We start from the raw sequence: 144,179 nt of genomic DNA on the forward strand, positions 1-144,179 counted from the left end.
TCGCCACGAAATTTGTTACTTGTGATTTATTTTTAACAATTTAACCTAACCTAGAGAACCTATATAATCTCTAGAGTGATCAATTAATCACAAAATCATGGGAAGTCATAATATAAGCCCAGTCGAATGAATAATATCTGAAGGGGTCAGGGATAAGCTTTATACGTTTTTGGGCTTATATTAAATTGTTTTTTATTCCGTATTGTTACCAATCGTAGTCAAGTACGATTTCTGATCCGTAAACTTACTTCGTGAAGAAATCGGTTAAGCGCTAATAGGAATTATCGTGGGTCCAGATAAAAAAATAGAAAAGTAAAAACACAGCGTTGTAAGAACAATACCTTCTCAACTCCGACGGCCGGTTAAATGCGTTAAACACCATTAAAGTTATGCCGTGTATATTCGCATAAACATTTTAGTAAAAGCAGCTTGGCTTTAGATCGAATAGCTAATTTTTCATTTGGAACGACGCACATCGCTTTTTATTAGCGTTGACATTATTTTTAAATGCACATTACAGCGTTAATAGCACTTATTAAGGGCTTTGCCGAAAGTTTTTTAAACGTGTCTTAATGAATCATAATATTTTTATTTATTTAGCCTTCACTGGTTATGGCTTAAAATATTGAACATCACTTCTTCTCAGCAGAATTAATAAATTTTTTTTTTAATAAAAATACTATTTCAACTTTGTATTCTCTTCTGTCCTCCATATGAATTACATTTTTCCGGATATCCAACTTCTTCTTAATTCTCGCTCCCCTATCGTTATTTCTTCCATTATTTCCTTTATTTTAAACGCTGGCTGCTTTATTAAAATATATGTATTAATATTAAGTGTAATGCTTTTGTATCATATAGTGTGCTATAATGTGTAATCACAAAAGAAATTAAATTAAAAAACCGTATTAATGTCACATTTTGAATGTACATTAATAGGTACGTTTAAAAATATGGGTATAAAAATATGACATTAATTTAAAAGCAACATTTTATTTTACCCTTGCAAGACATGGATTATGACTTAACTGTAGGTTTATGTTTATGCACTTTTAACAACATCATAATATTTTAACAAAGTATTACTCTTATATAAAAACATCATCTAAATTTATTATTCAAATTAAAGGTCCATGTGCCGTGGCTTATAGAAATTAGTTTTTTATGGTATTAACTACTGAAAGAATTTCTTAAGTAAGAATTTACATAAAATTACTTTGTATATAATTATTTTCAAAAACATATATTTATAATTTTATGCATATAATAGTGAACATAGTCTTATGGAAATACGCAGAGGCCAAAAAAAAAACACAATTGTAGAACAATTTTTAAAAACAATACCTTCTCAGCTCGACATCGAAGCTTAAGCAAATCTAAAATAAACTATGAATATAATATTGGAAAATGTGACAATTTTAAATTTATAACGGTTTTTATTTTATGTGCTTTTAAGATTTAAACATTTTTCTGTTTAATTCTTGTGTTGATTATGTTGATATTACAAATTTCCAGGACTTAAAAATAATAGGATTTTAAATTATTTTTTCAATTCCAAATTTGTAAAATCCCTCTCCTATTTCTTATACATTCCTATCAATCTAACTTATCTATTCTTGAACATCATACGAAATCCAACATTAATTCTGAATGATTTCAAAGTAGAAGTAATACTTAGAACTGCAAATAGACAAAAACGATAAGTCCTGGGTACATGTTCACAACCAGAACAAACGGATATCGCAAAATCGAATCTCTCTTAACAATAACCTGTTTTGTTATAAACTTACAAATTCGGAGAGAATGGTTATCATCAAATCACAAGTAAACCAAAATAGTGACTAGCCATTGTAATACGTGCTAGTAGATTGTTTCGCATGATAATATAAGAAGATCTAAAATAAAAATGATAAAATTACATGTTGTATTTGTATTTGTGTTATAATTAAACAATATCTAACTAATTAATTAAACATTGATAATTGTTCAGAACGGTTCGTTTTTAAGAATTTATGTTAAAGCAATATTTTAACCACATTCAAGTGAGCTGTGTGGGTGTGTCAAGTAAATAATCATTATTCATTACTAGATGTTTAGCTTCCGTTGTACCGCACAGAGCTTATTTTGCACGTGCACTTGCGTGTCAACAGCATTATGATTTTACATTATACTATAGCTAGAAACGACGAAAATCACGTAACATCTTCCAATTTCTAAAAAAATCAAATCCACTCTCCCTTATCTAAACAATTGTATATTTAATGTATTTTTAATTCTTCCCGTTATACTATAATATATGTATACCAAAACTGTACGCCAATGACCCTGCAGTCGAGGCTTTTGAATAATAAAAATATATATATATATATATATATACTTATTACCTATAATAATCTACTGTTGCGATAAATCCTTATCGCAACACTAGATCAAAACTGAATACATTTTTATGATAGTTATTGCGGTATACACGAATTTTATGTTTTGTATGTACCTATTCATTTAGATTGTCATTTTTATATTTTTGCGGGTGGATGATAAATGAAAAATAATACGGTCAACTTTAAGAAACTTATCCTGTGCGATGAGAAGTTCATTTGCTTTTTAACTCGTTATCGCTTCGCCTAGGCGATCGGAACCGGAAGTAAGATTAGTAGGTATAGTTTCGACATGTAACCACCATATTGTGACGAACCTCTGCGAAAGAGATTGTCGGGCGGTTTTTGAGTCGCATGCAGACAACCGAGTGCGAGATAATAACATGACGAAAAAAAGCGAGATCCGACCGACAGGGGTGAACATCCAAAGGTTACGGTGTTGACTTCAACGGAGGGTAGGTACCATCAAGCGGGGCGCTACTACCACCGGCGAAACCTGGCGGTGAGCGAGAGAGGGTCGTCCAATAGCGCCGGCTTTTCCTTCCGTTTAGTGCGTTTATCCCGCGGGTCCGTGTCAGTCACTGCAAATCGGTTTGTCGCCACCTTAGCCTTCGCCGCCGCCGCCGTTGAATTACGTCTAACGTCCGTCGACTGGTAAACGTTTAAACGGTAAACGACCGTTGTTCGAGATTGGCCGATTTCACGGTATCAGTGTGCACAAACGGTTCGGTTTTTTAATCGCCCAGACGGTCAAGTACTTTATTATTTTTTTTTTTCAATTATTTCAAGTGATATTATTGCAATATCCTATCGTCGGCCGCAGCGCGAAGTAAATGGATTAAATAACAAACGACTCGGATTTCACCTGAACGTGAGTACCTGTTATAGCTGTTATTTTTCTTAAAGGCTTTTTTGTTCAAACTCAACGAAAACCCGATAACTATTGGGTACGCCAAATATTATGGTTTTTTCTTTTTTTATTATACCGTCCAGTAACTCGCAGGTATTATATTTTATACTACTCGAAGACGTTAATTACAATACGAAATTCATTCGGCTGTAGTTATATTTGCAGCTGCTGTCACATCTTTCACTTGGGGTGTATCTCGAATACATTTTAAAGGAATTTTTTTATAATTGCTTTTAACACTTAGTAACGTGTTATTAAAACGTTTTCAATGCACAGACGTCTAATTGCACAGCTCTAATAGGAGTAAAACATACAAATATTTTTGGAATATATCACATAAATAGAAAAATAGTGTTATATAATGTTATTGATTCCATAAGTATCGATTTCTATTCGATCATTTGTTGAGAGCGAACAACTTGACCATAATAAATAGATATCTTACTCGAGTAAGTGAATTATTTTATTTGTCTAGTGGCTTAAGATAAGTTTATAAAAATTATCTATATTTATAATATTTATCTACATATTACAACGTGCATAATATAAACGTTTGTAGATAAATCAAATCAATGTCTTTTTTTATAAGGATTAGGTATACGATTTACGCTAACGTCAGATCAATACAGAAAACTAAAACAAAATAATAATTGTACTTTTTTTTTTGGTTTAAAACCAAAATAAGACTTATTTCATTTATTAAGATTACAATTTTTTTTTTTTCTTTATTAATATATACACAATCTGTTCCCAATGGGTACAATAAGAGTATTAGCTAAAATAAAAATATAACATGAAATACTTGATAAATAGATTACAATTAAAGTTTTTTTTTTATATATTATGGAATATCTACTTTTAGGCTCGAGCTGGCTTTAAACTAGACGATGGATGTGTATGGCAATATGAACGAATTTCTGAAAAGAGCGTTTTTATTTTACAACGAGTACAATATTCATTGAAATTTGTATCAAATGTATTTACAAATGTATATAGAACCACTCCGACGTCTCAACACAAGTTACATTAAGTAATTTATAAGAAGTACAACTGGAAAAGTTTTTTTTACAGGCCATTCCGCGATGATCCTAGATTTTGAGCGCCTGAACTTTCAAAGTAAAATGCACTCTAATACAAAGCTATTATGTATACAGATTATGTATTTTACAAACCGTGGATTTACTTTGTGTACGGCACTTTGTTAAATGTTTTGTGACTTGTACCGTGATATAATTTTTAATTTCTAAATAAATATTAAACAAAGATAGACTATGTGTGCGCGGAAAACAATATTTTTTCACTTTAATTGTACACTGATAGTTATAATTAAATTTTCAAAATCAAAGTTTCTTTTTTATTTAATAGATTCTTTTTTTTCTTTCTTTAACCAAACGAGTTTTGACTGTCGAGTAAAAAAGGGGTAAATTCAAGTTTGCCGTGCAGGAATTTTAATTAATACACAAGCGGGTACTACAAGCGTAATATAAGCACATCAAAAACCTCTTCAGACTGAATGAATAAATTATTCAACGTGTTTTGCTTTTGTGTTATTATTATTATTATTTTTTTGAAATTCATTCATATTAATTACACAAAGTTCGCGTTGAACGAATCATTATTAAATAAAATTATTTATCGTTAAACCATTCGTTAGGGCGTTTTGTTTGTATGGGTCGCCGTGACGCAGTGTTGTCAAAAATCAATTAAGTCTCATGATATTTTAGTTGAATGTTTATTTAACGGAAATATCATTATAGCACAATGCGCTAGTCTTATATAGAGTTTATGACCGCTGAAAAATATGCATAACATTTGTTTTGGATATTTTTTTTTAGATATCCATACTTTTATATATTTACAGAACGGCGTTGGATTAAAAATAAATTATTTTCCCATTAAATCTGTCATCATTTCTCTTTTTAAAAATAATATACGCCACGTTTTTTTTTTCAGCGAACACTATATTATTATAAATAGGCTTTGAAATTATTTTCCATAAATGTGATTTTTTATTTACAACGATCATATTCACATATTATGTACATCCGATCAGATATATTAATTGGCTAGCACTTAGGTAAATAAGCTTGGGAAAGAAAAAAAGTTCAACAGACGATATCCCGCTGACAAGAGTTTTTCCCGTCTATCAGCGCGAATTTCCGACTATGAATAATATATTAAGAAGAACGCAAGTCATACACGGTCGGAAAAACTTCTCATTGTTAAATTATTGAATCGACTTTTGAAACCAAAGCGTGTTGTGTTATTGATGTCTTCGTGTCGGCCATTTGTTCCCGTAGTTTATTTCCTAGACATATTATTATCATAATATGAGAGAGTTACTTTAAAAATAAATTACAGCTCTTAAGTAGAGCCAGCTAAGCGTTTGTTCTTATGTTAGCGTCGACAAGACGATGCGCGATCCGATTCTGCGATGCGAAAACGTTTACTTTAAAAAATAACGCGTTCATTTCACCGGAAACCCCGTTTGATTGTTTTGTAGAGCTTTGTGTAAAACAAAACAAAAAAACCGTTTCTATTTTCATTTTACATTACTAGACGTGGCTGGACAAACAAACGAGTACAAGTATTTGTCCATTAACCCACAGTAATCTTGGGCGCGTTAAAAAAAACAATGATAACAAAACGTCGAAAATATATTAAGTTACATTTATTATGACTTGTATATACTATATAGGATTTTTACTTGAGAAAAATAAGCCTCAGTGTTATGGAAATTCTGTGTTTAGTATCATAGACTTACTAATGGACCGCCCATATATATATATATATATTATGAAAGCAGAAAGAGATTTGGAAAAATTGATAGTGTTATAACATGCCAAAACTGGCTTCGGCCTCTGCGTCTTTCTCACACATATCTCGGGACCATGATTTGGCGCAGTCCATTTAATGAAAGATCCATGGTTGCGATTGTCCGTTTCATGTACCTACATCAATATAAAAGGTCTTTGAAAAGACCCTCTCCTAATCAGCGGCCTTTAATTAGATTTAAACCTTTATTGGACATTTCTAGGTGATTGCGTTGAAAAAGTCTAACGCAATAATGTCCATTCCACTACAATGGGCTGTAATATAGCAGTAAGGTTTACTTAGATGATTTGTTCACTGGAAAAATAATTTTAAAATAGCACAATATGCTTAAGGCGTGGAACATTTGCTTAAAAAGTAGCAATTCTCTCGAAAGCAAAATTAATAACCTACGAACACTTCTATATTGCGTTATTTCGACATCATTAAACAGGCCCACAAGCTGCAGATTTCCAAAGTAAATGTCAGCTAAGGATTTATGCGGTCCCTTGCATTGTTGTCCGGATAAAAGAAATAATTTAATCAGTTCTCTCGTTTTTCAATCCGATACATTTGAGGTTGGCCAAGACGGAGTATAATCAAAGACGATTATATTTTTACACTCAATTTTATTTATGTTATTAGATAGTTCGATCTTCTTCGATCCGTCTTAGTTTTTTTTGTCAATAAATGCACATTTTGACCTTCATTATCTGTAACAACTGTGAATAAGTGTGTAAGTCGATTTCAGTGATTTTAAAAGGAGCGCTTTTAAACTGACCAGCTGCCATAAATCAGAATGTAATTATCAGGAACTCACATCTCTCTCTAGGTTTTCTTGTTGGTCCAACGAGTTAGACATTTATTCAAGGTGTGCTAGGCGCTTCGGACTACATCCTAGCGTACTTCATCAATTTTGACCAAAATTCGACTTGCACACTTATTCATAGTTGTTACAGATGTATTATATCCATATTCTATCTGTACAGTTAATCTTGTGTACATCCATCTTAAAATATTATTTTTTTATTTTCCTCTCATCTCTCTTGTTCAATGGCCAACACTTATCATCATACATCATCGTTCATAATGTTTTTATAAAAATGTCTTTTTATCCTAAATGAAACTTTTTGTCAAACCCCACGTCACATAATATTGTACCTTATCCAGCCTCGGTTTTTTTTTTTTAGAAGTCCTTCGTTCCGTTGTATAAATGAGCCTTAAGGAACTAAATAAATAATTACATACAGTACATGGGTAATCACTTGTTAGTAAAGTATGTGTGACAACTTTCGGCTCGGATCTTTGACACCGCATTCTTCGGTAATGCAATTGTTGGCAACATTGGCTTGTCGTCAGATTGATGCATTTTGCACAGGTGCCGTTTACTCTGTGTTTTTAGTCGCTATTACGGTTAAGAGTTGTTAGCGCGGTCCGGTCGCTGAACACAGGTGGGAATAATATGTTATTATGTACAAAAGAAAGTACCTATACCTTTACAAAATGCGGTGTTTTTTTTTTTTTTTTTTATTTCCGGTAGTATCCCCTTCGCCCGTGGTCTAAAACGGCCGGTTCATCCACGGTCGTCGGCACAAAGGCGGAAAACATTAGTCTGTTCTCGGCTCATTAACAAATTTCGAGCCGATCCACCACCGCCGTCGTCATAAAGAAAACAATACACCTGTCCCTTGAGCCTTAAAGGGTCGTGGTGCCGCATTCGTCCGGGAAAGGCCCCGGCGACGTTTGTGTCTTATGGCGTTTAATATTTTACACCGACACGATAACGCCACAGGACACGGCCGCAAATCTCGCGAATCGGCAATAAGCATTTGTCACTTCCGGTACTATACATGTGTGTGCTGTTGTCGTTTCGCCGAAAACTGCAATAATAACGTAAAGTAGTATCCGTGTCTTAACGACAATAACTATGGTATTAGTCGATTCGGTTTCGAAAACAAAACAATGTGGAAAATAACAATTTCGTTTGAAGCGCGCACCAAGCATACACTAACGATAAACTAAGGTAATATAAAGCTGAGGATAATGTCGACCGCAGTGCTCAAACCCGATTTGTGAGCAATCCGTTTATCTATAGATACAATTTATATACCCAATTACAGTATGCAAAATATTGTATTATAGTGTGCACCATATTCAAAATATTATTTTTATACACTATTGTATAGCATACGCAACGGATCTGTCTATGTAATCTGAGATAATTGAAAATTCGTTAACAGTTTCCCCATGCTCGTAAAAGTATGGTTTACTTCACGAATTGGAGTTCTAACGGTGACGCTGGTATTGTCTATGCCCGTATCCTTTGATACCATTTTACATTTTGCATTGCAATAACAATGTACTTTTTGTATAGAACGTGCAAAACGCGAGTGGTTCATTCACACGATCGTTATAAAAAAATAGGTACTCTTAAAAAGGCAACGGTTTATACTATTCTTTTTGTAAAACAAATAAAGTACAATAGGCTTTGTGCGCTTAATAACTAAGTACTTGTATGCGATTTATGAACTGACCTTCGTTTTTAACCACACATATTATATTTTTATCCGTTCTATAATATTATTTATCGTTTTAATTTAAAAAAAAAAACTGTTTATCTCAGAAGCAAAGCTGAAAATTCTTAAAAATTCACGATTTAAACATATGTAGAATTATATAAACCACTTGAAACTACATTATGAGTGATATATACAAACATAAAATACCCTGTATATCTGTGTATATATTTTTATATCATATACTATATTGAACTGAGTTAAGTCATTACCTACATTTTGTTGTATTATTATATATTAGGAAAGTGCTTCTTGCAGCGGTTATTGTGGGCAAAATTATTTTTTATGAGGACTTCATGTTTAATAATGTTTAAATACGAGTGATGGACGATCAGTTTTATTGAGTAAAATATTTATATTATTTCTTCCTCCAAATGATGTGTTAATTTTGATATTCTTTTAAGTATTACTAATAATAAGTATTAAACAATTAATACATCATTACATTATATAATATAGAGGATTAAAATTTCTTAACGGTGTTAAACCGTTGTTGATCGAACTGTAGTAAAAAATAAAATCTACAATTGGCTTTGTAATATTCAAGCATTTTCGAGGGATACAAATTGATTTGTGAAAAATTGATTGTACCAAAAGCGTGACAGGCCATGCCGTAAACCCGTCTTTAGTAGTTTCTTTTACCGTGTACAGGTGTATCAGCTACGGGCATTAATCGATGTCGGATTTACAAACACGGGTGCGCTTTACAATTATTGTTGTATAGCAACAGTACAATACTGAACGGCAAGCTCACAAACATTACCGGCGTCGACGTGGATTATGCAGATGAGGCAGTGGCTCAGCGTATTCTAACGAGTTATATGCGGAAGTGTCTGGGTCAGTCGAATCCGCGGAAACGACCACCACAGCTGATGTGGGTAAAGCGATACTCTGTGGAGACAGTATGGTAATTACGTTGTCGGTATATGGTTTACTATAATCCGGGGTTATGATATGCCGATACGTGATAATTATTGCTAGATTAACAACGTGAAAAATCTTTGAAAGGTTATTTCAATTAAAAAATAAAAATAACTTAAAAATTTGATAGAAAAATAAATTATTATTTTAACACTAAACCGCGATTCTGGTGACTTTAATGTACATGTAATTTTTTAATATTTAATGTGATTCTATTAATTTTTTCTATTTTTTTCTTGTTACACGATCCGATACATTTCTTCGTTGTCGTACATCGTTTGTATGAGAACAATTTTGGCGCGTTTGCTTCGGGATGTGTTTAAAAAAAAAAAAGTAGTTGATGGCGTAAAAATCTGTCCGTTCCACCAAAGAGTTAATAAATCATGTTCATTTCTGGCCGAAAAGGTCTCACCTCTTCTGTACAGGGGGTTCCCGTGGCTTCAGGTAATTGGATTTTGCGACGTCGAAAGATGGATTGGACAAAAACGAACTATATGCCTCGAGCCATTGTTTTTGCTCTCTATATTAAGTTGGCGGTATAAAAAAAAATGTATTTATACAATATAAATAAACATTTACGGTACAGTTATTATTATTTTTAAGAAACCGTATTATAATGTTGTATTCTCGGGTTAACTATATATTAAGTTTAACACTTGTTACAGAATATAACCATTAGTTATTTTGCTTGTACTATTCGTGTTGTATAATAATTCACTTTTTGTTTATTTCCCCCTACGTACGAGTAATGTATTTTTTTTTTTAAGCGTCAGTCAAAATGAATAATACAAACAACATTTGCCACTTTTCGATTGCGACCGGCAAACGCATAAATCTTTATCCAAAGTGCCGCGACCGGGAGAAGCTAAACTATTGTAAAAATATCTCAAGTTTTCTAGTAGAATAAGCGAGAAAAATGTATCGTAGCGAATAAAAATCAGTAATAAAAAAAAAAAAAGGAGGTTTCCTATTCCTTGAAGCATACACATAAATGTTAGGCTTAACATCGTTCTCGGAAAAACGGGTCCAGATTGCATCAAATAAAGATGAACAAGTTGATGTTTAAAAATTAAAAACGGGATGTTCGACAAGTGAAATGCTCGCTTCAATAAATATGCCTTATAGCTGAGACATATTTTTCTTCTTCTACGAATTTCCCACACGGCGTTCACTGAACGTGGCGAGAAAGTTAAAGGACTAGCGCCTTTCAGAGTCTATAATATTGTTACGTAATGCAATCACACACAAATAGAAATTATTTGGAAAAGATGTATACTTTTTTCTTACGTTACTTTTTTGCCATATTGTGCATTCTTATTATTGTTTGCAACGGAAATATTGAAAAGGGAAGCAAAAGGAAGTAACAAACAACAACGGGGGCGTACAAACTCCACGGAATAAAAACAAAAATCCGTATGTTAATATGTTGTCTAATGGTCACCTCGAGGTGTGACCTCCCACGCACGGTGGGAGTTAAATTTTATTTTGTGACAGTCCCCGCGTGTGGGATAATCGGTAGACGAGTAGCGAAAACATGCAATAACAATATGTCGATGTAGTGTACTACGATATAATTTCAACAGAGTTTCGCGTTCGTGTGCAAAGGTTGTGCAGTGTTTGTTTCGGGTAAACAGAAATTACCGTCTGTTGTTGTCTCTGAATACTATTTATTAGAGCTTGGGCGTTGGCGGAGTCCGGATTTCTACACGTGACGAACAACGGCGAGATTCGGTGTTTCGCGCGACGAATTCAAAGATTACAACCCCCCCTCCCTCCGGTTAGGCGTAACCCGAGTCCCGTCTGCGTTTGCCTCTTAGTCATTTTTAAAATTTCAGTTTTTTTATTTTTATTTTCCGCTTTTTTCATTTTTGCCCGTCATCGTATAATATAATAGGAAACCGGAGCGTGCCACAAGATAATGCGCTGCACACAAAGTGCCCGGCACGTAAAAGCCTATACGTGCGTACCTGAGTACATACTCTGTTTATGCCCAGAAAATATATACATAATATACACACTCAGACCGACCGGGGGGGGGGGGGGCAGCGAAGGCGGTGATCCGGACGAGGGGCGAGGGTTCGTTTAAAACTTTCTAATTGAGGATGTTTAGTAGAAGGTGCTGGCGAAACGGCTCTGCGACGAAGACCAAGACAACGGCGGTGGGCATTGCGTTTAAGCCGTTAATAATAACTGCCGTGCTGCCACACCCGTCCATCCCTGTGCCTCGGTCCTGTCTCTCGTCAAAGGTTATAATATTATTATTATTATTATACGGCCATGCCGGCCGGGCACCTTCTAGGTTCGTCGGAACGTTCATCTCGCGCGGCCGAATGATAAATCGGCAAGGTCCGGCCCGATTACCCTATACTTACGCGGCGGCGGCGGCTTTGGATTTGCTCGGAAAATCCATAACCTATTATAGCGGTACAATAACATAATTATTATACCGCGACAATTCATTTATATGGGCGGCTTGAATCGAATTCGCGAAAACAGCTCAACACAACGCGTGACAGGTATTTGCGTTGTCGATCCGATGTCGATGATGCCTTTGATACGTCTTATAAGATTCATAAAATAAAATTTAGTCAGTTTTTAAACACACGTAATATCAAGTATCAGTGTATATGTGCATTTTAAATCATATAAATTACGCATATCTGGGTGTTACCATCGGCCAGTGGGTTCCTTACAAGCTAAAGCATGTATGTAAACACTTGTATTAAAAAACGGCTATCCCGATAATAGTAACTAAGTACATTCTTCTTCTTCTTAACAGCTTAGCGGACCATGTAGATCCATCGCTGCCACCACTATTTCATTCCATCGGTCCCTATCATTCGCATACTCTATTTTTACGTTTTCATGGATCATTTTTAAATCTTTTTCGTCTACATCCTTCCATCCTGTTCGGGGTTTTCCTAAAAGTCTTTTTCCCACAATTCTTCCATCTGTAACTCGTTTTATAGTTTTTGCCTCTGCCCTCCAAACATGTCCAGCCCATTCTATCCTTTTGCTTCTGCTATACGATAGTATATTTAGTCAACTAAATACATTAATATTATAATATTTATCCGGAGTTTTTTTCAATTAATTTTATAGACTTTATTCAATTAAAACATTTTTGAAACATTTGTGTTAACAATATTTGATTACCTGCCAAATCTCGTTGTAAACAATGAATAAATATTATTGTGTAAAAATTAATTGTGTTTTGTACATGCGAAATTAAAACTTTTGATAATTTGATTTTTTATCAACTACTACGTACTTTTAAATAACATTTACACAAACCCATCTAATTATATATTTTTATCTTTAATAAAAAATTAGATAATACAGCGGGTAAACATTTTTCATTTTAATCAGATGTGCCTAAAACGTTTTTTGTTAGGCTTAGGTCACTAGAAACTTGGTTTTCAACGATTTAGACATTCTATATAACGATGGTCAATTATGTTGTGCAGTTTAGTAAGTGTAATGAAATAATTCCGTTTTCCAACTGTTGTGCTCGTCAGTGAGTTTATAATTGTTTTGTCTGCTTTGGACGGCGATAGTGTTAAATCAAGGGATGGCACGTATTATACATACAAATGTATAATTGGTGTATTATACATCATTGATGTATTAAATTATAAAATACGATTTTAATTAAAAATTACCATTTTGTTGTGACATACCTGGTCACCATAGGCGTGTGCAGACATTTGGTTTGAGACGCGTTGAACTTTTTTTATCTGAATGGTTTTAATTTTTAAATTTTTATTATAACATTTATAATGAACAAAAATTAAAAGCAAGATGCGAGTAGGTATCACAAACTGAACTCTTTGTTTATGACATATATTTATATATTCTTTTATATTAAATCTATTCTTTTTTTATTAAATTAATGTCTAGTACATCTAGCCACAATAAAAACAATTTTCCACAACCCCAAGTATAAACCAGATAATTTCTCGGGAACGCCAACTTGGATTATTTGACCATAACGTCTTATATACTTGTTACTTATTTTTTAAAAAGTGAACATGGTGTCTGCGAACATTTTTTTTTAAATTTATATTTCCTTAATTTTTTTAAATTTTTTTTACGTTAAAAAAAGTGTAGATTCTTAGATGCTAATTAAATCTTCAGAGCAATTATGGTTACAAAGCTGTTGTAGGTGGATTAACATGGGTAATATATATATTATTGTGGCCCGATGAATCTGAACTAAAGGTCCGTGTATTTTTGCATAACAGTCGGCAGGAATTTTCCACAACTTTACGGCTACGCGGTTTTTGTGAAATCCCAGCCGGATGAAATATCGCCATGGTCTAAAACCTGACACGGACACATTTAGAAAATTTACGATACTCCTAAAGCATAGATTATTATTATTTTCGAAGAGTTTGTTGCTATTGAAAAGTTTTTTTTTTTATTTGTTTTCCAATGGCACCGATAAAACTGTCGTTCCCGTGATGCAGTAAAACGATGGCCAAAAATTGTTAATTTATTATTATTGTTATTATTATTTTTATTTTTTTTATTGAATATAAATTATTATAGATCATTAGAATAAAGTTACATATATTTATTTATCTGAAAAGCTCTTTTGTCCTACGACCAACTCGCATCCATATTACTACCGTCCTGGAAGCTTAAAACATTTCCGTTTATGATATAATAATTTGAATTATTTTACCGCCGTGGTTAATATTCATTACAACCACATTCAATGTTTGTCTCCGTAATGAAAAGGCGTCAGGCCCGAGTGGTGAACAGACTAAATGTTTGAATAACAGTGGGGCTGATTGAACAACCTTTGTGCAGAAGTATGTATTTATATTGTGAATACGGATAACAAGACCTTTTGTGAAATATGTGCAAATGTACCATTAACTCGTATGATTTGACGCGAGAACATCTGTTTATTATATTTTAAAAAATGAGGTAAAATAAATTATTATACATATTATACTTAAAGTTTCGACGTGAATAATGTGGTAATTATTCATTATCGTACATATTTAAATATTTATAATGTTATCTTAATTCTTGGGATAGACAACATTATTCGATTTAATTGAGGAGTTCCATGTGCAAAGTTACATGTTTGTGGCATTTTAGAACAGCTAGTACCTAAAAGGAGTGTACTATTTAAAAACTGTCGATGAAACTATTACAGACACTCAATATAATGCGTTTTAGTTTTCAATAATTATTTGCTTTTATATTATCAGACTATAATTTGCACCGGTAATATTCAAAACAAAACTAGTCACAGCTCTCTAGTATTGAGTTAGTATTAGTTGGTTTGGTTTGCTTGAAATTAAGTTTTGCAATATATATTTAAATATATTATATAGTACGGAATTTAAGGGAGAATATAAATGTGAAATATTTTTTGGGCTTTACAGTCAATAAGAGTTTTTATCGACATAACATTAATGTTAAGTTTATGAATATTCGCAATAAAATAATGTACAGTTTATCGAGTATGGGTGGCACATACTAAACATAAAAAAATATTAAGAATGTTATATTCGTATGCGATTTGCAATACCATTGGTAGGAAAGGACCCTTTGTTTATTTCAAGTGCAATGAAGTGAAAATTTAGGAGGTTGCAATGGAAAAGAATTCATTCGCTCGTAAAATGTAACCCTTTTTGTTTATAATATTCGATGTTTAAAAAATGCCTTGTACCAAATACCAAAAAAATATCAAATCTCACTGCATCAATAAACAGCGCTCCGATAAAAAAAAACATACTAGCGGCGTAATACGAGTATTAAGAGGCAAGTTAAATGTGCTTTCAAATATTATTCAGTGATGTGTTGGTGAATTACTTTAACAGAGCGATCATACCTTAAACTTTAAGCATTACCATTAAACATTCATGATAATGTTCATTTATAATTAAGATTAACGAGAACGTCCACCTATTGAATTAATCATCAAATTCAAACACTAAAGTTACAACTTGAAATACTCTACTGGAAGGTAGGTATGTCTGTTATGTAACTTTAATAATGGCTAATTAACAGCGCGTTAGTAATATACATTTACACATTTAACGGAACATCAGAATATTATATATTTTATAATAGCGTATAACATTAGTTTAAAAGAAAACAACTATTTCCGAAATCGTTCTTGTACCTAGTTGTGATTTATATAATATGATCATAAATTCGTTCCATAAATATGCTTTAACAATAATCTAGATTAATATAGGCTCTTCGGACGTGTCGGATCTAAAACGGTTACAATATTGTTTGAAATGATAATATGAAAAATATTGTTTGAAATGATAATTGAAACAAATAGAATGCACTTAAACACGTAACAATCAAAGTTAACCACTGGAAAACAAATAATAGCCGCGGCCTACGACAAAGCGTATTCGTTCTTCGCAACTATATTTTTATTGATGTTTTTTTTATTGAACATAAAAATGGCATCCATTCATAATGTTGGACACGAGCCATTTCCGGCCGACATAAATTTGTTTTGGTTTCAAATGTTTGCTATCATCGCACTTGATATATATTCTCGCAGAAGAGCACTGTTGTTCGGTGCCATTCCGTCACAGATGCAGAACACGTAGGTCCATTTTACAAAAGCCCCTCACCTCGAAAACTGTTTTTAAAGTCATCCTGGGGGCGCTACGCGCAAAATAAAAAAAAATATCGCGCATGTAAATTGAAAAATTATCGTCTCGCTTCAAAATTATTTTCCAAACGATCTGTGGGTCGGCTCGAAAACGGATCTCGTGACGCTTCTCGTGTTGTGTCCAAGATATTATGTCAGGGTATCGTAAAAAGCGGTGTCGTCAAATTAGTAAACGAAATGTATCGTTAGACGACGGGGCTAGGTTTTAAATTTGAAAAACGATTGTACTTCAAACGATACCTACAACGATATTATTGGGGTTGTCTGTGTAAAATTACAATTAACTAAGGTGAAAACACCATTTGTTTCAGTTGGAGCTGTACGGCGCCAATTGAAATATTGTAATACAATCGGCCGTTAGAAAGTACATTTTGTGATCTGTTCTGGAAATTTCAGCTTTTCGCACCTTTCGCCGGTGGTTTATATTGCATTGGCAAAAAGGAATAATATGTTGTTTGAGAACGCTGGAAGTATAGTGAATTGTGAATTCATTTTCCTTTCTGGTGTACCAGACCGAACGCAAAACTTATCCGCTTTTTAACATCGACAAAGACCAAAATGAAAAACGGATTCTTGTACTCCTTACCGTCGCACGGCATTCCGGTGGAACTGATAAGCCAAAGACCCGCAAAAGGCCACGAAACTAGGACGACCGTTAGCGCAGTGGAAACTATACTATACAGCGAAGTCAGCGAGCACGAAAACCGGGATTGGTCCCCGGAAGTTCCGGGGAGTTGAAGACGGTTGACGCTCTAAGCTAATTTATGTAACCTTCCACTTCGTACAATATAAAGGGAGGAAAAAATCTACCCTTATAATATTATGCATAGTAACATGCGATGGATTTCGCTAACACCGTTTGTATCGAGATCCGTCGTTCTAAGAAAACTTATATCGCTTTTGTCGACCAATATAATACCGATATCCTATCAAGTGTATTTTCTTTTTCCATTTTTTATACAGGCCAGCCGACCAACTTTTCTACGACCTGTGGTCATTCAAAGTTTTAAACATGCTCGTTTGAATGATGTTAAATTTACGGGACGTGAAATATTTAGAAAATATACCGAATTACAACAAATTTTACAACGACTTATGGGTTATGGATTACAGCTTGAATGGCCCATTCATCTGCCTCCTCCTCAGAAAATGTTTCCTAGCGAATAATGCGCCACCATACCTTCGAAAATTATAATTACAGTGCAAATATGTATGAATAACGTTTTAAATATTCGTTTGAAATGACGTATGATTGGTCTACTTACATTGAAAATCAGTCGTTTGTTTAACGTAGTACTATACTATTTCTCGACATCTTGTATTTTATTCAAAACGACTATAATGAAAAAAAATATTAGGATCAACACGTAAGTCACGTTTTTTATGTAACAGTTGAAATATGATTTTTCCAATAAACTAGGTTCCGTCTCTAATCGGATGTTGTATCTGCTATATTCGTCACTTTTGATTTGGTAACACAAAGGAAATCACATCCTTGTTTGACACTTGATATCTGCAAGTAAATAAAAATAAAGTAATATTCAGATTGTAAACTTCTATTTTTTCTCTCAAGAATCAAATCGTAAACATCCGGAGTTCATTTGGCCACTACGTTATACGTCTGCGGATATTTCATTCGATTGGATTTATAAAAAAATGATTTTCGATTATTGTGATTTGAATACACCTTAAAAGAAATCATAAATCCAAATATAAAGAATTATTTTATAACAATTCTGAAATATGGACGAATAAACTTTAATCGTGATTAAAAAATATTATAATGTACATATTATTTATAAAAAGTGTCAAAATATTAAAACACTTATACTATTTTTATATTTATCTTGGATGCCATGCTCCTAATTATTATTTCTATACACTATTTCCAAAATCGATAAAATATAAATATTTAAAATGATAATGATCAGAACAATACTAAATTTACATTAAATATTCAAAAAGATTATACACAACTGACCTTTTATAGTATCAATATTAATAATAACACATACCTAAACAAAGAAAAGGTTCTTATGGATAAAAAATAAATTATATAGTAGCATAATATATTATATATATATATATATATATATATATATATATATATATATATTGTAATGTAATTTTACTGCAATTATAATAAACTTTATGTTAAAATAACATTAAACTTTACAAAAATATGTTGTACAAAATTATCACCTACTCTGAAATAGTATTTTAAAGATGGACAGAGTAAATACAATTTGTTGTTTGCAAATAAGAATTAATATTAAACTATACTTTTATTTTCTTGATACATAGCCGCTTTGTATTTTTTTTTTTTCAATTTTCAATAGGCCTTATTATTTGTGTTTCAGTTGAAGCATGTGTTTTCCATTATCTTACATCTTAAGAGCTCATTTTTTAATTTTCTCTTTTTACAATAGTTATTTGAAAGTTAACCAAATCATATTTGTAGTTGTTTTTTTATTATGAGTTAAAATGTAACCAGAAAGGGTCTAGCCTTATTGCAGACACTGCTTATTTTTTTTTTAAGGGTTTGATGACAAGCAATTTTGTACAAAGAAATTACTGTAGCGTTTTGTGATGTTGCATGGTTCATTTTAATATTGTTTTTTTTTGTGAGCGACAGACTTACTGATTTGTAACAGTCTATTAAAATTTCCTTGTCGATTCATAAGAATAAATGTTGATATTTTTTAAAGATCTGACGGACAAGCGAATTTTGATAATAAAGCTGTCTAGTATTTTATGTTTAAAATATGATTTCATTGACATTCTGCTTAAATTATGTGTGTAAACAACTGGAAACGTCCGGTCTTATATTTTTAAAAAATATTGTGTGCCATTGCAAATTGTTATTGGAGATTTTAAATTTTGTATCGTCTCTCGCGAGTAGTATTTTTAATTTTGTATTTTAACAATGTTTGCAAAACGTAAAAAAATTACTGGAACGTCACAAATTTAACGTCATAACTGTATTACAAGACCTTTAATTAGTTCTTACTACGTTTTTTTTTCAGTATGACTTTATAACAATATATTTTTTTTTTATTATTGCGATAAAAATCATTTGTTTTTTTATCATTATAACTAATAATATTGTGTTATATATTGTTACATTGACTTTTTTCCTCGTTTACTGACTATTTCTGTTTTAATTAAAACATTGTTTTACAAAAAAAAAAATAGAGGGTAAAATATTGGTGTAGCATGTAGGTATAATATAATTGTGTTCCCGAGCTATACCTTTCAGTGTTCAATGAAAATGTAATACCGTTTTTTGCGGCTACCACTAACCGCTGTCGCTTACAACAGTCTTTAATAAAAAAATCAACTGGATATTTCTATAGGTATTATATATTACACACATTTTGAAAAGTACGGTCAACAGAAAATAAATGGGTTTTCCGCAACACGTCATGTGTATAAAAATAATATGTCATTGTGCACAATTTTTACATAAATATTACCTAACCGAATGCACATTATGTCCATACTTAAGATTTCCACCAAAATCATTGTTGTCCTTCATACAGGTAGGTAATTCGAATCGATTTATTCGCCAAATTCACGACTTCTCCATTTCAATGGTACCTCTTTGAATATAGCTTTAAAAACATTTTTAACGCTATAAATTATACAATTTTAAATACCTAATACAATGTATTAGACAATTAACGTATACAATTAAATTTCCAATCAAATATAATATAACTATTTATAACTAAATAATGACCGCTTTTTTTTTTTTTTTTTGGTTACTGTACAAGATTTCCCGTCTGAGTTGTAATAAAATAATTCCTACTCTCATTCAATATTCAGTTTTGGGTAAAGTGGTTGTAGCGGGTTGTATATAATGGTCTTAGTAGCTGTAATTATTCTCATTTCTCGGTCATAGAGCGTTAAGCGTTTCTTTTTGTTTAGGCGATAAAAAGAAAAACATCATTTTGTTTCCACGCGAATAATAAAAACTTTGAGTACATCCGCAAAGGCTAGAACAGTATAAAATAAAATTGAAACCACTCTAATTGTATACATTTAAGGCACTTTGAACAGATCCGGGGAACGTTCGACCGTGAGCAACATTGAAACTTTTCACCGGGTTAATGTTTAGAGTAGCAATGGTAACACATCGAAAACGGGAAACGGGGTAGGAGATATTATGAGGTAGGAAAATATTAATGGGTTGCCTATGGCTGTAAAAAAAAATATATATTTATATATAAAAAGACGGGAAACACGAGGACAAAGACAGTGGGTGAGATATGGCCGCTATTGTTTGAAGTTTTTAAAGAACAAGAGTGTTCCGGTGTTAAAATAATAGGGTGCGCTCATCTGAATGAGCGAAACGGTAGGTGGTACATAGTGTGTATTATTATTTTGTATTGTGAAGGAAAAATGACTTTTTATTATAACAAATATATATATATATATATATATATAATGCAATTTCTCTGCGTGCTTCGAGTTAGGCGCGAGACTTTGGCGTAATTCATGGTGAACTAAAACCCTTTCCTTTTTCCTTGACGTAATCGTGAGTTAATGTTTGGCGGGAAGTGATATTTTTTCGTAAAAATGTCTTTATGGTGTGCAATGGTCACATGATTGACGACCCACTAACTCGACTCTCGCCCCCAAAACGGTTTACCTATTATTCGAGCATGATGGATTGGTCGATCGTTTTTTTTTTCCAAACCACATTTAAAAATACTATAAATCTATATAAATTATACAAAGGTATGAACATATTTTTTTTTTTATGCTTGAGCATTTTGTTTTTTACTATATCGGTAAAATTAAACGTTGATCGCGGGATGCACCGAATTTGTATACACATTTAAATGAGATTTATGTGATTTTGTGGTAAATTTATTTATTTATATAGACGCCCAATAGATTTGGAGAGTGTACTGTATGATTTATGAAATTAAGAGTTATTTATTAAATAGAAAAAATCAATAAACACATTACGCTAACAACAGTTATTTTCACAAGTCAATAGTATATATTATTTTTCAATTACAATTTCAGTTTTAATGTGAACAAACAGGCAGCTTTTACCAGTGAGGTTTCCTGATTGATAAATATTCTTATGGATACAATTGATTTAAAAAAAAAACTAATGTTACTTTTTGGAAATAGCCTTATTTAATGGTTATGATGGTTTTTAAATGAATCAACAAACATAAATGGTCAAAAGAAATCAGAACAATAAGCCTCTTGGAACGTAAAAATGACATAATACAAAAAAATCAGTAATGTTACATTTTCCAGGAATTTCAAACCAATTAGGAAACATTTTCCAAAAGTAAGGAATTTATTTAGTTTTATAAAAGAAATACAATCAACAAGAACTGTTGGCAAATACGAAGGACACAGTAAGAGAAAAAGAAAAATCGGGAATGTATCAAATCAGGAGTGTGGTAAATGTTATGTAGGACAAACGAAAAGAAAATAAATTGGTGTATTGTTCAGGGAACATTTAAGAAGTATTAAAATTCAAGAAGGAAATCAAGTCACCAGTTGCTAAACATGCACTCCATTCTAAACACAGCATAAACTCTGTTAAATTATTGAAAACTGTTAAAAATGATAAAGAATTAAACATTAAGGAAGCTATAGAAATGTCAAATACTAAAGAAAAATTGTTAAATTGGGACTTCAGTCGGCCGTTACAAAATTGCAAATTAAAATTTGTAAAACACTTGTTCCATGAGTCATACCTCTTATATAAGAAAGATGTATTGCCAACGTGTCCTCAGTCTGCTGTTAGCTTTATTCGACATCATTAATTAATTATTAAGATTAAAGCAAACTGTATGTTTAGATAGAATGAACAAATTACAATATTTAGAAAGAGCCAAGTGTGCCTTCATTTTTGTAAAGTACTTTGAAGTTAGATACACTTAACGTTTACACCAGCCTAAACTATATGGGTAATACCAAAAGGAATACGACGTATAGGATTAATACGTCTTATATTTTCTTGTGTACATAATTTTCCGTGGTTAGGTTAACAGTATTACGAATAAACAAATTAAGCCTGATAAACGAAGAACGATGATGTATATTCAATTTTGCCGTATTAACCGTATTTTGTAAGGTTTTAAATTAACAAAAAGTTTACAAGTGCGGTAGCATAAATAATATTTACATAACCTATATTTCCAAACTGCTTTGTCACAATAATAGCCTCACCGCTATTGTCAATACGCAGTTACACGCCGTTATTAATTTGTATGCTTACGAAAAAAATGACCCTTTAAAAAAAAAAAAAAACGCTGCTCAAAATAAACATTATAAACGTAAATTCGCATTTACCAACTACCACAGCTATAACTACAGTGATTATAAAGAATTGATCGAAACACAAAAACACTTTCCGTTAGTAGGTTATGCTAACATTTCAATTTCTATAGTATAACAATCATTCATACTACCACCAGTGTATATTCTGTGAATGTACTCGACATTTTAATAGGTAATGTACAATAATTATTATTATATTTAATATGAGTACTAATTTAATTTGAACTGCTACTTATTCGTGTAAAGTCAGGAAAATAATTTTTGACAACAATTCACAAAACTATATTCAATGGTAATAAACAATTTTTAATATATACATTTTTTTTCAACCCAAAGATTGAAAAATAATTATTAATTAAATGATTAATGTTTGTCTCCATTTTTCTCTGTCGCTTATAGCTTCTTTTAAGATCCCTATACGTTTCTTTTCCGGTGTCTTTCATCACTTGCTTCATGAATGGTATTCTAGGTCCTCCTCTTCCTGGGTTACAATCTATTATTGTGGTTATTTCCTGGTTAATACCGGGTTACCTTTTTCTGTCTCTGTGCCTGCAATTTCGTTGATGTACAGATTATATAATACGATTCTTCTATCATTGTAGTCTTTGCCAATATTTTCCATATTTAGTTTTGAGTTTTGTTCAATTCACGTTGTCGAATGCTTTTTCAAAATCTGCAAAATAAATACATTTTATAATAAAGGTTTATTTATTTTAAAAATGTTTTCTATCAATATTCTTAATCATAATAATACCAAATTGATCATCTGTCAGATTTTCGCTTATTTTCGATTTTAATATTTTATGTGTTATCTTCCTGAGTATTTTAGAGGCATGTGTTTATAAGGCTGATTGTTCTATACTCTTCGGATTCTCTGGCTTCTTCTTTTTGGTTTTAATATTTTTCTAAACAGAACATATTTTCTATAGCTATCTATGAAGCACTTAGTAGAGTAGTTTTCTACATGATTTATCTAGTCCAGGTAATTTATATCTTTAGGGCTATTTCAACGTCCATTATTATATGGTATGCCATTTCATATGTTTATTTAGAAGAAAAATATTATTATTATTTTTAATAATACAAGTAAGTTGAGATCAAGAGTAACGTCCAATTTGGATTAAGCAATTTCATAAGAAAACCGCATGTACACGTGATATGGTATACATTACATGCGGAGAAATCGTTAAAATACTAACTAATAGGTTTTCGGCTTTGGGTTTTATTTTCACTTTACTTGAGCTCAATTGGTTTTCTCCTTTTCAGTCAGAACATTATACTGAGTAGTATTAAATTTAAAAAGTATTCTGGTTCACCAGACTTACACAAATTCTAAAAAGTCTGTTTAAATTTCGTGAGAAAAGTACCACGAAGAAATGACAGTATTCGTTTAATACACTATAATATATTATGTAGTGGTTGGGAATTCTAATAGGTTCTAATATTTACTTAGGTGTGTATTTTACAAAATCAGTAAATAAGAAATACTCACATTTTCAATGTCACATTTGATATTTGTATTAACAGTATATAAGTTCATGCAGGCTGTACTTTAATTGCTAACGATGACATAAAAATTGAATAAAGGCAAGTGTTGCGAATTGAGTTGTAAATGTATCAGCGTGGAAAGCGGGTGACGGGGGTGGTGAACTTAAATCCATGCATAGTCAGTAGTACTGTCTGAGTGGTATTACAGTGGTGGAGGTGACGACTATTTCTGCAAGAGCGGGAGGCAAAGTACCGCATTAACGTCGCATTATCCTTATGTATAGTTATATTCGCAGTAGACCTTCTTATATTCACGCAGCACATAGTGCAATATGAACTGCTCTCTCTAGCCGGACTCGTCCGACCCGTCTGCATACCACCCTTGTTCACTACTAAATTTTTCATACCCTTACGTTTTTTTTAGTTTTGCCAATATTTTTTCCTTTCTTTCACGATTCTCCCTTTTTTTATTGGCTTATTTCAAATAACAAACGAAATTGTACATAGTTGCTCCTGAAATAAACTATGTGGATAAAAATGGAAGGAACTAGATAGATATCACTTACAATCAATATTGAAAACTTCTGTTTTTTTTTTACCGGAAAAAGATAATTGAAGTAATAAAGTAATAGAGAATTAGTACCGATATCGTGTTTTAACTAAAAAGGAATAACTATTTGCTAAGTTTTTGTTTGCTGAAGTTCTAGACCTATTTTTATGTTTGTGCAAACATAATAATATTATATAAACATAAAGATGTTCTGTAAGTCTAATAATAATTTAAACTGTTCATTCATTTTAACAAAAGCGCTATTTCAAAATAATTCATTTTTGTTTTAGGCACATTCTCTTCTACTCGCACAGTAAAAATACTTTTTCCTTTCGCTATTTGAAATTGAAGATTTTTCCATTAAGTTGTTATTAATGAAATGTCATTTCAACAATAGATTATCAAACTAGGTTTCCTATACAAACATTCCCGGATATGTTGACATAAGATATGTGATATCGAGGATTTAAAAACATAATTAATAAAGTGGTGGCTTAAATGGAAATCGAGTGAGCGCTGCGCTCACCACTCGACGAATGTCTGGTTAAAAGCAAAACATATCTTTTTAGGATAAAAAATTGGTGTTATTTAAATTAAATGGCCGTTATTGAATCAAGAAATACCGTTGTCAGTGAAATAATAACAAATCTAGAAACAAGTACTTAATAATTGCGTTTAAGTATATTTGTTCGTTTTTACTAAATAAATTAAGTATACGTCATATGGTTGGTGTCAAAAACAACATAGTTTATATGTGTACTTATTTTGATAACACACTTCGCAACTAATAACTATACCTATGTCTCATTTTGCCTCTGCCACAATGAAACCGTTTAACATACTAAATGGTTTATAATTAACGGCGATGTGTGTGTGTATTCATTATACACGCTGTGTATTTCTCTTCCGGCTCTGTTATCTAATTTGCACACTTACTAATAATTTAACAAGATATATTTCTGCCGTGGTTTTCATTGAACAATATAATTAATATGTTGTTTAGAAATTCATACGATTAGTTCAAAGATAATTAATGTTGTGAGTTATTAGGTACTTTATGCTTATAATTAGTTAAAAGTTTAAGGTGTTAACATTTATTTTAGAATGTTATATTGCATAATAATAATACTTTATATATCATGCTACAAGAAAAAAATCACTACAACCTATTAGTTGCTTCTTGGTGTAATATTTTCCTTGTCCCTCGTTTGACATTTTAAATAGTTTTTTTTTATTTTTAACATTGGGGTTAAATTTATACCTAGGGTTTTTTTGGCTGAATTTCCAAACTTTTCGTTTGGTTCAATTCCATGTAACGTGAATTAAAGGTACACCTATATATTTTTTACGGGTGTAATTTAACTCCATTGCGGGCGTAGCTATCGGAATAGTTATGTTTTATTGTTTTATTATGTTCACATACACGAAAAGTTTTTTATCCAATACAAGTTGGATTCATGTCTCCAATAATGACGCAGAGAAATTACTTGACAATGAAAAAAAAGTTTGAATCGAAAAGTTTCCTACACAAAAATATAGTAATCGGCACTTTGTACAAATCCACAACGCTGTAGAAACTGTCACGTGTTTTTTTCTTTCGTTGATTGGTTTTTAATAATAAATGTTCGCTAACATCGCATTGTTAAAAAGAAGATTTACCTTGATCTCCGATAATTGTTGTAGGAGCTTAACAAAATATAGCCCAATAATAGTGAGCAGCTTATATTGTAAACTTGCCATGTACACTAACATATCGGTTAAGGGTTTTCAAAGTTTCAACCATTTATAATAGGTAAATTTGAAATTAATAACTCATTCAATACAATTTAATACTTTGTACTGCGGTCTTCAAACAAGATAAAGTATGTAAATTATTTGTATTAATAAGTTTAATTAAATTAATATATATTTTTTTAAATCAATATTTTTAATACTATATTATTGTTTAAATAAACAATAATTCTGTATTTTATTGATTTAGTAAAGATATTAAAATATACATTTAGAGTTCAAACGATGTACTTCATTAAAAAAGCATCAAAGGAAATTAATTGCTTGTTTCTTAATAGTCCTTGGAAGTTTTAAAAAAAATTAGCACAAAATTATTCACTTTATTTTTTCTTAAGAGGAATGTGCCAATGACATGAAATAATTACACTGATTTTTTAACAAGAAAAATTAAACCTTCTAAGCACACATTGAGAGCTAATCAAATTGTGTCTGATAAAAAAATAGTTAGGAAGGAGCTCACGCAGCTGAAAATGTAATTAATTATCAGAAACATACATATTTTAAGTACATTTTGTGAAAATAATCTAAAAATCCAGATTGTTTAATTTTAACTACTGATACTAACCAGTGGACAGCAGATTTAAAGTTAAAAAATGTTTTGATTATTAATAGCAATTTTTTTGTTTTTTTATTTTTTGGGATATTTGTTCATGTAATTCGATTATTCTAATAACGTTGCACCAGTACTTCAATAAGAAATGTGAAAAGTGATCGCACTTGTGAAATTTTCTCGAGTAAAAAAGCCATCACTAATCAGTGCGGTTACGACTGAGCACATACCATAAACAAATCAATTTAAGTTAAACGTTTAAAAGGGCGATTTAGCTACCAGGGAGACAAGTGTAAATCACACAGGATCACCATTATGCATATGATGACCAATGTAAATCAGGATTTACTCTATCATACGCCATTTAATTTGTCCGTAAAAATGAACAAATGATAAATAAAGTTACTTGCCATTCCTCTGCCATGCGCATTGATACAATCAAACTCATCTGCCCTTATTTTGTTGTTAAGACTAATCCGAAAAAGTGATAGTGATAGTGATGCTATAGTTAATTTTATACAATTCTTGGTGAAAACACCAATACATGTATGATTACTTGTATAATAATATTAAATAATATTTGACTAAGACTCAGAATATAAGACTTGGAGTATACATTTTATTTTACCGTTATGATAAATATAACGATATAATGATAATATATTAACGTCGTTTACACAGAACAACTAAAACTGAAAAAATACAAATCTATATCTCGTGCCAAACATGTGTATAATTTTGTTCAATATTCTAAATAATTGATCATAAATTTGTATGGTCTTAAAACAGGTCAAGTTTGATTTACTCTTCACGGTCTCTACATGGCTCTAAGCTCTTTTTTTTTTGCACGCGACATGCATACGAAATTGAGTGTGACTCTGGTCGCGTTCAGTTTGGTAGGCTAATAACTTCTGAGAAGTAAAGATATATTTTTCGAGGGTAATAGGGTTCGCATTAAACTTGAAAGCTGTTCTGGATTCTTAAGATATTTACAGATTACACTATGATATATATATATATATATATACGTATTACACTTTTTAAAATATATTTAACCCGATTATCCGATAAGTATTGCAACCGCTAGTGAGTTGCAGTTTTGAAAGGCAATAGTGCTAGTTAAATAAATTTAAAAAAACATGAACACTATAGCATTGAATATTCTCTTGTTGTTCTAATACCTATTATTAATTTACCTATATGTGGTTTTTGATGGTTGAAAGTGGACCCGTAGTAGACAGTATCGATCTTCCCTTTTAAATTAGTATACTGTATAATATTATATATGCGCTTAATAACACTTTAAAGTCAAATATTCATTACAGATACCGAGAAGAGTTGAACATTTCTAACTATAAAAAAACTAGAAAACTACCGTATTTTCCTAGAAAAAAATGGAAATTATTTAATTGAAGGCGTGGTGAGAGTCAACGTATTTTTGTAACTTTAATAACATTTTACAGCTGAGCAATATGAAAGTTAAATTTTCAACGTATTCTTACGATTCAATCACACGTCAATTGCGGTTGAAAATTTCTGAAAAGTTATTAAAAAAAATTATATTAATTGCCGTGTTACTCTAACAAGTCACTAATTATATCTTAGTTTCCATAAAAAATATTGCTGTTTTTTTTCCCGTAATAAATACTTTAAGAAATTTAATTTTTATAAGTTCTCTGATTTCCTGACTTTTTTCGAGTAAAGAAAAAAGTTTTCCCCGATAATTTCGGACATTTTCAATGAAATATCCGGTATTTAGTTTTCTAATTTAGAAATGTCGTTCGAAAAGAAAATCTATAAGAGCGGAAATTTAATTTTACCGTTAGCTTCTAAACGGCATCTATGCGACGCAAGAAAGCATTTCCATTTCGGACGTTCAAGAGACTTGCTGTATTTTCCTTTCCGTGCTTATTTTGGAATGGCGTCAAGCAAAAAACGTTCATACGACGCTAAACATAATATAATAATACTATGAATACCGCGCGGTATGAAACGTTCGAGAAAAGCTCTCAGGTTGGGAATCGCTGAACTAACTGATAGTATTAAAACTATTAAATTAAATATTGATATCATTTTATATGAATAGGATATAAAATGTGTAGTTGTTATAACAAAAATAATTCCAAGAAATTCGAGATAAACATTATTTGAAGGTAATAAAACGTTATTAGGACATAATATAAGGTAACACACGTGTATACCCAGATATACATGACTGATGCAGAGTTAATATTACTAGATATATAGTACATAATATAAAATAAAAAAGTTTAGTCCTTAACCCTCAAAAAATCGTGTTTTACCCCTCCAGGGAGTAATTACCCCCAGGTTGGGAACCGCTGATCTAGAACTTACTCGTTGATTATGGTCTTTTAACCGAGCTCGGTGTTGTGTGATTCTCGATGTTGAAAGGCGACACGGGAGAGGCCGTATATTGTATAATATTATTATACTAGTTGTTTTCAGGCCGTTTATTCGGTTGTTGTTGTTGTGTGCTTTGTCCGACAGTTTAATTACGTTGTTGTTGACGAAGCCAATAAAAAAAACATTTCCGACACGTGTTTCACAGTATATCCGAGCCAGCCACGTATAGTATGGTACCACACAGCATACGATTACATAGTATGGTCTGTGGATCGGTCAATAAAAAGAAGCTTATACCGTTGACGGGAAACGCAAACAAGCGAAAAGCGTAAGACCGTTCCTTCCGGAAATTCGGTAAATAAACTCGCATAAAACAAAACAACACAGCGCATCGTACCCAGAGTCAATACACATGTCCAAAAGAGGCCTCGAGTACCTACGTGAAATCCGTATACTATACATCCGGCAATCTATTTGTGTGCACTCTTTGTATGTCGGCAACACAATGCCACTTTAATATATAATCTCGGTACGGGGCGGGTGCGGTAAGCCTCTTTATCGTCACTACGACTACTACTGCGGTATGCGGTATTTGTAGATTGATGTAGGGTTACAATTTTACTCTTTTCTAGTACACGAAAATTTAAATTCTATAAATCCACATCTCAAGTGGAGTCAGTCGTTGGACATCCTTTTCTATCATGTTTTCACGTTAAGCAAACACGTGTAGTATCCAATCTTGCTTATCGTTGTTTTTTGTATACAGGTTGTAAATAAAGTTTAGAAGAAAAAAAATCAACTTATTCTGAACCGAATTCGCATATTTCCGAAATATATTCGCTGTAAAGTGAGTAAATAATAAAAATTCGCAGTTAGTTGTAGATTCTTTTGAAAAAATAAAATAAAATGTGTAATAATATATTATTATATTTGCCTTAAGGTTATTGGCAATGCTTAGGTACAATAAAACGTCAGACGGTGGAATGGCGATTTCGTCGAAAATCTTACTAAAGCTTTGACATTGACTGCACTAGGAATTATTAGGAAACTACCCGGAAGTGGCGAAACTTTAATTTAGGAGTTGGATTTGTTTCCTTGGTTGTGTGTCTGCAGTAAACACGTTTCGATAATCAAAACGTCAAAAATCGGTTACAACACCAAACACCGTGTACTGCGATAATAATTATTATTGCAGCTTGAAATATACTTAAGCCGTGTGTACACCGCATTGTTTCAATAGAATTTGATTTATCGAAAATGCCAACACTGACAGGGTTTTCAAGGAGCGAAAAATAAACAACAGACTAAATATTGTTTGTGTGCTCGAAAACATATACACAACAAAAATAGACAATATACTTTTTTAGGTCTTTTATCACATTACAAAAATGTATGTTTTTTTATTATATGTATAGCGTAGATCTTTCCAAATAAACTTTGATTTTATACGTTTTTGCTAAAAATCAACTTTTAGGTATTTATTGAAAAATGCGTCTTATCTTCTCCAATCCCAATCAGTTATAACTCGGATAATTCAATTTTACCGAATTACGTTCTTCGAAAAATAAATTGCGTTCTTTACACGATTTCGGCTACTTTGATAGTAGCTTATATAACGTAATAAGTTTGTATGGTCAATTCGTAGTTGATTGAATTTGACTGGTTAGTATGTTCGTCTTAATTAATGAACCGTTGAATTTCATTAGCTAGCAATACAATTATTGCATTTCGTTTAAAACGTTTTATTCATTTAACCAATTAATGAACAGATTACTCGTATAATATATAGTGAGAAGGTTTTCTCGTACCACGTAGAAAGGCATTTGAGTTATAGCAAACTAATAACCCGAACATTTTTATTTAATGTGATTTTAAATTACATTTAACGACCCAATGACCGAAAACATTATTAAAATAAAATACAAAAAGTAACTTGTTGGTATTTTCATCGTTGTTTGAAAGTAATAATCTTAATGAACGAGATGATAACTGATCGGTCGGTCGGTCGGTTTGGTCTGGTCGGTTTATCACAGAATGAAAAAAAATATGATAAAAAAACTTTATAAATACAAAAAACTTGGCACGTTAAAATAATATTACCAAGGCTGCTTTATCATCGCAGCTTTATCTCCGTTAAATATGGAACTTTTAGCAGTATAATGCTGTTTTACGAGTCTTTCGGAATTTATAAATTATTACTGCTAACAGAATAAGACGTTATTTTTCTTTGGACTTTTCATCGACACAGATGCTACTGTTGCCCAATGGTTACGACGCGACGCCAAGCCGACAAAATACTTTGGACTTATGCGTTACATCTAGAGTTTTAAAGTGATTAAAATAACAAATAATATTAAATCTAAATCTTAATAACTGACACTTTGGGAATGTATACCCAAGTGGTGAAGTAGATTTGGACAAAAATATGGGTTTATTTATCTTCAGTCTCTATTTCTTAACTTGAAGCGTTAAGAAGTTTTACAATAGTTTTTTATTTCCTTTGGCGTATAGAAGAAGATTTGTTCCTATATGTAGATGTATAACAAATGTGTACATCTATACTTAAATCAAAGCTAAAATATTGGACATTCTAAATGATTTTTGTTTAATAAATATTTTATTTTATTGAAATATACATATACTCGTATATATGTATATTAGTATAGTGTAATATATTCAAAAAATCTATAATGTGCGTCCTAGTTGTTTGCTATATTAAAGTTGTACATTTTGTTCCATATGGTATGTATCTATGATCCACGGAGTCTTGTTCATGAGCTACTAGTTTACTATAATGTTACGCTGCTACAATATCTCTCGAACTTACTTAAACTATTATGTGCGATTGAAAATTTTTTTTTATTCCCCGTGCATAAGTCTATTCAACGCGTTGCCGAAAAGTGATGCGATTTTATGTTACAGCTTTGGTGCTCAAAGTTTTGATAGTACAATAACAAAAAAGTAATCGCGCAGCAAAATATTTACTTGGAATATATCTGAATTTAAAAACGGCGAGTAGCGTTATTGATTTTCGGAGACATAATATATTGGAAACCGATTGTCTATAACGGGAACCGGAAACAAGTCGAATTTGTATTCAAAAATAAAAAAATGTGTTACGAACACATGTCATATATTAATATAACATAACAAATGCTGTACTCTAATAAAGTACACGTTTTTCAGTGCCTCACCTTTAGGGGTTTTCAATACATATTGTATATCAATCATAAGAGAAACAAACAAAAATGGTATTTTTACTTTCAGTATTATAAAATCCATATAAATTCGGTGATTTTTTATTTTATTTTACAATTTTGAGTTTTAATCAAATTGACAAGGCTTATTCTTGACTCACGAGTAACAAATTATTAAACTCATATCAGTTAAAGGCATTGTTAGGATATCCACATAATAATTAATCAATAAAGTTAACTTTAATATTCGTATGAAGAGTAGTTGTCTGGTCCGTCGGTAAACCTACTTATTGTTGTGGCCTGTGTGTATGTTTTATTGTCAAAGCACATATATATTAAGGATTATTAAACTTATCATACATAGTATTTTGTCATTCAAAATTAATTGTAATAAAATGCTGTTTCTTGTTATCCAAAAGTAGTATATTTCATTTAATAAAAAATAAGTAATGTAATAATATGTTTTACAAGTGGACCCATGCAGCGCAAAAAGTTCGGCAATTATCTATTTTATTAATAAATTATAAAGAGAACTCCCCAATTTTTCAAATTTAATTAACATAAGGGTCAAAAGGGTTGAAGAATCCTCCTTATTCCAAACGGGAACACAACCAGAAAAAAATTACTGATATTCAAGTTTCATCTTTAACGCTACAATTTAACTAAACACGGCCAGATCGAGTCAATATTGGTGTAAAGTTTACATAAACAATTATGGCTGTATCTAATATTAGCTTAATATAATGTGTAAGCAATTTCCTAATTCAATGTGTATAAAAAGGTGAGGACCAAAATATTACAGTTAAAGATTTTGAAACAACTGATTATTCGTATCTTTTAACTGTGATCTCAGTTACACATTTTTCGCGAATTTTATTTTATTTAGAAACTAGTTAACTTGCATAGCCTTGAATACATTTAGGCTGATAGAACTAAAGCTTTAGATTCATCATATTGATCAATGCACAGTATTTGTCTTTTTTTTTTTTGGTACTCTATCTCGAGTTGATTACACTGTACAAAAATTGTATAACTAAAAAACTAAATCCCAAAACCTAACCTAACTATGATAAACTGAAAATCAGTGGATAACCTCAATCCTAAATTTAATAACGGCCAACGTAATATGTTACTGTTTGAACAATTTTGTTGGGCATAAAATGTACAACAACGGCATAACTTCGTACGTGACCCAAGTATTAACCGAATTCACTAACAAGTGGCTGCTATTGAAAAAAAAAAAAGTAGACCCGTATGCCGTTTACCGAACACGATACATATAGTGGTGGTAGCGTTAAGCCCATATTTGTTATTTTTTTTTGTTTATTGACTGTATGAAACCTTTAAGAGCAGTAGAAAACGGAGAGAAAAAAAAATGAAAATATGTTAAATTTGATTACCCTCGGGATGAGTTTGGCCGCACTGCCATAAATATGTTGTATGCGCTAGTAGAGTTTCGCCCTCTCCGGGGAATGGATATTATTTTTTTCTCTCTTTTCCATTCCCTCCTCTATTGCTGAATAATGATTGTAGAACTATGGCACGGATTTCTTCGGGTTCTAGAAAACGACCCATAAGAAACCCTTTACGTCGCAATATTGCTCTCGTGTGTTGTGCAACACTTCTCGATACAGGAATACATGGTACGGTTATTATAACTATCGAACTAAGGATTTCCCTGTAAGAATTCCTACAACACGCGACATTCCGCACTAATAACATCAACCAGTGTCAACGGTGTAATATTCGAGAAATATCATAAAAATTAAAAAATTGAAATTCTATCTCCCTTTGTCTGACTAGATTGAAAAATTATATTTTTTTTTATATTCGTAGAAAAAGCCAAATATATATATATATATATATATATATCACGGGAGTTAATAACCACACAGACGACTTTAAATAAAATAAAGTATATTATTATACTGAAAAGTTGCTGAAAACTAAAACAAAAAACGGCCATCTATTATTTCGGTGGAGTTTCTACGTAAGATTAACGACCCCAATAGACCGTTTTATCAATGCACCAAAAAAACAACAACTTTGAAATAATAATGAAAACTCTACAGCCTTTTCCAATAAAATATAAAATTAAATTGCAAACACATAAGAAGGTACATTTATCTTTCTACGAAAAAAACTATACTACATACCTACACAAATAATTATTATAACGATTGTTTTTCATGTTAAATGAATTTATGTATCTAGAATTTTAGAAAAATGTTTATCGTTTACTATATTTACAAAATAATTTCGTTTTCTAGTAGCTTTGCATTTACATTTACTATGCTCTTCGTTTCTCGCTAATCTATGTTTTCTATCTTCTGTTTTTTTTTACCCGAGTGTATTAAGTGAACCCTATTATTTTTAACTTCTTTTGTATGTTTCCTAAACTGGGACCCTCGAGAATATTGCCCATTTCAATATATACATTTATTGTGGACTCTCTCTTATAAGAAATAATAATAGTAAGTTTTGTACCCAGGGGTTTTCTGTTAGGCGAAACTTTCAATGCTACGATTTTTAAAATTAAATTTACTGCTCAATTTACATAATTTGTTATTTGTTTTTGTATTGTAGGTAATGTATTTATAAAAAATCTGAATTATAATACAGTATAAGTACTGTAGTATTATATAAGTTCATGATTTTGTGAACTAACCCATTTTGCTTTACTCATTTCATTAATTGATTCATTTTTAAAAATATTAGTAAAATATTTTACTATAATATATTACCGGCTGTTTTTTTTATTATCTACTATAAATTCATATTAGATTCGACGATCCGGCATATTTTCATTTCCAAATCCAAATGTTTATCTAACCTTATTTCCATTTGACAAATAAAAAGAAACATATTTGTAATATAATTATTTATTATATTTTATATATACTAACATTTTTTTACCGTTAACATAGCGACAAAGTGGCCATAGTAAATTAAAAAAGACAACTCTTTTAAGATAATTGTATAGGTAATAATTATTGCAACTATCATTTCAAAGGTTATTGAATGAAAAAATGCGAGTAAAAATAAATAAAAACCCTAAAAATATGACTCCACCATCGACTGTCTTAAAATCACGCGTCAAAAAAATCCTCTTTAGTAAGTCGAATGTAATTAATTTTTCAATTTGAAAAAAAATGCTAGCTTGTAATATTAAAAGGTACCATTCTAGTTTTGCATCAATGTTAAAATGAAAAGTGTTAATTGGCTTCATCGCCGTTGTAGTCCTAATAATAATTAACTTTGTACTTTCACTCGTTAACGTTTGTTCTCGTTAATTGTACATCTTTACCACTTGTACATCATCTTACTTTCATGAGTTTTAAAAAGAAATCAAAAAAATCTTGCTATTATTAATATTATCATTTTATATTGTTGTATTATTTTTCGCGACACTAAAGCCGGCAGGTTAGGTTTTCGCTTTACTCCGAGATCCGTTTTCTCGTTTGTTTTAAAACGTTATTATTGTAACTTCACCTCCTGTCTATCCCAAAGGACCGTTAACGACACAACATCTATCTCGCGAAAAGTTTAACGGTGCTTTAATAAAATATCATATCGTCACCGCCGTAAAAACGTACCGCAATAATAATATCAGTCATGACTATAAATCCGATTTAGAACGGGAAAGTGCGGATAGGATATTCGTATAATAATATGACAAAAAAAAAAAATTTAATTTATATCTGTAAAGTATTTAATGTGAGTATGTGCGGGATTCAAAAAAAAAAAAAATTATACGGCCCGTGTACGGGCACTGTTTGGGCAACGTTTGAAACGCGAGTCTTATGATAAAAATATATATAAAATGTTTATGGCAATGGACAAACGAAGTGAATTGGATTAACCATAGGGCGTGGGTAGGGTGGAGGGCAATGTGAAGGTCCAGGGATGGCGTTACGGTATCAGAGGGATAAAGTTATTTTTCATTTAGCCCCTTTTTACGGCTGGTAGAGACTTAACCGATATTTCGGCACATTAAAACACCCCCACTCTCTTTTAAGCCATATATATATATATATTATACCCAGCTCCGGTAGGTATACGCGGCTTCAAAAGAACCACATTACGATTGGACCGACCAAAATGATTAAATTTCCCATATAGATCAATATGTTAAAGTCTTCAACGTCGCTCGCTCACCTCGTTTAACTTTACCTATAGCCTTTAAGAGGGTTATTTATCACCGATTTCTATCAAGGTAAAGACATGCAGTTCTTCTTACTTTAAAGTGGCATTTGGCTTTAGTTATATTTTTGAATAGCTTCAAACCATCTTAATAATAACGTGTTAATAATTCTTAGAAAACATAATTATTTATCACCTCGCAATCGCTTCACGTTTTAACTATTTACAACTAGTTGAAAGTTTTCATCATAGCCCTAATTGTGTTAAACTCTTATAAGATTAGGGATTTGACCTTAATAATTCTTAAGACTTTCGAATTAAATAGTTTTGAAAACTTGAACTTAAATTGCTGTTAGTTTTACGTCGAAATCATGATCGCTATATAAAAGTATCGCTTTGGATTTGTAATTAAAAAGTTGAATTTCATAAGTCATCACATTGTAGAATTATTTTTTAATCACTTGGTTTAATTGTTAAAGTATATCATGTGTTCATCTCAAGTTTATGGGCTAAATTAATTCTAATTGTAAAATGCAGAAAGTTTCAACGTTTTATGGATTAGTATTTTTTTCTATACATATTAACTATTACTTTTGATAAAAACATCAGTTTAAATGTATATTTAAGTATCAGTATATTGTAAACTGTGTATTTTTAAATTTAAGTGTCAATAAAACTTAATCATTGCTAACAATAATAAATAATGGTCAATAACCTTTCATAAAAACAATTTTACATTATTTACTGTTGTATTATAAATCACTTGGTAACCCTTTTCGAAATAATATTTTTTAAACAATTTGCTTAACGATAATAGCATACATTTCTTTGTTGGAGATAGCAACAGTTAAACAGTATACTATATGTTTCGACATCTAAAACTTTCCAAGCTAAATAAATTAAATACAATTAAATATGTTTAGTGTTTGTAAAGTACTAATGTTGCATTAGGTTGTATAGTTATTTAACATAATAATTTTAGGTTTAAAATAGAAAACATAATTGTATCGGTTCGTTGATTGGTAATCTAAATTAAGCACAAACGATACCTGAAATATTTCCATCAATCAATTAAAAGGCAAATGTCTGGAATGATGATTGATTGCCGTGTTTGTACACCATAATCATACAGGATTTTACTTTTCTATAACACTAACAATCCGTTAATCATTCCATTCAATTTAAATAGACAAGTAGCATATATTTAATTTGTAATACTGTTTGAATAATTGCCGACAAATGTCATTCCATTGTCTTTACAATAAACGGTGATTATGGCAAGTGTTTAATTATGTTAAATGTGAAAATGGAAAATGGAAAATGCGAGGTGTTATACCATATCGAATGAAAAATCTATAGTCCAAACAAATCAGTAGAATACAAAATATTGTAAATTTATATCAAATAAAATATACAATGGACGTTTTAACAAAACCTATCGTTTTATTATTATACGTTTTAGCATAATTATAATGTCATTACACATTTAATAAAATAAAAAATACAACGAAACTGATACCAACACCAATAAATAATGATAAAATAAATGTATTTTTGTTTGTTCTTAACCACTCAATTCAAATTTTATACTTTAATGATTAGTCGGTAAGTCTTTTAGTGATCAAAAATTGAAAACATTTAGTAACTTTAATAATATGTATGATGGCAGAGTTTGGTTTTTAATTTCTATAACAATATTGGCAACATATATCATATCTATTAAATCAAAAGTTTTTATTTTTCTTTGCTAGTTTTTTTACTGTGTTTGTCTGTAATTTGTAGACTTATACTTATTGCTTGTTTATATTGCGTTGATTTTTGTGCTAGATTTTTTTTTGTATTTGTAACACCATAGCATTGTCTAAATTGAAACAAATTTTTGTTTGGCCATCTTTTGAAATGTTTCAATCAAATAATTACCTGAAATCTATTGATATATTTACTAATGTTCTAAAGGCGGTTCTTCGGGTATTAAATGTTAGGATTTTTGACTACCTATATATGTTCAATTTTCTGTTATAAAACATGGGAAAATTCTCTATAAAAATAAATTAAAACTGATACTGGTATCCTGTAAAAAATAAACAACATATATCTCGTCGAGTTACAGGTGAAATAAAGTAACGGGGCTTTGAATGAAAACATTAATTAACACTTATGTTAAAAGAAAGTATACATTGTAGCTAACATAGAGGCAATAGCACAAAAGGCTCATTTAGACAAAGCAAGTTGGGTAGTTTAAATAAAACTGTGTTCTTTCCAATTGCGCGCGACGGTTTGTAGATCCTATATAAATCTAAACAAAATAATAATATTTATAACATATATACAACATCAAATGTACAAAAAAAAACATAATAATCATAAAACAACATACAATGTATTAGATTAAATTAACTACTATTAAATCAAATATATTTTCATCTTCGGTCAGTTATTACAACATAATATAACATTGAAATTTCATAGCAATATAGAATATTAATACATGCGGTAAATTTAACGACTGAATATCTTAGAATTCGATACTTAATAAAAATGCTGTAGTGTTACTCTTTCTGTAGGTACCTACAGAAATTTGTATTGTAATATGATTAATCTAGAATAAAACATATTTTACAAAAATAAACCAATCAACCAAGAATAAATCAATAAGTCAATCAACCACTGGCAGTAATTTTATCAATTAAACTTGGATCAAAATGATCAAAAGTAATTACATTTTTTATTCAATATAACTTTACAGTTTTTAACCAAATGACAACATAAATAATTCATTATTTTAAAAGCGGTTTGTATTTTATTTTAATAATTTTATAAAAAAAAACTTTAAAGAAAATGTATACTAGTTAACTATGATCCAGCCAATATCATAAACGATATTAGACTTATTAAAATTATTTGTTTTTATACTTTTATAGTTAATAGTTGGCGTCCAATATTGTTATACTTTTTAAAAATATAATCCCGTCACATCTGTGTTAAAATCCATTTAAATACTATTTAAAAACCTCAAGTTCATATCAAATTTAGGCTAACTAACAAATAAATAAGTTTGAAGAAGAATAATTTTAAATAGTCTAATATCTTTTAAGAAATTAATTAATATTGATTATAGAAAAATCATATAATGTTCGACCTACCTAAGACAGTTTCTCTAAAAAATGCGTCCATCTCTCAGAAAAATAAATATTGCCACTGTACTTCATAATTTCCACTCCTATAAATAATTAGTAATCTAGTTAATTGATACCTTTTAGAATACTGTTATACTTATTTCTTACATATTAGTATCTATATAAACATGATTGTATACATACGGGTATTAACGTTCAAATTTTAAATATTGTCACTTCATAACAACAATAAACAACTGACAAACTATCATTGTATGTAAGAATATTACATTTGTTATGTAGTGTTCTTTAGTAACTTTAGTATTTTACTTATTTCACGACATTTTGTTGACAGGTGGAACAACTAGAAACTGTCATTGGAAGTGCTTTAAGCCCAAGCTGAAGAGTCCTTAACTCTGGTGTACCGGTTAGTACATAATTTTTGAAAATAATTTGACTTAAGTTTTATTTTATTTTAATTTATTTACGGTTGTACGTTAATAACTAAAAAAAAATATACGCAATAAATGAATTATATTTTTTTATGGATTTTCTAAGGTCTCTTAGTACGAATTTATAAAAATTGTAGAATATTTTTATGTTGATGACACAGTAGAATTATTTTTATAACACCTACCATTCTTTTAACGTCTGGGAAATAACAAGTGTTTTTTTAAGAGAAAATGGAAATAATAATAATATATTAATATTACATATTTTTAAAGAAAAACACAATTCACTACCGAATTTTTATTAAACAATCTTGTAGTTTTGTGTTAAGAAAATTTTGTATTTTAGTAATAACTGCTTTGAATTTACATAAAAATCACTCAGTTGCTCGCACAACGTAGGAATAATATTGCCTGTATAATGATAAGCTTAAAAAAACTTCCTTCTTACAGTTTTTATTTCTTTTCAAATGTATTCATTGAATCCTAACTGATATTATTTTGAGCAGATGGTGTTTTTTATTTTGGTAAGAAATCTCTTGATTCGATGAATATTTAAGGACTTTTTTTTGCGTTTCAACATTGTTTTATTTAAGAATTTAAAATCATGTGAAGTATACCTTTTTCAGGGAACAATCTGCGTAAAAAAGTGGCACAAATACTTTATAATGAAAAAAATATGTTCACCAATCCCTTGTAAAGGATAATTTGAACTTCTTGAAAATAATAATATGTTCTAAATTCCAGGGAAAATGTCTAGCTTGCAATTGTTTAAATTAAAATAGCTTTTAGATTATGGTTATTTTTTTCGAACTCCTAATAAGTTTTTCTTCATTTTGTTAAAATACGAGTATTATAATAATACATAGTCCGTTTAGCCTTATGTCAACAACCGCGATTCAACTGCATAATGTGCATGGTAAATTACACAGTACCTATATTATAATGTACTTTGCTAAAACTTGTAATCAGAGTAAATATACGAGCGTCTAAAAATGCGTTCAAACTTTAGTTGTATAGTGCCGGCGAGCGAGTGCAAACTCTGTGGATTACAAAACTCAGCGAGTGATTATACTTAGGTACTCAAAAAAGTTTCAGCCACATTATTTTGCGGCAAAAGGACATTATTTATTGTCGAGATGCTATATGTTTTTTACCGTCTGGGTCATTTGCGTGCGATACACGTATGCAATTAACTTTCTATGTTTCAACATGACAAATTACACGTTTAGTTTTCTACCGCCGTACCTAACTCTGCCCAGTAATAGTAAAATATTAAAAAAATAAAGACAATATTATTAGATTCAGCGCCATAATTTTGTTTTTGACTTTAGAAATTTGGAAAATATTTACAGTAAACAATAATAAATAAAATATTTAATCCTCTGGCCGTTGCTTAAGAGCAGTAAAAAATATTATTCGTATTTCATAATTTGCAATTCAAAACAAAAACTATGGATATCAAGTCGTGTTTGTGTTTTCAGTAAACGCAGATAATGAAAGTGTTAAATGCAATAAATATTCGTTATAAAATGGCACACTGGGCAATTTCACTTCTCGTAGTTTTAACACACATGTGACCAAAACTCTCCATTTTTTTAAACAAATATAATAGTATAAAAACCTAAAAATGTGTTTGTGAAAAACGGCCGTGATTTTCTCTAGAGTATTACAATATCATTTTCGTAGTTGATTTATCATGACTATTTATTTTTTTTATACAATTAAAGTATTTTGATAAAACAGTACCATATTGGATTTTTGCAATAATAAAAAAACCCTCGGATATTTTAATATAACATTAGGATATTGAATAACAAAAAAATGTTGGTTTATGTATATAAATAAGTTTAATCGTTGATACTGAAAGTAAAATATAATATTCTGTGTGTATTATTTGTTATTAAATAAATACAAACAAAAAAAGGTTATGTGACAGCTAAAGCAGAGATAACTTTTCAAAAATAATATTTGTTTATAATTATTATTAATCTAATAAAACTACAATACCAGTTCAAGAGTATTTGCACGCATATTACAATTATTCGATGTATTCACAAAATGATCCAGTAGAGTAGAGAGTTATGTTGGAAACAAAATAACCAATTAAATTAAATAATGGAGATTATGAATTTGCAAAACACGACCGGGTGCGGGTGTTCAGGGCTAGGTATATAATAAATTAGCGTACATTTTATTGTTCTAAAGTAACCGTTTTCTAATTTCTAACGTAGGTAGGTAACCCGCATCTGATAAAACGAGTAATCGAGCTAATGAAAATATCAATATTGATACACCACGCGTTAACTAAAACACATACATTGATAATATGGTTTCAATATTGTTTTGTTTACTAGCGGTCGACAATTTCGTCATAATTATCTTCCAAACGACTGGGAAAGTTTTACGAAGGACACCAAACGAATTATCGCGTTAATTTCAACGCGACTCTGAACTCGAGCACACGCAATTTGCATCGTATTGTATATTATAATATAATATTATCGGTGGCTCGCGTTGATGATGCCGTTAAATAAGCAAAACTGCCTACGTACGCGGTCGCAGATAGATGTGTACTCGAACTTAGCCACTCGATTGGTTTCGACCCCGCGATTATCATTCCACCAGGCCCATCCAGTCGGTTTCAATGCACCACATCAGGTCTCCTGTTATTCCCCGTTGTCATTAGATGTGCGCCCACGACCGTTTTCCATACACACCCCGTACACGTCCAGAGAAACCCCAACGATAAACGGTTTAATTTTAACTGAATTATCCCCCCGGCAAAGGTATTTGTCCCCGGAGTCGCACCGTCATCACTGATAACGCAATACTGACGGTGGTGCGGTGGCGGTTTTCCTATGACAAAACACGAGTGAATTTAATCCTCGGTAATGTGTGTAATGTCAATTATCCTTTTTCGGGGTTCCCTGTTTTTGTCCCACTCCTCCCTGCACATCCCGTGATGTATTCACTCAAGACACGACACGACCTTTCTTGTGACGTGACATGGCAACATGGCAATGCCATAGTAATTGAAACATTTGGGGAGAGCAGTGATGGAAACAATACAATAATTGTGTACCGTCATCATACCAATTACAACGAGGACAGTAAAAAAAGAAAAAAATGTTCATAATCATTATTCTGTGTAGCCGGTAACCTGTAGGTATTGACGATGGCTATTAATAATAATATTAAAAAAAAGAAGCGCACGTTGGTCATTCAATTAACAATACAATTTTACAAACGTCTTTGGGGTGTGTGAGTTTATTTTCAGAAGACAAATAACGAAAATCAATTATTAATGACCAAAAAAAACATCATGTTTGTAATATTTCCAGCGAATAATAAGTGGAAAATATTGAGTTATCACACATAATAAGTCTAACGCTATTTCAATCGAATTCAGTCGTTTACATAATTGACAAGTGTTAATGTAAAGCACTCATTATCAAAACTTATGTCAAACTTGGCTAATGAACGCTGTAGACAATGCATTGGTTCCTACCTAAAAAGTATACATTTTAAACAAAAAAAATAATGATAATACATTTTAAAAAAACATTTTAATAGTAAACTGAAATATTTCAAAACTAATATCACATCTTTTAAGATATCGGTAGAAATAAAAAAAAAATGTAAGACTTTTGATGGTTTATATGATGATACTTATTATAACATGTATTGGCAAATAACATAATAATTAATGTTAAGTTTTAGTGAATAATTGCCTATAAAATGTGTCTTAATAAATGCTAGTGAAGGGGCCCCTTAACGGATACTGTTTATTATCTTAAATTTAAATCTTAAGGTTAGCAATTTAATTTCCTCTTATACTTTTCCTGACTTATCAGGTTGTAGTTCTTATCGAGTGTATTAGTAACTACTTTGTAATGTTCATTATACAGTATTTTGTTTCTATAAGATAAAAAGGTTTTTTTCAATAACCTAGTTTACATTGTATTAATATATTTAAATTAGAACAATGAAATTATTACAGAACATTATATGACGTTATATGACTGTACTGCGTGACAAATAACAATGATAAAAAAACAAAATTAAATTACGTAATTATATATTATACATAACTCATATTATCCCTTGTTTATTATACCAAAATACACATTTTAGTTAATATAATCCATAGCAATAATTGTAAGTAGTATATTTTTCATCTCGGCTTTTATTGTATTAAACGTCACTGGTTTGGATAATTGAAATATAACCAACTTCTCTTCGTAGACGGCACTGGTTATTTGACGACGATCCATCGAATTAATTTATTTATTCCCATACGTGCATCCCTTGTGTTTACAGAGGAATTGCATATTAAACTAGCTAGTATGTTGGAATATTATATTTGCAAACGTAGTAGCAGAATAATATTATTTAGTTGTCATAAAGGCATACATAATGTTAATTAATTTATACAACTTCCAATAAACTAATTGTAATGTATACATAGCTATTTTTTTTTTTTATTAAATCCGTGTTTTAGCTTTTTGGTTACGTGTAATAACAACGAAATGACGAATTGAAGAGACAATAACAATAATAATTTAGAGTGAAAAGAATAAAATGGAAAAAAAATAAAAGATAAAATAATATTAACAATAATGATACAATGTCAATAGACTTATTAAGGAAGAATACGTCATAATTATTGGTAAAAATCGTTTTTTTTTTTGCTTACAAAAACCTTTCTAGGAAATCCCCAGAGAAAATCTATATGATAGGATTACAGTAGAAACAGAACAGTAAAACAAGACAGACAGCTAATAATACTAATCTGCGTTCTAATAACTGAAATAGATAATAATTAATTACATTGACAATATTAATATAGTGCGTCATGTGCATTTAATACTAAAAATTACTTTATAATAACTATTATATTACTACAGTTTAATGTCGTCACGTAACTAAATATACATATTATTCTAAACAAATATTAACCACGATTAATTATTAAAAAAATATATTTGCCTTTAAAAGAGTAATTGTACATTTAAAAAAATCTGATTATATTGGATGATTTTTTATTTATTTTGTTCTGCAAAAATGACAATAGCGGTTCGTAGCATTCTAGTGTCTGTTTTCACAATAATAAAATATCTTATTGAAAGCATAATATTATTTTTCAATAAGATTTTTTTTCATAAGAGCTCAGTTAAATTAATTTTGAATGGATAAAAGAAAACTGTGTATACTGTAAAATTATATTATTCACGCCCACTAGTTTCTCACAATGATCATTATGGGACTGAGATAAATAGTTTAAATTAAATTATACTAATAATATAACCCATACGACTTAAAGTGCCATAAAATCTCTCTTTTATTGATAAGTAGTAAAAAAATATGTGTATGGTAGAAATATACCAAATGGCATTCTTAGTAATATATTAAATAAATGAATTCAAAGAGAGCTTACATTGAATTCCGTTTCTAAATTATATTCTCGAGGTCAAACTCATCATATTATAACAAAATGTCTACATGTGCCGTAGGAAAATAATAATTAAAATGTATGTAGTTCGTACAAAAACCGTGAAAAGGAATGAAAAGCTTTCCAGAAGTGGTTTAGTATTGATGAACAAAATGAATAATTAATAAGAATATACTCCAAGAAGAGTGAGACTTTTTAAACGTGGGTGGTCCACACAATGTACGCAAGAAGCACTTATTAATTAACAGTTCCGTTAGCCAGGATGCGCATTTTAAAAAGATACTTGATTTAATATTTAGTATCTTTTTAATATTACGTTATATTTATACCATCAAAAAGTTCACGTTCTACAAAATAACTGAAAAACATTGTTGTTCTGACAATATTGTGTTTTTTACGGTCCTGAAAAATTGTTTATTACTCAAAATAGCCATTTTGTAATTTTTGCACATTTATCAAAGTAATGCAGTAACTGTATTTTATCATTTATGTATGAGATTAGTCCTAAGCACTCGCCGCTTTATGAAAGACCGGTCTGGAAGTATGAAAATTGTGCCAAATGTTGCACGTTATTTATGGTGCACGCAAAATGTCGCAGTAAAAAAATTATTCAACCCAAGATAATATTTTTATTAACTTTATTTTCTGTAGTATCGCTATCGTAGTGTTGTCGTTCCTTACTACACTTCGAATTAATAATAATCAAACCATTCTTAGATGTTTTGTTGAACCGAACGGAAAATATGTACAACGCATGCAAGTAGTGAAATTGTCTAATTTGACCGCCGTGTTACAATAAATTGTAATAAGCGTTATAAAATATATACTGTAGGCGAGTTATATCGATTGAAATATAAAAATTCTTTTGTAAACCTTGATGATAATTTATTAAGATAAAAAAAAACGTAATTCTCTTAACTTAACTTTATTTACTACTTACTGGAATGTGGAATTTTCAAACAAACGATTTAACTCGCAGTAACTTCGCCGGTGTGCCGTAGAAAAAGGACGAACGATAAAAAATAATTTAAACAACATATTCTTATGTCTTATTGAACGTGCAGCGTTATTTTATAATTATTACCGTGGTGGAACGTCGACCGATAATACCGTGTATTATTTAGGTGGCACGTTTTAATTGGGTAATTTGAGAAAACAATTTGTTCTTTTATAGAGGCCCTTTAATTGCTTGGACTCACTTATTAACCTCGTATGTTTTATGACTGACAAAGCTCTTACTTTTAATGTACTGTACGGAGGAAAACGTAGAAATCGTAAAAACGCGAATGAAAAATTTGCAAACAACAACGTTGTTTTTAGATTAAACTCGACGGTTTTCCGTGGCATTTCCCGGGTCGGCTTATACTTTATACGACAAATGACACCCGGGCCCCGTCCGAATCATTAACCCCGGGACAACATCCCTTGGCAGGAAAGAGCTGTACGGCAGGAGATGGTTAAATGGACACGCGAAACGATGCGCGCGGGGTGGCGGCGGCGCGAAGACTGAAGGGTCTGGTTGTGTCTAAAATGCGAGAACAATCGTCGGGCTTTGAGCGACCGGTGCGGTGGAAAGAACAACGGCGGTGAACACACATACATGTCGTCCGTGTACGTTCAAATAGAGGTCTAAGCATACACGGAAAAGTAAAAAAAAAAAAAAAAACCCGATAGGATGAAAAAAAGGATTTTTTTGTTAAATTAGTGAAATAACGGACTAGCGATATGGGAGAGGGGAGTGGTGGAAGAGAGGCGGAGACGTTGCTATGTTGTTGAAACGGTCACCATCAGCCATCCGGTTAAATGTGCAGGAAACGATAACGGACGTTGTAATGAGAGACATTGTCCCCCCCCCCCGTCCGTCCGTTCTGCTGCGACCAAATGTCAAGCAGTTAATGTCATAGTGTGCTCACGCTCTTGCCGGTTGTAGTGTTTAAAATATATACAAATGTAGAGAGATGTGTTTACACCATAATAATAATAATAACGACGACAATAAGGCTTTATTGATGACAGAGTCGTCCGGCACGAGTTTGTTTCTATTTTTGCTATAACGCAAACAAATAACGCGTCTTGTGTGCTATGTTGCAATAATAACAACTCACCTTCGACGTAGAACCTGCACACATCTCAATGTTATCGCAAGAGTCTGTTATAAGCGGTAATTCGTCGGTACCACGTCCATAATAGTTTTATTGCAATGAAAATAAACCATAAAGTACGTTGTTTCAATACCCATCAGTCATTATAATAAGTATGTATACCGACTTTGTATAAATAAATCCAATACTCTACTTCTTGAATCTACAATGGAAGCAATGCGGAAAATGTTATTTGAGATGGACTGCTTATACGTTCTCAGCTAAATACAAACATGTCTTTGACATGTTTTCCTAAGACATGACTACACTAATATAGTTTATACGTAAACTTCAAAGTATAAAGGATAAAGGAAAAGTGCTTAAGTAAAAACATAACCTATAGTTTATTTTCAAGTTTCAACCCATTATCACGTTATTTATTCGAATTGCACAAACTGTTGTATGCGCTCTTCTTAGTATAAAATGTCATCTCAAACTTTTAAGCTTTATGATTGATTAATGTTTAAACCATAAAATATAATAAAAAGAAGCCTATAGTATTACACGTGTTTTAAAATCACATAAAAAACATAAAACCGTGTAAATATTAACGTTCACATGATTAAGCACTAGTGTCGTATGTGTTGTTGAGTTACCGAAAAAAATTAGTCGATCACACTAAATTTGTGTTTTTTGGGCTGGCTGTTAGTCTTTTGGAGAAAATTGCTCAAAATTTGTTAAAGTTCGTGTACATGATTACATAAACACAGTACGCTTAAATGCATTTGTAATTACTCAAAAAAACGTACCACACATACTCAAAGACGTGAACTAAACTATATTATAAAAATTATAAAAAATACTATAACAAGTAAAACGCATTAAATAAACCTCCAAACAACGTGTGGAAAAATATAAGGAGTATAATATATATGAGTAATTCAAAACAATTTATAATATAGGATAATAGGGTTACTATAAACACCTTATCTCGAGGGTAAATTTATGTGAAAGCCTGATAGTGCTGACAAGTTATACCAAGACACTTTTCCCTGGTTTAGATAACTTAAGGTTACACATTTCCTAGAAAAGTTAAATATGTAAATGTTGATAGTGGTCAAGTCAAGAGATTCAACAAGACCTTCACCGTAAAAAAGTGGGGTCTACTGTACATTTTTCTTTATACGGTTTGGTTTTAACATAAATAGCTATGGAAACAAACTAGACAATACTACGAGTACTGTATATAACTAGACTATAATAAAGGGTGAACAGGTACCTACTAAGTATTAATAAAACCAATTGTTTTTTATATTGAACTTTTTTTTTTAAGCACGATAGCACGTGTTTATTTGCTGTATAATTTTTTTTAATTAGTCGACATTTTTATGAAGAAGTTAGTTATTATTAGTATAAATAATTATTCTAGCATTTAATTATTCATGCTTTGGACTTAATCTTGGCGTAGTCTAGTAAAACACAGAGGGATTCATAAAGGACAAGATACTCATTTTTTCGCAAAATAATTACAATTTAATAGTTTTTTTTTTTTAATTGCAATATATGTACAATATTATAATATTAACAAAAATATTTAACTTTTACAGTATTTTCCGTAGTGCAATTAACTTTTGAAACTTAAACGGTATCCTATAAATTGAATTTACTTTTTAGATTAAGAATAATTTTACGAATATATTGACTGCAAATTTTTTTAATTTAAAAATTTAATTAAATATATACGTTCTCATTCAAATTTTAAAAGGTGATAGCGTTCTGGAAAAAACAAATTTGAATATTATCTAATATTGTAAATTAACTAGTGTCTTCAAAAAAAAAAAAAAAAATACTACAAAATTGCAATTATTCAATGAATCACTCTATATTATGTAGTTCACTGGTGTAAATTACGTTTATCCTGAAAAATACGTGCACTTTATAGAAAGCAATTAATGCAACTCGACTCCGATAACAGCGTATACAACGATTATTTAGACTGACATGAAATACGTAAATATTTTTACTGTGAAAGGAAACGTGCGAATTAATTGTGACAAGCGGGTATAATGCGAGACGAAAAAACAAAATTAATATATTCCGTTATAGACACCGCCTAATGCCGGTCGGACGGTTTCGAATGATCCAAATGAAACGCAAGGCCAGAATAATTATTATTGTCGCCGGCCAAGGTGACGGGTTTTGTGGGAAAAAAATGAACGTGGTCCGCGTCGAAGTGTCGCTTGGTATAAATTATTCGGGACCGAGCTGGAGGAATTAAAACAGAAAAAAAAAAAAAAACCGAGATTTTCACGTATATAAATAAAATATAAACATATAAATTATACGCGGCAAAGTGAACTCTGTCTCCGCCGGGTTAGTGTACGAAAATCTGTATACCGGCTGAATAATTGTCTATGGGAATTGCGGTTTACACACCGGTATATACGACGTCCACCGCCACCACCACCACCACCACCACCCTCTACTACCCTTTTTACCGTGCCCCGTGTTTTCGGTTAATTCTTGCAAATAAATTTGTTAAATCTTCTGGGAGGGAAATGACACATTATTCACTTGCCACGTCTGGGCGCACGGCTAGTGAAGTGCACCACCGCCGGGGTTATACTGTTGCCTAACCGTAAGAAATGCGAACGAGGCGAAAGAAAGAGAGGGGGGAAAAAAGTGATATTATTGTATAATTAAAAAACATTTATTACTAGCGACGTGACTTATACGCGGGTATCTAGAAAAATTTAATAGCCCGTTCTACTCGGATTTTCCACTTCGGCGTTCTGTACAATGAATTGCGCGTTAAGTCGCATTCTAAAAAAAGAAACCGCCACCGATAAGTCATCTGCAATGGTGGTAACGACCGTCAAGGTACGTGTCTGAAAACGAGCTTAAACAAGATTTGACTGCAAAAAAATTATTTTCATTTTATCCGGCCAATTACTCTGTTTTTTTTTTTTTTTTTGCTTTAAATCCCTTCTGGGAACAGCGATTATTAAGGCAAACTAATTTTATACACCAAACTTGAGCGTGTCGGTGTTGTGTAATACAATAAAAAACAACGAGCGTTGATTAAATATTATTCGAATTTGAGCATAACAATCAATTAAAAATACAATTACTAGAGAAAGCTATGATTTTTGTTTGAATAATGTATCAATAGCAATAACTGAACAATGCATAATAATAAAAAAACTATTGAAACTAAAGTGCCGATTTTCAAAAAGCTCTATTTTATGTAAAAACACATAATATGTTGCAAATTGCAATGCTTTAGTTTACAAAATAACGTGTACACTACTAATGGCATACACTTAGTGTTGTCGTCAATTTGTAGTTTTAGTAGGTATTTTTGTTTATGGTACCAATTGAATCGAAGACTCTAAAAGATTTAAAGATTTTTTGTGTATTTCAGTTCAACTATTTAGATAAATGTGTTATTGAGTATCTACGAGTAATTACTTACGAGTTTTTTATATGAAAACCTTAACTTAAAAAATTCAGTTTTCCTCTTTCAAAAATATTATTGTATTTTATATTTTTCATACTTTGGTCCAAACAAAAAGGTTAATTTTTGAATTGTATGTTATCTTAAAATAAACATTAAGAATTTGGAGAAAAATTTGAATAAAAACTAAAATAATAAATTGAAAGAACGATTATAGGCGTTGTAATAATTTGACCTAACTCAAAAATAATAATTTTACTTGTTTTCATGCCATTCGACCTAATTAGTATTATTTATATTTATTAATGTGTATAGTTAAAAAATAGCAAAGTATTCATGTTGCTTGTAGGTTATATACAGACTATTATACACATCTATAATACGTATCCATACAATAACGACTTTAATAGTATTGGCAGAGTTTATAATAAAAACTGACTTTCCTAGAAGCTTTTAAGCTGGATTTGAATTTAAAAAAAATTGAGACTTAAAGTTTTCAAAGAGCAAGCATAAGTACGGAATTCTATGAAAACGTTGTTAAACAAACACATGATGATCTCTATACAAAACCAACATCTCCTTTTTTTAATAACAATATAGTATATACATATATTATTATACTTTATATTTGTATAAAACGTATAGAAAAGTGCGCTAACGTTGTTATTATTTGAAGTGTTTTATTTTACAATTATTACATGCTCAGTAGTTTTATTTTCACGCCAAAATGTACAGCACAATAATAATAATAATACAAAGAAGAAAGTAATGAGATTTGCCAATAACGACTTTCGTTGTAAAACGTATTATCTTTTTTTATACATTTTTTAATACAGTTACTTTTATCTTGTAAAGTATATTTTCTTCTGCGCAAGTGAAAATAGATATATTAAAATCATAATTACCACAATATTTGTTTTGATCAAACCACGGTACCTGTTATTTAATAAGAAAACGCCGATTCGCTTTCAATTGGGTAATAATTAATTTTAATTTATAAAATGCAATTTATGATGTTGACATGAGCCTTTTAAACTTCAACGATTCTGTTTCCATAGACTAAAGCAACAACACAACTAGTAGTAGCACTATAATTTGTTTAAAAGCTTCTGTAGTATAGGTTCTGATGTCTAGTAGTTGTGTGCACTTATCCTATTGTCTGTGCAGTAGTGCTCGTACAAACAAAATAATCATCTACTTTTGTGTCTTTATCCTGTAATATACTAAAGGTGTATTTAGATACACAATGCGTTCGTGTATCGTTTGCTGGTAAAACATGTTTCATTGTTAGTTGAAACGCAGCAAAATGAGTTTATTCATTTATACGTGTAGTGTTTTTTTTACAAATTAAATATTGATACATTTTTAATTTTATATCTTTTTTTTATGAGTTTTTGTTGGGATCTAAATTATTTGTTTAATCCCGTGTAAAGTATACTTACAATATATGTATAATAAATTGATATATATATATATATACGTTTTCAAACGCAAATAAACATATAAACTATAATATACCGTATGTTGACAATAGTATATATATATATATATTTATTTGCGTTTGAAAACCGTACTATATTAAATCCATTTGATATCCATACGATTACAGTGTGACTACCATATGTACTCGGATTTATTAAGTCGGTTTATTTGATGTATAAATACATACATAAATGTTACCAGAAATGATGACTATATTCTTGGATAAACATAATAAGCAAATATATAATGTTATGCCTACTATTATTAACCAGTAACTAATATTACTAGATGAAATAAATATCAATTTATGAATTGTCTCATTTAAAACGGTAAACCAATATTAAAAAAATCGATAACAAATATAAAAAACGGGAAAAAAATATAGAATAATTTAAACTAAAATTAATAAATTTCTTTGCAATACTTATTACGATATCATATATAAATCATAAAAATATATTATTCATTTCGGTTTTTGAAATTTTGTATTTGTCGAGTTTTCTATGGAACCACTTTTATGCGCGGATTATAATAATTTCCAAATCGTTTGATAATCGCCAATATCTTCTTTTTTTTTTAAATAATTGATTCAAAACTTAATTATTGCAATAACATTACAAACCAATACTGCGCCTATAATGTAAAAAAAAAGAAAGTTGCTATGGCTTTTCAACATAAAATACCTATATTATATACATTTATTTTTTTTTGTAAAATTAACATATTTAATTGGTACGATTAGAGATTGTAATGACTGATGAGAGTAACACTGAGGGCGTTGCGACTAAATCGAAATTAAAATGGTGCCACAGTTGTTTATGTATTAATTAAAAGGCAACCGCCATTGGTATTTTGCTGGTCAAAATCATGAAGAATTTGGTGAGTTATACGTTAGTTTCCCGCCGTTCGATAAATGTGAATACAACGCCGAAATTATACACCATTTTAAAACCACAAAAAAAATATTCTATGGCGCGTTAACGCATTTTGGCAGCAATGTTACCATGATCAGCGCTTACAACAGACTTTATATTATTATTATACTTATAAATAGATGTTTTAACCGTTTTTGTGTAGTATTAATAAACTTATTAATTATTATTGTGGACGAGGAGATCACCAAGTATAATGTATCTATTTTATCCGAGGGGCATTTAAAGTAACTAAGTAAACCATACTTTACTGATGTTATAATTGATCAATGCCCATAATTTTGTAGGTATGCAATTGCGTTTTCAGACATTGCATTTATACATTTTTTATTTTTTTATGCAACATAGTTAAGTAAGTTTGTGTATAATATAACGGAGCACGCCATATACAAAGATAAAACCATGTTTTAACAATATGCCTGTGGTCATACATTCATGTGGGGACGTAAAAAGCCGTTAGTGTCAAATAAAAATATATTGCAAAACCTTACAAGGTACTTTTTAAATATATTTTTTACGTAAACAAAATGTGTGTTCCCATTTACATTTTATTATATAATAAAATAGCTTTAGACCGAAAGTGGTTTTAATAGAAGCTAAACGGACGTTAAAACCATAATTATTACTATTTTATGCGTAGAGGTGTTGTAACACAATAGACGGTACACAAGAATTTTCTATTACACTTTTATGATAACGAATCTTGGCAAATGTGTACGATTTAATAAACCTGTATTAATAGTTATTTTTGTCATATTAATTTTTCTTGATTAGAATGTACACGTGGCCGTTTTCTCCGTACAAAGTAGCTCATAATTAATAGCGTTAGATGCATTTTAATGCTAAAACCACAGTAATTTGAACGTTATGTTGATGCAAATAAATCATTTTTTTATTGCATTTACTTATTGCGATTTAGCAACTTAGAAGACAAACAAAATGGTTTTATTTCGATTTTTCCTATATTTTTTGGCCAAGGGACCAAGGGAGTTATGTATAAAATGTAAACGCTTTTCGCCGTTATTCCAGTGTGATTTTTTCAGTCGAATGGCATAATAAATAGTTTCTCTATTCAACAGTAGTCACGTATGTATATTATGAAGCATGTAAGAATACGAGTTTATCATTTTTTTTATTTATTGCCCATATAGGACGCTCAGTGGCTGTAAACAACAGTAGAAATGTTAGCCTTAGACTTTTGTTTAAACTTAGTTAGTAAAATATCAAATATAACATCTAATGCAAAAAACGCTGAAGTCAACATGCCTGAAATCACTGGCCAACAATAATTTTGTCACGACTTAAATATGACCTACCAAGTTTTACAGTACAAAAATTGTAATTTCACACTAAAAAAGTTTTATATTATGTAACATTTTTATATATTGTATTTAATTGTACTCAGGAGCGAGAATATTTAAGAGTGTAAAACAAAAAGTTTTTGAGGCAGTTGTCTTAAATTACCCTTCCAAAATATATAAAAACACGCATTAAATTCAGTTGTTGGCCTTTAATCAGTTTAAAGTCAATGAAATGACGGTTAAACACGAGATCATCAATTTTTGTATGTTATATGATTTATTTGGGTTTTTGTTATTAAATTTTTTATAGTTACTATAAATATACAGTAAATATAAAATAAAACAAATTGATGTAGGTTCGGTGCAAAGATAAATGGTATTAGTTTTACAAATTTCCGTTGTTCAATTTGATTTGCTTATAAAAAAAATTCATTACTTTTAATACCAAAGCACTTTTGATGGAAATTGATTAAACTTAAATTTTTACCGACGTGAAATCGTTTAAATTAAACTACTCCGGGGTGTTTAACAACTACCGAGGTTTAAGTTTACTAAAAGTTTTAAAATTGCGAATTTACTAAAGGGGATTGCACATGGTCTGTTTTTAAGGAGTTTTGCATAGGTAATATTTAAGAAAAAGAAGTTTTAATAAATTTATATATGTCAATTAATTTACCGGTTAATTTGTACAAGAATTTGTATTTTTTTCCCCCTCTCTCTGTATATATAAAAATGTAACTATTTGCTTATTATGCCTTGCAGCATAGATTGCAAGTATTCTTTAATAAAAAAATAAAAAAAATAAAGAATTTGTAAATCTTTTCTGAATTGAAATCGGAATATCATAAGTAGTCGAGATTTTGTCTGGCTTTTTAGTCTAAAATGTCAAAAAACAGACCACATGCAACCCCCTAATTTAATGGTTATAATAACACACCTAAAAAAAAAAATATTGTCTTAACAGATCTTGCAATATAATGATAACGTAAAAGTTTTGTATCTAAGAGTGTGTATTTATATTTGTGTTGTTTATTTCAGTCTAAATTAGCGAAAGTTATGTTTGAAGAAAACTCGAATTCCTACGTTTTGTATTTGCAAGCTATTAAATTAATATAAATAATTTAAATTAAATCACCATTGATAGAGATTGTTTTTTTTTTTTTGCCATTTGAACCAACTTAAGACCATATTATACTTTGTAATATATGTTAAACGTCAAACGGTACAATTATGATTTTAGAATATTACAATACATATTATAATAATAATTACAATATATTACATTAAACAATATGACGTGATTTAATTTACTTATGTCAAATGCCGGTTGTATGCCTTTATTAGTTTATACGGCTGTCAGATGCAAAGTGTCATAACGATTATTCCTGGCGGTGATTTCTATAAATCCGTTTAACGATGTATATGTTTACCACCCACCACATGAGCAAACAGTAGGCCACTGTACCTACCTACCTACCTATAAGCACATATGAATTTATATACACGAGGCAAAATTTATGTGTGCTTCCTTGTCGGCGAAAATTCGCACCCTTTTACATTTCCACACTTTGGCTCAACGCCAAAATTCATACCTTTGACACCATAACCCTTTTTAAACATAGTTTTCCTAGCATATACCTACCATTTTTGCCCTCGCTGGTATTTAACCAAATTCGCCATGCTTACATTACCCCATTGCCAAATATCATGGATAATTTATACAGTTTTTTTAAATACAAAAAATAAAAAACTTATTTTTGAAATACTTTTAATGATATTAATAAGTGTTGTCAATTAGAAACAAATTCCAAGAGCGCCTATATAAAATGTTGGTGTTATAAATATATAACACCTACTTGTAGACCACGTACTAAGACAGGTTTGTTAATTAAATTATACAATTTTAGAGAAAAAAATAAACATTTCATCTTTTAGCTAATGCAACAAAATTAGCTATAATAGTATACAATTATGTTACACCCTAAATATATTATATAACACATTTAACAAAATCTAAAGCCGTTTTAGAAGAAAAAAACAGATTATAATTATTTAAATGTTTATTAAAAATTGTCGAATTTACTAAGTACTCATAATATAAGTTACATATTGTGTCAAGTACAACGTATGTCAAACTTTTGGAGTGTATAGGAAAGTATTAAGTGTCAATTTGAAATGTTACGTTGCGACAGTACAACTGTACTGTTCATTTTAATGCTATTACTTGAATTTAAAGCAAATTCAAGGAACCACTCATTTTTAATGCGATTATTTAAAATATATAAGGGCAATTTTAGAACTAAGCTTAATTGAAAACACTACATTGAACAGGTTTGTACGAAAAAACTACACAGACATTTACACGAGTGCATTCAAATGTTTTCTAAAACGTTCAGCTATGCCATTAGTTAAACCTTTCCTAGAAGTCGAATGACTAAAACACTATTTGACTATTTGTTTTCTTTTAATAAAGAAAAATAAGGATTATATGTTCGATAGAACTTACTAGAAAAGTGTAGTTATATTTGTCGATTGTAATCCTGTTTAAAAAACACAATTATAAATAACAGTTTGTTTTTTTTAATAGCACATAGCTCGAGTGATTTCTTTACATTATTTCCAACTCTATGGTATTTAATAAATGAAATAAATACGAATTAAATAACCAACACAATAACAGTTTATTATTACGCAATATTTTTATAATATAATTGAAGCTACTGCACATTCAATGTTATGAATAATGGCGCCCACAATGGAAATCAATTCCAGTGTCGTATTCATCAACGTTTCCCTGAACACAACAAAGTGTAGAAAAGACATAACACTAACGATTTGGCATTAACAATCATTCAATATCGTTTGTGTAATAGACTCGCCGAAATGGAATTAATATAAACATAATATTTTGTACACTTGTACAAAAAATAGATCCCAATATTATAGAAAGTAGTAAAATAATAAAATTACTATATTAATCAAAATATAGTATTTAATGAATAAGGGTATAAATATTAGGTATTGTTAATACCTAAAAAAATTAATGTATAAAAAAAAAAAAAAATAGTTGTACGAACCAAGTGGGGCATACGCATAGAAAAAAGGTTATAATAATATGTATCTACAAAATCTAATAACAATATATATCTATCAAGATGTTTAACCATACAATTAACGATCAAACTTATCATTATTGTACTTTTAAAAGCTGTTTTCACACTTTTAGCCGATCTTGGCTGGTTGATAAAAAAACTACTAGCTTAATAACATAAAGGACATACTCAATATTATTAATTTTTAAATAATATTCTATTAGTAGTTTGCTTATGATGGAGTATGTTATAGTTATGAGCTACTTAAATTATGGAATATATGTGTTAAATATGTGTGTTTATGTATTATATATTTGAAAGTTATGATATAAATTTAAGCTACTATACTTCCTACCTACATCAACACGGAGGAAACCTATTGATTAATAATGAAGGAAACGCGATTGCAAACCTAGGTTAATACTAAAATTATACTGAATAAGATAGAAATTAGTTAACTAATACTAATAATATGTATACACTATACATAGACGGTCGCAATTAATTTTGACATTTATATTACTTCCCAAGAACAACAGCTGATGACGGCGTTATATTCCGCAAACATTAACCGAGACATTACTAATTTAAATCTGCCTCAAATCAATTTCCACCTGCATGCACTGCATCAGACGGTCCAAGTAGTGATCGTGTAGATACACATAAGTTTTGATTTGTTTACCGATACAGAAATATTAAGCATAAACGCTGGCAATGTAAAAATGGAGCGTTGTAAGTTGATGTCAGATGTAGCTATAAAAAAATCTATAATAAGAAATTATATTATAAATAAGCATAATTGTAATTTGTTTATTCGACACTATACGTAAAAATATTTTATTTTACTTTTACCACTCGGCGTGCACAATAAACGTCGAAGAATACCATTAGACAAAAATAAGGGTCAGTTTTATGAGTGCTGTATAAAAAAGTTGTATTGTTCGCAACGACCGTCGCTTTGATTTTTATTGCAGTTATCGAAACTAATCTATTTTGTAATCGAACACTCAGCTAGTAATAGACAAAGTCCCAGCTATACGGTGACATTAAAAAATATCATCGGCGTCTTTTGAAGTGATGTTCCGCCGTGTGGTACGTATCATGTGGTTCGATAAAAGTTCGTATAAGGCACTGCTGGCACTGTTTTGAATTAAAAAAAAAAAATCCCGTTTTTATTTCCACCGGAGTCCTGTAAAAATGTATGGTTCAGACTGGACGACAGATAAAGGAGAACCCGAGGGCAAGTCGGATACGCGACTCTGGAAAATATCACATTTATTGAGGGCACCGGCACTTGGACCAATATATTATCCTAGAGCCGTTTTCCCATTGCACCTCACGGTATTTTTTTTTTTTTTTTATCGGTTTGTGGCCACCGTCTTCTCTACTTTACGTGACCAAAGTTATCTCTGTCGTTTGGCTGCTGCTATCGCTTGAGGTGGCTGCCGCTATTACTACTGTTGCGGTGCCATGTGAGTGTAATCGAAATGAAATCCGACCACATGCATATTACCCGTCCGTTATCAATCACACGCCTTTGCGACGGTTTATTTTTTGCACTTTTTTTTAACTCTCTCGGTACTTTTTACGTCCTTTATCGTCCGCGCGCCCATCGTTTCCGGTCCGCCGATCGGAACACGTTAGACATTTTTCTCACGTGGCATCCCCGAGATCCGCGCGTCATTAGCTTTAAATTTGTACCGCATAAAATAACTTCCCCCGTGTAATACCAGCTATGTCTCGTTTTCCCCGACTAACACCACGCCACCCGTCTTGTACGACCGCCGCCGCATCGGATGATCTCAATAAAATAATAATAACGTTTATTCTCTAATAAATTATCTCTTACGTTTTAAGCGCAAATGCACCACCAGAATAGGCTAAAAACCCGACCCACTCGACCCAGAAACCCGATGGTTTTTTTTTTTATGAAAAACCCATTCGAAATCCAACAGTTTAGTTTAGTCAGATTTTACCTAAAATAACAACACGGGGTTTTTTTGGGCTGGGATTTTTTATATCAACCCTGATTTGTACCAATTGTTTATGTTTTCAACCCAACCACAAAATCAGTGTGAAGAATGACGTTAATGATTATTTTCATAGAGACAAAAGATTGCAATTAAAATAATAATAAACAAACGAAATAACTTATTTATCGAAATAATAAACAAACGAAGTAACGTATTTATTGAAATAACAAAATAATATTTTTGAATATCTATTGTATTTTATGTAAAATAACAAAAAAACTTTTTAAACAATTATTTTTTTTCTAAACGAGTTGTATCCAACTCTATGTTATTTATGTAATAAAAATTATATAACTCTATACTATTTATACTAACAAACAAATAAAAACACTGATGAATGATATTAAGATCATTATAATCTGTTAGATGGTTTCAACTATAAAATTGCAACATTATAATTCTTAAACGTTATTATCTAAACATTTCCTAAACACTATCTAACACTATGGCTCCAAACAATTCAAAACACATCTCTATATGTACGGTTAATGTCTGAATAAGATGTAAACTGTATTATCATATTTTCATAATTTCCCGTATATTTTCTAATGAAATTAACCTAATTCGTTTAAAACATATTTTATAGTAAGGGTTGTTTAAGGTGTTCTTATTCGATAGGGCCCTTAAAAGTTTGTTTGTTCTCTATACTTACTGTGTATAAGCTTTATAATATAAAAATCTAGTTTTTTGTCGTATAATACGTTTCCAAGCTGATAATTTTCACTTGTTGACAATTAATTCGTTAGTTAAATAACTTTTTTACATCTAAATAAATCAAGTTCTACATCAGGTAAAAGGTGAAATCCAAGAAAATATTCATAATATATTATTATTATGTCAAGAAGCTAAATTTATTTTTCTATTTTTTTATTTTAGTAATTTTTCTATTTTTTTTTTCGTTAGAAAAACATTTAATTGCAATCTATACTGTATACTATAATTTTTATGACAAGATAAAAAAACCAATATCGAGATAACGGTTTTGGCATTTTAGTGCCAGCCGGCTACAATAACTTAAAATAAGGAACTTCCATATATGTTATCTATCTCTTAGATAGTGGACACTGTAGCTAAAAGACGATTTTTTTTTTAATATTCATTTGATTATGCATCTACATGTATTATGTAGGTAAGTATAGTTATTATGATGAACGAGCTGACTAATCGGCTTATAATATTTGTATTATACAGTCTTAAAATATAATCATACTCGTACGTATTAGCTAACTTATGTGTACATTAGAAATTAGGATATACATCATATAATATATAAATTAATTCCTAGGAAATGTGCGGATAAATAAACACTGCCTTATACATTAAAGTTTAATTACAATTCGTTGACCATAAACAACCCACGCAAAATAACTTTTTAAACCATTCAGTATGTTAACTGAGCAGTGAATGATGCTAAGCATATAATACAACTATTTCTACAATCAGTATAAATACCTCCCCGGGTTTTCATCATGGTTAGGTAGGACTAAAATTAATTACTTCAAAACTACTCTTTGATGCAAATTCGTAGCGAAGTGTTGAGAAAACTTTAACCTTCATTCCGACCATTAATATCATTTTATATGAAAATGGTTATTAAACTTTTTTTTATCGTCTTTAAAGCATCAGTTAGTATTTATGCTGCTTGACCTCAAACCTAACAGCTGTTGTGATTCTACCAAGTTGTCTTGTTTTTTTTTAATACTTATTTTAAAACGTGTTAGTACAGTTACACCGAAATTGACATAAAGTGACCCATTAACTTGTGTCTTGCACCACACACATAGCCAGTTTAAAAGCGTTTATTAACTATTTTCTTTTTCAATATTATAAGATAATTGTACTTTATGTTATTATATAAAAAAAATATGACAATTTCCATAAAACAATCGTAGAACTCGGTTCTTACAGCGTATATTTTTGGTTACTTTGTTCAAAAACGTGTCCTTAGGGTCACTCACTTCTGAGATTTTAGGTAGTTTTATGTTATAACAATAACTTTTACTTAAAGGAGATAATTTGTAATACTTTGTTTTCCCCAGAAAGTGCAAGATTTTTCATAATTTTAGGTTCACATATATTTTCAAGATGGATTTTTTCTGTCTATCATGTCCTCGTTTAATTGGCTATTCTGTTTTAATAACTAAGTTAAAGATCTTCAAACCAAACTGAATAATTTCAATCTTTCCACCAAGCCCCGAAATCAGTTAATATAAATGTTATTACTTATTAGATGGCTGATTGAATGGCGTGATAATTTATAATGTGGTTACCTTCGCCTTTTTATTGAACTGCGGCTTCTTAGAAGCAGTCTTCTTTTTATTTTTATAACAAGTATATAGCTTTTACATTTTTATAATCCGCTATTGATATTATACATTTAACATACTTAATAAGCTAGATTTGTGAATTATTTATCTTTTGATGAACCTTTATTCAGTTTAAATCTCAGTGTCTTTGAATTAGTATCATAGTTTACATTTGAATGCTAATGAAGCGAAATCTCCGAGATTGGGCGATGATCAAAACACGGGCTACTTGGTGTTTATAAACTAGATTTAAGATTAGCTATATTTAATTTTTATAGCTATTTTACATTAATTAGTAATAATAAAAATAGTAAAATTTGTATAACATATATTTATATAAAATTAAATTAACTGTTTCAATCACCTTTGAGTAGTGCAATTTAATCACTCAGACGACACTATAAAATATGTTTTTATGAAAAACATTTTGTTAGGATCACTTTCGTGGAAATTGAAATTAGCTGGTCTAGCTAATAGTAAAGTTGTCTGGAGTATTTATTTTTTAATACAAGCAGAGGCCTTCCGAACCTAACCGGGTGTAAAGTTTTCAAATGAAAAATTGCAAGTATATAATATGACAGTTCTAGGACGTTAGCCATAAACGAGCTGAATAAACGAGCTACGCGCGTTGCCTCGTTGAACATTTCTAATGGAAATTCTGAATGTCTTATTCTTACAGCGTATTTGCTTTGCTATTTTGTACAAAAATGTGACTCAAGGGATGCTCGTTTCTGAGTAATTCATTTGGACGGAATTACCGTTAGCAACTTCTATATGAAATTAAACGTTGTGAAATTAGCAGTATATTTAAGCTGACAAATGAAAAAGGAATGACATATTAATTAACATGAGTACATTTTCAATAATATTGCAGTTTTAACATTTAACTTAATATAATATTCATTCGTTTGCGAATTTGTGTGTTTGTTAGAAATTCAAAGTTCGTTAACTATATTTTAAATTGACAACACACCCGTTTTTTTTGTTCGGAAGGATTTGTTTTTTTGCGACGAATATACTTACAGTACTGCTCATTTTTATAAGCCTAACGCTCTAAAAATCAAAATTAATACCTCTGCGCTTCCATTCAATCATACCTTTCCACGTTTTCCTTTTTACCTCTTACTTCCACTTTTAACAACTCGGTGACTCTGTTGTTCTAATGTGTTACATTTATCATATTTTACAGTTAAACATTTAGAATTACGCATTATTTGTTAAACGTACAAGAAAATGAGTTGTTGAAAAAATAACGCATGTAAAATTATGTTAATCCATCCGTGCCGACAATTATTACTTATGTAGAATTACCACATTAACATTAAAAAATATGTGTAATATTATTTAAAACAAATTCTAACTCAAACTTCAAACCTAACCTGACCATTGCCATTGACCCTCCCTCAATCCGGACCTTTCGAATATAACCCCTGGCTCTTTGAACAATAAATCGATATCGGTATTCATCAAAATAGGATTTTGCATAAAAAAAAAAACGACAAAACATTTTTATATTTTTCATTTTTTTTATATATATATATATATATATATAATAAAATAAAACCGACAACGAACGGTGTTGGTCAGTAAATTGTGTACGCAAAACGCGGTGTAAATGACATTTTTATGCTTGCGTTTTAGATCCCCTCTCTATAGATAGGTTTTGATGGAGTGGTCAATTGACGGGGCACCGGAAAAAAAAATGCCCCAAGCGATAACACCCTCACCCTGTATGCTCTATTTTACATCACTTCCTAACCTGCCTAACCGTGAACTACACCGCAGGTGGGGAAATATATTTTTGCTCGCTTCCGATTTGCATTATAAAAACGAGGCAATTTCCTACGGCAACAACGCGTCGCATATCCGGACTTTCCAACCGTCATCATAGAGTGTCCGTGTAACCAAACCGTAATCAGCCATATTATTAATAGACATACATCATACATTATGTACCTATGCCAACGATAAACGATAATAAAGAATGATTTTTAGCAGGGTTTTCACATTAATTCCATTCCATCGACATTTTGACATTTTACTCATAAACGCTTCGTTTACCGACTACTGTTAACCGCGTTAGTAAGTACTTGCCACCCGCACTCGCTGTCATGGACCACTTATATGAAACATTAAGGGTTCACAACAACTCTTCTCGACTATGCGGTAAGCACTATCCTCAAACGATCTTACGATGAAAGTGTTGTCTCGAGTAGAACCGCGGAGTCGTCGAACTACATACTTGCCACCAAATAGAATCGGTCTCTGTTCTCTTGCATAGTTGGACTAATGCTTAAAACGGTTTCACATGTGATGGTATACAAGTATACTTGTACAATGGTACAAGTGACAATTACCAATCTCGTATATACGCGGCACAAACTAGAAAATATTTTGTATTTTAGTATTTTCATGGCAAATATAAAATACGTCGCCTTATTGCTTAGAATTATATATTATATAGTGATATTATTGTCAGTCAATTATTGGTAAAAATATATTCAAATAATAAGACAATTCATAATTATTACACTATCCTACCGGCGTACGACAAAACATATGTATGTTTTATATTTAGAGGAAAAATGAAATTTTTGGAGGGAATACATTCTTGAATTTTACTATTAAAAACAAGTGCTTGATATTGCGTTCAGTGTGTGGTTTAATTAATTTAATGACGTGAAATCCGACCAATGGATGATTATTTGCGTTAATATTATTAATATCCCTTTCGCCACGACAGAATAGTGAAAATGTGTGCAAATAACTAGGAAAACCGAATACCGCGAACCAAATAGCGACTGTCGTGCAACCCTTATCGCGCGGTTGTAATATCGGCAAAGCGTTAACTCACACCTATTGTAATAATTGCTATCGAGTTGTGCCGTGGCTAAGTGAATAACGAGTATCAAACTTTAATAACAATAACAATATTCACCCCAGCTGTAAAGAGACTTAGCGCTCCGTAAAGCGGTTGGATATATTTTTTGAATGACGACAACCGCTTGGAATAATACACGTTATTGTTTTAACTCGAGACCGACATAAAATATTATATAAATGCAATTAATTTTTCCTATTTGTTTTAATTATTATCTAGTTAAATAATACAATTTAAACGGTCGTTCATTTTCAGCCCAGACGGTCTGGCTATTTAATGCTTCCCGAAAAATAATCGAAGCCCGACGCGATAATATTTTTAATTGTTCTTGTAAAAACAATTAAAGTTTAATTTCTTTTTGCCATCCCATTGAGTCGGGATTCTCTTTTGTTCCTTTGTTTTTACTTTCGACGACCAACTAATTGACCTCGATGATAATATTAATAATACATATGTAATAATATGTATATGTATACCAGATGATTCTTTTGACGCCCTACACCATTTTTTATTAAAATAATTTATATTTTGTAATTTTTCTTTTGGAAAACATTTTTTTTTGTTATAATACAATATTAAAATGTTTATCTTTTTTAGTATTTTTAAGAGCTTTATCGACTTTTGAACGTCTTAAAACAGCAACGTATACATTTTATTAACTTTTCAAATTAAAAATAATTTGCTGAACATTTTCACTGGTCGATAACCAGTTTAAAAGTTATTAAAGCTTAAAATTTAGGACGGGAGAAACAATGGAGTTTTTAAGTTATTTTTATCTGCGCGCATTACTCAACCACACTTCACCACCCGTCCAGAACAGAAGTAAAAAACTATTGTAAGATACTAAGACCGAAATATAGCGTGTAGAACATTATCATCTCGGTCGGTCGATCGGTTTAGTCAATGCGATATCCGCGAAAAACCAAAAAAACCTATATTGGGAAAAATATATTATCGTAAACACTGCGGTGAAACGCATGTTCTTTATTTTTTTTTTGGGGGGGGAGGGGCAAAAAAAGTAACAACGGTCGTTTTACCGGTGAAAAACCTGTGTGTGCGTGTGTTACAAGTCGTAAAAAAAAACTCATCCGCGGTGTGTGTAGCGCTTATCGATGGACGACCACGGCCGTGTCTAAAACATTATTTAAGAGCCGAGGGATCGGATCGTCGACCGTTATGTAGTTTTTTGTCGTGTAGTATATAGTATAGGTATCGGCCGCCGACGCCTGGTATTTTGTTACTATGTTTTTTTTTTATTTTACGTTCGACGGGGAAATACATTAAAGGGAGAGTAGCGAGAAGAAAAAAAAATAACGGAAAAATATATCTAGTCATTTCGCCGCCTCGCATTCCCGCGGGAAACGTACGGGAGTTTGTAGGATTTCCCTGGTAGAGTCAGTAGAAGCGGCGGCGGCGGCAGCGGTACCTATAACGACCGGCGAAGCTGAAGGGGTTGACCGGGATTGAATGCCTATACTGCAGAGTTCTGCGCGCGTTCCAGTCGGGTATTTTCGGGAATAATCGCGTTTCGCCGGGATCGGACTTGGATAAAGCACAGACCATTGCCGGTACACGCGTGCCTATTTAATATTGTGTACTTATATTATTGCACGTCAAACGCGCCGGTTAACGCCGACACGGTGGCCCACCCCGTCACTCGCCGTGTAATTTCATACCATTTGCCTACCAGGTACGGACGAAAAGCGTTTTGATAACTTGCCGGTCCGTGGTCGCACCCCTGTGGTATTTTTCCTCGTCGAAAATGTATACTGCTTTTTTATACCCCGATGGTTTTACGTGCGATTTAACATTTTTTTTTTATACTACCGTATCGAAGCGTGCTCAATTTTTCTCCACACGCTCAACTTATTTCTAGAACCGTTTGATAAATAATTTCCGTTCCGCAAAACGTCTGCTACGTGACACGTCGACGTTCAACGTAATGTTATTTTTTTTTTTGCAAAAAAAAAAATCGTACGTTCAAATCGCACACTTGGTAAACATTAGGGCTATAGTATCAAAGTATCTGCGCACTGACACTTTCATAAAGCCTTAGGAATCTTAAAATAAATTAACTCGTTTATCGTGATTACAGTTCTATGATTAACGATTAACAATTATTACAACAATGTGATCTCGGTTACTGGTAACTTTGAAAAAATGATGAAATGCTTAATTAATTTGATTTATTTAAGTTAATTTTGTTGTAATCAATCGTGTAATTTAACTATAAACTAATCGTAGTGACACCCAACACAGACAGCAAACTATAATAGGACTAAAATAAATATTTTAACCTGTCGTTTATTTTCTTAAATACATATATGTATGTAATTACTTATACACATCAATGCGAATTATGATACATTATTAATTACAGTAAAATGTAAATAAACAGTGTGTTTATTTTGTATTCTGTAATAAATAATAATGCACATTTCTTAATAATAAACGATTTAAAACTAGAGATTAAACTATCAACGCCTATATTACAGTATAGTATTTACAAGAATATCTGTCGAGATTTATTAATTTTTTCAAACTCAAATATAATTCGTAATACCTTAAAGATAAAATAAAATCAACTAATTACAAAAAGGAAAAATATCGTTATGACACTTGAGTGGACTCGTTGGTTGCTCTGCAGATGAGCTATGATAAGAACAAATATAAATTAAATAATATAGTTCATACAATTGTTGTCAATGTATAAAATAAATATTATTTTCCCTATTTGAGTTTGTATCTTTTTTTTCAGGACTCGATGTTTGCGCATTTGTGTGCCAGACAAATACTCAACCAAATAAAGTGTTCATCCGACTACCGAACATTTTCTTCAAGCGTATTCTACCTTTACTCCTCTATAAGAAGTGTTGATAGGTAAGATATTATTAATATAACAAATTAATCATTAAACTTGGTGCACAAAATAATCAAAATGTATAAGATAAAAAAATTATACCCAACACAATAGTTGAATGCTTTTATAATGAAGACACAAATATTGGTTATTTTAATAAAGTATTAATCGAGTTCATCTATTGAAATCAATTTAACTTTTGAATAAACTAAAATAAAAAACCTCGTTATCCGCATTGTATGTTTACAAAATTTGTTTTTATTTTATAGTTTTATTGAGATTTATCAGAATAGTTATCACTGCTTTAATCTTACACAAATTTAGTCGGGATAATTATTACCAAGTACATCTTCTTGTACTAAAATGATTTATTCGAGCTATATATCAAAATAATCGCGATTGCACCAAACCGTTATAGGGCCATATAAAGTGTGATATATATTGAGGTATTATTTCAAAGTGACTGCTATAATACAAGTATAATAACAGTAAAAGGCCATACACTTATTGTACATCACACATTGTGTGTATCACATTCCATTTACATTATAAAAACACTTTGTAATTTACACGACTTTATTGTTATGATTTTAGCTTACATTATTTAAATAGTGTTTTTTTTTTATTATTTACTACTTTTACTGTATAAAAGACGGTTCAAATATACAAAAAATATAAAAATATAGTATAATATAATCAATTATATCAGAAAAATAATTCTATCAGTTCTAGTCAGTTATGATCAACGGCTAATTAATTTTACATTCTTCTCAGTAAAAAATAGCCAAAATAATTGTTTTATTTTAAAAAAATAAATTGCATTTTATCTGATAATCAATAATGTTTTTTTATAGTAAAAAAAATAACAATTTTCATTATGCAAATTTAAATTGAACAATTTTATGATAACAGAAATTTGATCCTAAAAAAATTCTGAATGTCTTATAGATTAAGATTAAATATCAGTTCATAGTGTGCTTTCTTGCTAATATTAAATGTTTAAGACTATATAATAGTTATATACTCAACACAAAAAAACATGTAATCATATTTTTACTAAAAACGTTAAGCTCATCACTCAGTGGATATTGAAAACCCCCACTAAATATCATATAAATATATATTTAAAAGTACATATTTTGTCCATAAACTTTATGTGAACGTATCATTAAAATATGCGCCGACACGTTTCCGCCCGTTACGGTGAATACTTCAAAATGATTTATAACCAGCGTTTTTTCTTGTCTGCCTAACTTGTCGTGAAGTACTTGTTGAAGCCGTAATAATTATTACTATAAGGGCTAAGTCGGAAATAAAGAAAGGAAATAATCCTAAAAAAAAAATCCTTTTTATTTACAGACAATTTTTTTTCTTATTTTTCTTCCTTTATCATCTCTCACGCCATAGACAAATGATTATAATATTATTTTTGGATTATTAATGGTTCATAACACCGTTATTCATCTCGCTTCGGGTTTTTTCCCTCCCATAGCATACTTACTATAGTGTATTATACGGGGCATACACCATACGTTAAGATCCATTAATACACCACATGCCACTTGTTAAACAAGACTAATGAAGTCGTAGGATTTGAAGAAATAACACAACTTTGAAATTATTTTCTTGACAAAATGTGTACCACATAATATAGTTTACGTGAAAGGGGATTGTGTATAAATGAATCAGTTTATTACTCTTTGAATGAAATATTATATAATATTAATAAAGTGATCCAACATGATGGAATCGTATGAATATCGTCGTCTTAAGTTTTTTTCTGTTGTATGTGGTAAATCTAATTTTTGTCCAGATATTATGCCGGAGACCGCCAGGATGTAATACACAGAATTGTTAGATTTGTAGAAAACTTAACCTTCTGATCGAATTGAAATGCACTAAAAAAAAATAAAATAATAAGAAAAAGACCAAACTACATAATTATTACCGGTTGTGGTCGAGATTTACACAGTGACTGTATAATAATCTATTATATGCTGCCATATGTGTGAATATTCATACGTGTACCATAATTTGTGTCTGATGTTCTATAAATTTCCAAAACGACCCACATACGGTAGGGTAAACATGATGGGGTACACATACACTGTGGGCAAAATGAATTGTTGGTCCCGTGAGAGTACACGCGCGCACAGAGCGGTTTGAGTGTGTGTGAGGTATGGCTGGCGAAGAGAAAGAGGTAACGGCAAACCCGTGGCTGTATTATTGAAATAAGAGCACCGCCGACATAATGGCGATCCTTACAGTCGTGTTCGTATGTAGAATTGTGTTGCGGAAACAAGAGAGTATGGCAAAAAATTCGTGGCCACATGCACATCCTACACTTTCGGATATACACATACACCTTTTTCCGTTATCCTCCCGTCCAATACACAAAACGCGCTTGTGTATAATATGTGTTGCTGTACACTGTATGCGGATGTAGCTTATGAAAAAATACCATTTGTTTACGGCACCGTGTTGGCCTATTTCCCAAAATGAACATACATGTGATAGCACTCGTGTTACACGCAGAAAAATGTCTGTCAATAACGGCGTATTTTCTTTATCCGTCGCCACGTCACGGCCGAAGGAATCTCGGACACCAAGACGTGTGTTAAATTACAATTCCTGTTCTCTTTCTCCACTTCAACACTTACAACTTTTCCGTAAGACCCACCCTATAATTATACGCAAATCGTTGTTAATGCTATCTTTGTAATACCAACATGTATAATATAAATATTTATCTGTGCAATTTTAAGAGGGGAGACTGTTTAATTAACCCTAAGTACAAAATTAGAAGGAAAAAATGTTTTACGTAATGTATTAACTTAATAATTCAACTAACAAATAACAAAAAATATCTAAGACACAGTTTAATCAGAAGAACGAAAAATATAATGTAATTTATTAATATAAAAAACATTAACGCGGAAATTCTAATAGAGAAGTTGCCGTTCTTTTTGTCAAAAGATGCCTTCATGAAATAATCACCTTAAACAGAACACAAGTCGCTTGTTATTTTCTCGTGGTCATCTCCTTCATCCGTGGTAGTATACAACTTTAATGGAAATGTTTTTAGGCAAGCTGTAAAAAAAATTGTTTGCATAACTACCTAAAACTGGTTATTGAAATTCTTATCGGCTGATAAGATTTTATTTATTGATAAGAAAATCGGATGATAACTAATACGATGATAAAAAAAGTCATAAAATTAGCCAGGATATAATATTCAGATAATAATAGATGTAACAGTTATAAGAATGGTGATTTATAAGGATAAATCTGATAGTTACAGGTATGATAAGAGAGCCTAAGAACTCCATGTTTAAACATTTTTAGCTTTAGCTCAAAATAATAATTTTGGTGGATTATCTAGCAACATTTTTTAATTATAACAAATACATCTAAAACAGAGTGATTGCAACCAAAGCATGCAAAATACAATTTTAGAATAGTTAAGTCATAGCCGCTAATATAGGTACACAATGATAATTGATAGGCTACTCAAAGTATAGTGGCTTGATAAAGGTAAATTAAAAAAATTGTTTTATGTGCTTTAGCCGAAATAAAAGAGTCCAGCGTTATACTTTTTCAAACTATTTGTTTATTTGCTTCGAGTTATTTTGCATATAAATCGTTGTGCTGCCAATAAATCTTGTTTGCAAATAATAAGGTTGGGCGTAATCTCTTTTACGCAACAGAGTGTAAACGGCAGAGATTGAACTACTTGACAAACTACCTTATTTGTCTGAAACATACATCTGGCATTTGTATACGTTCTGAATGAATACAACAATTATTAAAATAAAGTCCACTTCATTGAGGTCGATGTGAAGTAGAACATATTGGGGTCGAAGAAGTTTACAAAGGCTTGCAGTAATTATTATTATAACTGAAAGTGTTGTAATCACATTCAAATCAACACTTCGATACGAATCTGGAAATGGTTAGAATATTTAATTGCGGTAAAAGCATTAAGTGAAGGTCAAAATGTGATTACAATTAGATTTTTATCATTAGAGTGGATACGATTATGGTTGAACGGCTGTTTTTTTCTATTAATATTTTGCTGTTGTTACCGATAGTCAAATCAACAACATAATGCAAGTTTTTTACAGACTCCTGATGGCTGTTTATTCACTCCTAAGTCTTATATTATAGTAACCTAGACATTTGCTACGGTCAAAGTATAATATTCCCCCTTTTGGGATTTTGCTCAATCAAAATATACGTATAGAATAATCTATAAACGAATGGAACTAATTTTACTTTTTTTAATTTGTATCCCAATAAAAGCGTACCTTACACGTATAATTTCTAACTAATAGGCTCGCTACATGAAGAAATAGGTTTCGATTAGAAGGGGTAAACTCTTTAAATATTTTGCCTAGTTTAAAAATATTTAAAAAAAATTGTGTTTCATTCCACTGAACGTGTCACGCTGGTAAGTAGTTTACTTTAGCTCTCGTTTGCGAGTTTTTCGTTTTATCTAGCTATAACCTATCCGTAAGGTTTTCCAAACAGAGAAACGTAAAACACAAGACCCTTTTGTGTATAACTCATTGAGAACTGCTATCGCCGTGAAAAACACCTACGCCCCACACTCAGCGAAACTAAAGAAAAGAATAGAGGGTCGAGCCACGCTGCAACAAGCAGCATGAGAAATTTCGACCCTTTGGTTTCCCTGTCAATAACTTACTCTAACAATGTTATACCCCTGAAAATAAGATCACTCAAAGAAGTCTAAATTATTATCACACCCCGACATAAGACAGCACCCGCAATTTACAGGTGACCGCTCGACCTTTTAAGAGTTTTAAATGTGCCTCAACTTTTCGGATTAGTATAATTATTAAACGGAACTTAATTCCGCGTCACTACACTCCGACTTCAATCCTTATGAAAACATGATTGGATTTTCAACAGTATTGTTATTCAAGCTAGATAATATCTTGATGGGTTTTTATTTATTTTTAACACTTTTCCAACGTCAAATGCCGATCAGAAAATATCACTTTTATAAACCATAGCAGCTACTCCGCACTATAATCGCTTTCGGATATTGTCTACCTCTCGGTAGAGATGCGCTAGGAATATAATATACAAATAAGCTGAAATCGATTTGCTCATAGGCAAACAACATACACTTCATAAAAAATCGAAGATTCTAATATTTGAACCGTTCACGTTTTATTAAAAAAAAAAATTGTAATTTATTAATAATATTCCAATGTCTTACATCAGGTAAATCACCCGGTATAGCGCATATTGAAGAAAAACATTAGACCTTCCTTAATTATTATCCACAACAAATTTAACAGTTTCTACTTAGCCATCGAAAATTGCTGACGTGGTATATTGCAAAACTAATGATTCGGAAAAATATTACCATTTATTATGTATTGATAGGCAAGTGAATGTCGATGGACCGTCTATGGTCTGTAGTCCAGATCGATTACGGTATAGGGTATTTCAAGAAAGGTTTTCGGCAGTGTGATTAAAGCTTTGCCGATTTTACATTATCTTTCGGTCTATCGCTTAAGACTCGAAAATGCGTCATTTATAATAATTTGTTAATCATGTTTTAATATTTAATAATAAAATATTGACTAAAACGATGTACCCGTTGCTTATTGGTACTGCCCAGCCACCCGAAAAATATGCTCAACGTCACAAAATCCCTAAACCTTATTTCTGTCATCACTAGTGGTTTAAATTATAATAATTATAAGTATAGAAGTATTGAAATTAATTACTTAGGTAGTCAAACATGTAGCATGCTATTTCCAGTACTGATACGACTTTGGAAATAATGTTACAATCCAAGTAAACATGTAACGAGAAGACAATATATATATATATATATATATATATATATATTATATGTATGTTTTATGTCACTGGCAAGTTTTAAAGTCATCTCAAAACGTTACCAGAAATCCAAATCCAATACATGATTTTCCCTCCTGAGAGGTGAAAGTTTTTAATGGTTTATCACTTACAAATGTAACTTTAAAACATGCCAAAACTTATTTGCGATTTATTGATAGTCTATAAATCCAAAAGTTTCTTTTTTTTTCCGAGTTTCAAACCGGGTTTCTGTGTTTTTATAATGTTCGTATGTTTAAAATTGCATTTTAAACAATAACAATTTAGCCTGAATTGAACACTATACGATGTAGTACGATCCCAGTAGGGGTTATACTTGCAATGAAACGAAAACAACTATATCACTATCGGAGATAATATAACATATTCCAACGCTGATAAGAATTTTCTAGAGAACCGCATTTCTTCTAATATATATTTTATTCGATGTAGTAATTCTACAATATCTTTTTTCATTATATAATAATATGGCGGGGCTCGATGATGCTCTTTACCTATCAAAACCCACGGAGTAACTAAGAAGTTATCCTGGTTAAAAGGTAAACCCACTCGCCAACACTGAAATACATGTATCTGTATATATATATATATATATATTTGTTCAGCCGTTGGCGAACGACATACAACAAATAATAGCCAGCCTTTTCTACCGCAACTTGTACTAGCCCCGCTATCATAAACCGGCCGTTTGTTTCCATTTTACATTGATTTCCTATGGGGTTTGTAGAGCTACACATCAACGAATTTGTCGATAATAACCCACTCGACCATGGCCTACGTGGTGATGACTTTAAATGTCTTTGCTTCCTTACATTGTGTTCATTTCTCTTGTTGGATGAGAAATATGAACAAAAACTAAGTCAATAGTAGTCGCTAATTCTAACTTGAAATACAAAAAATAATAATAATTTATTATTTAACAAGTTCATGATCACAAAGACTATTGAAAATATATAACACTACAATAATTTGTTTATCAGCTTAATAATTATTTGTAGTTAAACCTGAATGGATACCGTCACGTTGCAGCTAAAACCGGAAGCTATCTTTTAGAAGATTTTGATACTAAGTGACAACATTATCAAAGATATTTAGTATTTTGGCTCTAGAACCACATTATTTGTCGAAAAAAAATCATAAAATTGGGCATAAAAATTCAAAAAAAAACTTTTTTTTCCGGGAGGTAATCTACCAACAGCGCGCGCCAAAAATTTGGAAAATTGGCTACTTTAAACGCGTTTTTCCAAAAAAGAAATATTTCGCACGTCGTGAAATATGTAGCTCAATGAACTTTAATCCGATTGACATGTGGTTTGGCGCATTTTTCCCTTAACTTACTGGCCTAAATACCAAATCAAGCAGCTGTAACGCCGCCATTTTTAATTTGCTCGATATAAAATTTTGTTATAAAATACTTTGAATATTCAATTTCATAATGTAATTTATTTAACTATGATAAATTTAACTATTTTTTTCAAAAAAAACCTGGAACAACCGGTTTTTACACGACCCTTCCTCCTTAATACCTGTAACTAAATCCAAAATAATTAAAAACTTTAATTTACTTTTTTATGTGAATAATTACGTATTAGTAATTAAAATATGTACGTAGAAAAGTAAGTTACTTTTAAACCAAATAAATGCTCACTTAATAAATGTGTCTAACTTTTTATAAATACAATTTAACATAAATTCTTTTGTAACAATTATTTAATGAAGTTAACAGCTTTTTTTATTACCGTATATTTGCAATGTATACCTAAGCCTGAAAAAAGATATTGTGAGTCCATTTATAATTAAAAGTTTTTCAAGATAACCAAATATTTAAATAAAACCATGTAATAGACAATTACATGTCCGAACATGATTTGATTTAACTCGAACTTAAAATTATTGTTTACTAAGACTAAATCATTAAATGAGCGAGTACAAAAACTAGCAAATTCCAAATTTTGAAATATATAAGCGTACAAAACAAAAGTAGAATACCAAAATGGGGGGAAATAAGTTATTCTATATTTTTGCTAATAATCAATTTTTTCACTAACAATATATTTCATAAAACAAAATGGACTTGTATGATTGTTGCACGATCCTTCTAATAATTGCTGATTCGATTATTGTTGATGTTTGAACGAACATTATTGTAATTGAAAAACTAAATGACAACTTGTTTAGTTGCAGTGCATGTTTTATATAATTAGAATGTATACTATTTTAATAATTATCATAACTATGTAATTTGTATACCTAACACATTATAGCCAACGACTCAGAAGTATAGGCCTAAATGTAAAAACGAGTAAAAAAAAAATGTTTATTGTAACTAATACATTAAATTTTCCAAATTACAGGAGCATAATATTTCCTCTACTCAGTATTATTCTACATCCGCCTGTAGATTTGTTTGAATTTTTTTTTTTGAGAACCAAGAACTGTGCATCTCTATTGATCTCGTTCACGTTTTCAAAGTCGTGACCGTAAAACTATTCATGTTTTTCGAGAGACTAGATTATTTTTTTCGTTATTGTTTTGAAGCATTTTTTTGTTTACACGTTAATGGTTGAAACGCCGTTGGAATGTATAACATTATAAACGTGCGCAGCAATGATATCATTAGACAGCAATGCCATTTCGTGTTCATAATAAATTAGGCAATTTCGAATCAATTTAGTGGAGTGACATTCACGGCATGCGTGTTGGTGCACCAAAATATCGATATAACTCGACCATCAACTTTATTAACAGTTAAGACGCATAATAAAATATATATATATATATATATGAATATTATAGTATGGATATTATCAACGTATACCGATACAGAACACGCGAAGAAGAATGTATTACCATAGATTTAACGATAAAGCGAGTGTTATTTTACAATTTGAAAATGAATTTGGTTATTGGGGAGGTCGCTTTTACTCCGCCGACCAACAGGGAAGTACTTAATAACAAAAGTTTATGTACTTAAAAACTTCTCGGTGAACAATAACATAGGCTGGTCGTTGAAAACGACTGATGCCATCGTATAAGCTGTTCTTAAGTTATTATATTATAAGTAGAAGTAGAATAACGATGCGAACATATTGAATATGACTCAAGTCATATTTAAAGTCAAATAGATAATCAGTTAAGACTTATAAATGCATATTATTTTTAAATTATTGTAGCATATGTTATTCATTATTTATTATATTATACTACCTGTTATTATTATACTATTTATTACTATTATATATATTATACTATTTTTGTAAATGGAGTTGATTCCGTAGTATAGAATATTATTATTATTATATTGCATTATTTCGAGTGTGAATAACCATTTCATACAAATTAAACACTAAACAAAATCGCCGTATTTAACTCAATAGTCATTATTGTAACAACAATTTTAAGCCTCTATGAAATGTTCTTAGAATTAAGATTTATTACAGTCATAGTCATAGTCACGGCATAACGCGGATATGGGATAGTAAAAATATATTATGTACATTTTTACACTTATAACCTTTCAAGTTTATCTATCATATTTATTTATTAACAATTATGATTTATGTGCACAGTCGTTATGTGCTTCGACCCAAAACTATTTTTAATATATAAACGAAAGATTTCCTCCCTTAAATGATTTGGGTTTTATCGTTTCAAAGTATAGAAACTAGAAAGTTCTGGTTAATAGGCTTTTCCTGTTTTAACGAGTTTGGGGTTTTGACTTCAAAGTTATAGTATTAGTAAGATCGGTGAACCATACCAATATCATGTATAATAATTACCCCATAACGAAGTCATACATAAAAAAAAAGGAATAAACGGTAAACTACGGTATTATTAATAGTCATATTTACCTTGATCATAAATAACAACATGATAAACTATATTAACTTTTTCGTTCATAAAATAAAAAGGTACGGGATTAAATTATAATACAAGTTGTTCAGTATACAAATTAAAAGGACGTCGTACACCCATTTATTAGGGAAACAAGTATTTTTTGCAAAATCTTAATTTAACAGTTCAACTGTGATGTGTAATTATTAGTTCAATAATTATAGGACTCTTTTGGTAGTTAATTTAATTTTGCGTCTATCGTAGCAACCTCGACAGCGATTTAAAAAAAAAATTCATCTAAACATAGCTATGAATATTCTCTATTATTGACTACATAATAATCGTAGAAAACATTTTTTTTTTACATATTTAAAAAAATGAGAACTTTATCTAGGTTCTCTCGACGGCTTTTGGTTTTTTACTAATCCAACATTCACTATTTAAATTTTAATACTGACATTTTTTTACTTTTATTGAGCGCTTGTATTAAGATAAAATTCAAGTTTTCTAAAAAAACGACGAGAGAAACTAGGTAAAATTCTTCTCTTTTTAACGGTACAAATTATTTTTCGTACCGGGACATAAGAAACAACCTAGCAATACCACTGAATATGGAAGAAGTACTCAACGAAAACAATATCACAAAAATCATTACATTCTTAACTAAAATTAATCTCATAAACGAATTTTAACAATGTAAAAATATTTTTCCGTAGTCAATAGGTCACAATATAGTTTGTATTTTTCCTTTTCTTTTACTTCTAATTTATACTAGGCTACCTTTGATGTTAAAGCCTTATTTTCAAATAAAAAAAAAATAAAAATTTTTTTTTCTATGATCATTTTACTTTGACTTACACGCTCTTCCATAAACATGTTTTTACGATTATTTGTAAAGGGTATGACGTTCCTTTAAACCATTTACCGGTAGGGGTTTTTATTTTGTAAAATTCCTAAGAATTATACAGAGAATGACATCATTTACATATGGCTGCCAATAACAGTAGCCTGTAGCTATATTTATAATGTAAAGCAATTAATAATTTTATGTATATAATATAAAAATATATATTATACCTTTCTTCAAACTAGATCTTCAAACTAGCATAAGATTTTCTAAGAATGTAAAATCTGTCATATTAATTTTTAACTTCTAATAGTTTCGTTTGAATTTGTTGAGGTTTATTTTTTGTATTGGTCATAACCTAATATTGCTGTATTGAGTCTTAGTTTTCAACTTTGTTTGGCTCCAGCTTACTGAATGAATGTAATATGAATTGGAAAGTTTGTTTTAAATGAAATATGTCCCGGCAACAAAACTGCAATCAGTGTATGGTTTTTGTACAATATCGAATGGTAGTTATTAATTTAGCTATAATCACTATTCACTGAACACTTTCACTGAATTGAATTATTTCAGTTATTTCATACCGCACACTAAATACACCTATTGTTGCGCTATTTTTTTTTATTTGCTGTATACAGGTACATTTTGTATGGAATACAACACAATAATTGCAGACAACAGATTTATTTTCCGAGTAAAAATTAATCTTGAATAATTACGAAACGTGATGGTATTAGTGATATTCTGCGCTGTATGTTTATTATATTCAATGAAGATTATGAAAGCCGTTGTTAGATGTTTGAACACTGTCTGCTTGTTTAGTTGTTCGAGTGAAAGAAATCAAGCAGCTGTGACAACAACAAAATATAATATGAGTAAAATAATAAATCATTCGACCACATATTTTATTCTTTGAGATTTATTATTATACGCCCTTGGGGTGACCGACGCGTGACGTGCGCTTCTAGTGAAGAATTACAATTTTAATTCCTTGAGCGTGATTAAAGAAAACTTGTAGATAAAATAATGAACACAAGCAATTAAAAGAACCTTTACCGTTTGTTTATAATGGCGTTATACACGAGAAACGCAGGCTTGAACTTAATTTTCGTACACATACATCACAGCACCACTATAGCAAAATTTTTTATTTGTAAACGGTTTCATGTTTTAGACATTTTTTAACCGCGTTAACAATGTCCAGCATTCTTTTTGTTCCTTACTCGACGGGCCGAGAAGAAAACATGTTAAATTAATACGTCTGGATTACAGCTGGCTGCCTATTTGTTTGAACGCCATTCAAACAAAATAATTTTTATTATGTTTTTTATTATGTCATTTTCGACGTTTATTATTTAATATTTTCACAAAGCACTACAAAATGACTACTTGGTGTTATTTAAAAATATGAATACACACAATATAGTTTTTAAATAAATTATCTTATAGTTGTATCCTTTCAAAGTTTTTATTCGATTTACTGAAATCCTCATTGTGCATACTTGTTTATTATGATTTTTGAAAAACATAATCATCAACTTTATAAATTAAATTAATTAAAACTGTAATATTAGTCTAACGTCAGGTTAGACAAAACAAAATATTTTGTTTTCATTTAATAACCAGTGTAGTTAGTTTTATCGTACATTTTATTGTAAAACGACGCGAATTCATTAGGTTTTATACTACATTAAATCTGGATTGCTAGACATCTCACTAATAGCTTGACAAATCGTTGGTAGTGATTTTGTTAAACATTAAATAATGGCCAATTTATTGGAATAAGTCGTTAAAAATGTATTAGTTGTGTAATTTAGCATCAGCTATTTAGATAATTTTTTTTTTCATTAAAAGCGTGTATTATTTATACTTATATATTTTTTTATAGTATTAGTTATAAGGACAATCTATAAATAAAATAAGCACATTTTATGTTTTTGCATAATCCTAATAGAAGTACTTTTTAGTTCTTACAAAAACAGTACAATAAATTAGGAACTGCTAGTAGTTTATGGCGTGCTTACACCACAAAACAGGGTCGTTTCTATTCGGAATAACTTTAAACGAAAACCGTGCGTCTCGAATATTTTCAATATCATATTAAAGTATGTGTTGTGTATTACTTGTTTTACATTAAATAAACGGTCTATTTGGAAGTGGTGTTTAACGCTATAGCTGCTGTATGTTTTCTATACGAGTTCGTGCAATGTAAATTCCGAAAACAATAAGCAACCGAAATCCCTGTATATTTTTTTATCGCCATTTCGGTTTTGAATAAAATTGCGCTGGATTTCGCCGAATCCCGTATGATTTTCTAATAAAACGTACTTTATACTACACTTATTGCTTTTAACGTTGGGTCGTTTCGGATGGATTCGGCGACCGAGGACGATGTTGAATACCATCGATATAGCACACATGTCAACGATGGCTACAGAGAAAATGAAAATTACCGTCTACATAATACGGTTCAGCCATGACTTATTTTATACACGACCAAACGATTGGTTCGGTTTGGATAATATAATAGCGATTTGTGCTAACACATGGCAATTCACCGTACACACATATGTAGCGATATTGCATACCCCGAGAGCCGTTTTATAATGTTTCAACGTCAATCGCATCGATTTTTTCACTCCAAGATTCCAACAGCTACTATTCGTTGCTGCTGTTTATAAAATCAATTTGACTTCATAAACTTTACTTGCACTAGTTTCGAATAGAATTCCAATTAAATACGACGACAGAGTTTTTTTTATCTGTACCGTGTAAACAAATTTATCAAAATGAGCATATTTTGTCACATCTCCCATCCAGCACTATTGTATACCCGCTATATGTATACTGAAACTAATAGCGGTAAGGTAATTGACAACATATTAATTAATTGCATACAGCTAGTTATTAAATTAGAACGAAATTCATAAATACCTATTTTTATTATTCTTCATATCTGTTGAAATTTATATTCTCAAATAATTCCCTATTTAGCTGGATTTAAAATCAAGGCGTACGAGATTAAATCGCCAATTGATTTTGAATAGTATTGATAAATATTTTTTAACAACGTTTTTAGTGGCTCTTTTCTTTTTTATTAAACACTCAGGATTGCAGAATTTTTTTTTGTAATATAATATATATTATTGCTCTAGTCTTCGTTGATTGCTTGTGATTTATTTTTTTTCCAACGCTCAAGCACGTACCGAATTTATTGAACTGTAACATTGCTCTTTTTCGTTTTTCTTTCCTTTTTCCTTAATAAAAAAACAATTTTGGCCGGATACAGCAGCGTGAAAAGAAATTGATAATTTAATTGTGTCGAAAGAAATGAGATTTTTTTTTACAATAGGAAACACTTTGCTGGTTTGTTGAAATACATTTGTTGAGTATTGTTACATTTAAATTATTCTGTTATGCTTATAACAATAAAACAAATAAAACAATGCGAACCCTTTGAATTCGGTTTATTTACCAAATGCACATAGTATAAAAAATTGTAAGTAAAGTATAACAATACCACATGCTTGTGGTAATACAATCTTGTGGCAATATAATCTCTCCTTCGCTGTATACTAAGTAAGTGGAAACCACTAGACAAGTACATATTAACCGACAAGATAGTATTTTGTTCGATGAATTTTAAACAAATCTTATTCTATGTTGATTTATGAAAACACGCAATAAATTATTTTTTAAGATATAATTAAATTTTTAGTACATTTTAATTACTTGTTTTTTATAGAAAAGATTACAATAGCAATTACACCGGTAAAACGTAATAATTGTTAATTTATTAAATTATGAAATAATAATTGAAAATGTTTCAAATTATTATTTTCATTTCAACAAGATTTTGTGTTTCTACATTACAAAATAATGTTAAATTTAATTATTTTGCATTATAAAACAATTATTCTTGTCAGAAACGTTCGGCACAATAAGTTTACAGTTAATAATAGCGAACTGTCAGTGGTGTACTTCTGAAATTATTATAATTAAATTTGTTATAATTATGTAGTTCCGTGGAAACTTTATTGGTACATATTTCTATTGTTTAATAATTTTAAAAAAATGATCCTCAACATTGCAATCCGTCTGTATTTTATTTATAATTCGTTAGGGAAAATAATACAAGGCCATTTCGAACAATCCGTCAAATATGTCACACTCAAAACTTTTAAGAATAGTTCGGCAACTTTAAAAAGTACTAATATTTTCAAACAGACTAAACTCTTAAGCAATTGCTCGCAAGTTTTCGATAAAAAAAATGCACGTAAGGCGTTATTGTATGCTGAAAATACATGTTTATTTGAATGGAATGTAAATCAAGAGATTGCACATAGTTGTAAGTATTTGTAATATATATATATATGTTATACATATGTTGTAAAATATGTATTTTTTTTTTAATTTATCGTTTTACCTTTACTGCATCACTTGGAATATGCAATTGAGTTAATATCGTTATAACGACTCAGTGGTGCCTTTCAATTAAAGCCAAAAGCTCGAGTTATTATTTTTTAAACACGGTATTCATAGAAAAACTCGTTGCAATTTTCAATATTTTAGGACATAAGGCAATTCTTAAATATTTCTTCCGGAGATTTATCTGCTATTATAAGAATTCCGTTATCCCAATGGGATTGTTGCTCTAGTATATTCAAACGATAGTCGTTGGCATGTGGAATGTAATAACAGAATTCTACCACCTATTGCAAATATTTCGAAGACAACATACATGTATAATAATTTATACGCAAATTATCAATTTCGATGTTATATTGTTGCACTGCAACGGAAGTTTTATCCGACACCGCAGTACAGCTTTTGTTGTTAAAACCGTAGAATAATTTCAAGTGTTGTATATAGATTAGAACGTCAGCATTAATAATAATACTATTCGACCTTGTTAACGTTCGCACTTTGACGTGTATTGTGTTAGTTTTTAATTAATTGTCAAATTTACAGTACTTCCAATTTAAATCAATGCATAAACACATACCTAATATCATTTATAAGAAAATAACTGAAATACCCGAATAAAATTGTCCTATTGATTAAAATATACTTGAACAGTCTGTAAACTAAACGTCTTTTTCTATAACAGGAAATTATTACGTTTTGGCATTATTATAAGGTGTAATTTTAGATGGTTATAGCTGAAAATGCCAAAACCTAGTTTACGGCTTAAGTTAAATATAATAATTATACTATAGGTACAGCAAAATTAACGAGCAAAGTTTTGAATTTTGTTGAATAATTTTGAAAAGTTATTTTATAAGAAGTTCCTAAATAAACGTAAGTAACGTCGAGATCAAACAATTTAAGTATTTACAAAAGGCGCTCTCCTCTAAACTACTAAAACGTAAGAAACGAATATTTTAAATTGTTAAACATAATATAAACTCGTTTAACAGCATAAACATTTAATAATATAACATTTTACCCTTTATGTGTTAGTGGCGTATATGAGAACTACTTTTGTACATAGAGTAGACGTGCAGAATTATTTTAACGGTTCAGAAAATATCTAGACCGTGGCATTTTAAACTACCACAGATAGGCAAAATTATTTTTTTTTATGATAGCATTCATTTAGCATTCTATAACAGTTATACTACTTATTTGTAACAGTTTTCTTCAAGGAAACACCAATGAAACATCAAAATCCAATCCTGTAGGTGGTGTCTGAAATAGATGCCACTAAACTGTAAAGGGCTATGCATTTTCCTAGACTTGCATACATTTAGAAGTATTGATTTATAGTGAATAAAATTTAATCGTAACCATAGCATGAAAAATACTCAACTTCGCATAAAATATAACACAGTCATTCTATAAAATATCAATTATTTATTTTTTATTTAAACCACATTTTGGCACCTGTAGATTTAAATTACTTGTGCTTTGCGCAATTATTAACCTTGACAAATAATAACATACAATTAAAAACTACAGAATGTAAGAATTTCAATGATATATCATTGAATAATATTATTTTCTTAAAAGTAATAAAAACGATTATTCTAGATAGTTTTTTTTTTATCTACTCTTGAATGCAAAACTAGTGTAAAACAAAACAAACGAATGATGCTACCATCCATGTAAAATTATAAAAGAAATTCAACTATGTACTTATTTAAGTTGTTTTAATCTGCAGAAAACGACTGTGTAATTTTTCTTTCATACTTCTTTTTCATAGGCTCGTGCCAAAATCAATTATATTAAACTTTAAAAAATAATAACAATAAAACGCGTTCCTGTATCTAGTACGAGATTATTAAAAAAAATAATTCGTTCGTTTTTCATTTCGGCGGTAATTCTATCAAAAATGTTTGTTTTTATCGTTTCCCTGAGTGCGTTAATGGCCAGATAGCCTAGTACATTTTGGGCTATTTCACTACCGAAACAGATAATTAGCGAGGTCGTTAGGTTAGGCCAAAATATAGGGGCGGCTGTAAAACGACCAAAGGCCGACAATTTCTCTACTATAATATAATAGATAGATAACGTGGAAAAAAGTTATGCTCCGCGGCGAAAATTGTATTATTAATATTATAAAAATATTATTACAAACACTCGTGAATAATGTGCGGCAAAAGAAACTTTCATTATTTTTTTGTTTGTGTCCTCGCTACTTTTTCAGACTTTGGAAAGTTTTTTTTGAAAAATAGTTCACCTAAATCGTTTGGCGTTATTATACACGAGACAATGGCGTATCGGGGTCGTAAACCGTACAAAACGCCCAAAGGTCACGTTTGAAATTTATAATCCAATTTTTTATTCAATCTCAACCAAGGTCCGTCGACGCGCATACAATGAATTAAACGTATAAAGTATCCGGACGTTGTATACCGTGTCACGAGGTCGTCCAAGGATCGCGACTTAATGGCCGTTATTTATATTTTATTCGCTTAGGACTTTTTAAAACTTGGCATAGCACTTGTTGTTTAAGAGCGCAATCTTGAATTACCGCTCCTCGCGCCCGTTGAAAAAGTAAAAATCATAATAAAAGCGGGGAAAAAATAATAAATTTAATTTAAAACCAACTCCGGATTGTTTAAGTATTTTTTTTTTTTTTAGGCCTCTTAACCCAATTTCCGTTACCGTAGAATCGTTATTGAAACTGCACACCCCGCGTTAAGAAAACGTTTTAAATGCGACACGCTAATTTGTTTTAATCGTTTTGTTCCAGGCGTTTTCGAGCACATCAAGTAGGTATATGAAATATTTCTCCACTTCCCATACGTTTTCGCACTCTTATCAACGTTACACCAATGTTGAAAATTACTTTAATTACTCAAACGAGTTGAGATGTAAAATAAACTGCTGTTACCTCAGACGTTAAATAAAATTAACATACGATTATTTTTATTCAACATCTTTTTCGTGTAGCGTAAAATTGTATACATAACTCAAGACTATGGCAACTTATTTAAGACGAATGTTTTGGTTGAAATCGACATTTTGTGCTTATTTTTTTAGTAAAAACCCGATAATTTTTGTAAAGAAAATAAAATAAATACTTTCAATTGGCGTTTGACTTTGTAGTACTCTTAATTTTCACGAAAATTAATATTTTTCCACAAAAAAATTATCACTTTTACGGCTTTTTACAATGTCTCTTTCCGTTGTTTATGTTATGTGCGCTGTTTGCATTCCATTTGAGTTTCGCTACTTAACAAGTAACCTTTTTCACATTAATTTTAGTGTTTTGTGAAAACGCGTGTCAAGAATTCATTATATTGTTTGACGCGAGCCCTATTGTAATACAATAGCTTTTGGTCATTCCGAACAACCTGATTTTCTATGGTTTACACTAAATAACAGCGTTTACCACTGCATTTATCAAAATTGTATTCTGTTTTATGTTACAATTATTAAATGCACATTTGTTCAAAACGTATATTGTACATAAATTTGTTTTATAAATCGAGACATTCACTATGGCAGTAAGCCTTACGTTTGGTCTATTGTTGAGTAGAAAAAAAATTATAACTAAATCCAGTTGCACCGAAAAAGAGATGTATTGAGAACACACGAACATACATTTAACGCGTTCTAATTAAAATATAGCGCTGTACAAATTAGCGAACAAAGGACCTACAATAAAAACTGGCGTACACTTAGATTAAAACCGATAAACTCTGTGAAATAATTTTAGTGGGTTACTACAGTACACCGTATACATAGAGCCGCACCTACATATTATTAATATTATTAACAGCCACTGCCTCTCATGTTAGTACAACTGCATTTACGCTGTACCTGCTACCTTCTCGTTTCACGGTTAGACACACGCGGTCATACATATATTATATAACCCGCATTTACATATTATTATACTGTACACAAGTTTGCTATGTATCGAGATACACATACATAGATAAACATCCCCTGGGCCATTCTTGTTAATAATCAACACTCGTGTTTTGTATTATTTTGGCCAAATATTTTTCGGTTGCCCAACTCGCCCAATTATTATTTATACCATTCAGCAACACCATATTAATATAATATAGCCGTTATGTTATTTTGTATTCTGTACGGTAAATTATTGACATGTTTAACGGATGTCGTTGAAAGAACGTGTGACTTTTTATTGTCTCAATAGCAACTATGGTTATCAATATTATGATTATACTATGTAGTAATTATTGTTGGGTGTTCACTAACCGGTTCACGCACACACACACACGTTGAACGCGTTAAAATATGTATCATTGCCGATAACACAAAATATGTTCGCATGTCACAATGTTTAACATTCTAAATGTTAAATAACCCACACGACGTTCGTGTGGTTCACTTTGAAAAATAAAACTACAATCTCTTTCGGTCATCGTGCACTGAATCAAAAGTATTGTTTTTGCATATTATACTCAGCTGAATTTTGAATTCAACGAAAATAACTTGCCCAATCTAGAAAACAAATGGTCCAATCGAAACTGAAACTCCATCCGTCATCCGTTTTCTTTTCCAATTCTCTGAACTAAAGCAACTGATACCCCAATTACCGCTTCGGGCAACGACGTTTGTACAGGGTGATCCGTTTAACATTAGACAGACACTCATTTCTTTAAAAATGATCACAATTTTGTGGTTTTTCTATTTGAAATTGATTTGCTTAACGTCATTAAACAGTACTAAACAATAATTCAATTGTAATCTTTTTTTGATAAATACCAGATTTCTAATAACTTTTGGAACTTAAAAAGTCAAGTTTATAAAGCTCCGGAGAATGTACGGCTTAAAAAGGTAAATATTAAATAATTATGTATAATATTGTAAATCAAGATTTTGCTACAAAATAGCAATTATTTTATGAGATATCGAGTGTCTTAAGATAAATGGATCACTCTGTATTATAACCTGATCTTCAGTGTTATAGTAAAATAACTAACCATCACACAATCCGGTTACTTTAAATGTACAAGAGGTGTTGAATTTCATTCATTTTTTAGCTCGATGACAACGCCCTTATCGGCTTGAAATAAAACACCTACCTACATCACTGAAACATTTTTCCTAGATTTATTCAAAGTTACATTCTAGTTGGAATATGTATTTTATAATGCAAAGGGCAAATATCACTAAAACTGTCACCCGTTATCTATTTTCAACGGCGTCCTCCATCTAGTTATAACGATACTATATAGACATATTTATATTATCTCTAGCCTGTCACATTTCTCTATTTAAAATGAAATACCTCACAAAGTATGTTGCCGTGTCAATTTTGTCAAGAATTTTATTGCCACACTTACTTCATCAAATGCGAAGATGGCCATCTATCAAACGAATGATAAAGAGATCTGGAAACATTGCTCTAACCTACGCTCAGTTTCGTTAACTATATAACCAACTTTCAGCGGTTCCAGAGCTGCTTGACTTACAAACTAACCTTTGTCAAAACCTACACGTGAATTTACAAAATAAATATCCTAATCGATAAAAATGCCAAAAATATTGTACTATGTCAATAGTTTTAATATTTGTTATCATTCCTTTATATTTGTATATAATACATACATTTAGTACGATGATAATAATTAGCCACTACAGTCTGTATTTAATTAAATACACTTGAAATATATTGTTATTATAATAAATACCAACATAATTTATGTAATTTAGTGGACAAAAAATGAAGGGAAAATGTTAATACCTTTTAAAATTTCGTACGAAACAATAGAGTCGTAGGTAAATTACATTTTAATAGCTATAATTTACTTTTTTTTAATTACTTATAAAATATTTTTTACACACATTTTTAATTATGTACCTTCCGAACAAAAAAATAAATAAATATAATACTTTAATTTAACCAATTTAATATAATAGTTGGAATTAAAACGTATTTTATGACTGCTCATTATTATTAACAACAATTACTATCAACAATGAGTAAAAAGGGGACATTTCGGCCAAGTGGGATATAACGGTACAGTATCTCTGAGTGGAAGACTGTTTAAGAATGGAATAGTCATTCTCTATTATATTTCCCCTATCTGTTTAGGTTTCACAATGGTTTGGACCGCGGTAGGTTGACATCCAGCCGTAATCTCGGCTTTGCGAATTAAAACCTCCCTTGGGACCACCCTGATATAAGAAATTATAGATGTTAAATGCGGAGGCCGAAATAATTAAAGAACAGTAGGGTGGGTAAATATAGCCTGTATAAATATCAAAATTGAAAGAAATGATTATTTTAAGAGATAAGCAACGCCCGATGAATGCAATGAGATAACGGGATAGGGGCACGAGGTCAATGACGTTTTTACCTAGCATGTTTTTGTATTGTATTGTTACACATAAATAATAACGTGATTTTTTAAAGTGGTGGGCAACAACTTTTATTTGTATGATTTTTTACCATTGCCGTCATGTAGCTTAACAGACCTAGCTATCAGCATGAGATGGTTTTTATAGCAAATTTGCTTTTGGGTGAGGTTATTAGTTCGTCACCTTAGTGGGGACAGGCGGTTCCTTTCCACTAGACGGGTTTCGCGCCTAGCAAAAATAACTACAACTGTAGCTGCTGACCAAGTGAGACCAGCGACGGTGAGCGCTTACACACTCTTTCCCTATCAACTTGGCCTCCCCGTGATTTTTTATAGGTTGTAAAATCTTGGCCGTTACTAATAAGTACCAACATTTTGCATTGTGTTTTCAAAATGATAAAATAACTTTTTTTTTTATTACTTTTTAATACTACCGAACCAGACGATGGTATATTATACGCAGAGCTAACACGAATTACAAAAAAACTATAGCACGTTAATACGATAGGAAGAAACTAATAAAGTAAACTTATATTTTGTACGGTTATTTTTCTTTCTAAAATAAATCTTTAATTTTTTTTACAAAAATAAACTATATATAGCGTTATGAAACCCACAGTTTTATTTCTTGACAGTAGAAACTCGTGTGACACAATTTCTGTTACAGAACTTGAAGTTGATTTGATTTTTTGCTTTTATAAGTAATCACGCACCATTTTTATCCGTCACTATAATACCATAGTAACAATATGTACAAAACTTACGGTACCGAAACCTTTTTTTTTCAATAATTTTATCGGTTATTCTTATAAGAATATACATCACGTTTTTAATTAAACGCATTACATGGTGTAAAGTTTCGTAATTTAAGTTTTCCATCTCGAAATCACGAAAGTTGTACTGTATAATTGGTTGTGAGAGAAGCCAGAATAAGCTTCTACATCATGAACGAAACATAATCATTTTCGAAAGTACACTTAATTTCAGTAAATTTAAATTACATTATATTATATAATTATTATGCAGGAAAAAATGAGCAATATTATGTTACCGAAAAACGAAAACTTCCAAAATAATTTTTTTAATTTTTTATACATTACCCACTTTCTTACATCCACAATCGAGAATATAATAACAATTTTGGTGAACAAATGAGCAGTAACTACCATCATTTTTTTTTTTAGTACACACAATATCATATCAAGAATTTGTAGTTTTTTTTAACAAAAAGGAATAACGTCTAACCTTTGCCTTTAAGGTGCTTAAGAATTTGGAAATATTTTTAAACCCACATGACTAACGCGCTAAGAAAAATACCGCGACAGCTTGGAATTCAGTAGACAAATGGAAATCAAAAGATCGTACTTAGTTCCAAAATTGAGATGTATAACATTTTTTTTTAATAAAAAGTATAAAATGTAATAATTTACTGTTTTTATGGATGTCAGTATTAAATTAAAGTGTTAACAACAAAACACACTATAGTTACAAAATAAAAACCTATTTCTGACTTAATCTATTTACCACTAAAATCAACATATGTAGTAGGTATTATATATAACACAAATAATACATTAATTTTTATTTTACCAAAGTTTTAAGAAATTTTTTATTCGTCTTTAGTTCCTGTATACTTAGTGTTTTTAACGATTTTTTTTTTCAAGATCACAATATAAATACTATGTCGGTATGTCAAAAATATATTTTGGAAATGATATGAAAACAAATATGTGTTATTCCTTGTACATTGAATTTATATATATATATATATATATATGAATATATTTTACATATATATATATGTATGTGTGTAGTAACATATTGTCGAGGATCTAGTTGTTCGCGGATAATATGTATTATATGAAAATCGTGGGCGCACTTTCGTTCCTGGTGGTTTCCTGTTTGTGGAGAAAATTGAATTTTAGATTTACTATTAATATTCAATGGTGTCACTATAGTAGGTAAAAGGAAACCGGGAAACGGATAGTAATAGAATTTAATCCAGGGCAGAAGAGCACGCGTGCGAGGGTGTCGATGCGTGCTAGCAAAAAAGGACGATAGAGTAAAATGGTTTTTTTTTTTTTTGTGATACCGCATTTTCATAATCTGAGTTCAGCTAAAGCGAACTGTGGGCACACAACAACAGTTGTCAGCTACAATGGACGGAAATCGATAATGATTTAAAAAGAAGAATAAAAAAAAATGCATTTAAACCGAGCCAGATGGCAGTTTTTCCTCGACGTTTTAATTCGCAATGGTTGTTATGAGCTTTGCGCTTTACCATCACGTTCCGTTGCTCCATCGTCAACCCGCGCAAAATATTTTAATTATAATACTTGAAGAAAATATTTTATTACTTTACTATAGTATTTACATAAATACATTTAGAGCTAGACCTGTATTATATAATATAGCGTGCGAAAAGCCAGTCGTTTCGAAGAGGCGACAATTTTCGGTTTTTTCTGTCTTAACGACCAAAGGTTAAGGAACCATCAGATTTCTGTACTCTAACCGTGGAAAATAATGAGATTTATTTGTCTTTTTCACTGAACAACAGCCAGTGAGAAGTTCGTCTTGTGTGAAGAGCAAACCACCAAAAAAAAAAAAACCCAATGTCTATAGTCTAGACAAACGCGGTTACTTGTTGAAGAAGAAAAGCAAAAGTAAATAGACCTCATCCGGCATCAACGGTATTGTCTTAACTACTCGTGAAGCAAGACGTCGTTTTCCACGTTGTATAATGGATATATTGACCGTTTACTACCGTTTAATTTTAATTGTATTTTCCCAACATATTTAATGAACCGTTTATTAATGATCGATTACAATAGAAGTACAAGCAAATTGTAAATTTGCCTATAACGCCTGTATACCATTATTTTCAGTTCATCTGTAAACTATACATTGATATTAAATTCATCGCTATCAAATGTTAAATTTGCAATATATCTACTAAAAAAAGAAAATCCAATTTATACTATATAGCTATATGCTATTAAATCTTAAACGTCATTAAAACTTTTCCTATGCTATACATATTATATGAACGTAGTTTTGTTGTAAGAATTTGCTTAAAAAGTTGTTAAAACTAAAAACAAAAATTGCTTTTATTTAATGAAAAAGCAAATTAACATAATCTCTTTTTGAACGGCATCGTGGTAGATTTTGTCTTCGCACTACGACACTAAGTACATTATAAAAAAAAACACGCGAAATTATATACATATTATTTTTGAACAATATTTTTAGATACACGAGTCAAATAAAAAATGACAACAATATTCGTGTTCTTCGAATTCTGTGGAGTTTTAATTTTGTTTTTTTTTCTTTATATTAGCAGTGTTTTTTTATTTAACGCAAGATTATAAATTTTGTCGAGAAACTTGAATATTCTGTAAGTGCGGGATAAGGAGTTTTACTTCATTAAAAAAAGTCATTGCAATAAATGTGGGCACGGTGAAAAGTAATTCACTTCTTTGTATTACACTTACAGATGAAACGTTTTGTATTTGCTTTACAACCGGAATTAACTAAAATAAATATTTTTACTAATTAAAATAACTGTAATATTTGTCTATATGAAAAAAGTATGACGGCTTTTTACACAGCCGTTAACGTTTTGTAGTCAATGTTTGAGAACGACATTGTTTTTAAAAAAAAAAACTATGCTTATATAATATATATGAACAAAGGAACTGTAGATTGTAAACTTATTGTTTTCTTTTTAATTTATTGTATAATTATTCACAAGTTGTTGATACAATAGTAATACAGTGACACTCATAACTTAAAAATATACAACGCTATTTTAATAAAATGTTGTAGACACATTTTACAAAATTATTTTTAAAAAATTATTACTACAATAGGTATAAGTTATTACGTCATGTAAATCATTATTATTATAATTTGATTGGTAGATTGAATTATTTACAGCTTACTATACTAACCATCGTGCTAAGAAGAAATGTCCTTTAAGAAACTTAATTTCATAGGTTTTTGATGGGACTATTTTGTTGGAAAATATAATATTATCATTTGGTTTAAGTAATAACTATAAAATTATGAAAACAATTTAAAAAAGTCTATTGTATTTTATGATATTGACTGGTTCATAGTTAACCAATCTCCCTGTATATAAATTACAAGTACTTAACCGATGGATTCGTATTTGTAACAAAGAATAGTATACATGGTATTATTATAGGCGTATCGACGTGGACGCCATTTTGAAAACATGTGTGATGTCATATAACCATATTTTATGTGTCATGTTCCTGAACTTAACGCATCATCGTTTTATATTGGGTATAGCGTCCGAAATTGTGGTCACTTTATCTTTGACCACGACGGCTATAGGTTATTGACTTCCATCTCTTTTACACGGTGCGCGCTTTCAATAATAAAATATCACATTTTAGCCTTTTCAGGTCAAGGTGGTAAAAAATAATCTGTCTCATCTTTATACGCACATCGTTTTGCGACCCTCTGTATTAATTTAAGAGTAAAAATAATACAACAATAAACCTTCGTCCCCAGCTGATGTTCAGTAGAAAGAAAAAACTTTATATCGTCTGGTACGTTGGAAAGGTGATTCGATAACATACGGCCAGTTATTAGCAACAAAAAAAAAAATATAAATAAAATGGTACTATTATTTTTATTTCATTCTTTGAAAAAAAATGTATAAAAATAATTTGTAATGTACAATTTTTTATAGTTAACGATGTCGCGTTACTAAATCATTATTCAAAAACTAAGTTTATTTCAATTATATAAAGATGTACAAAAAAAATAGAAAATAAAAAAACCAATTTATATTTGACTTTTTAACATCAGCTGTAAAATCTATTGGTGCATTACATTATATTTTATTGAAAAAAAACGTAAATCTATTCCAAATGATCTTATCAGTTTACATTTCGGAGCAATCGAATTTCAATGTAATCTTCTTTTTGGATATATTATATTTTAGAATGACGTCTTGTTTCAGAAATTATTTCTCGACATATTTCATCGGATTTTTCCGACGTTATAGTATAGTTACAGATCCCAGGTGCGGCAAAATCCTAAGTACCTACTTTATATACCACTTGAGGGAAAATTCCAAAGTCAAATACATGCACATTATGTTTATATAGATGCGGCCTTACTTCGTATTCGATTGGTCGTAATCCTTGCACCTGCTGTGTATACAGTTTTCGTTGTACCGCTTTAACCTCATTTGGGACTACCTATGTAGCGCCATATATTGAAAGAAAACACCGTACGCACGAGCAGTATTGCCATAGAGATAAACTAGGATTCCATGACATTATTGAAACAGAATTAAATATATATATATATATATATATATATATATATATACATATATATATATATAATATATATATATATATATATATATATATATACACTCCCGTAGTATATAAGTTTTGAAAAGTTTATGTAAATACAAACACATACACACACACACACACACACACACACACTCACACACACATCGACTTCAAAAATATAGATTTTAAAGTTCAGATTACCTATACCGTACAACATACGGGATATACAACCGTAATATCATACTCAGTGCCTCCGTTTTGTTTATTTATATTTTTTGTATGATTATTATTATTATAACAATATTATTTTTGATATTTCTAAAGTTTTTATTGACTTTATAAAAAAATATGAATGTTTTTGTGTTATTTTCTTATTTTGTTGGTTTTGGTTGTAATTTGCAATGTAAAAGTCAAAATAACTATTTATGCTTAAACCGTAATAATAGTTTTAAAAAAAAACAACAACTAAAATACGATCGTTTATACAAATGAAAAAACATATATTAATTACGCCCTTTAGTTAATTACAGCTGTAGTCACAATATGGATCATATTAATAAATTTGTCAGTATTATTAATTATTAAAAACGGTAATACTTTTAATGAAAACGTAACGTTTATATTCGTATTTAATAAAAACCCACGCGTTATCCGAGTAAAATATGTATAGAGTTTAATGTACAATAATAATTTATGCTTTTCTGTGCATGTGTCAGAATTTGAATGAGGTCGCCCATATTAAATCATATTTTCCAAATAAATCTGTTTTACAACAGAGCATTGACGTGAGTTTTAAAGAATTATTTAACGCGATTAATTCGGTAATCGCCAAATTTTTGAAACGTAGAAAGAAAAAAAATTCATGCACAAGCTGAATGGACTAAAACTCCAAGTGTGCCTAGGCTTTTCAATTAACCAGCTTAATCAATAACGAAATGTCTATAGAATGAAAAAAAATATAACGTGTTGACAACGACATATGGCTGTCACCAACAAGGTTATTCATTTCGCTTCAATTTTTCAAATACACATAGAAATAAAAATCCGCGCATAGGTTTTTTCTTTGGGTATTGTGAAAAAGCAATTTTGAAAAACAACAACAATAACCGTTTCCCAATATTACGTGCCAAAAACGGGATGCATTTATTGGTGTCCTATAGGAAGACAGCATTAAAGTGTCAATTTAATCTTCTCCAGTAGAAATGATTTATATCTACGCTATGCGTTGCCAACGTACCAAACACAAAGTCAAATAATTCAATTCCATAGGAATGTTTTATAATACACAATACAAAAAAATATTGTCTTCAGGACTGTTATAGCATAGTCTGTTAACGCCAAATAAATCACACATAATACGTTTTAACGAAGGTACAAATATATTTTTCAAATATTCATCTTTTACAAAAATATGTTTTTATGCTATTGCAATAAAATAATCTAATCTAAACGGTACTCTCCTCACTTGTTTATTGCACTATTGTTACTTGTTAGTAACGACATTCAACTCTTAAGAGCTTACTATATTACATGTTTGTTGAAGTTTTATCTAATCCTCTCCATTAGTAGTTGTACAGCTATCTATTATACTCTAGTATAACTGTTTTCTTTCTTATAGTACAATAGTAAATCATAGTACCCTAATCAATATTTCACCACGATGTACAATTTCTAGTTTGTTGTATCTAAATTTTCACTCGATTGAGTTAATACTATTTTCGATGACCATACAAAACCACGATGAGAAATAATATGTTCATAGATAATAAGAAATATCAAATCTCTCTCTTTATTTTCCACTATATCTCTCTCAAACTTTCTTTATATCAATCTCTGCTGTTTTTTGAGCTGAATAACTCACCATAACTTATAATATACAATTTTAAATTATATAATAATATACATTTAGCTTCCATTTTAAGCAATTTGTTTTTTCGATGTTTACTGTTAAGGCGATTAAATATTTTTACTGCTATATATATAATACGAATTACACTTTTAGTTCAAAATATAATCTACACTATTAGTCTATAGTTGAAATGTATTTTCCGATTAAAACTTTTAATATTATTCCGAAAAATGTTCTTTTTCCTTTAGAGATTAAGTATAAAATTTTTAAGCAAGATATATAAAAAATAAACTTATACATACATATTAACTTTGTATTTTTTCGCGGTTATAAAATATGACAAAACTTAAATTACAAGAACCTTAGTTACAAAGAATTTTAGTTATTTTTTTTATTTCAATCCATATCAAACTTATTACTTTGGGACATTTTCTTTTTTTTTAAATAAACAGTATTTTTTTAAAACAAATTAAAAAAAAAAGTCAACACTCTATGTAGTGAAACTTGGCTAAGACGAAATCGAATAGAACCAAAAGAAAAATAAGCAGTCTTCCATACGTAACAATTTTTTTATATTTATATGCAATGAACGTTTTTTGTTTCAGAAGAGCTCCATGTGGAAGCACGTACTGACTATAAGATGACCAAATGCACGGACAATGCCTGGTATCCGGCCTATGCAGCTGATCATGATGGTGATGGTGAGTTATGGTGCTACGTTCGCCGACTGGACGGACTGTCCAGCTCCTTGCCAGTGTAAGTGGAGCTCTGGCAAGAAGACTGCACTCTGCAAAGATGTAGGATTCACCGAAATACCATCGGTGTTAAACGCTGATATGCAAGTACTAGATCTGAGCTCGAATAGCATTCGTCATCTGCCAGAAGATTCGTTTAAATCGGTCGGCTTGCTAAATTTGCAACGCATTTTCTTGCGTGGTTGTGGCATACGAAACGTGCACAAGGATGCTTTTCGAGAACTAAAAATACTCATAGAGCTCGATCTCAGTGATAATCTAATAGGATCAATCCACCAAGAAACTTTCCACGGCAACGAACGACTGCGTGTGTTGTACTTAAACGGCAACCCGTTGGCTGAACTAAAAGAAGCTCAGTTCCCGGTGTTGCAGCATCTCCGAACTATCGAGTTGCAACATTGCCAAATCAAGCGGATTCATCGAGATGCATTTCTACATTTATCTTCGTTGGAAACGCTCAATCTCAATGGAAATCTTTTGAAACAACTTTCAGAAACCGTGTTCTTACCCATATCTAAACTGAAAACTCTTTCCTTGGACGGGAACCCGTGGGTATGTGACTGTCAACTGAGGAGTTTCCGAAATTGGTTCGTGTCCTCTAACCTTTACTCACATCCGCTAACATGCATTGAGCCACCTGCTTTGTCGAGCACTCGATGGGAAAATATCGAGCCCCAAGAATTCGCGTGTCCACCAGCTGTGAAGATAAATAGAAACAACGTGCTGGAAGAAAATGGCAACAACGTGACTTTTGTCTGTGAAATAACCGGGGATCCCGAACCTGAAGTGAGTTGGTACTTCAATGGACACCACATAGAAAACTTCACCGACAGGATAGACGAAAACCGAACGTTGCTTGAAATAGGCCGTATTTGGAGCGTGCTAAGCGTGTCTAACGTGTCAGAGAATGTGGCGGGTGACTACACGTGTGAAGCCAGAAATTCTCGCGGTCAAATGTCGACGAATGTGTCTTTGGTGTTACCTGAAGTAGCTGTAGCAACAACTCTAAGCAAATCTAAATCCGTATACCTAGTTGTGGTGTGTGTCGCGGTTAGTGTCACGGCCTTGCTGTTTACGGTCGGCTTGGCTTGCTGCATTTGCCACGTAAGAAAAGTAAGCCGCAGCGGCGGGCGCCGAGTCGGCAAGCCAAATTTCAAAGGGAGTGCCAGCTTCAGCGACGCCGACAAACGTTTATTGGATGCCAGCATATCCACTACCCAGGCAGGAAGCTGTGAAGTCCTCGGTGGCGGTTCGCCGTCGTGCCAAGACCTCGAACTCATTGAGCAATCTTTGCAGAGTATACCGTTGGCGGCTGTGTGTGACCAACAGCCCGTCCACATAACTATCGAGAGCCACGACCCCGGTGTGTCCGTGTACCCGCCACCGCCAGAGTTCTCAACTAGCATTCTGCCGTCAGTTAGTGGGTTCGGAAATATATTCATTTCCGTTTCCGTCAGCCAAGATCCTCAGGAACAAGAATCTAGATATCCCGATTTGCTGGACTTGAAACACAGGCAAAAACAAAACGTTAGCGTAGGCACCGCTGACCTACAGCAACATCAAATGCCCGCCGCTTCTTATTATGCGACAATGCCCAGGAAAAATCGTTACAAGGATCCAGACCACTCACATTATTATCACCATCATACTATGAAATCAGCTGCTACTCCACACTACGATAATATGGGTCCTAGAATCACGGCTACCGGTAGCTGTACCAACCTGTCGGCATTGTCGATCAGTGGTGGATCCTCCGACGAAATTCCTCCACCTCCCCCGCCGCCGCTTTGCACTGGTCATACCGATTACGTGGCTCTATAAAATTGAATTCTATTCAAAACCATACAGTAAAAGGTTGTTTGTAGAACTTGTATTCCATTTCCATAAAAATATTTCGTTTACAGTTTTATGGAATACTATGTTGCCGGGTAAATGACCGGACACCGACTAAGCCTTCTTGTTTATTAGATGCTAGTCTTATAATATCAAAATGCGCTATGGGATAAAAATTTCACATGGGGTAGGCAAAATTATCTCGAAAAAAACTGTATCGTTTCTGTTACTGACGCAAAGACTCAAAAGCGCCAGTTTTAATAGTACATTATACATCTTTAATCACATAACATTCATTTCTTAGAAAACGAAGTTAAAGTGTTATGAATAAAAGGGTATTAAATGGCGAAAGACACAGTCCAAAATAATGAATATATGGTAAATGGGTTTTCCCATTTACCCGAGGGAAATGAAGAAGTACACATTGTATTAAATGGTTCTGTTCTATTTTTTGCTTTGCGTTGTCAGTAGCCTAAACTCGACAATCTTTATAGTTTTTTTTAAATAATGACAATTTGTTTCCAGATTCTTTAACTATCAAACATCTAATAATATTCTACTATTTTTTTAACAATATGAGGTTTTATAATTCATGTAATTTTTTAACTATCGCGAATCATTTTGATTGATACCTACTTAATTATTTTAATTTTATATAGTTTACGTAGTACCCAATTTATAGAAAAAGATGATATTGACGATCTAAAAATAATAATAATTGACAACTATGAATGTGTTAAGGCTTTCTTGGATTTAAATATTGTTAGCTTGATAATCTTCGAATGTTTCCATGTCTGTAATGAATCTGCAATGAGTCCGAAACGTCGTCAACAAATCAAAGACATTAGATACATCCAAAGATTACAAATTAATGATTGACACTAGTAAAATAGTTCGTCTATATGTATGAAGTTTCAAAGTAGTATTCATTTTTTTTTTCTGAGTAATATGTAAGCCATAAAAATTAAGTTAATCAGTTACCGACGCAAGTAGATTACCTATATTATTATTCATTTTAAATTTATAAGCTAAAACGAATGTTATATTTATCTGTTGTACGATACTACAATCAATTACATTTTAATGTATGATATTTATATAATGTACTTATAATTACTTTTCTGTATTCATTTTTGTAAACCACTTTTCGAAATTATTGATACTACATCATTATTTACTTATTTATCCTAATGAATTTTAATTATAAAAGATGATAGGTGTTAATATTTTTGTTATTTTCTTAAGCATAAATAACTATAAAACATTATTTAAAGACAATTAAGCTATTGAAACAGTACTATGAATGAATATTATAATGTTAATAATGTAAAAATGTTTAGATCTTTTTGAAATCATATTATTAAAACAGTATGACTTTTTTTTTGTTATTTTTCATATTTTTAAATTGTTTACAGGCATAAATCGTTAATGAAATCTTAGATCATGTACAAGAGCTGTGCATGTATTTCTCTTGTTTTCCTTTGAATTGATTTTGTTATCTTATAAAAAAAAAAATACAGTGTTTTGTGGCGATTATCGAATGTGCCCATTTGTGTGTATACTCACTAACTATGTGTGTCCATCACTATAACAGAATAAAACATATTATTAAAATATAATTCACAATTTCAGGTTTTTATAATTTTAAGGTACTTTTTAGATTTTTGCAGGTTATTTATTAACGGAAAATGATGTATGAAGTACCCTAATCGTAAGTCAATAATTATGTTGCAAACAATAATTATGATGATTACATTTTTTAATTGGGGTCAAAATTCTTCAATCATTATATATTTCACTTCGTATTTGATTAACACATCATATCATTTCATTGTACTGTAAACGTTTTATAATGACTTTTTTATTTATATTGTTTTAATATATACATGTTACTTAATATAAGATCTATTTATGTGTGATTCCAAAGTTTAAATGATGTAATTAGTATTGGCTCGGTAATACTTAGTATGTGACGTTGTATCTTCTGTTTATCCAATTTTATTGGTTATGGCTTATTATACTTAATGATAGCTTAATTTATTATAAGCTGTATTTTTTAATATTTTTACTTTACTACTTCACAGAAGTAATATTGGTTTCCTATTTCCGCAAATTGACATTATGTAATTATTAGGACTTATCATTTTTATAGTTACTTATCGGAATTACCGTAGTATACATTATTAGGATAACAGAAGGTATAACGTCCTCAAAAAAAAAAAAATATATTACATTTACGAAGAAAGGGGCATATCATTAATGATTGAATAATACGTTTTACTTTGGTTTATTGATACACTGTTTTAAACATAAAAAAAATATATTGATAATTTATGATTAGGTTTAAAGTTTCCAATACTCTATTTCACTTCCAATTAAATAAAACTCAGTCCTACTAAGAATCATAACCTATATAAGTTTAAAAACGACAAGTATTAAAAAGTGTACTTATTTTCCAATATAGTTTAACACGAATATGCTTTTAACCCAATATTGTTGTATCAGTTTATATACGAGTATGATTTCATAAATACTAAATTATAAAATATAAACCATCGTTTTTTATTTGATTATGATAAGTTCTGTGTTATATAAATCAGAAAGTAAGTTTTTTTTTTTTTTACATGTTACGTTTCTTGTTAATGGTGTTAATAAAACACAATGTATGATGATAATAGTATAATATGAAAATTAAAAATGTTTATGTCACTATTTATAAAACATATTTTATTTACATGCCTTTATTTTATTTTATGTTGTAGTTTTGATTGCATAACATAATAATAATATTATGCATTTTATAAAAAATGGTTTGTAGTTAATTGTATTTAGATAGGTATATTTAAAAAAAAATTCAATTATACGAAAGATACTTGAAACGTGTATATACAATATATATATATATATAAAGTTATTTTATGTGGTTTATTCTTTTTACTGTCCTAAAAAAAAAATACACTTTTTACTACACAACATAATATTTGTATCGGTAAAAAGTAACAAACGTTCTGATATTTGTTTGTGGTTTAAAACTTAAATAATAGCGTTAAATTATTCTAAGTTGCATGTACATACATACAGACTCATAAACTACTAAACTAATAGAATGAATATAATCGAATACATATTTGCATTAACGTCGAAGCCAAAACAACGGGCAGGAACCCAAAGCAGCTGTGAAAGCACAGCACGAAAAGGAATTTGCTAACAGTGTGGCGTCTTGACATCCGGTATACTACCGCTTTGTTGCTTCCGGCTTTCTGGGTAAACGCTTGAGACCACAACCGCGGTTGACTTTTGTAGAGACAGGAATTGAAGGTGCAGCCAGTTCCGGTGGCGTTCAAGACAAGTCCACGCTGCACCATCTGTGTAGGTAAAGTGGTGGCAGACGAACGTTTCGGCCTGGCACTCTGAACCCACTATTGAAAACATCTCACACTCAAGACTGTGATATAGAAACCGTAAAATAACATGAAAAGTGTTTAAACACGACTTCGAAATGTTATTTAAAACATCAAATTTAATAGTCACATCAAAATTTTAATTTCTCAACACTTCCAGTGTCTTATTAATTCAGTTTGCAGTATTCAAACTAACCATCGCCTGTCAGAAGCCATGCTTATTTGGTAATTGGGAGGACATAATTATAATATTATTTTCATCTGATTATACATCTTGATCTGATTTTTTTAATATATATATATGTATAATACATAAAGCGTAGGCATGTCTATAAGATGTTTAACCAAGAAGTATTTTCTTGTCATTTACTAATAGTTTTGTAGTTATGTTGCCTAAAATACTAACAAATTAATTAATAAAATGGATTACTTATGTTAATTGACTCAGAGGATATCAGATGATTTCGAATAAATTGTATATCGATCGAGTTTAACTAGTGTTTACGTTTTGCTCGCTTAGAACAGCTAAAGGGTTGGTTAAAACCGAAGTGTATGGGCAAAACCCGACGACGAAACACGACGGTTTTTACATCTGTCAAATCTTGATTTTAACCACGACGTGTTTTATCGTGTTTGGGGCCCTTTAAGGAAGGTTCGTGCTGAGGATCAAACTTTTATACTTACCTGTACTAATGTTTCTATGGATTTTTCAAATCATAGCCGACTTTGTCGTTAACCAAATCTAATCTGATCTAACAAAAATTGTATCGTTAAATGTTTTTTTTCCTCAAATGTTAGCATATCCACTTATTCATGATTTCATAATATTATGATATTAAATCTATGGTTTATAGTTTTTAATTCTTCATAACTTTTTTTATCATATTAATTACGGATGAAAGTTGAAACCACAGACTATATGACAACATAAGATATTTTTTAAAAGACTGATGAGAGATGCGAAGGTAACAGTACAGTCGCATGAATTAGTATAAACTATTGTGCTGATATTTTACAATATTATTGTACAAACTCCTTATTAACCATAAGATAAAAAAGTCATAAGATAACTGACTATATTATCGCATTATAATTTATTTTTATTTAATCTGATATATTATAAAATTGTATACTTGAGTCTACGGTCATATTTATTTCATTTTGAATCATGTCATGTCATGGTTTTTGTTTACATGCCGAGTGAGCTGCCCGTTTTTATATTATAGTCTGTGTTGAAACTTTCAACTGCTATGTTTAGTGTCCTAACTAGTTTTTCTTTAAAAACTGTCACTGGTCGTCATTTTAGACCCATAAAAGGTGCAGATATTAACTATGCTCCTGTTCAATGGACACCATTTCTTGGAGTATAAAGCAAAAACGGATTGTACGGTATATTTGTAGGACCAGTGCAACGATGGTAATGACATTTACACCGTTGAATAAACCCCTCTCGAACGTAATTTCACAGTCTAATGAGCTGTTATCAAATCAGAAACCTTAAAATGCCGATCAAATTCCATTTGTTTGCCATTGCCTCGAAAAGTAATCGAACTCAAAATTGATATTACATAACAACCTGAAATGCGATTTGCGATTTGCGATTTTCCAGATGTATAATTTTTTATTGACATTTGAAATAGCTTTTCTTTTGACTTGCACGTTTTTCCTATTTCAAATATACTGTATATTGATTTTTTTTACATACTTGTAACTATTCAAAATAGTACACCGATATACTTTTCATGTTCTCTTTTATAACACATAAGTTCTTAGGCTGACTTTTCAAAACACATTATTGTATTAACAATACCATCTCAGCTCAACTAAAAATGGTACGCAACATGACGTTTTATTATGCATTTAAAAATTACTCTACAACTCAGTTATTGTTATTATGAAAACTAATATATTTTAAAGAACGTAGAGATATTTGAATGTTGTTTACAACTTAATTTAGTTCATAATAATTTTCAAAAAACCTGGGGCATTTTAGAGTGTTATGTACGGAAATAAAATATAATATAATGAAAAAGTATCACTATAAAAATAATTTATTTTTTCCTTACTAAAATTCTTACTTTAAAATACTTCTCAGACTAAATATTTTTCAACATTTTCCGCATTTATATTACTTTTTAATAATTGCTAGTGAGGTCCATTGCTTTTAAGAAAATCTGTCCGACTTTAAAAAGTAATTTTTGTAAAACATTTACTTATTATAACGCTTACGACACAACTATTGTTGGCGTTTTTCAGTTTTTGTTTTTTAACCTAAATTTATTAAACTATTTATTGGTATATTTACATTATTGATAATGTAAAAAATATAACCAATTTTATCAATAGAAAAACGTTTACCCAACTTTTAAATACTCACCAGAAACCTAATTTAATATGTTAGAATTTTTATTGCTAGCTGACTTTTCATTTCATTTTCCCCAATTACTTACTTTCTTACAATCATTTTTAATATAATTATAGCTTAAAGATATTAATTCTTATATGTATGCGATTTTTTCAGCTATTTCACAAAAAAATTATTAAACACACACTCGTTGTTTATCTATAAAAAGTTTATTGGGTTACACAAAACTTTATTGTTACCGATTCTAATCCCGAAAAAAAAAAAACTTGACTTTAATTATAGTTTTTTTATAAATTTTTTCCAAATTCAATAAATGTTTCAAAGAAATATTATCGTACAAATAAAGAAAATCCATTTCCCGGAATCAAAAATTATTGAAAATTGGAGAAAAAGTGTATTCTAGAATAAAATAGTTTAAGTTGCTGGGATTTGTATCAAACGGGTATAAGTGGCTACTATACAATTTTACGGGAGAGCAAAAATAAAAATAAATAATGTTGTGCGTTCTTATGAGTGAAGTTGATTAGTTTTCTTGAATATCTCTTAAAAAAAAAAAATGAAAATTGTAAAACAATTAGTTAGAAATATATCTCATCGAGGCCTTATATATATATGGAACAATGTATTAAAGTACTTTAAATTCTATTATGCATTCTGGCGATAGAATATTGATGCATAGATAGGCTTAAAAACAATACTGAACTTACATCAAAATAAAAATAAATGTGTATATTAATGTATTTGAGTAGTTATTTATTAATTAACATTCTAGTTGAAAAATAAGAGAAGATTGAACATTTTAAAGATTAAAGCAAGTATTTGAATTCGCATTTCTAAAATATTCGCGAGTCATTTACATAAGAGGTACGAACCCTTGGGGTCCTAGGATTTGTGTTTTAGTCATGCGAAGTATTTAAAAACGTTAAGCCTTTATGTATAAACAATTTTCTTGTTTATCTTATATAATATGTGATTTACATAATATGTGTAAATTTACCTATTCCCAGTTACAGTGTATACAATGTCCCCCCGGTCTTCAAGTTAATCGTGTTACAACATTTTAACGCACTACTCGAATTTCAATTATTAACTGACAAAAAAGGGGGTAATGTGTTTAGGTGTAATGTATATGTATATGTGTGTGTATGCTCCCATTTTTTGCTTAAACTTCTAAACTGATTTTGATGAAATAAAAACTAAAATAATCTGTTAATTCTGGATTTGATCAATTTTATTCAAATAAAAACTAAAATTATCACTAAAATCTTATAAATATTTTTGACATTACTTTGCCCAGGCTCGATTCTTATAGGATTGCCGAAATCACTCATAAATCAGACTCGAGCTAAAACCACTATGATATGATGCTGTATTTTTACGTTGCTTACAAAAAAGTGTGAAACACAAATTTAATTAAACTAACCCCGCCCCCGAATGTAAAATTTTTTTTTAAAAACGGTTAGTTCTCTTAAAGTTTTTTTTAAATATGTTAGAATATCAAAATTTAATGATGCAGTAGCTCTAATTTGTATCTTCTGTTAAACAATTTTAAAAGTAAGCAAAGGAGAAATGGCTAAAAAGAACAAGGAATAATGAAGACACTCGACGACTGCAACATTCAGTTTCGATGTTCTAACATATTTTAGAGAAATACAAGTGTACCACCTTTTTTTATTTTTTACAGTTTTTTTACAGTCGAGTTTCAAAACAATTTGTATAACAACATCTCTCCGTTATTTACCTTCTCTCCGTGTTGGTTGTTTGGTTACATTTCTTAAGTAGGTTAATATGTAATAGCAACAAGAATTAATTATTTATTTTACCAACGTACTTTTTTTTTTTCTTATATTTAATGCACTTAAGACAGCAAAATTATTTAATCAGCGTGCGGGCGTGGCTGAATGGCCAATTGTTATTAAAACAGAGCCAAGACAAAGGAAAGCCGGTTTAAGGGATATTACGTTTTTCCGGGTACACAATTTCACCGCTGTAGTTACCACCTTTCCCAGCCGCGTCGATAGTATTTTTCTATTATCGTTTATGTTCAGGCGGTAAAAAAACCAACAGAAATATTACCAAACTCGCCCCTACAGCTAATTAGTGTGGTGCGGAATGCCACAGATTGCAAATACGACCGCGACAAACATTCCATTATATAAAATTAAAAATAATAAAATCCTACTACCACAGCAACACCGCTGTGCTAACCTGCCACGCCCAGCAATATTAATTTACTTTAGTGTGCTCATATTGTACCTATACCGATGCCTTTAACTCCCACATAAACCTCCACCTTCCCACATATCATCGCTTCGTTATTAATGAATGTTTATTTTGTATCTGATAACCTTGTGGGGTGTAACCCCTAGGTCCCCGCCGCCGATGAGTCAATATGGTGTACTAATAAATAAACATTCGTTTGTCTAATGTGATTAATTTACTAAAACAATGTAATGAAACGATGGTGAGGTGAAAATACCGCCGAAACACTGCAGTTTATTGGTCAACAAAAGGTGTACACTTTCAAGTAAATAGGTAAGACAAAGAATATAAATTCTGACTAAACACATTCGTGTTTTTTTTTCTAAGTATAATACTTGTTGGTGATTAGAACAATTTTAAATCCAGTGGGCACTAAAATATTTGCCTACAAATCGTACTCTAGGATCTAACATTTAGGATCTAGTATCTAAGACTAAGTCATCGGTTTTACAATTTAACTTACCTATTATGTTTTATAGCACACAGTTTTCTATTGCAACTGGCAGTGATCACAATCTGAAAATGAACATTGAACACAAATCTAAATAATAATATAAGTATAATAATTCTTGTTGATAGTTTAATGTGACTCTCTTAAGTTCATTGAGTAAGCCAATTCTTTTTTTATTAGAATATTTATTTCAATAGCAACGTGTGTTGTTCAAATGTACAACTTGTTTCAAATACTTTAATACACAATAAAAAAACATTAATGCGACATAAATTAGTCAGAATACAACTATTGTATACAACAGTCATTACATAATAATTTCAATGTAGGTTGTTGCTTTGACAGAACTTAAGGGACGTCTAAAAAAATACTATACATTGCGTTATTACATTATAGAAAAATAATTATTTGATTTGTATGTTAGATTTCTTAATAAAAAATATATGAGGGTAATGGAATCGTTTTTGGTCGTCACGATCAACGTTTATCACGTTTCTTCGCAATACTAAAGTCCTAAATAAAATATTGGATTTGTCTGGCTGTTTGACTCAACATTGTAAATGACAGCCTAATGAACACATACTAGTATGTACTAGGGGACCTCTTTAATCAAATTATAGTTGACCATTTGCTACCAACGAGCTATGCTACCATTGATTGACAATATTATACTGTTTAATTCACTCTAGTATAATCATTTCATGGCTTGAAATCTAGTTGGTCTCGACGTATGTTAAAACCATCGCCCATCTCAGTATTTAAAAACTAAATGAGACAAATTAATATCATGATAATACTTAAACAAATTTTGTTAAAAAGTTTTTAATTTTAATTTATTTTGATAAAATTTAATTATTATCCGTTATAATAATACCTCTAGTTTTCTGACTTCACTAAGACTTCACAACATGCCCCTACCCCACTTGACTAGTCTTTTTCAGTGTTCATTTTTTAGTTAATTTTTTTTTTTTATTATTTTGATATTTTATTACACTGGTATTTTTTTCTTAATCTTTTTTTTTTGTTACGTTTTCTATTGTATTTTTCATTTATTTTTTACTTGAGCCTTTCGGGTGGTTAAATAAATTAAATTAAATAGTGTACAGTGCAGTGATTTTTGTTAAGATAAATTATGTTTACTAATAATTAATTATAAGCTGTAAAAATTGTTTCCGTCTCATAAAGTTACGCCAGAGTACTATAAGAAGTAAATTATTTTTTAAAAAATCTGAAGCCTATGATTCTAAGTTTTAATTATCTATTTGAATATTTTATTGGAATATGTAGCCTTCACAATGCACAATTACGTGCGATGTGATAAATAATAATTTTAAAAATCAATTTCTTAATACTCATTAGTGATGAGTGCATGTTATTTTCGTCCACATAAAAAAATAATAACGACGGTTTTAATTATGTTTCATTGTTTTATTACAATAAATAGAATTGTGTTGCTCATTCGGTAGCTACCCGTCAAGTATTTATGCCGACTGCGCAAAAATGTTAGCTGCTCAAATTCAATTATTTTGTTTATTATACGTGTGCCATATGAATAGTCACACAATAAAATTACCAAGCGTTTTATAGTGCATCTAATTCATCTTATTTAATTTTGTTTGCTCACATTATAGTCCCTCGTGCATTTAAATACTAGAACGGTTTTATAACTCAGAATCCGTTTGGAAACGTATGCGGCGCGTTTAGTACGTGCGTGCGTTAAATATATAGGTACACACATACAAGTACGACGTATGCATATAACTATGCAAAGGGTCCACCGGCATGTTAAATAATACCCACACATATTATAGGTAATAAAGAGTCTTTGCTTGCCTGAATATTAAACGATCCGAATAATACAATGTAACCTATAGCTGTTAGGTACCGTATGAAAAAAAAATTGTAAAAAAATATGAGACATTTGTTTTAACAATAACGAGTCGTCGATACTAAAAAGAAATAAAAAATAAACTGTTTTTTTTTCTTCAAAATTTAGGTGCGTTTTACAATCCATTTTATAATGTCAAAAGATAAAATATGCGGAAACCTGGTGCTTAGAACGCATCAAAACGAAAAATACTTTCATTTTTTTGCGAACAATATATTATTGCACACCTACCTACTTGTCAGTGACTCATATTTCTATATCCTCAAAAAACCGAATGGAGTATTCGTTTGTATTCCAACAAGATACGCGAGACGTGTAATAGTAGTACCACGTGTGATACACGATACACAAGCTATATATGAAGTATTATCAAAACAAGACATTTTTCAACAATTGACTTTTGATGTCGAGTTTTCTGGTATATGGGTGGTTAAAAATCTATTTTCGGTCAGTAAGAACAACTTAATGGAGACATTTCTTAAACCAAAAAAAAAAAGGTTATAGAAAATAAATACAACTTTTCTCTCAGAGTAAATTAAACCGTTATTAACCTTTTTATGGTCTGAATGGTGGTTTCAATAATGAACAAAATTATATATTTTTTTTTTTTTTTTACAAACGGATGACCCCTTTTGTTTAGGTTTTTTTTAACGGTGTACTTAATGCACTTAACGACCGTACACTAAACATTGGCGTCGAGTAATTTATGGGGGAAAAATTCGATTAATTTTGCTTTCGAACGATACCTACGTATCTAAATACAAATGTGCTCAGCTCTAATTGAATACTAGTGCAGCAATGTGACTATAATAATAATACCTAATAATAATTACCGACCCGTATTCGACTTCGGCGAATCGAGTGAATAATAATGTATAATTGTACCTACTCTTATTGTCTCAAGCCAACAGTGTCGCGTCTTTCGTATTGCTTTGTAATTAATTTTCTACACGTATTTTATGCTAGCTTGAGCAATTTGTAAATGGAAAACCGGCGGTCCGTGTAAACATCGGACCCGAAAGAAGATGCGAACGCTCGTCAGCGGAACGAATTCGGACATCGTCTCAAAACTCGACGAGAATAATTCAGATAAAAAATCAAAAGACGCCGTTTTGTCTGTTTGGGTCTTTTGCAACAACGAATATATATATATATATCGGTTTTCCGGACGAAATAAAAACAAGTATTTAACGAATTTATTTTGCATCGAGATTGCAATACTCGAAACACATTATCGCTGTACATTTCTCAAATGATTATTGTGTTGTTTTCATTCGTCGACCGGCGAAATCTTCTCCCCAGCTGTTATAACGTTATTTATAATACGTTTCTAGCATGTTTTATCTTTCAGCCAAGACTCGTGTTTTTTGATAAGCCTCCCGGAAAGCTTATGATATAAATCTTATTTTCGCATGGCCGTTTTTACACCATCGCATCGTCGACTACTTTAAGGATTATTATTATTTTTGCCACTCCTAATGACAACGCGAAACGAATAAAATGATTTAAATTATCTAACGTCTCGGACAGTAGATTTATTTGATCCTAATGCAGTTAGTCGCAATTCGTTGTACAAAACGAAAAGTCATCGGTGCAATAAATACCACTTCGCTTACAACATTAAAAAACTATTTTTTTTTTCATTATGGAAGCTTACAGCGTCAAAAAACGTTTTAATAATTTACGCTTAAAATCCAACAGCAGAAGGTAGTGTTGAACAATATATTACTATAATTTTGTGTTTTCGTTCCAAATACATGTTTTTTTCCCATTTTCGTTATTTTGAATTTTGGCAAATTCTTTTAGAAGTTATCGCTCTAGGTATTAGTTTCTCATCACCATACAAAACGTATATTGTAAAATCTAATTTTAATAGAATAATAATTATTCCGCATTGAAAAACGTCATCATCCGTTTCTTTTACCAGTAAACATGTTTAAATTGAACTGATTTTTTTATACAGAACTAAGCCTATAAACACCAGACCTGATATCCTGGTGCATGATTTATTGGATAAAAAGTTGAAAAATTACACCTGTTCTACTTTAAAATCGAGAAAAGTCCATCAAAAAGGCATATATTTCTGAACTTAAGATATTACAGCACGCTATAACTGTCCGAAAAATAGTCAAATTTTATCAGAATTTGTTTTTACAAACATATTCTCATACATACTCGAATACAGCTTGTCAGGTAAACAGTTCACAAAATCCAACTAAATACATTTTTCTTTATTTCAATTTGTTTTGAATACTTTTAACTTTGAGTTTACATTAAATGCGTGTTAGATTTAATGTAAACCTATAATGAAAACCATATTATGAATATCTATAAATCTGTATGTAATTTGATGGAAATCGACGCCTAATAAAACATATTTTAATCATTTTTATGTAAATAAATAATTTAAAAGATTTTTATAAAATTATTAATGGGTTATTTCCTATATTTTTAAGTTATTTTCAAATCATTTTCCTTATTTTTTTTTTTTTGTCATTTTTACATTTTAGTTCGTTTTTATAGGATTTTTAGGTCATTAAAATCCAGATTTTAATTATAGCTAAATGTATTAGAACCATTTGATAGCACTATTATAACTGGTATCACTACATATTATACCTGTTTTCATATTTTAAAAATGTATTAACATTTCTGGTACACTATTATACTTTGGTGTCATCTTAATATTATAGTAATATAGTATGACTTTGGTAAAGTAATCAATAAAAAATTCCACGCATTGTTGAAATGAATGTATAGCTATTACCTAAGACCAGAGAAGGCTGCTGAGATATTTAAGAGTGTAAATGAAACATTTCGGTCACGTTCTACAAGGCTACGCCACAAAAGAGCATTACCACTCTTCTTGTGCGCTCCACAAGAAGAGGAAAAAAATCTCTGCGAAAAAATAATGTAAAGTAGCGCATGCATAAATCTTCTTTTTTATGTCATATTAGTTTGCTTGAACCTTAATTTTTTTAATTTAATAACATCATGATTTTTTACACTAATTTCCATCACAATGGCAGTAATACACTGTTAAATTGAAATGTCTTTGCGCTGTTCTCGCTGATCGCAGGTGTAATAAGTAAATACAATTAATGTTGTCGTTGAATAAAAATACAAAGTGAAAATGACAGTATTACAGCAAAAGCCTTTACAATATAACGTTGAGCATTAATATAATTATTATTTTATTTAATTGATACGTCCCTGTGCTGTGTTATACATACGCAGATAATCATATTATTAACGTTATATAACAATTATATTTGTTATATAACGCGATTTCTTAATAATTCTTTAGAAGGTGAAAATAAATGAACACATGCTATTACTACTGTGAGCGTTTTTTCCAACGGTCGGCGAATTTAAAATAATCATAATATAGGTATAGTATATATATATATATTATAATAACTTAATCGTTTTAACACTGACCCTAACGCTGTTGTGGCATTGAACGCGTTCTCGTTTTATTCTTGATGTCTTTCACATTCAAATTAGTCTATATTATAATAATTAAATCAAAAATATATAAGCCTGCGGGCTCAAACCGTGGGTTCAAGTCGATATTGGATAATATAAGAATTTTAATGAACGTATAGCGAATGAATTTCCGGCTATTTATTAATGTAGCCGAATAAATCTGTATAAACATAGAGGCGATGTGGATTGATTTTGAAATTTTACCGAGCTATTTTTGCAACAAATACACCAGAGGAAAATAATAAATATTATATTATATTGTGGAATAGAAATTGAATAATAATTAACATGTTGGTGATAAACTTGTTTACATACTATTCGGCCAAATTACAAACTCAATGCAAAATTCATTCGTTGCACCCAAGTTCTTAATTTAATTGAAGTCGTCGTCACCGGCGGTGTCCTGCGAAAGCGTTCACGGGGTTAACGCAATTACTTCATTGTGTTATGGTAATTATAATTAAATTGTGTGCATAAATTAACATTAGATTTCTTGGTCGGCTTATACACGAAACGTTTTATATAATATATATGACGACATCATTAAGTCTACCACGACGATTTTTTTGACAGAAAACATTAAGCAAAATATCATATTGTTCAATCGACTTCATTTGCATTGAATAAAATCGATGACTTGGAACTGAGACGTTGATATTTTCTTAATTTAGACTTTAGACCAAATTTTTAATCAAGCGTTATTTTCAGTGCACACATATTTTATGTACACGTTGTTCAAAACAACACCTTTCGGAGCGTTTCTAAAAACTTTGAAAATAAGTTTGTTTTGAATTTTCAGTCGAGTGTTTATTTTAACCGGTAAAAAACTTGTTCATCTTTAAACGTAAAAACCTAGCGCTTACCGTTCACCCTTTCACACTGATTGTGTGTAAAACATAGCCCTTTGTTTTGAAATAATACGCGGTATTATTGGTTTAAACATTATAAAATCCATTATAAAGTTAAAGGGTTTTTGAAACATTTTGCAAAACTAACGACGTCACGGTGAGGAATATAAGAACTACGCTTAGAACAAAGAAAATGAAATGTACTGTTTATTTTACCGGTAATGACTTTAAAAGTGCTTTGAAAATACATTTTTAATTTATAATATTAGTTGATAGATATGTAAAGTTTTTAAAGTCAATATAATATGTATAACCGGGTTAGAATTTATTATAAAAAAAAAACTCAAAAAATACTACTCTCTGCAAAAATGTATTTGTGTTTTACATACGATGTTGTTACCTCACAGAATTTTATATTTATTTCTATAGTGATTTTTGAGAAGTAATAAGTTCTAAGAAATAGTATATGCATAGAATTTTGTCAATAATAACATAGCTAAGCAAATAAGAGTCGATGTTATTATAATACAAGGATTGTAAAACTCAAGTTTACACTATTATATAAATTAATTTAACAGTCCGCAGTGCATCGATTTACTTCAGTCATAAAATAATGATACATTTACTCAGTATAGCTTGTTGACTGTTGTTCAGCTGGAAAAAATGAGATATTCTACTAGAAAAATCAAAAGCGTTGTATCCAATTTACATATGTAATTTATTTCACGTTTAAAATACTAGTTTTTTTTTTTATTATACCATCTCCTAATGTATGGGGATTTTTAACCCAACAAAACAAAGCGAAAAAATTATTATTTTGTAGAACAGTAAATTTGATATTATGATGAAATTGTACTCTTTGAACGCTCCCAGGGTTAATAAAGTATTTTCTAAAGTGTCGCGTAAAGCAATATCTATGAGTTAGCATAAATATTTTGCCTTTAACCATAATATCAAAAATCAAGCATACGAGTTAGAGAGACAGATGTTTTTTTTAAATTTACACAGCTTTACATAATTTGCTTTTTTTATGTTATTTTCATTGTTTGTTACTTACCCTATATTGTTTAGTCATAATGTCTGAGCTCATCAAAAATTACGCCCTGTACTAAATTGGTCATCATATTATTGTAATATTTAGTAATTTCTTTAGGAGCAACATTATAATGTTATGGTCCCATTTTTATAATCGTCAGAAATAGCACGGTGCCATTGTTATTACATAATATATAGTGCTGTAAAGTTTAAGTAATCTCCTTTAAATTTCAAGTAGATTATAGTGGATAGTATGAACTCAAATCGCACCAAAGCAGCCGACAGGCACGCAAAGTTAATACGTGTGGAAAATGGAACATCAGGGTTTTAAAGCTCTATACATTCATACATCCTAACGCTGAAATCTGATGTTTATCTATATTATACATATAAATATGTTGTGTCAGTTTTGAAAATAAAAACAGTCCTTTGATTTTTATATAGATAGTTGAATATTAAATAATATAACGTGACACTTAATCGTTTATGTACCTTGTATGGTATTTTTGATTTAGTAAAAACACAACCGTTTATCATTTTATACAAATAATATAATATACAGATATAAGCACATCTAAAACGGATTACTATAGTACAACAATTTGGTGTAGTTTGTATTAAATATCAACCCAGTATGAAACCTTTGAAAAATTAATTATGCAACCATGATCCTAACCTACCTTAAGTCTTAACATTACTTATTAAGAGATATTAACTAGATTACGAGGTGAGAGTGTAACCACGTCATATTATATAATATACTTATTGACTATAAAAAAAAATGTTTTGAAAATTCGTAGTTGCCAATTCAAAATTCTAATATTTTGTTTTTAAAATTCCATATTTTATAAGACTATGAAAAATTATTGTTTATTTTATAGGATGTCCTGTAATATTAGCGACCACTAATCTAATGTGCAAATATGATGATTGTATCATAACATTATTTTTAGTATGTATAACAATCATTATAGTCACTGCTGTTGTGTACATTACTAAATATAATTATACCGTTTTCTCCATATCGTAATTATTTTACCTATACAAGAAAAAGGGAAGCCCGTCCTTTCTTAATTAAACGCAATAGAACTTTTTATAACAATCATAAATAATAGCAATATGAATTATTACACAGTATGAGAATAAAATGAGAACTGCTGTTGTATGCAAAGATGATGTGGGAGACTGTGTCAAGTGGAAGTTTATAACATAGGTGGTTGACATTAAATAGTTGTGGCGAAGGCGAAGGACCAGATGAAGAATAATTTATTACACAGTAATTAGTTAAGACAATTAGTTTTGTCAATTAGCAATAATATCATGTTTGATAAATTTTTGTATATACATACATTATGAACTCAAGCGAGTCGCGTGTAATTTAATATTATCAACAATTTATTTCGCGACATTATACAGATATAATATGTGTGTATCATTCATCAACTTCACTTCAACGTGGGTAACTTCTAAACGTCTCCCGGAATCCATGTCGAGCGTGTAAAATCTACATGTATAATGTGTAATATTGAATACATTATAATATGTGTGCATTGTTTAATTTGAGAGAGAATTTTTTATTTGTTCTGTCGAGACAAATAAAGATAAAATCTGAACCACATTAAATTGGTCGGGTTTTTTCATTTATTTTTAAAGGTAATTTAATTAACTAACATACCTTTAATGTAAGTAATTCGCATATACATCGCTAGAATCGTTAATTTTAGGACAGACCTCCAATTAGCATGTTGTTTGATCATTTCCTGTCATCTGCATAATCTCAATCGCGTAGTTCGTGCATTCGTTAAACGTGACCTTTGACTATCCACACCTATCCGCACTTCCTAAATGACATACTGTACGCTTTTTAGTTAGTATTATAACATTAAAATGTATATAAATGATAATTATTATCATTAAACATTTACAGTGATAAATACATTATCGAAATATAGTTTAAATTTCAACTTGCGACTAGTTATTGGGTAGGGTATCGCCTAAATAGATTTTGTAAATTGTACATTTACAATAATGTGGGTCCGACATGGGCTTACTTGCACAATGACAGTTGGGATTTGCCGTTTGAAAAGGGATTTGCGTCCAGACTTAGATTCAAAGTTATTTTCTTTTATCAGTCTATGTGGGCAATTATTTGCGATAATGCCAAGTTTATTCTGTTTATTGAGTTCCATAGACATACTGCGTCTTTCAGACTAAATTACTATATATGTCAGGCCAGTTGATTGCCATTCATTCTTATTCCGCTGTACCTTTCTTTATTGACTAAACTAACAACTAACGAAACGGCTGAAATATTCAGAAATGCATTTAATTTTCTAATTGAGCACTTCTGAACGTGTTGCTGACAGAAATGGAAACAAAAAGTAAATAACGGAATTTAGCAAATCTCATAAACTCGGTTGGCAATGAAATGTTAATTTAATTTCATGATTCAAAATATTCGAATTAATAGCGTGTTATTTAGTGTTAAATTATCATTATCTCTCACGGACACTAAAAGTATAAAAACATGTAGTTCCTGTGTATTAACACTGCTTAATTTTAAAAACTTTCAAATATATTATAGTCCCAGTTTTAGAATCAGGCTATGGTCACTGTTGTTTTAGCAATTTAATTGTAATTAAGAAACAGTTATACAGTCTGAATACATTAATTATCCATTATAAAAAATGCATACCTACTTCGATATAGATAAATTATTAATGCCAAGTATCTGGTTATATTTGTATTTGAATAATATTATTAAATAGTGTACAGGTTGGATTTGTCAAGCAGCTTACATTTAAATAATTAAATCACTTTTATCGAGCGACATTTTTATGATCAAAATTCATGCACACACTGTAATGTGTTCTATATGTAATACATTAATTTATTCTATTAAATTATTCTATTTTTCTATAGTTATAATTGTTGTGCTAAAAATAGCATCACATCAGTATTTAAAAATTAGCACAATAGTATATTTAGTACAGCTTCATCATTTTGAAAATAAATACAATTGCTACCACTCCTTATTAACAAGATAATTTAAGAAAAATCGATATGCCTCGATTGACATAATAATACATCTACTGTACACCTTACGGTCCTTGTTTACAAGAAATTTACACTTACTTAAAACTTACAATACTGCTTTATTTAATTCGTAGTCAGTACACCTTAATTGTTCTGATTGCAGCGTCAGTACTATGAACAAGTTTCCTTTGTGAAAACGTGACAATGCAAAATTACAAGGAACGTGCATAGGCGGTAAAGTTATTAGCATAGTTAAATCGTTCGGTTTGTATCCATTGTGGGTGAAATAGGTATGTACACATGATTAGCTACAATGTTGGGAGCACACGGATAAGGTTATAATTCTGGTACAAAAAGTGTTGACTTGGTTTTACCATGTTAAATACCTGGTAAAATGTTGTCAAGATTAAATGTTCATTAAAGATTTAATGTTAATCATATAATAAAAATATAAATAGTTGTAAAACATTATATACTAGGACCTAGTATATTATGCAGTCACCAAAAGAGGATAACGCAAGATTCTTACAAATACAATACATTCAAGCTGAGTGAAAAAGTTAAGTAGGTACGTTTGTTGACATAAAGATTTTTAAATATACACATATTGAGTTGACTAAAAATAAATATTAACTAAGAATAATTTCCATGTGTACTTTTGATGTAGTTATTTTTACACCAGGCATTTATATAAAAAAAAATGCAAAGAAAAATATAATTATGCATTTCTACCTGTTTCAATATAAAATATATGAATATAAGAACAAATAAGCAAATACTATTATAACATGATATTATATTAAATGTTTTCATGTTAGCTTTGAGGATGGGAAAATACAATATTTTGAGATAAAAATTACTTATTGTCATGTGTAAATTGTAATTTTGTATTCTGTAGTATGTATTTTAAGTTTCAAAGTACAACTTTATTTTACCCATCCCAGATAATTGTCTGTGTATATTATTGAATTATTATTAAAATATATCCTAACATGGCCTTAAAAATATAATGTAACAGTAGTAGTACTGGCGCTACTGGCTACAAAATATGATTTGGTATGACAATCAACAACTGTAATGTAATTAATGCATTTTTGTTTGTTCTATAATTCATGCTCGTTTTGAAACTTAACACAACAGCGATGAAGGAAAATGCTAAAGGTACTTTATAACCTCGCTAGTAAACGCAATTATTAGGACGAATCTTATAAGCGAAACACTTGTACGCGTTTACAAAACACTTTTACTGTAGAAATGACTCAAAGAAACGTACAAAACGGTAATGTTAAAATATTTAAATAAACAGAATTTAATTTCTGTTGACATAAGCTTAACGTAGAACACAAAGACGGCGTTTTCAATTGCATTACCGCTGACAACGAAGAGATCTGAGCATCAAATGTTAACAAGTGGTTTTAATTACAATGACACAACGGTTCAACAAGGATGGCCACTTTATAATTATTTTCATGTTCCAATTATTAGAAAATCCGATAAAATATATTTTTATTAATATGTCATCTGCACTCCCCACATAGTAGCAATTAGGCTAATGTGAATACAAACTAAAATATTTTATAATATTTAGAGACAAACAAGAATAATAATAAAATTGATGCACCATTTAATCAAAACCACATACTATAAGTTAATAAATGCCACATATCTTAACAATTAATTGCCCATAGTATGTTGTTTAAGAATATTTAATGGAAACACTAAAACGTTTTAAGATGATATGCTATTATGACATCTATTTTAAGAACATCTGTGATATTGATACTGAATTCAGAATTGTTTGTATCTTCATAAATATTTTATAACTTTGCATAACCATGTTTTACGTTTCAAACGAAAATTATAGCTACGCAATAGACGCATGTGTTAAAAGACATTTATAGTTTGTACTCAAGCACTACGAAAGTGATCGTACGCCTTAAAACAAGCATACAAATTCTAAATAAATGTACTAAATACGTAATTAAAATCCTTAGAACTTCAAAGAGGATCAGCTTGGAATGTGTGACTCCACGGTATTCAGCGTTATAATATAATTACATATTTTGATTTACAAAGTAAATACGTTCAATGAAGAGACAACAACTCACATACTTTAAAAGTACCTATTAGCTACACAGTGTCAACTATGACCTCGTACTCAGTTTTTTTTTTTTTTTAACTCGATTTATTTGTTTAACAACTCCATCGCTAGAGTATTAGCAATATGTGCTTGGTTTGTGTTTCTCATAGAGTAAGATTGCAACTATGTGTAAAAGATTCGTTCCATCGGTTTCGATAATGTTATCGAGTGTGCAAAGTTACAAAAATTGCATCACAAAACTCGGTAGTGAACGTTGAAACTAATATTCATCCGATATATTTATAAATAAGACCAATAGAAAAAATCACATTTCGAAACCTAGGCATGATTATAAAATGTTCAGTAAAATATCATACTATTTTCGCGTAGGATTTTGTAAACTTAACACATCTATACGATTAGGGCGTAGTCGAAAGGCCAATATTATAATATGAAACTTGTTTTTCCATGTCAACTTGAACCGTCGATTATACTATTGATATTATTATTAATTATACATACCATGCAGTATGCACAAACAGTCGAACCAAAATCCTGGCTTTAGTCAACTTTCTTTATTTGACATATTTGCCTTATAATTGCCGCAGTAAAATTTAATTAAAACATAATATTATAAAAATTTTCAATAAGATTTTTTTTTTGTTGCAAAATATACATATTATAACTTTCTCATAAAACTCATTGCATAACATGTGGTGTTTTTCTTTATACTACCTCAATTTTTCCAAAAATGTATCTTGTATAGTTGTATCACACTTGTCTGTACTTTCTGATTTGAGACTCTAACCGTGAATTGTTTAGTTTAAGAATAAATTCGTTTAACGTTGTAATTTATTATATTGACTATTATAATATTAGTTTCTAATTCAATATAATGTGTGTTGTTAAAGTTCTATTCGAGATAAGGTGGAGTAAGACGTGTAGTTCTCCCAAGTGGCAAAACCAAACAAAGAGACATTTTAAGTATCTTGTTTAGCGTAACAATCTGACTTTCATGCTTACGGTTGGTGCGGCCTAGCCCTCTAGGATGAATACCTTCCCGTAGGTATCATTGGGCCATTGATTCGTTATAGGAAAGACGATAAAGTTTTAGTTTGAACAATAGAAAACGTTGGTTAACGCCAAAACCTTATCTGAGAAGGATAATTATTTATTTTTCCATAAGCTTAGCCAAAGTAAACGTAGTATGTAAGACGTAAGTTACATAATGTTTGATGGGATATATGTGTATTTAATTAAAATACATTTTAGTTTTATTTTACTTTAACATTATCTAACCACACAGTATACACTTTTGACACTTGTTTTAAGATAACTTTAATTAGCAATATTAACTTATTTACCGAAAAACCAATTTTTTTTTTTTAAATTATACTTTTTATTTTGTACCTATTATTTAATATTAGTTTTAAAAAAACTGTCTATTTAAAAGACTGATACGTCATATTATGATCTTGAAGCTAATTTTAAGTATTGATATTAGGCTGTAACTTTTGCTTGAGAGACCCGTTTACTCGCTAATGAAATATGTATGTTTTATTACAATAATTATTGTTTGCTGTTAATTTTTACTCTTGACGTCTTAACACGCATTGTGACTCACCTTAATCTAAGTTTTTAGTTCAAATGATAACTAAACAAAAGATATTTGCTTACCGTGGCCAGTTTAACATATACTGACGAAACACCACTAGACACGTGATGCTTAACGCGACTTTGTAATAGATAAAACAAATCTATTCTATCTCTTGTAAGTTGTATACAAATAAGTTGTACACCACTGAATTAAAACTTATATTGGGCAGCTTATAACTTGTATAATATGTACATTGTACAGTTGTACGCCTAAGCACATTTTCCTGGGTTTATTTACCTAAGCGACAACCGCAAACGAACGTCATCGATATACCTCTAATGCTACGCTCGCTGTTGTATGTTGAAATCGTACGTGACCACTGCAGCATAATCCAAAGCAGCAGGTGTTGTGTTTCACCAAAAGGACATGCATAGCGTTTTAGTACACCGAAGCTGCCAAATGTTTATTTAAAATACATTTATATTAGATTTTATATCTATCGTTGTACGTGAATTCACAAAAAAATTCAAACAAATAACTATTGTTATTATTAATATTTTACCAGACAATTTTGTACCTATCAAAATTATTGTTGAGTACATATAAATATAATAAATGAAATATTTTTCATCGAAACTTTTTGTATTTTTATCAAAACGAATTTTTCTCAAAAACCATTTAAAATGTTATTATCTATATAAGTAACTACATAATATATTGTCGTATAGAATCAAATGTCATTGGTTTTAGACTGGTGGAACATACGAGTATTCCAAGACGGACGGCACCGCATTAGTTTGCAGCTAAATCTGAATCGTATGCAGGTTACGATTGATACAAATAGATCACGGGTGTTAAGATGCGACAACACCTTACGGCGATAACACATTTCATTATTATTGATTGACAAAGCCGTAATAATTGTACTAACACGTTTTTTCGGTTCTACACTCAAGTAGTCTCAAAATAAATACAAGATGTAAGGAATCCGCCAGAGAATAAAATAATATTTTTTTAAACAAAATATTGAAGGAAAAAAAACGAATCATCAACAACCGTTTTATTCCATTATTTCCGCAATGTTGCACGGTATTATCAACTTAGGACTTAGGGCCAAGTCCCACTATGTCGGTTAAGCCACTCAAAGAGACCCACCGCCAATTGATCGCACATTATTCATACGTGTTGTATTACATTGACAAGACACCTCACCAGGTTTACGTGGCTTGTGTTTATTATAATTTATACACAGCATCCGGCAAAGTATGACATGGACCTTACTGTGTCGGTAAGCTGAATAAAACACATTTGCATTTTAATCATATTTTTCTACCTTTAATGCACGTACCACTACAACCAAATTAATGAAATTTGTTAGCTTATGGTATTATAAATTATATTGCGTTATTTTATTTACTATTCCGAATTTCTAATTAGTAATAAACATATTAATTATTTTTAAACAATTCTATAGTCAAATAAAGAATATTTAAAGAAAATATTCTTTATTATAATATGTAACCATAAGTTGCTCAAATTATTTCTAGATCAATTTTCAAAGTTGTACTATAATTTTAACAACCAAAAAATGTTTAAATAATTTATTATTTATTTATTAAATCATTTATTTAAAGAAATATAATAATATGATAATAAATTAATCTATAAATATTACTATCTAATCAACAGGTTTCTACCGGATGGGAAAACATTCCCAAAATAAATAAACTGTTAAATTACATAAAAAGTATTCACAAGTATAGTTGTTGTATAATACATAAACAAAATTTATTAACCGTTACAATTTTTTTTTTTCAAAACATCATTTAAGTAATACTAAAATTATATAAGTACATAGAAAACGATTACATAATATACAGGGTGTCTTCCATTACGTAAACCTGATATTTCAGGTATCTTTACTTCCAAAACTGAGACGAATCTAAAACTTATTTACTGAGTTTCCGAATTTTTAGAATACATTTAAAAGTAAAAAATGAAAAACGGTAAATGAGTTACAAATATTTATAATGTCTAAAAGATACAATACCTTACATAATGGTTTGCGTTTATGGACACCCTTGAATTGAATTATAGGCAAATTGAATATAAAACCCATTTAAAACTTATTTTTCACATTTATGAAAATATGTAGAATTTTTATGGGAAAACTACCCGTCTTTTTTATGAATACTAGTTGCGGTAATTAATAAGTTTTCACGATATGACACAGCGTTTTTTTTTTTTCTCTTTCTCTAAATCCTTAATATTATTGTTATTAATCATTAATGTAAACCAATATAGGGAAATATTCGCTGTCGTCCAACTCACCTGTTCATTTGTTCCCAGGAGGAAAGTCATAAATATTTATTAATCCCGTTTTTTTCCATTTCTCACAAGACCACTGGCACTAAGGTCAGTGGAAAATACAATAAAGCTTTTGCCGCTGCGCAGGCTTTTTTTTTACCAGTAGCAATGTCGATGCTTTTAGTATTTTATACTTTTATCATTCGTATTAACCGACTTAAAAGTATAATTCAATGCCAGTTTAATCTAATTTAAATAAATTCGTCCAGTATAAATCCCAACTTAATTCGTTCATACTGTTTTTATTTCCACTTGCTCTTATTCACCTTCAGTTATACAGCACAATAAAGTTATTTTTTCAATGACAATTTTTATTTTATTAGTAAAAATGAATAGAGCAAAAGTGAAGTATAAAGATTTTGGTTTAACAAAAAAAATAATAATATCACTATTAAAGAGGAGTGCATTAAAATAATACTAATCATATCAAGTTTTTCTTAAAAGTTAGCTTTATCATGTTAATAAAAATTGCTCGGTGTTAGTTCATTTAGTATGTTATGATAATAAAAGTCATAAAAATAAAATAATAAATATATATTTGAATACTTTAAATTTATCTTTATTTATTTTTGTTTTAATTATTTAATAATATGATATGATATTCTATTATTTTAGTGTTTATCTTTTATAGCAGCGCAAAATAAAAAAAAATCAATAGTGATTATTATTGTTACAGACAATTATGATATCATGTATTATAGTGTTGTAAAAATGGGGTTTCTGTACCTTACAGCTAATCTGGTGGCGAAATGTTAGCCCATACTGGATTACGACGATTGGTCAGCGGTCGTGCACTGGTATAAATTAATACCAAGTGTAGGTATATAATATGATATTGTGATGGACATCCAGATTCCCACTTTCTCTCTTTACCATTAATAACCCTACACGGTTTCGGCTGCGGCGGGGTTTATAAATTAACGGCCGACGACACATGGCCGTTCATTCGGTTATCCACATCCGAGAAAAAAATAGTGCTAAAATTTATAAACACAAATTTTAAATTAAGAATTAAGTCGATTTTTATATTCTATCAACTGTACAATACACAGTGGCAGCGCAATCATGTCTTCAGTAGGCAACGTGGTAGTCCGTAAGCGAAACGAATATGACATAATATAATATATTTTTATTGTCTGCATATTATTGTATTGGAAAAAAATTCAACAACAATTTTATACATCGTTTAATGTGCTGCGTTTTTTTATATTTTTTTTTATCAGTACTCTCGTGCTTTTTGGCCGGCACTTCGGCGTTACAAAAGCTCACCGAGTTGTTCAGCTGGTCGTCTTTGGATTACACTTTTGCCAGCGATGAACATAAGAGCTACGCGCTCGAAAGGGGCGAATTCGTGCCGGAAAACAATTTACCCGTCGGCATTGAAGTTTGGAAAAACAAGCTGTTCGTCACCGTACCTCGATGGGCTAACGGTAAGATTTTTAAATATTATTAAAAAATATTTGTATTTTACAAACGGAAAAAATGAAAAATTAATAAATGGTTGCACCCACCGTGTGTACCGGTGATCGACCGAGACTTGCGCATCCATTACCGTGTAAGTGTTCAAGAAAAATACAAACAAACTGTTATTTAACGTCTTATAATGACCGTTTAATGGTGTAACCGGCACAAATGTTTATATTTGCGAAACTTGCCTTGGCAGGTTAAAACTAAGTGAATCCGTAGAATTTTACTTTGGCATAAACGTGTATTGCGGTACTTGTTGTTGCCTCCGTCATTCTGTACGTACCTACTATATTGTTTTTGAACGGCTTGGAATATTTGAAAAATTAATGCACAATTACCGCCATAACAATCTGATTACCGGGGTAAGGTGTTTACATTAGTGGAAAATAAATAATATAATTTAGACATTAGAAAAAGGTCGTTAGTCTAGGAGAACTATTTTTCCATAAGCCGCGTTACGTGACAATACATACTGTATATAATATTGTTATGCATCGCGAAACATAAAATTGCAGTTTAATAATAATTGTATTAGTCAAGTTAAGCGTTTAATAATGCATTTATTATTACACCATACATATATTTCGCAACAGTTCATAACATGTTTTGGATGTACATTAAAAAAAAAAAAAACAATTGTTTAAACCGGATTTATCTTCTTGACGTTATTGAATGATTCTAATAGTCGCACAATACAAATATGAAACAAATCAAACGTGAAATTGTTCACACGTAACGTACACGCGTTTGACTATTTAAACGATTTAGTAGCTAAAACATATATTATTATGTTGCACAATGCACATAGTTGCAATGCCATAATTGTTCACCTCATATAAGTATTACTTCTCTAAAAATTATTAGAACAACTGATACAGATTGTTGCACTATATATTGCATACTAAATACTACATTTCAACAGTATAAAAATTAAATTAACTTGCATCAAATTTGTTTAAATTGCTAAATTGAAATTAAAAACCCCACTGTTGTACGTAACAGCCGTTAAAATATTTTTAAGGTTTTGTGATTAAACGACAAAAAGGCGACTTAACGTTGATTTTGTTCTGTTTGTCCGTGCCATCGCGTTGTAGTAGGAAGGTAGGTGCACACGTTGTATTATATTATGTACGCGCATAATCGTTTCACGCCTATTGTGTGTAATCGGAGACCTTTAACCCTTTACCGGCGCCTTCTATTGTGTACCGGAGACGACACTGTTTTGGCTCGTGTACATTTTTGATAATACATTTTGCGTTTCCGTATAAACTGTTGACCGTATAATATGCGGTATGTCCGCATTGGCCGAACAAAAATGTATCGCTCGAAATCCTAATAAAGAGATTATTGGGACCGTTACGTTTGGCCCTCACCTCCCACCCACCCTACAAGGGAAATTTTTCCCGGTACCGTGGTCCGGCGCGCTTTTATGCATTCGAATTTTCCTAAGGACCCGCCGCAGCATTGACCCCGTCTCCGACTATTGTTATTTTATTGCCACCCTCTAGAATTTCCCAAGAGTACAAAAAAAAAAAAATGTAAATATTTGCTCGCCGGAGGGGGATATGTCTTTTCTTATACTCGGGTTGTGCACAAAACGATCCATATACCGGCCGGTGTGTACGGGTCTCGGAGGGACTATCGAAATAAAAATAACGTTTAAAAGTCACTCGTTGCTTTAGCGTCATACCGGATGAACACACTGGCGCTATTTCTTCGTACATCTATGTAGAATGTATACATTATGCGCGTATAACGGCGTTTTCCAAATAATATTTCGACCGGTCGTCAACGGCCATTTGCATAATGCGCCCGGATAACGTTTTGTTCTTATACTCCTCGTACACAATCAAAACTGTTTATCCTTATTTTCGGTAATACTCGACGGTTGTTGTTGAAGAATATATGTACATGTATTACAATATACATTGAAATAATACAACTTGAGACCCACGTGCCGTGTCCGGATTCGATGAAAACCGCCTCGAGTCTCGACGGTAAGAAAAAAAATAAAACAATTGTTTTCGTTCCGTCCGAAGATCAGTCTTCGAGGGTATAGGAAGGTACGTTGCGTTATCGATGCACATCCAGTGCTTAAATAATAAATATTTCAACGAACAATACGATATTAAGTTTAAATGTCGACAATAGTTTTGTTTAAAATGTTGTTACTTGCGCTCGAAACTCGGCGGATCTTCTCGAAATCCGATGCGCGATTATAATACAAAATTCTCAAAACACTCAAAACGCTTCGCAGTAAACGCATATCATACCAATTTACTTTCGGCTTTTATTCAGTACTACCGATTTCGTTGGTAGCAAACCGCTTTTGAAATAAAATAGACTACAAAATATAATATAATATAGTGTACTGTACACTTTATTAAGTAGGTACTTATTTTATACTGTGTCATAACAGATCAAAAATCCACAGGGACCAGCTTTGTAAGTATTATACGTCGTATCTACACTGTAGAATTGTAATGAAAACCACCGGCTTTGGAGTTTAAAGAGCTTGCTACGTTTTAGGCCGAATGTCAATCGGATAAGTACAAAAACTTGTAGCCTTTTGAACTCGCATACAGACATGTGACCGTTTCAGTTGATATGGTTTTACGCACATAACCTTTGTCTTATTACTTTTCATCGAGACAGTTATCAAATGTACAAGGGCAATTAACCTAGCAGTAAACAATATTGTTACCTCCCTATAATTAATGTGTGTATATAAACCAATTTTTATTTTTTTTTAATCAGTGCATTTGTAATGATTAAAAAAAAATAGATCCGTCCAATTATGTAACAACGTAACATACTACTATACCGTTCAAGGCCAGACAAAAACAAGTTATTTAGGCTTTAGCAGTTCACTCGGAGTAGTCTAGATTTCATAAAACTCGTTATTTGAGTATTAGCGAAATAAAATACTGTTCTTGGTGTACCTGACATACTCAGATAAGTCATTCACGATTCACATCATTCCACGCGCATTTCATTCAAAATAGGTAATAAATCTATAGATTGTAAACAAATTATAATTATAGTTCACGATTACCCAACTCCATTTTCACTGTTTAGAGGATGGGGGGGGGGTGTTATACTATGTATGCTTTTTGTGTAATAACTTAGATTTTACATAAGCTAATACACTATATCTAAGAAAGCAAATTCCGTTAACGCGTCGTCATTAGTCTGTATACTATATACTGTATACTAATTATAAAAAAAGAAAAATTTACACTCTATATACAAAAAAAAAAGTAGAATTAGTAAATAAGCTTTTTAGAAACTAAATACAACGACAAGTAAGAAGGGAGGCGTCCATCGACACTACTTCCAATTGAAAAATTAAAAGATTAAATAATTAAAAATAAAACTTTATTTATTTTTTGTACATGCTGAGGAGATCTTGTGGCCAATTTTGGTTTAAGCGTTGAGGAGGATTGCCAGGTGTTGTGGAAATGATAGCTTAGTTATTATAGGGGATTCGAGTGGTTAGAGACGTTCATATTATAGGCGCATAAGTTTGTTGACTGGTCGAAAGAGATGCAAGTTTAGAAGTTTTAGCAGTTCGAACGCCGTAGTAGGTCGTTGCTTGATATAAAAGCTAATCTACAAATTGGGAAAGGAACCAATTTATACTATCAATTAAAAGGATTCCAATTATTGGCGAAATCGATGAAAAATTGAACATAAAAAAAAAAATAATAGAATTGTGGAAAATAACGGCGAAGAGAACACACGGTCCACCATTTCAGTAACGGCCAAGTAGTCGGTGATTTATCAGGACGTGTTAATGCGGCACGATCAATCGTGGCGTATCCTTCGGTCTGTGCTAAATAATCGCGGGATAACCCTCGTTATTTACCGAACTTTCAAAAGCATTTCTGCTGGACTTTTTAAAACCGTTTTGTTTTGTTCTGTTCATTTTTTTATTATATTGACAAAAAATTGAATGTGCACCACGTATTACAATACGGACGTGTCACGATAAACGGTTTTCATATTTTTATTTTTACCACAAAAACAGAATTATTTCCCATAAACTATTATTGAATATTTAAATACGTATTTAAAACAAAATTATGGGCTTTGTATTTTTTTTTCTACGAATATTTTAATTATTCGGTAGTTTTAATCAGAAAAAAAATATTAAAGAACAACGAAAAAAGAAAAATATATATTCCGACTCAACGTTGAAGTAAAAAATATTAATATTACATAATTTTTTTTCGAGAATTACCTATAGATTGACGGATTTTGTACCTTTAATCGCTTTTTAATTAAATTTATAAATAATTTACGGCATTCGCTTGTCAATTGGGTCTTACTACAAAAACGGGTGTTACACTTTTTATGTAACTATAACAAGTGAGTCTGCTTGAAACCCTACGGCTATAGAGCAGTACTCATACAGCCTTGACCGGCAAGCGTTGGTATTAACATTGATGTTGTTGTAATATTATTAGCAATAATCATGACATGCCAGGCAATAATAATGGAAGGTTTATTTTTCATTTATACATACAATTTTAAAAAGAAGTAAAAGTCATTGTTCTTTTTCAAGGTCTTTCTAACTCATTCGGCACAATTTATGAAAACGATTAACATATAATATGTACATAAGTATCGCAATTATTCGTATGTAGCGCATACGTCATAAAAACAAGAAGTTAATCTTTAATATTAAGTTTATGATTTTAATGTATGCCTGGCGTATAGGTCACAAGAACACGACGTTAAAATGAAGACATTAAGTGTATAGAATTTTTTTGAAGTTTAATTTTATCATTGTTTAAGGTAACCTTTTTTTGTTTCTTTTTTAAAAATTAATTAAACACACTGAGTAATATTATACTTAAAGAGCTGCGGGGAAAAAAGATCAATGTCAATTTTTTTTCATTCTGAGAAAATCAGGTTTTTAATTTCAAAACGTAATACATTTTGCCTGTATACCTAAACTTCCGGCGGTCGTTACTCTCGACTAATCTGTTTTTTCCCTGGTTCGAGTGCATAAAAGATACAATACGTCAATACAGATAATTTGATACCGAAATCTCATTTTCAAAAAAAATTGACATTGATATTTTTTCCCCGCAGCCCTTCATTTATTTTTATGATAACATTTACAAATTAAATTAAATATGTTGCCAAAATTATACTACGTCCAATAAAGTTCTATAATAATAAAGCGTTTACTGTTCAGTAATGAAAATGAATAACGTTTATTCAATTTAATACATTTTTATTGTTATGTAACTATATTATATTATATATACCGCACAATTTAGCTGGAAGTATTTTTTTACGTTCCAAAAATAAACACAATGATTAATGAGAATGGTAATATATTTTATACGGCATAAAAGTTCTATTAACATACATTTACATTTACAACTAACTAAGCTTTAACATTTTTGCTGTTAGAACACTTCACAGGCATTTAAAAATAATTTCCATAATATAAAGGCATTCCCTTTTTTATATCAACTAGAGGTATAATAATTATTATTTAAATACAACTTTGAATTTAAACAAAATCAGTTACCGTTCATATTTTTGAACCCTGTTTAAAGTTTCATTAAAAAAACCCGAAATTTCATTAAAAAAATAAATACTGAAGAAGTTTTTGCACATTACGAATAACGTAAATTAATACAAATTGAGTTTGTTTATAAATTATTACTTTCCCCGCATACAATTTAAATAATGTGTTATTTTTGAAGAACACAAAATGTTCATTAAAATTGTAATGCTAGAAATACTGTTTACGTTTAAATTTTAGCAATGAATAGTTTAAAGAATAATTATCAAAAAAACATTTATTATAAATTTATTGAATTTTGTAAAGTTAAAAAACAAATAAAGGACTTTGAAAATAAATAATGATATCATTGGATTTAAAATTATAATTTGTGATTACAAAAACTAAGACATAACTGCAATGATTTTATTATACAACCGTATTCACAAAACAATATAATTTTTAGTTTTCATGTTTTTAAACTAGAATGACATAATGTTAAAAAAGGCGCTTAATATTTTACAATAACGTTTTCGAGTGTTCTTTTTGAAGTTTAAAAATTAAAATATTATTTAAAATGTCAAAAAGGTTATCAATAATGAAAAAACCTAACTTTCTTTTTTTTTTAATTTCAATTAAAAATTGTTCGATTGGTTGGATACGCACATAATATTATTTTAACACTCCCGGAGACGTTATACCCAATGCAGTTTTTAATTATTATATTTTGTAGTTAAGTGTACTAAAATGTACAATTAAAATGAATAATCTGCTCTGATATTTTATTACTTATAAATAATTTATTACCATATTAAATATGAATAAAATATATAATGCATTTAATTAATTCCCAATTCTAATGTCTACACAATTTGTCTTTTTGTAATATTTAATATGTTCATGTTTATTCTGATATAGTTAGTCGATATTTGTATAATATTTAATACTATCCAAGGACACTGCAATAGTAATGATCACGTACTTAATTCAACAGTACCGGTGAGCCGATAAATTATTGCAGAATATTGGCTGTAATATAAAAAATATCCAATGAATCGATTTCAAGTTTACGGCAATGGATTAGGTTGGTGCGGAGGAAAAAGGGTTTTAATTGATTATGTTTTGAAAACCGTGTCTGTACTTTTGCCGCCCTAACTAATTTTTAATGAATAAATATTACTTCTGATGGGTACAGGTATATAAGGAAAGGAGTTTGTAGGGCCGAATTATTGATGGTGCAATAACGGATGTCGGAAGGCATTAGGATTTGAAAGGAAAGCCATTGTAGACGGAAAAAAAAGCACACATATCGGCCGGGAAATTCGACAAAGGTCGACTAGAAAATAACCGTACACGAATAATACATAAATAATAATAGTGTGGGTGAGGTACCCGCAGATTATGCCAAAATGACCGACAATGTACGTGAATTTATTTCTCTCTTCATCAGTCGGTTAGCGCCACACACTACTGTGTAAAGCCTGCGCACGTGTCCTTGCCGTAGGCCGGAGGAGCAGTGACCAGACTTGCGGGCCAGATGAAATCCGTCAACGGTGTCGGTACACCGTCTGAATACAAAAGTCAAACTTCGCCAGTATGGTATTATTATATATGTATGTATATACCTATATTCAAGTACGGGCGTTGGCGAAAATTGCGAAACAATATTGGCTAGGAGGGTCTATTATTTATGGCGAAAAAAAAAATGTATCGGTGTGTTAGCTGAGCAGGTTCGATATTATCATTCGTTAATTACAACCTAAAATAAAATAGTGAATTTTTTTTTTCATTTGTTCGATGAAGCGGTGAAATTCCAAAGATGACAACAGAATAACCCTTTTTTTTTATTATTTGTACACGCTGATACGAAAATAAGTGTGTTCGTGCACTTGGTTAATTTTCACATAACAATCTGCACGTTTTCCATTCGAATACACGAAACTGAGCTCAAGTGCGAACTATACGCGCAATAATATACTACTCAAAAAATGTAGCTGTGATGTTTGATTTTTTAGCTGCAATAAACAGTTCGGAAAGTATATTGGCTTTACACAATGGCGTGTTTACTTTTGACGCTGGTCGCAACAATATCCGAGCCGCTGCAACGATTTCTTTGTTCGGCATTCCCATACCGATCGAAAAATCATATGCAGTTGGCATTTCTAAGTATAACGATCAATAACAATTGAAAAAGTCCACCCCTCCTCACAAAACCGAGAAAGACACCCTGAATTTGTACACCATAAATCGTTAGTTTATTTTTTATTCTTCGCATCACATGTATATGTGTATCACATGTGCTATACATGTAACGCTGTACCTTATTTTCTAACATCGGTTCAATTTTTTTGGCAGACTTAACGTGATAATTGTTTTACGATCATAGTATGTCATGAATGTGTTAAAGATTTTGTGGATTGAAATATATCATATCCTTCGGTGTATAACTGATACTTTCATGATTATTTCCTTGATAAAAATTACCTATACTCGGTTATTATAATAATAATAAAATAATCTGACTCGTTGTAAGAGTTTATTTGGCTGTCACGGGCCGCCCGCCCACGAGCGGAGAGTAATTGCTTAAAGTGCCTACATTGATAATATTATTTCGCTATGGAAACAAACAGCCGTCGGTTATAGGGATCCGTTGTCCGTAATAATTACGGGTTGTTCGAGGTCTACCATATTAAAAAAACCCGAAGTCGGTTGTTACGACGTTCACGTGCTATATTATACAACCGTAACAGTTGAACAAAAACAGTAACCGACCAAAAAAAAAAAAAGCCAAGATTTTTTTACCCGGGTATTGTGTGCCGGGCGCCGCGCCGGGATAATATGGTTATTTTATTTACACGGGCCATGAATAAAAAAAACCCCAAGTGCCGTTGTCGTCGCGTTTTAAATATGCATGCGTTTTCATCTGTGTGTATTTATATTATGTTTATGATGGTGAAAAAGGCACAATTAACAGACGTGACGCAATAAGTCCCAAATCGGATTACCCGTAGCGACGCGCACATCGCCTAATAAAGCCGGCGGCGGCGGCGGGTTAACGGGTAAACGAGTGAAAGGTTTTAGGAATTTCACCGAAAAGTTGGGAATTCATGGTCATCGGGTTACCGACACGTTCACGGTGATATAATAATATTATCTGTGCGAACATTACCAATGTCAGACGTACACGTTGTCGGCTAATCTTATTTGCTTTACTGATATTCGTTACTGAAGCAAGTATAAGTACTGCAATCGTTTTACCGACGATTTTTAATTTAGGTATATATTCATCGTGTGCCAAAGAGGCGTTAGTAAATTGTTGTAATTAACAAATATGATAAAAACATTTGTTTAGATTTTGAAAAATTCCACCGAGATGCACAATTTATTGTATAGATTTTACCGTAACGGCCATGATCTCGCAGCAATAGCTGATGATGATATAGTATAGCTATACGATAAGATAAAAAAATTATAAAAGAGGTAGACGACTGACAAGTTGAATTACAAAAGGGTACAGTTCAGGATGATGTTATAAATTAAAAACTACGTATTATATCAACAAGACCACGACACCATGATGCTGGCACGACGAAAGTAATGGCACTAACAGCTATTGGACATTGACAAAGCGGAATGAAATTAAAAGAAACGAAAATGATTAAGGGAACTAGAATTACGATTAAGATATGAAGCGTGGTAAATGAATAGTGAATGATAAACAACGCAAAAAACATACGGATAGAAAATGTATTGTGTTTTTACCACAAAAATAGGTGTAACAAACTGGATAGTTAGTTTTTAATTTTAATAATTAGATATAAAAGCGAAAGCCTATTCGATAAAAACCTCAATCTCAAGTTAAACTTTGTACATTTGTAACAATCATTACATATAATTAATTAATTATAAAACGTTATAAAACATGTAGTACGAATAATGTAGCGATTTGCGGCTACACGAATTGTAATAATTGAAAAATGATTATATTTATGAAAAATTCAAATAATGTTTGTAATCATGACTTATGCGACCGACCACAATGGCTGAAATTAAATTTTCAAATTTTTATGAGTTTATCAATGCTTGCCTCTTTTGTCATCGATAACGTTATTTATGTGTATGTGTGTTAAGTACACTATTAAGACACATTCATGTTGTCGTGCATTTCTATAAATGGAAGTTCTAGCTAACATGCTGTAACGGTCATGTACTCACAACAAATTATTATCGTGTAGGAAGATATCAATTCTATCTAAACTGGTTTAATAAAATAAATACGCACTCGGTCGATGAGTTCACGTAATACTCTATTGACCTAGCTGTGTTTTTTTTTTACATAGCATTTGAAAAATACACTGCTTGCATAATTCGAATCGGTCTTTGGAAACCTAACTCGTGTCTACAAAATGAAATGTACGAGTATATATTATACCCATACCATTAAAATCCGTATGTTGTACAGTTTAAGATGGTGGCATTGAACATTTGTTTAACATTTTGTAACAATTGGCGACCGTCGTTCAATAAGTTATAATTTTTATATATTCTCTAAATGAAAAAATTTCGTAAAAATCATTTATTAATAATTGTATACTTCGAATTACATAGTTTTTTAATACACAACAGTGTCGTATACGGATGCATTAATAAATTATAGCACATGTCATGTCAAAACAGAAAAGACATGATAGACACATTTAGCGGTTGACAGCACTACTATATTTTATGAATTAAATTTAACACGGCCTCAGAGCCACCGTTTTGAGACAATTAATAATATCGAAAAAACTTAAGCACTTGTGGTTATATTATGTAATAAAATAATAATAAAAACCCTTAACCATAAAAATGATATACTCTCTCTCTTTCTTTTTATTAAAACACAAGTAGATATTTTTTAAACTAAAAATACACCCACGCTTGCCATACAATGTATTATTATAAGCTGTAACGCTTATAACAATACCAGTGTCATATTATACCCTTAACATAAACCGTTAGACAAGTTTAAAAGTTTAACGAGATAACCAAAAAAGTGATTAACAATGATAAGTTAAAACGGTAAGTATCAAAACTATTCAACATTTACTTGCCTTGTTTAATACACATTTAGATCAAAATTGAATTTCTGATGAGAAAACTCAGTGTTTTTAAACCATTTGTTTTAAAATTAGAAGGCTAATATTATTTCTTGTAAACAGTAAAGCGGAAGTCCCGGACCTTGTACATACATTTAACACAAATTAGTATTTTTTATAATTTATCCAATTAGTAACCGTATTAAAGACTAAATACTGTTGTAAGACTTGAAAAAGTGTCTTGGCGTAGATCGTACTTGTAAAATGAGAATCATAAAACATTACATGACAACAAAGTTTTAAAACAAAATAATAAACTAATTAATTTTTTTACCAAAAGTCACGGGAATCCGAAGGAGCTGCCAAAGTTAATTATATCTGCATTTCCAAAAGCATGACTTTTACAAACTAAAATAAAACGTATACAATATAGTATTATGTAATATATTCTTTTTAATCATTTTTTAGTATCTACCTTTATATTTTCAATTTCATTTTTCCAAGAAAACGAAGTGAGCATTAATAAACTTTTGGGGATTTTTTTCAACCCTCGGCGTAATAATATAGTCATTTTATTTTTAGTTGGTTATTCAATTGGCTAACAAAAAAAGTAGTTTGAACGCTAACCGAGGTGTTAACAAAACTAATGATTCTTTATTACACTACAAGTATTTAATATATGTACATCTACGTTAACGTTAAGATAATCTGCGCACTAGATGGGGAACAGTCCCAATTTTTGTTGTTGAACCGGTCACGTTTGAAAAATTAAATTACCTACGTTCGTTTTTATTTGTGTAAACAATGTGTTAGTCTTTACGACAAGCGTAGAAAGTAATCGGAAAATATGTAAACAAATATTGAGTTATACGCTCTGTTGATTAAATAAAATCGACACAATAGTGAAAAATATATTGAGGTTTAAAAAAAAAAATGAAAATATTCCCGATATATTAAACATTTTATAATGCCTCAGTTATTATAACTAATATTATTAATCAATATCAATGCCTTACTGAATGAGAGTTTGGTAAATTATTATTTTTTTAGGTCAAAAACAAATATTATGAAATATTTAAACGAATGTGTTATGATAGTTTTTTTATCATTAAGAAAACTAATCATATGATAGGCAAGTAGTTAAGTGCTTACATAATATTATAGTTATTAAACAGTAAACCCAATTATTCATAAAATCATTAATGTTTGGTATAACCCTAATATAATATGTCTAACCTTAACATACTACTTTTATTCCCAAAAAATTAATAAAACTTATGTTTTGATATCCATTTCCCTGGTATTTTTTTTTTTTTTTTAAGGCTTTATTATTAGTGTTCAAGCTCTTTAGCCTATCAAACTGCAAAATATCTTAAAATGTGATAATATATAAAAACAATTTGATTTTGCGTATGCATTAAAACAAATATTCATGCTATTCGCAGGCGTTCCTTCGACATTGAACTACATACCATTAGACGTGAGCTCGACCCCGTCGCCAAAATTGACCCCTTACCCGAATTGGGCGTATAACAGGGAAGGCAATTGTGACGGATTGACGACCACCTACAGAGTAAAAGCCGACACGTGCAACAGGCTATGGGTTTTGGATTCAGGAACCGTCGGAATCGGTAAGTTTAGTTTATATTTTTCATTAGAGATATATCACAACAACATTCACATAAAAGTTTTTTTTTTATCCTCTATATTTGAACTACAAGTTTTAATACTGTTTGGAATATTTAAAACATCAAATCGTATTTATGAGTTATTATCTAAAAATTAATTAATCCGTATAAAGGTTCTGAATATTACGACGTATGTGCACAATGTGTTTAGTTTATGCGGGTTAAGTATTAGTTTGCGAGGTTTTGAGTAAATGAAAATATTTACTGTGTATAAATCCTACGCACCACTTGGTAGTGTTTTTGCACGTGCACTCACGCGTTACTCTTATTTGAGTTTTATCTGTTGGTTCATTTATATACTCAAGTTCTATAACATAAATAAATTTAAAACGTTCGTTTCGTAAATATTTTTTTTATTTTTTATGAAATAGTATGAATATAATATAGTAACCATTATAGACAAACAAGGGACAAATTAGTACTCCACTGGATGTATCCAACCTATACACAACCAAAAATCTTACCAACAAAGCCAATGTTCATAGTAGCCAAGGTTAAATTAAAAAAGAAAAATGGCAATAACCATTTTTATCAAATTGTCTCGAATTGTGATTTGTAGTAATTTAATATTGCTTTTAAACCCCACGCGTTAGTTAAATATTTGATTATAATCTGAAAGTGAATGAATACTGTTTGTTGTCATATTATGATGAAGCCTAATAAGTAAAATTATTTTAATTTGCTCCGCCCTAAGAAAAAGAAAAACTTCTTTTACCTATCTTAAAAAACCAATCATAGCTCAACTAAATAGGTGATTTTCCGTACGAATACTACGATATTATCACATTATATTTTAAACAGCTAAAAAAGTACACGAATTAAAATCTTTTTGGTGAATATTTGAAACCTTTATAGCCAAAAAAAAAAAAACAATTGTGTCGATCGATATCATTGCTTTTGATGAATTATTAAATGTCTCCGCCGTTAACCCTGACTGATTTAAGGATACGAGTTTGTTTTTTATCAACGAATTCTATTCCCATCAGACTTGGTTGGAATTTTTCTCTTACTCGATTATTTTCTTTTGCGTTTTCGTTTTTTTTTTTTAACGGTTAGCAATTTTTCGGGCTAAGACTTGGGGGAAGCAACCGAGGTCGGTCGGATAGAGATCGTGTGAATTTGTCTGTTTCCGAATCGCACAGTCGACCGCAGCGCGCTCTTCTATGCGTTGAATCTCGGCGCTCACAGTCGTTTGTCAATCCGAGGGGCCCAAGTCGGTGGGCGAATGTAAGACAGTAAAGTTTTCTTCACACCCCCGACCAACCCTGCCGTTCGGGTGAACTCCACACCATTCGCGGTATACACTATAACTCTATTTTCACATAATATATATATATATATATATACAGTGTGCGCCCTCGCCTAGAGTAAGGTGTAAAATCCAAAACGACGACGATTTTCGTTGGACGACTGCGGACTGGTCGCAAAACAGCAGCCAACTAGCTCACCCTCTTTTACCGCTTTGGAAATTGATGGTCGTTAATTAATCAAAGAGCACATCGGCGTCGGTTTACTCCTTTGTGACTATATATATATATATATATATATATGTGTGTGTGTGTGTATGCGGTTTTACACGGCGACCGCCGCACTGAATGTATAGATCGACTGATGAAAGTGAAAAAGACCGAAAAGGCGTTGAAGAGACGAAAAAAGAACTAAAGGAATAATGAGTTAGGAAACGAAAGTTTCTCGACCCTAGCGAATTTAATTTCCATTGAAAGTTCGATATTGTTTTTAGTAGGTGGATTATATCGGACCATTTGTTTATCATTTGTTTGTTTCTTAAGTACATAACGACAACCCGCGCTCATTATTCCTATTATTCATTTTGAAAAATATAGGAAATTTTTTTTTCATTTTTTAAAACTGAAAAATTAAGAAGATAACATGTTTGTTTAGACGTCTACATATATTTAAAGTTAAAAAATATTTTCCTTTGACTTCCATAAAAAACGTTTCTTGATTATTTGAGAAAGTATTCCGATCGTAGGCAAACGATTCTGTCTATTTTGTTTTTTTATTTTTAGCTTAAAAACTAGTGTTATTTGCTTATATAAGTTTATTAGTTTTACATTTACTTGATTATTTTCATGATGTTGCACAAGAAATAATTGCATATTGTTACAAGCAAATACCATACGAGTTCAGTCTTTTGATTTGATATTTCATTATATGTGCACTTGTATGTGTTAATTTATATTGCATACAACACAGTATGATTGTATATTATAAATTATGTAAAACTAATAATGTATTTTCCTTTAGGCAACACTACTAAGCAAGTATGTCCGTACGCCATCCACGTATTTGACTTGACCACGGATAAAGTTCTGAGGAAGTACACTCTACGACCGGAAGACACCAACGACCGTACGTTCATCGCGAACATTGCCATCGATATCGGATCTAAAGGATGTGAAGACACGTTCTTGTACGCGTCCGATGAACTCGGCTATGGGCTGATCTCCTACAGTTGGGAGTTGAACACTTCTTGGAGACACACCCACAGCTTTTTAATGCCCGACCCATTAGCCGGCGATTTTAACATCGGAGGTACGTACACAAGGGTCGACCGACAACTTTTTGAAATGGAGAAAAAAAATGCATTCAATAAAATGTGTTTCATTCGTCGTATATTATAGGTTTGAATTTCCAATGGGGCGAGGAAGGCGTTTTCGGTATCACGGTATCGCCGTTCCTCGAAGACGGTTTCCGTTTGTTGTTCTTCCATCCGTTGGCCAGCAACCGAGAGTTTGCCGTCTCCACTAAATTCTTGCGGGACCCCAAGATCACATCCGAAGAAATCTACCACGACTTTGTTGTCTTGGAATCCCGGGGACCCGGAGGTCACATCACAGCCCACTACATGAACGACGACGGAATCCTGTTCTTCAACCTGATCGACCGGAACGCTGTGGGCTGTTGGAACTCCAAAGTACCGTACGAACCCAAGTCGTTGGACATCATTGACTGGGACGACACCGCGTTGATCTTCCCGAGCGACGTCAAAGTAGACTCTCTCAGTAATTTGTGGGTCATGTCCGACAGGATGCCCAACCATTTGATAGACAAACTCGATTTTACCGACATTAACTTTAGAATTTTCTACGCTCCCCTGGACAAGGCGTTGGCGGGCACCGTTTGTGCCAACAGTATCCCGTACGCTCCATACTTGTCCAACCAAATTGCTCCGAAACCCTACTAGACCCGTTTCAAAATCAATAAACTATTTGTACACATTCGCCGAGTGCACTCTATCCAACCGTTACACGCGTTTCATTTATCGCACTTAAATTTTTTTTAAAAAATCATGTACATCGTGTTGACGTGTATCTGATACTATCAGATTACTATATAAAATCGAACACATTCTACAGTTTGAATGCGTTCGGTTTACCCACATGCAATTCGACACAACCAATTAAACTTGATTTGTCTCGATCGCTTGTTGAGTTTCATTAAATTATTGTAATTTTCATCACTTATTGTTTATTGATACATAATCATCGTTTCTGTACTCATAGTTTGTGTATTATGTACATTATGTAGTTTATAAATGATTGTATAATAACTTATATTTTAGTAGCTATTATTATGTAAAATTGTAATCATCCAGTGTAAATTATTACTTAAATTCAATCACTTTAATGAAAGAGAAAACAATTTATAATGTATATTTTTCAAGTTCTTACGTTGTCACTTTTTAATTTATAACAAAATATTTTCGTGTATTTGATATCATCAATCATTAAACACAATACACGCATGTGCCAACGATTTCTACATTATTCTCTTAAGTGCGTAAAAAATGCAAAAACTATTATATTTTGTTATTATTTAAATTGATTATTAAATAAGCGACGAATTGAAAAATTATTGAAAATTATTAGCGGATAAGTTTACACGAAAACGTACATCAACTCTAAGGTTAGACCTTCAATTATTACTTATTTTTAAAATTCTAGAAATTAATTTTAAATTAAAACTTATTACAACAATTCAATCTAGTGGGCAAAAAGAAAAACAACTATTGCTAAGAACAACAGCTGTTCAAGTGCGAACCGTCGACGAGCGAAATATGTGTTTTTTTGCAGTTTTAGTTTAAAAGAGTGCTATTGCCTATTACTATGTTATTATAAACAGCCATGTGAAAACATATAAAACATCTTAACCTTTTAACGCGAACCTACTGCTAATATCGGTAGATTTACAGTCTGCTATACTTTCTGCTATAGCAAATATAGTTGGTTTTCTATTAAAAACTTATCCTGGTTATAACCGCTTGGGCTGTAAAAGCGCACTCGTCCGTTGTTTAACCGGAGCACAGTTTATAAGTGTAAAACGGAATGTTTCAGCTATGTGTGCATGGACGATTATGTGTTGGTTGACGTTATGAATACTACGTTTCTTCGGTTGTTGAGCAAAGCAATTTTGCCGGTACCAATTTTACACGCGGTAGCGTACGGCCGTAGATACGACATGGCATGACCCATATAGTATGTGTATGTATAGTGGCAATAGTCACAGATAAAATGTAGCCACGACACGGAGAACTAAACGCATATGTATTCGCATTCCCCTGTTATTAAGTTCAAGTTTTGTGTGTGCACAGCACGGCCATAATAGAGATTGCTTTTGGAAATTATTTGTCCCTCACTTAACGAAGCATCGTAGTAAAGTGCAACATCAGGAACACTGCGAATCTACTACTGTACAGCTTGGACTAAAGCAACAATGTTGCTGCAACCTATTATATAAATTATTTGTACACCTCAAAACGTTTAGCAACCGTTTGAAAACGCGTCAAACGTTTTCCATTCATGTATATTGTAGCAAGAATAAAAAAACAACAAAATCAATAACGATCACAGCTCAATTACGGGGTAAAAAACTTTTGTTTTGAAATCAGAATAGACAAGAATTAAATTGAATATTAAAAATAAACCACTTCTTTAAAAGGTATTCTTAAGCTAATAATTTTGGTGCTTGAAAAATTTGGCTTAGTAATATTGATTAGTCGAATGACTGTTAGTATTGTTAATGTAATTTATGATAAGCTTTGTACATTATTATACATTTGTTATCGACAAGACAACAACCTCATATTTAACAATAGTAGTTGCCGGACAGCAATTTTGAATAATATATACGTTTCTGTTACTTAATAAAATCAAACAATTTGCCAACAAACACTTAAGATTTAAATTATCTAAAAGAATTTTGAAAAATTAAAATTTTAAGGTATTTTCCGTATAAAAAAAAAATTTGTTTTGATTAAAATTAATTTTTTTTAACCATAAATTGTAATGGATTTCTTTGAAACCAGAAGCAACAAATGATTGTTGGTTAAACGACTGTCGATTACTAATCTAATAACATTATTTAACAGATAACAGACAGTTTTGGTTGTAACAGAAACTTTAAACTCTAGTCAAATATTTATTGCACTATCTATTATCTTGATATATTTGACTATTATTTTTTAGTAGGTTAAAATCGTATTTATGTTTAAGGTTTAAAAATGAAATACTCAAGCCAATAGAAAATTATGTATTTATTTATGAACTTATTATGTATTAATTTATTATGACATTGTTATTTTCTGGTACTCCGTTGCATGAGGGGTCTCCCGTGTGGAGAGCGAAACGTCCCACGGCAAAATTTTGAATAAATACAGCTAGTACTATAGCTGTTCTCCCTTCCTAGTTTAAATACTAGTTAAGCTTATATTCATTATATCTTTACGGACAAAATGAACTTGTTAAAAAACGTAGCCAGTACATTCTATGCTTAAGGCATGTAAACATACGGTACGCCTACTCATATTGTACTGTCTGTGATATAGGTCACAGCAGTTATGGAAAGTCTTGTATTTCATCGTAATGATCGGCTATTAATAATTACAAATAAGTTTCTTACTTTAATTATAAAAGCATTTATCGTTGAATCAGCTTAATAGAAAATAAATACAAATATTTCGAAAATTGTTGCCTTGCAACAACTAATATTAAGTAACATGGCAAATCGTGATTCGTCGATATAATATGATATAACATTAGTGTAATACTATAAAAACACCATTAAAACAAGATTGTGAGTTCATAAAAACGTTATAAAAATTAATTTATCTTAATGTACATTTTTTTTTTTTTTTTTTATTAAAAATAAAAATACAATCTGTATAAAGTATACAATAAGTATTTACGATAAAAATATATACATATAACAGTGAATAACCTGTGGAGAGTCCGTCCAATGGCGGAACTCCTACTGACATTAGTAACTTAAATTACAACGTTTATATTACATTTTTTTTTTTTATTTATTTATTTATTGTTGAAGAAGGTCTCTACACCAGGATCTT

The 144,179-nt window shown here is 30.7% G+C and overlaps 2 protein-coding genes across 4 annotated transcripts; both read left to right on the plus strand.

Annotated features, from left to right (window-relative positions):
• Window positions 1-2,945: 2,945 nt before the first annotated feature.
• On the plus strand, window positions 2,946-100,419 carry LOC126846365 (leucine-rich repeat-containing protein 24-like). Of its 3 annotated transcripts, none has more exons than XM_050585706.1 (4): window positions 2,946-3,249; window positions 40,124-40,195; window positions 67,996-68,117; window positions 97,254-100,419. In XM_050585706.1, exon 4 carries the CDS (start codon window positions 97,308-97,310, stop codon window positions 99,222-99,224), a length of 1,917 nt encoding a protein of 638 aa, XP_050441663.1. In that variant the 5' UTR covers window positions 2,946-3,249; window positions 40,124-40,195; window positions 67,996-68,117; window positions 97,254-97,307; the 3' UTR covers window positions 99,225-100,419. The 3 variants fall into 3 exon arrangements, with proteins under 3 accessions (XP_050441663.1, XP_050441664.1, XP_050441665.1); XM_050585707.1 differs by having other exon boundaries at window positions 97,257-100,419; XM_050585708.1 differs by lacking the exon at window positions 40,124-40,195.
• Window positions 100,420-124,974: 24,555 nt separating this feature from the next.
• LOC126846311 (protein yellow) lies at window positions 124,975-141,581 on the plus strand. Its single transcript, XM_050585622.1, has 5 exons — window positions 124,975-125,148; window positions 125,279-125,485; window positions 137,570-137,755; window positions 140,081-140,368; window positions 140,458-141,581. Exons 1-5 carry the CDS (start codon window positions 125,121-125,123, stop codon window positions 141,018-141,020), a joined length of 1,272 nt encoding a protein of 423 aa, XP_050441579.1. The 5' UTR covers window positions 124,975-125,120; the 3' UTR covers window positions 141,021-141,581.
• Window positions 141,582-144,179: the final 2,598 nt, after the last annotated feature.

The sequence above is a fragment of the Adelges cooleyi genome, unplaced genomic scaffold (genome assembly GCF_023614345.1).
Source record: "Adelges cooleyi isolate 19-005CV unplaced genomic scaffold, UGA_ACOO_1.1 ACOO_flye_CR_arks_rails_tigmint_CR_PRNA_9, whole genome shotgun sequence".
Taxonomy (NCBI): Eukaryota; Metazoa; Arthropoda; class Insecta; order Hemiptera; family Adelgidae; genus Adelges; species Adelges cooleyi.

Bases quoted from the DNA above. Each gene is read 5' to 3' on its own strand.
- LOC126846311 (XM_050585622.1), top strand. From the start codon at position 125,121: ATGTCTTCAGTAGGCAACGTGGTAGTCC. The intron at 137,756-140,080 runs GTAAGTTTAGTT...ATTTTCCTTTAG, and splicing joins TTCAGGAACCGTCGGAATCG to GCAACACTACTAAGCAAGTA. The intron at 140,369-140,457 runs GTACGTACACAA...CGTATATTATAG, and splicing joins CGGCGATTTTAACATCGGAG to GTTTGAATTTCCAATGGGGC.
- LOC126846365 (XM_050585706.1), top strand. From the start codon at position 97,308: ATGCCTGGTATCCGGCCTATGCAGCTGATCATGATGGTGATGGTGAGT.